Here is a 144,179-nt window from a genome sequence, read left to right as displayed (position 1 = left end):
TGCAGTTGGACATTTGTGGTGAGATCCATGGAGTTCCCCACCACCAACGCTTCATGGTGGTCGCCTACGATCTACACTCAAAATGGCCTGAACTCACCACTTCCGGCACTGTGATCTCACAGATCATCATCGACTTCCTGGACTCTTTTCTCTCGCTGGGGCCTCCCAAAGGCCATCACCACTGACAACGGCCCTCAGCTGGTCTCTGCTGAGTTCACTGCTTATCTCGACAGCAAGGGCATCCGTCATAGACGCACTGCGTACTACCACCCCCAGGCCAATGGCGGCGTTGAACGTTTTCACCAGTCACTGAAGAACGGCCTCAGAGCACACATGGCCCAAGGGTGCTCTTTCACGCAGGCCATCCGTCACACTCTGCTGCACTATCGGGCCACACAGCACTCGACCACAGGCGTCTCCCCAGCCTCTCTCATGCTAGGCCGGGAACTGTGCATGCCCCTTGACAGGCTCCGCCCCTCCACACCTCAGGCACCTCCCTCTGGGGTCAGAGCCTCAGTCACTCGTCAGCAGACGCGGATGAAGCAACGGTTTGACCAGTCAAAACGAACCAGGGTGCCAGACATCAATGTGTCAGACTGGGTCAGGGTCCGCAGGCCCCACAGGGACAATAAAATGGCTTCATACTGGTCCTCTCCTCTCCAAGTCACCCGTCAGCTGGGCCCAGCCACTTACCTCCTCAGCGATGGCACTCGGTGGCACTCCAGTCGTCTACGGAAGGTGTCAGCTCTGCCACACACAGCTGGTGACACAACCATAGCCATTCCCTCAGCATGGCGAGACGCCCCGGGGCTTCATGCAGCTCCTACACGGGCCCCAGACATTTCTGGGCCTCAGCTTCCCCTGCCATCTCCCTCCCCACCTCGGCCTGCCCAGCCTCAGGCCGTCCCGCGACCTGTTCGCACACGTTTACGCCCTGGCCACCTAGAGGACTTTGTGTCAACCTTTCATGTTTGAAATCATGCCGGGGGGGGGGGAATGTTATGTATGCACACATCGACAGTGCTGCATTTGATTTGGTGCTGTTCTATTGTGCTGGGATCGATTGGTGATGCCTGCGGGCTCTGGGTTGTTTGATCGGGTCTATTGTATTTAGAAATCACGTCAGGACACAGCGCTGTCGCTCGACACAACCTCTCCGTGGCATTCTTTATTTAGACTGACACAGCATCAAAGGCAGACCCGATCAAACAACCCAGAGCCCGCAGGCATCACCAATCGATCCCAGCACAATAGAACAGCACCAAATCAAATGCAGCACTGTCGATGTGTGCATACATAACATTTCCCCCCCCCCCCCGGCAAGATTTCAAACATGAAAGGTTGACACAAAGTCCTCTAGGTGGCCAGGGCGTAAACGTGTGCGAACAGGTCGCGGGGCGGCCTGAGGCTGGTCAGGCCGAGGTGGGGAGGGAGATGGCAGGGGAAGCTGAGGCCCAGAAATGTCTGGGGCCCGTGTAGGAGCTGCATGAAGCCCCGGGGCGTCTCGCCATGCTGAGGGAATGGCTATGGTTGTGTCACCAGCTGTGTGTGGCGGAGCTGACACCTTCCGTAGACGACTGGAGTGCCACCGAGTGCCATCGCTGAGGAGGTAAGTGGCTGGGCCCAGCTGACGGGTGCCTTGGAGAGGAGAGGACCAGTATGAAGCCATTTTATTGTCCCTGTGGGGCCTGCGGACCCTGACCCAGTCTGACACATTGATGTCTGGCACCCTGGTTCGTTTTGACTGGTCAAACCGTTGCTTCATCCGCGTCTGCTGACGAGTGACTGAGGCTCTGACCCCAGAGGGAGGTGCCTGAGGTGTGGAGGGGCGGAGCCTGTCAAGGGGCATGCACAGTTCCCGGCCTAGCATGAGAGAGGCTGGGGAGACGCCTGTGGTCGAGTGCTGTGTGGCCCGATAGTGCAGCAGAGTGTGACGGATGGTCTGCGTGAAAGAGCACCCTTGGGCCATGTGTGCTCTGAGGCCGTTCTTCAGTGACTGGTGAAAACGTTCAACGCCGCCATTGGCCTGGGGGTGGTAGTACGCAGTGCGTATATGACGGATGCCCTTGCTGTCGAGATAAGCAGTGAACTCAGCAGAGACCAGCTGAGGGCCGTTGTCAGTGGTGATGGCCTTTGGGAGGCCCCAGCGAGAGAAAAGAGAGTCCAGGAAGTCGATGATGATCTGTGAGGTCACAGTGCCGGAAGTGGTGAGTTCAGGCCATTTTGAGTGTAGATCGTAGGCGACCACCATGAAGCGTTGGTGGTGGGGAACTCCATGGATCTCACCACAAATGTCCAACTGCAGGTGTTCCCAGGGCTGAGAGGGCCAGGCGAGAGGTTGCAGGGGTGGGGGAGCCTGGTGGCCAGTCTTGCCACTCACAAGGCAGGCAGAACAGTCCTTCACCAGAGCCTCAATATCTCTGTCTATCCCCGGCCACCACACCAGGTCTCGGCAGCGCTGTTTCAGTTTCACAATGCCCAGGTGGCCTTCATGCGCCGTATTCAAAACACGTGCACGGAGAGCAGCTGGGACCACTGTGCAAAACCCACGTGCCACGCAGGTGTCGTTCCAGCAGGAGAGCTCCTGTCTGACTCGGGCGAACGCAGCCAGCTCCTCTGGGACCTTGTGAGGCCAGCCGTTCTGGATGTAGGTGCGGAGCTGGGAGAGGACAGGGTCCTGTTCGGAGGCTGCCCTCAGCTCCTGCAGAGAGACAGTGGCCTGGAGGGGTGTGTGTAGCATTTGGACAATGTCCTTTTCCACACAGTCAGTGTCCGTCTGTGGAGCTGGGGTGGAGACAGAGCGAGAGAGCAGGTCGGCGACAACATTGTCTCTGCCTGGGGTGAACTGCAGGCTGAAGTTGTACTGGCGGAGGCGGTCAGACCAGCGGTGCAGCCTCAGGGGTTTGTGGCCTGTCCCAGATGTGGACAGCAGCGCTGTCAGGGCCTGATGATCTGTCCTGAGGGTGAAGGAGCGGCCATAGAGGTAGAGGTGCCACCTTTCACAAGCCCAGATACAGGCTAACGCCTCACGCTCACCCACGGAGTACCGCTGCTCGGTCAGGTTGAGGGCACGGGAGGCGAAGGCAATGGGCTTCTCCACACCGTTCTGGGTTTGAGACAGCACGGCCCCTATCGCTGTGGCTGATGCGTCACAGGTCACAAAGGTGGAGCTGGAGATGTCGAAGTGAGCCAACACTGGTGGTGAAGTCAGTTGAGTCTTGAGATCACGCACAGCGTCACTGCATGCCTTTGACCACACCCATGGCTCGTCCTTACGCAGCAGCTGGCGCAGGGGGGCTGTGGTCGCAGAGTACTGGGGAAGAAACCTCAGGTAGTAACTTGTCATACCCAGGAAGGAGGCGACCTGGGCGGCCGAGCTGGGCTCAGGGATGGCCTGAATGGCGTCCACGTTGGATTGTAGTGGAGTTACACCGCTCGCTGACAGCCGGAACCCAACGAAGTCGATGGCTGGTACAGAGAGGACACATTTCTCAGCATTGAGAGTTAGCTTGTGCTTGGACAGGGCTGCGAAGACCATGTTAAGGCGCTTGTCGTGGATTTCACTGGTGGGCCCGTGTACCACTATATCGTCCAGATAAATGGCCACGCCCAGTATGCCAGCCAGCACGGAGACCATGATTTTCTGGAAGCAGCTAGGGGCGGAGCTGAGACCGAAAGGCATCCTGGTGTAGCGAAACACTCCTGCATGTGTCACAAAGGCTGTGAGGTTTCGGCTGCTGGGGTGGAGGGGCACCTGTAAGTACCCCTGTCTGAGGTCGAGCTTGGAGAACACCTCAGAGCCATAGAACTGAGCAGTGAGTTCTTCTGAGGTGGGCAGTGGATACTTATCAGGGACCACTGCCTTATTTACTGCACGTAGATCGACGCAGACACGCAGGCCCCCCGACTTCTTCTTAGCCACCACGAGGTTTGAGACCCAAGGTGACGCGTCCACCGGTTCAATGATGCCAGCTTCCAGCAGTTGTTGCAGCTCGGCGGAGACCCCATCACGGAGAGCCAACGGGATGCGGCGCAGTGGTTGGATGACAGATTTCACAGCAGGGTTGAGGAGAGGTTGATGGGTGAAGGCGGAGAGGCAGCCCAGCCCCATAAACAGCGATGGCCACTTCTGCTGCCAAGGTGTGGCGACAGTCAGGATTGCTGCCCCCCTTGTGTCTAAGAGGGAAAACCCCAGAGCGGAGAACAGGTCCAGGCCCATCAGGTTGGCCCCACGGCGTGCCACATGAAAAACTGCATTGGGCACCAGCTTGGTTCCATAGCGGACAGTCAGTTGGAGAGAGCCAACCAGATCGATTTTGGAGTCACCATACCCACAGAGGACAGCTGAGGGTGCGGACAGTGGCAGTGAACCGAAAAATTGACTGTAGGTATCAACATTCAGGAGAGACACACTTGCACCGGTGTCCAACAGCAGGGGAATGCACACATCATTAATGTTGACTGTGCATGATTTGAATGACACTGGCCCAGAGCTCACCTTGTGAATGACGGCGGTTGAAGACTGGGGGGTGTGGCCCTCTGACCCAGCCGGGGAAGATCGACAGACGTTGGCAAAGTGATTGTGCTTACCGCAGCTACGGCATGTCTGGCCACGGGCAGGGCAGTTCTGAGCCCTTGAAACATGAGACCGAGACCCACAGTTACCACAGGACTGTTGAGGGCAGGGCCGAGAACGCTGTCGTTGCAGTTGCAAGACGTCCCCAGTGGAGTCGGCGCCCGCCTCGCTCTGGCTGGGTTGCGTCCCGAGGGGCAGCCGTGAGTAGAGGGAGGAGTCGTTGGCAGCTTGACTGGAGGTGGCCACTTGCTGTGTATTTAGCATAGCAGCACACTCAGCTGCTCCCTCAACCTGTAGTGCGATGGTAATTGCTCTGGACAGCAGCAGATCGTCTTTTTCCAGCAGGAGAGTCTCACGCACCTTTGCGTTGATGGTGTGTTCGATTAGCTGGTCGCGAACCATCTCGTCCTGAAGCGCGCCAAACTTGCATGAGCTAGCTAGCCCTCGCAAATTAGCTACGTACTGCCGCACAGACTCACCAGGCAGTTGGTGTCGCTGACGGAATATAAATCGCCGAAGGAGGGCACTCTGTGGAGCAGCGAAATGGGTGCTCATAAGTCCCACAGCTTCGGCAAAGCTTGTGACGTTCCCCAGAGTCCCGAGCACACGATGACCCTCTGCTCCCAAGCAGTGAAGCTACAGAGCCGTCTTCCTAGCCTGGCTCACGTCGTCGAGCCCTGAGGCGATGATGTAATTTTCAAAACTATGTAGCCAGCGAGTCCATGGTACCGGAGGCTCGCCAGGTAATGCCAGGAAGGGGGCAGGTGGTGGGCGAGAGATATCAGCCATCCTCGTCGCCAATATTGTATTTAGAAATCACGTCAGGACACAGCGCTGTCGCTCGACACAACCTCTCCGTGGCATTCTTTATTTAGACTGACACAGCATCAAAGGCAGACCCGATCAAACAACCCAGAGCCCGCAGGCATCACCAATCGATCCCAGCACAATAGAACAGCACCAAATCAAATGCAGCACTGTCGATGTGTGCATACATAACAGGGTCTGCCATTGATGCTGTGTCAGTCTAAATAAAGAATGCCACGGAGAGGTTGTGTCGAGCGACAGCGCTGTGTCCTGACGTGATTTGAAAATACAATACGCTTACCGTCCGCCAGGTCCATGCAGTGTTTCTCTGGCTCGAACGAGCTGTCAAAGCTCTTGAACTTCTTCTTATCATTGACTATGTGGGAAGAAGCCCCACAGTCCACAATCAATCCTGGTTTGAACTGTTGCCGTCGTCCTGGTCCTGCTGACCTGGTCTCTCCAGTCTGCACTCTGAAGATGTAGTTCTCTTCTTCCGCAGTATTCCCCGGTCCCTGACCTCGACCTGCTCCGTGACCACCACCGCCACCTTGCTCGCGTGCACACCTGGCTCCATCAGCGCGGTCCTTCTTCTTGCACACTTTGTCCGTGTGACCCTTGACCCGGCAGAAGCTGCACCACACGCTGCGTGAACAGTCCGATTTCCGATGGCCTTTGTCACCGCATCGCCAGCACACCGTTTGTTCATCTCCCTCACAGCGTTTCACTGGCTTTTTCTTAGGCGCTGCGTGGGCCTTTATCACCCTCTCGGACGTCTCGTCCGATGCTGTAGCATTAGCTACATCTTCAGCCGCCTCAAAGTTTCTCAATTTGGTCTTAAATTGTCCCAATGTCAACTCACTGTCGCCATGTGTCACCATTAGAGTGAATGGCTTATATCTCTCGGGTAACCCCCTCATAACCATGGCCATCATTAGTCCCTCCCTCGGTGCTTCTCCCGCCCCTTTGAGAGCCATAATGATTTGTTCAGCTCGGATAATGTATTCGGTTATCGTAATTATCAGCTTCTTTAGCCCAGTCAATGTTACATACAGAGTGACAATCCGGGGTCTGCCCTTACCAATGTAATGTTCCCGCAACACCCGTAGACTCTCTCTACCTTTGTTCTTCGTTTCTCTGAAGGTCAGTCCCAAGCTTGTGTTGTCCAATAAAGGCGCCAATGTGCAGTAGGCGTCCGCGTTCCGCTCCTCGTCTAGGGCCTGCTCTTCCTCTGTCAAAGGTCCCACGGGCTCGGTAAGAATGGTGGTTTTCAGCCCCACACCATGCATGCAACAGAGCATTCGCTCTTCCCACAGTTCATACTCATCGGCCTGTCCGTTGAATGTGGGCCACCTGCTCTTCTTCCGCTCCATCTCCCTAGGTAGCGTTAGCTTAGCGTTCCGTTAGCTTCCCGATAGCCTCTCTCGATGCTAACTAGCTTCACATTTGCTAACTTGCTACTCCGTGCTAACCTGCGCGCATCCTGCCATCCGAGGTTATCACACTTCGTGTACTTTTATCAAACTACTAAATAATCCAACGTTATCTGGGCCCATAACATGTTAGAAGACTAGACTAATACTTTGTCTATCTCTGCGCAGATGAAGTGGATTATTAAACCGTTATAAAGAATCGTACTGACTACCGAACTTCTGCTGGAGTGAAAAAAAAATGCAGCCTCCGTTTATTCGGTCGTTTTGGGAGAAGAAGAAAATGAACGTCTCACTGACGTAATCAATTCGCGCATGCAAGCGCAACACCGCCCACTTGTGGACAAACAAAGTCGTAAACAAAATAATAGTACACAGTAACACAGTCATATAAATACACTGGTGTCATATCTCAACAGTTTAACAAGCCCTCCTTCAGATGAAATAATAGTCATGGACAATTTTTGAGAGACCCCGAGATACTTGCCTGCAGTACCACCCCCACGCCACAGGCGGGCGTACGACCCTAAGTGAGGCGCTATATACTTACCTGTTTCCGGTTCTTTTTTCGGTCTCCTGTTAAGACCTGACACACGATGTCACGTTAATGGTTAATAAACAGTAATGCTGCATTCCCAAAAAGGTGTAATCATTCTAACTAAAGACAAGTTACAACATATTGGCGAAGAGGATACTGGATGGACGAAAAAGGTGTCTGACTGATGACGGAGGGCGAGTCGGAGTTAAAGTTCAAAGCTGCGGTAGGACTGTATCATGCTAAGTTGCTAGCTAGCTAACGGGCTAATCCTGGGTAGAGGGAGTACAAGTACATCAATAAATAAAAATGAATACAATGATTGGCACCCTGTCAGCCTACGAGGCTAAGGAGCAAACGTGGGAAGTGTACTGTGAAATACTCGAGCAGTTAAGCAAATGGCATAGATGAGCAGAGAACTATCCTCCTCAGCGTAGTGGCGCCAGCCACGTACAAGCTCGTGAAAAACCTAAGTCCAGAGAAGCCTAGCTGGAACGTACAAGCCGCTTAAGCTTTTGATGCACAATCACTTCAGTCCGAATCCGAGTGAAGTCGTTCAGAGATATAAATTTGACTCTCGCTCTCGCCAGCCTACGGAGACCGTCAGCGAATACGTTGCCGAGCTACGGTGATTAGCACATGATTGCAACTACGGCACGACGCTCGAACAGATGTTAAGGGACAGGCTTATGTGCGGGATAAACGACAATCGGATTCAAAGACGCTTGCTAGCTGAAACAGATCTGACGTTCGAGAAAGCATACAAAATGGCTGTGTTTGCCGAAACCGCTAGCAGGAATGCTAAAGACTTGCAAGCTAAAGAAGTAGCATGTAACCGAGTGAAGACAGAGCAACGCAGTGAGACAGAGACGTACAGAAAACACTTACCAGACAGAGGGAATGCTACCGATGTCACGGGAAACGGAACAGTGCAGCCGAGTGCAAGTTTAAAAACGAAAAGTGTCACTGTGGTGGTAAAATAGGGCATATCGCCAAAGCGAGTCGCAATTGTGGCAGGGAGGGCGCGCGCGCCAGCGAAAATAAAGCACCCAAAGCGCAGCACAGACCAGAGCACAGAGGCCCGCGCCCACACCGTTCACACAACGGCGAGAGAGAGCAGATGACGGTGATGATGGCTCCGAATCAGAGGAGGCATTCACGTTAGCCTGCATTTAAACAGACACGGCAAGGCAGAGCGTGAAGCCTTTTGACGTGAATATTGAGGTGAATAAGAAAACCGTGCACTTTGAAATTGATGCGGGCTGCAGTGTGAGCATAATGAACGAGAGCATGTTCAAGGAGTCATGGGAAGCAAAACAACGCCCACAAATAAAACAAACCAAACTCAGACTTGAAGTCATACACTGGGGAGAAAATTAGTGTTGGTGTGGAAGAAGTGAACTGTGCATGGCAAGTGAAGACATTACCCCTGGTGGTGGTGAAAGGTGCAGGACCTAGTTTACTAGGAAGAGGGTGGCTGGAGGCTATAAAGCTGAAGTAGGATGAAATTAAGCACATGAGAACAGAGGCACTGACATTACAGGAGGTGCTCATTAAAAATGGGGACGTTTTCAAAAAAGAATTAGGCATGCTGAATGCAACGATTTGCGTGTCTGCTGAAGCCCGCCCTAAATCCTATCGTCCGTGCTCTGTCCCATACGCCATGAGGGCCAAGGTGGAGGAAGAGCTAGACAGGCTGTTGAAGGAGGGCATAATATCACCAGTCAAGTACGCTGAGTGGGCAGCATCCATCATTCCTGTTTTCAAGCAGAATGGTTCGGTCAGGATATGCGGCGACTATAAATTCACAGAGCAATACCTGATTTCCCCATGTCAATGACCTTTTCAACACATTGGAGGGAGGAAAACCGTTCTCCAAACTTGACTTAAGCCACGCCTACCAACAAATTGGGTTGGATGAGGAATCTAAAAGGTACCTAACAGTGAATACACACAGAGGCCTTTTCACCTACAATAGATTACCATTCGGAGTTTTGTCAGCACCTGCAATTTTCCAAAGAACGATGGAGATTCTGCTGCAGGGCCTGCCCCGGGTAGCTGTGTATTTGGATGACATTCTACTGACCGGGAGAGATGAAGCAGAGCACCTGAGAACGCTGGATGAAATACTCCGATGACTGAAAGAAGCTGGTCTGCGACTCCACAGAAGTGTGTGTTCCTACAGGATGAAGTCGAGTACCTAGGTCACAAGGTAGATGCTGAAGGCTTACCGGTAAGAGCAAGGTGAGAGCTGTAGTGGAAGCCCCATCCCCAAAAACAGTGACTGAGCTGAATACTTATTTGGGGTTGTTACATTATTACAACAAATTCCTGCCTAACCTTGCCACACGCCTAGCCCCATTACACCAGCTGCTGAGAAAAGATGTGCCATGGGCCTGGAACAAAGAACAAGAAGTGTTTCCGAGGTCAAAGCTGTTGCTCCAATCAGCCAAAATTCTAGGTCTTTACTCAGCTAACAAGGAATTACTGCTGTCATGTGATGCCTCACCTTACGGAGTCGGAGCCGTGCTGTCACACGTGATTGAAGATGGAAGTGAGAAGCCATTGGGGTTCATGTCACTCATGCTGACACCTGCGGAGAAACGTTACTCGCAGCTTGACAAAGAAGGGTTGGCGATAATGTTTGGGATTAAGTGGTTCCATAAGTATCTCTATGGAAGGACATTCACAATTGGCACTGACCACAAGCCATTGATCTCGCTATTTCATGAGAAGAAACCAGCGCCACAGATGGGGTCATCCAGAGTGCAGAGGTGGGCAGTCCTGCTGAGAGTATATGAGTACAAGATGGTTTATAAGCCAGGTAAAGATCACGCAAACGCAGACACGTTGAGCAGGCTGCCGCTGCCCCAGATGGAGGAGAATGACACAGACCAAGTGTTCATGCTAGAGGTGATGGACGAACCACCAATCACAACAGCACAGGCGAAGCAGTGGACTGCCAAGGACGAAAAACTCCCAAGTACATGAATGGTGCCTGAAAGGATGGCCAAGAGAGGTGGACCCAACATACTGACCATACAGGGAAGAAGACTGGAATTGAGTGTGCTTTGGGGCGCGAGAGTGGTCATCTCCATGAGAGGCAGGAAGTCCATGCTGAAACAGCTACACCACACGCACCCAGGCATATCAAGAATGAAGGGCCTAGCATGCTCATACATATGGTGGCCGGGTATGGATATGGAGATTGAACAGGAAGTGCAGTCCTGTCAGTCACATCAAGAAAACAGGAAGTCTCCAGCCTGTGCGCCAGTACACCCATGGGAGTGACCTGACACGCCGTGGAGTAGGGCTGCAACTAACGATTATTTTGGTAGTCGACTAATCTGTCGATTATTGTTTCGATTAGTCGACTAATCTAACGATTATTTATTTCACACCCTCCATCTCTGCTTCCTGAGGGCGCGGATCCTCTTCCGGGCTCCAGTGCACGTTTTACCTCACATGCTTAAGTCTGCACACTTGTGAATGTCGCCCTGTGTCTCTCTGCCTTAACATAACATGATCCCATAGCGAATTAAAATAATAACTCATGGAACATTTGAATTTGGAACTTGTTTTGGAGCTACTTGTTTAATCAAATGCATCATCAATCATAATTAAAACTAAATAAATACATTAAATAATACAAATGAAAGTAAATGCATTATCAATCATAATAAAAACAAAATAAATAAATTAAATAATACAAATTAAAGTGCAAGTCAAAACGTAAAGATAATGCGCAAATAATGTTTTAAAAGTAACTCAAAATAGCAGCCTCTGCCCCAGCACCGCGGTTCTGATGGGGCTGTTAACCTGGTCCAGGAGGGGGACGTGGATCCACTCACTAGGCTCCACCATCTCCAACAGGAGGGGAGAATGAGTCAGCTCAGACAGACTTGTAGGTCTTTTGTTTGCTGTGTGTGAGTGAGAGGAGCTGTATGTGTGTATATGTGTGTCTTACTCTGATCTCCTGCAGTTCATAAACACTTTAAATTGCAGTGCAGGAACGTGAGCATGTCGACGTGCTCTGGAGTGAGGCTGGCTCTCTTCTTTGAGGCGATGTTCCCAGCTGCTGAGAAGAGACGCTCAGAGGGAGTAGAAGTAGCTGGAATACACAAAAACCATTTGGCTTGTGATGCAAGGGTTGGATACTTTGCCTCATTCAATTTCCACCAAGACAGGGGACTCTGTCTTTGAGAGGGGCTGCTCTCCGAAGTACGTCAGCACTTCATTACTGATCGCTTGGTTGCGTGCATCCTGTTCATCATTGGTCTCACTGTCACTGGCTGTTGAGTCACATCCAAGCAGTGAATCGAGAGCTGAAACAGACCTATTTGTAGTTCCCTCAGCTGAGTCTGTGGCATCCTTGTCAGCTGATGCTGCTGTGGCTTCTTCATTCCCACTGGTGTGCTGGTTATTCACAGTACTCCCATCCTTGGACTGTGGGGCCAGAGCTTGTACTTTATTCTGAACACTGAACCTCTCCTCTGGTGTCAGGAATTTCAGTTTTCGAAATCGTGGGTCTACTGCAGCTGCAATGATCTGTTTGCTTGGGTCATCATCTGTGATGGTGACCTCTCTTGACCAGCGTGCAGTGGTCTCCTCTGAAGCAGCCGCCTGGAAGGCCTGCACAGGAGCTGTATCATAGGCAGTGTGGGTGGACTTCAAAAGCCCTCTGACTAGTGGAGGCAGGGCGGAGACTGTCACATAGCTTTCACCACTCAAGTAGACAGTGGCACATTCAAAGGCCTGGAGAGCTTTGACCAGTTCATCTAGCAGGGTCCACTGATCAGCTTTGAGGTCTAGGTATTGTTTCCCTCTCTGTGTTACTGCCGGGTCAGACAGAGTCGCAGTCAGTGGCCATCTCTGTTCCAGCATGCGAGTCACCATATAATAGGTGCTGTTCCACCTGGTAGAGACATCTTGGACAAGTTTGTGTTCCGGGGTCCCCATCTGTTTCTGCTTTGTCTTAAGCTTGCTTGAAGCCAGTTCGCTCCTTTTCAAGTGCTCGACGAGACACCTCGCTGCTCCCACTGCTTTACTGATCTGAGGGTGTTTCAGTGTACGATTGATCACCAACTGTAAAGTGTGGCCTGCACAGCGGATAGACACCCACCCATGTTTTTCCTGCAAGATGTTTGCAGCCAGTACGACATTGGAGCCATTGTCATGAACAACTGCCACAATCTTGCTTGGAGGGATCTCAAACCTTTCCACAGCCTGCTCAATCCATGCAGCAATGTTGGGTCCAGTGTGCCGTTCTTCGAGTGGCATGGTTGTAAGGCAGAAGCTAGTGAGCTCCCAGTCATCACTTATAAAGTGACAGGTGATGCCAAGATATGCCTCTGTCGCGACACTGGTCCAGGCATCAGTTGTCAGGGCAATCTTGTTCTTGGTTGCTTTAAGAGCATCTTTAACCTTACCAAAAGTAGCTTCATACTTTCCCTCCATAAGCTTAGTAAAATGAGTTCTGGAAGGTAAGGTGTAACCTGGATGGAATGTGGTGACCATCTGCTTAAATCCCCCATCTTCAACCATGGATATTGGTCTCATGTCATTGACGAGCATGTTGAGGATGCTCTCTGTTAAGACTCCAGCCATTTGAGGGGTGCATGAGCCTCTCTTCAGGATGAACTCATCCACACGCCTTTGCTTAGTACTAAAATAAAAAGAGAACAAAACAGAAAGCTGTATTAATTATCATCACAAGTTGTAGGCTATGGTATCAGTTTATCTTAGTGTACTGCCTAATACCAATTAAACCATTTAAATGAATAAATATCTTACAACTGAATTATTGATATGCTCCAACCCAGTCTAACTAGCTAACGCTACGACAAGCTACAGCTGATTAGAGCGCACTGGGAAAGCTAGTTGACTGTCTAGGCTACAGACAGCTCACGTTAGCACCGTGTCGTGTTTTTGCAGACTGCAGATTGACTAGCTAAGTAAGATAGCTAGCTAATGTTAGATGGTGCTAACGTTCCCCGTCTCTGCAGTCTTGCCTGCGCTTTAGCCCAAAAAGTTAAATTTTTTTCAACTGAAAAAAAAGAAACCTAGAGCCCATAGCTTAAGTTACTGCAGAGTCAGTGAATGTTAGAACTCGTTAACATTTAGCTAACGTTAGCAATCTTAACTTAGCTAGTTAATACTCCAGTCTGCAAAAACACGACACTCGGTGATAAATGACGGAGCTAAACAACTCTAAGCTGTAGTGTGCTATGCTGCAAGCTTGGTGCTGTTTAGCTAATGTTACATACAGCTCGTTGGTGGATACGCAGAATCCACATAACTGAAATAGCGTTCGCTTAGCAAGCATCACCCTTGAGACGTTCTGTTTTCCAACATGTAACTTAAGCTAACGTAAACATTACGATACTGTGGCTAACTAGCTAAACTTACCCATGATCCGAAGTAGCAATCATCGTGGCTCCAGGGTGCTTGCGTTTCAAATGCTCGTGCATCGCCGTAGTGCTGCTGTGGAATGCCAATTCGGCTTTGCATATTCTGCATTTAACTGACTTCTTTGGCTTGTCATCTGTGAAATACTCCCAGACTTTTGATAGTCTCGGTCTCGCTGGTTTTTGCTCTTCATTAGCCTCATTCGCTCTCCTTTCCGCCATCGTTCATACGCTTTCTTCTTCTCTTCGTCGTTCATGCAAAATGCAGTTATATCAGACGATGGAAGCGATACTGCCCCCAGCACTTCCTATAGGGCATTGCAGTTTTAAATGAACATTTGTGCGGTTTTGAGTTAACGTTACTGGCTCTGATTGTTTTTATACGACGCGTCGAAGCTAAAATTCTGCGTCGACGACTTTTTATGATCGACGTCGTCGATTATGTCGACTAATCGTTGCAGCCCCACCGTGGAGCCAACTTCACATCAATTATGTAGGCCCCTTCCTAGGGAAGATGTTCCTTGTCATTGTAGACTCACACTCTAAATGGATAGATGTGTATCCTACCAGCACAGCAACGAGTCAAGCAACAATCGAAAAGCTCAGACAGTGCTTCAGTACACATGGCTTGCCCCAGGTGCTCGTATCCGATAATGGTGCATGCTTCAAAAATGTGGAGTTCGTGGCGTTCCTGCAACAGAATGGCATACAGCATGCAACATCTGCCCCATTCCACCCAGCATCGAACGGCCTGGCAGAAAGAGCGGTGCAAACATTCAAAAAGATGAAAGGAGACACCGTGGAGACACGACTAGCCAGATTCCTGTTTAACTACAGAATCACACCACAAACAACAACGGGCTTGTGCTCATGGCCAGGAGATCACGTTCCACACTGGATTTGCTGCTGACAGATGTGAAGACCAAGATCCATCAGAAGCAATTCAAGCAGAAAGAACGACATGACGCACACAGCAAGTGGCAGTCTTTCTCCTGGGGATGATGTGCATGTCCAAAACTACAGCCATGGACCAAAGTGGATACTCGCAGTCATTGAGGGAAGCATGGGACCCGTCTCATATACAGTACAGACAGGAAATGGACATGCAATGAGACGACACATCGACCAAATCAAGAAGCGTCATGCAATGACAATCAACGACACAACCACGTTCGAGTCGTCTACAGAGCCAACCAGCTTACAAGATCCAGGATATGCATCTGAGGCCTTGCCTGAGGACTCTATTGCCACCACTCTAGTCAGTGAGAGAGTGACCGCTCCTGAAGGAATTCCTGAACAATCTCCCGCTGACATACTGCTGGATGTGAGAGCAGAGCCTCCATCTGAACTACACCGCTCCAGGAGGGCAAGGAAGGCTCCTGTTCATCTGAAAGACTTTGTGAGTTAGTAGTGAGATAAAAACCGAGGAAGAATGCGCTGTGATCTCACTGGAAGGCTAGCACTCTACCCACTTTCCTAAATGGAAAAAAAGACGTGAATGTAAAAAAAGAAAAGGACTTGAATGTTTAATGTTGAAGTATAATATTGTGGAATGTTTGAATTTTGTTTTTGTGACAGTTAAGTGCCTAATAGAGTTAAAAGGAATGGAAGTTATGCCATTGCAGTATTCTTGAAGAATTGAAGGTTAAAATGGGATGTCAAAGGTCACCTGGTTCGGTTAAGCTTAATGGGGGGTTGGGGAGATCTGATATCCTGAGATACTTACCTGCAGTACCACCCCTACACCACAGGCGGTCATACGACCCTAAGTGAGGAGCTATATACTTACCTGTTTCCGGTTCTCTTTTCGCTCTCCTTTGAAGACCTGGCACACGAGATGTCACGTTAATGGTTAATAATAAACAGTAATGCTGCATCCCAAAAAAGGTGTAATCAATCTAACTAAAGACAAGTTACAACAATTTTATATTTTTTTGATAGAAGTAAACCAGGCTGAAATAGCACGGAATAGTAGGAATGACATAATAATAACCGTAGTAGTAGTAAAACTTAAAATCTACTTCATCAATAAAGAAGCTGCACTATTCAAGAAAGAGATTGGTGTCCCAGAAACCCAACCAACAGAAAATGAGGCAACTATCAGCTACGCCAAACGAGTGAAGCAGAAGGCAAAACACCATGGCCAGCAGCAACTGCAAAAAAAAAAAAAAAAACCTGGGAGGACAAAGCAACGCACGGCAAGTACCCAAGAAGAATGAAAGATGCAGACGTGGACCAACAAAAGACACACCAATGGCTGAGGAGCACCGGACTGAAAGCAGAGATGGAGGGCCTGATAACTGCTGCACAAGACCAGGGCCTAGCAACCAGATCCTATCACCATCACATCATCAAAGATGGAACAGACCCACAATGCAGAATCTGTGGAATGTACAAAGAAACCATCGACCACATTGACTCAGGCTCCTCGGAAGTGGCAAAGATTGAGTACATATACAGGCACATCAAGGCAGCAGCATACCTGCTTTGGAAGATCTGCAGGAGTTACAAGATCAAGACGACTGAGAAGTGGTATGAATATCAGCCAAAAACGTTCACTGAGAACAATGATGTCACCATCCTCCAGGACATGCCCATCCACACTGACAGAGAAATGAAAGCCAACAAGCTCCGCATCGTTATCAAGGACAGGAAGGAAAAGAGGTGCATGCTCATCGACATGGCAATACCATCCGGAAAAAAAACACCTCCGTGAAAGTCACAGAAAATCTGACCAAGTACAAAAACCTGAAGATTGAAATCAACAGCATGTGGGGTATGAAGACCGAAACCATACCAGTGGTCGTTGCAGCTCTAGGACTCATGAAGAAGAGAATGGAAAAGTTCACCAACCGTATCCCAGGCAACACCAGCATCCATGCAGTCCAGAAGATTGACCTACTCGGCACAGCCCACATGTTATGATGAGTATTGTTAATCAAGTGACATCTGCCCTATAGTGCCTCAGGTCCATAGTTTGGACCCGGCTCTACAGGATGTAAAACAGGAAACACGAAAGAAATAATAATAACAACAATAATAATGATAATGTTATTTATAGAGCACTTTTCAAGCAATAACAAAGTTCTTTCCAAGGTGAAGAAATTCAAAACACAGACAGAGAGCAATTGCAAGAGGTAAATAATTAAACATGAAAACATATGCATACATACACATACACAATTTAAAACAAAAGCAACAATTAGGGACCATCGCATGACATTAATAAATTAAAACAAACTAGATAAACAATAAAACATATGCATATACACATACCTACATACAAATACACATACTATATACATATATATAACACACACACACACACACACTATATAGAAATTATCAATAAAAGTGATGAAACCAACTGCCCCTGATCTAAGGAAATATGGTCTATCAGTTATTGGGGAAAGTCATTCTATAATAGTGAGATTTAAAAGCAGCAACAGAGTCAGCTGACCTGATGCTCAGTGGAAGGCTGTTCCAGAGCTGTGGAGACAGTACTGCAAAGGCTCGATCACCCTTCATTGTTAACCTGGACTCTGGGATATTAAATGTGATTAAAACCGCTTTAAAATTGATACTAAAAGAGACTGGAAGCCAGTGCAGAGAAGCCAAGATTGGTGTAATGTGTGAAAATTGCTCCGTTTTGGTCAATAGTCTAGCTGCTGAAGTCTGAACAATTTGGAGCTGCTCCATAGCTCGATTGGTCAAGCAAGTAAATAAGGCATTACAGTAATTGAGGCGGGGAGATGTGAAAGTGTGAATGATTTTCTCTGTGTTACGGAAGAACAGAACTGATCTAATTTTGTAAATATTCTTCAGTTGATGAAGTGAGCATGTATTCTCGCAGCTGTATAGAGAGATGTAGAGGACAAGCAATGTGACTGATGCCCATGTTTTTTTCTTTTTCTTGTGACGAAAAATAAACCCCACAGATCTCCAACTCCTCTGTGTGTGTGTGTGTGTGTGTGTGTGTGTGTGTGTGTGTGTGTGTGTGTGTGTGTGTGTGTGTCTCACACAACTACACAAAGCAGAGGCAGAAAGCAGTTGTTGGTCAGTAACAACTGGACACAACTGGACTACTTTTTTTTTTAACGTTACTCCAGGTTCAAGTTACAATTAAGGATAAGACCCAGTTTTGGTTTTTTTTTTTGGGGGGGGGTTGTAGCTGACTTTATGTTGGAATTCAGGGAGCCAAGGAGTGGTTGTATTTGTTTTTAGACATGTTGAGTTCCAATGATGAGAACTTCTGTCTTGTCAGAGTTAAATTTTAAGAAATTTTGGGACATCCAACTGTTTATGTCAAATAGGCAGCTATGTAGTGAAGCTAATTTACTGGTTTGAAAAGTTTTAAATGACAGGCCCACATAGCTATGGACAGAGATGTGGTATCTGTTCCAAGGGTAACATGTACAGGGTAAACAGAACAGGTCCCAACATTTATCCTTGTGTTATTCCATGTTTAGACTGAGCAGTTTGTGAGGTAAATTCACCAACAGAAACAAAATAATTCCCTGTTGGCTAAATACAAGGCAAACCAGTCCAGAGCAGTTCCAGTAATACCCCCCCCCCCACACACACACACACACACACTCTTTCAGCCTCTCAGTAACGATGGAATGGTTGATCATATCAAAAGGTGCACTGAGGTCAAGTAATAATAACACGGAACATGCACCAGAGTCTGCAGCCATCAGTTAATCATTTGTGACTGAGCAGTTTCTGTGCTGTGTAGTTTATGGAACCCAGATTGAAACTTCTCAAAAATATTGTTATTAAGGGCCTGTAGTAGTTGGTCCACTATCTTTTCTAGGGTTTTTGAAATGAAAGGTAGTCTGGAAATTGGCCAAAGTTTTTTTTTTTAATTATGGGATCTAAACCAGGTCCCTTCAGCAGCAGTTGAACACAGGCAGTTTTAAAAAGATCTGATACAACTCCAGAGGTCAGAGAGCCATTGGTGATGGTCAGCAGTGCAAGACCGGTTGAGACTCTTGCTTCTTTAAGCAGTTAGGATAATATCAAAGGGACTCAATGACGGTCGCATAAGTGACACAGTTTTCTTAAGACCCTGCAGTGATATTGGTCTAAAACAACCCAACACATCCAAGGAGATGCAAGAAAGGTCCACTGTAAAGGTGGGAGGAGTGATATCTGCTCTAATATGATCAAGCTTCTCTATGAAAAAGGTAAGAATTTTTCGCAGTCGGCTGGAGAAGTGTCCACAGTAGGGGAAGGAGAATTTGTTTACAAGCTGATTGGTGGTATTAAAGAGGATTTTCAGGAAATGACTTATTTCATAAATTTAATTCTGATTTTTCCCTTTTTCTCCCAATTTAGTGGCCAATTGATCCCTAATTTACCTCAGTCCCCAGTGGGCAACTGCATCGACACAAAGCCAATGCTTAGACCGCTACACCACCGCAGACCCTGGGAAATGACTTATAGTTTGAGTTTCTGTTGACTACTATTAGATTTCTTTTTGTGTGCATTGCCCCAATTCAGTTACACTGTTTAGGCTGGATAATGGAAACCTAATTAAGTCAGATGAAAATTTCCTATCCCAGCAGTCATTGGGCGGCAGGTGGGGAGACACCCTGGACAGGCCGCCAAGCCATCACAGGGCCATGCTCCAGCATCCCCTGCAACCCTGAGAGCAGGATAAGCGGTTGGATAATGGGTGGATGGAAAATTTCCAATTATTAAGTTTTTCCAATGAAGGAATGAAAATTAGTGCAACGATAAGCCTACACAAAGTCTGTTTCAACAGGGTTTATTATTCATTACACAACTGTGCTCTTTATATGGGGAATGCCTGCAGTTAGCTGAGACTGATGAAGTCATTTAGATGACTGATGAAGCGTTTCTCCCACTAAACTTTGTGTCCAGATGAACTGATTCAACTTTCTGGGACATCAGGTCTGCAGTGAACATTTTGACTGGGATGACTACTGCCAGCCAAAGAAGCTGGTTCACTCCTCTGTCTATTGCCCCTCTCACGCTCCTCGTCCTCTCTTCAAAGTCCAGGAGCTCTTCATCCATATAATCTGGCTCAAATAAATACGGACAGCCATCGAATTCAAATGTCTCATCCACATTTTCGAAATCAGCTAAATATTCAGCCATGACTTCGGAAATAAATCATTGCTAGCAGTTCCTCTGTCTCATGCTATGCTACCTTAAATGAATGGTCAGCTCTGTTAAGACTCGACATCACTTCTTTCGTAAACATCCAAGAGCATGCCCCAGCATGTAAATAGTAGAAGCAGTAAAAAAGGATGTTACAAGAGAGACTAGAAGAAATTAAACGTAAAGAAAAAGCTCTATCACTGTAGAAATCCTTTCTATAATGTTGTCAGACGCTTAAAATAAAAATCTGAGCCTGTCAGTGGCAAAAACAAGCATTTTTAGTGGACGTACTTTGACAAACATATTGCCGCCAAGGATTACATTGCAGCCCATTTCGCGGCTGCCGGCTTAAGTGTTCTCGCTCAATACTGGACCAATTAAAAAAAAAAATTGGCCCCTATTAGTCATTTGGACCCCAAATGATGGAAAAATGGGGCCCATCTTTAAAAATAACGGAATTACCCTTTAAAATGAAAATGTAGTATACTTTATTTTACTAATGTATTTGCAAAAGGTAACCTTGTGAAGAGTATACTCAAACTTTATTTATACTTCCACATTGTTGAATATTATTTAGTTTTGCAAAAGGTAGAAATGGTAACATCAGCGGATACTTGTACTTTAAATGAAGCTTGATTTTAACACATATAAGTAAAAATATGTACTTATAAGTATTTATACTAAATATATTTTAATATGTACACCATAGAGACTATCTATCTATCTGTCTATCTATTTATCTATCGTCACTGAAGAGGTTTGCTCACTGACCTCAGTTAAAAGTTTAAAGCAATATGTCTTTTCGGTCAAAGCAAGTGTCTTTGTGTATAATCAAGGTGATTGTAATAGTCTTTGTAACAAGAATGCTGTAGTTCCTGAGGAAACTGAGAGCTGGAAGCTTGTTAACTGCTCCTGCTTCTGCTCACAACTGCCAGCTGCTGCTACTGCTGCCACTGCGAGCTGTTGCTCCGGCAGCAATTTTTCAAATCTTTTAGCGGCACCTACAGGAAGTTTTATCAAATGCTACAGACTTTTTCAGCACCCCAATCTGTACAACTTTGCTGTATTTGGTTACTGTGGAATGTTATATTTAAGAGATATGGCAGTATGGTGGTGTTTTATTAATGGGCAGAAGGTAGGGCTATTGGTGCCATGCTTCAATATATTATGCACATTGTCATGGAGAACTTGTGTACCAAGTTTAATTTTATTTAAGACAGCAGAATTGTAGAAATAACATGCTATAATGTTACTGTGGCGCCCCCCCCCCCCGTGGGTATAATTGTATCTAAAGTTATACACTTGTGCAATGTGGCGGTATGTACAAGATTCCCAAATTTGGTTTCAGTTGAATTTAACATTGAAGAGTTATGGCATGTTAAGTGCATCAGGCCATGCCTTCAAAGTGTTGCTATTCAATTACAGACAAACGGTAAGTGATACCCAAAAACCATTCATGCGTTGTGTTAGGTGTCAACTAAATATGGTGTGTACCAAGATTGGTGAAGATTAGATGAAATATGTGCCAGCAGAAACAAAAAAAACTAAAAATAAACATAAAAAAATTGTGCACCACAGAATCCAAAATGGACCTCCTGTGGTAATGTTTTGGAATTCCACTGTGGAACATATCAATTGTAAAAAGGTTTGGAGTCAATGTCATAAATACTGTATAATTAATAAGGTCAAAGAAGTTACATTCAAGATTATCCATAGAGTTTACCCAGTGAAAAGTTGTATGGCAAGTAGATTTAAAATAGACATTGATGATAAATGTGTATTCTGTGACAGTGACTTTGAATCGCTAAGTCACCTTTTCTGGAACTGCCCACATGTTAGTAAATTTCGGATGGATGGATCAAATTTTATTCTTAGAAAAGACACTTTCAATCTTACCTTTCAATTGCAAGATATCCTGCTTCTATTTAACCCCATAGATGAAGACCCCAACGTTATGCTTGTTATAAAGTTATTGGTAACACTTTAGTATGGGGAACGTAGTCACCATTAATTAGGTGCTTATTAGCATGCAAATTAGCAACATATTGGCTCTTGATTGGTCATTATTACGTACTCATTAATGCCTTATTCTGCATGGCCTTATTATACAACCAGTAAGCCATTAACTATGAGTTTTCCCTCTATAACCTCAGAATTATTGCTTATTAGTAGTACCATCTCAATATGCTTTGCTTAGTATGGACTTTATAAGGTGGTAGTACCACAAGAAGAGTTATTCTCCCTTACTAACACTTAATGAATATGGTCTGTTCTTACATAACAAAACACAAAACTGCAAGTGTTAATAGTGTTAAATTACTGTAAATTAAGTTTTTGTTACTTAGAATATGTTCCTCATACTAAAGTGACATCTTGATCATTACTAATTCACTAGTAATTACGTTTTTTTATGTTCCCCATACTAAAGTGTTACCAAGTTATTAATTGTTCTTGGCAGATTCTTTGTGCATAGGATGAAATGGAATGGGAGGCGCAAACTCAGTGTATTCTTGATATACATGCAAAACTACATCAAGACCATTAATTTATGTAAAAACAAAGAAGCAATTCGAACTATTCATATTTTTGAGAAGTGTAGTTTAACATTTGAATAATTTTTTGTACCCCTGTGTTCAATGTTAAGTTTATGTACGTTTGTTGCATTCTTATTGTAATGTCTTGTATTTTTGTTATTTATCATTTTAAAAAAATGTGTTGTGTCCTTGCAGGCCCAGCATTCAAAAATAAGGATAGCCGGAGACAGAAATACGATTTATAAAGAGCTCGGAGATTTATTAACTTGCGCTTCATGTGAACTTGGGTACACTCTGATCTGGAGCTATGCTGAGAGGCGGGGTTTTATACTGTGGCGTGACACTTCCATTAGCCTGAGGCTCATGGGATATGTAGTACAATATGTCTACCAACAATTAGCTCTATTCTTGTGTTATTAACAAAAATACACATCTTAATACACAACATTCCTCCCCAGAAACTTTTATCCTCTCTTATTTTCTATAAACAACCCCCCCTCCAAAAAAAAACATGTTTACACAACTTAAATTCACGCCCATGACCTTGTTTTCTCAATTCTTACATTTTTATGTCCAGGTATAACTATCAGGAGCTCGCCCAACACGCTGTGGCCTGATGTTCTGTGGTTCAGTAACACCATCATTTGATTCACAGTACAAGACTGGGTACAATCTCAGTTTCTGGGGTAACATACAAGTGTTCAGCAATGTCAACCTTTTCTGTCAACCTGTTCTTGTCAGGGTTCCTAATGTTTTCTCCCTGTTTTCCTCTGTGTTGCTGGTCCCTCCCCCTTCTGTCTGTCTGGAGGTTGGCCGGGAGCTGGGCGGGGCTGGAGCTAATCACCTGCACACCTGTCTTCTATCAAGCCTCATCAGTCACCTACTCTCCTGGTCCATAATGTCTGGTTCATTCTACCACTCGTCGCCAGATCGTCTGCTTACCTATTGTGACCATCAGCTCCAGCTTCCATTCCTGCTCCTGCTCTGTCTCTAGCCGTTCAGACCCAGCTCTGCCCGGCTCGACCAGCCCCCCGTCCCCCTGCCTCGTCCTACCTGGTGTCTCTCCAACTCCCAGTCTCCATTTTTTGATTTCTACACGCCAGTGAGACCCTTCAGACCGGCAAGACCAGCATCCACTAATAAACCTGTTTCTTCACACTATCTGGGAGTTCTTTGTCTGTGTCTGTATCAGTGGGTGTCCAGAGAAGACGTTGGTTAATACGACGGAACGATCTGGCCACAAAATGGACACCTCAGACACAGACAATGAACCTGCTTTTCTCCGTCAGGCAGCTTCCCAGCAAGGGATCCTGCTTAGTCAATATGAACAATGCATAAGAACTCTTTTTGACCACAACCAAAACCTAAGCCAACAATTATCACAACTTACCTCTCAAATTTCATCCCTACTCTTCATTCAGACAGCCGCCCTCACTGTAGCTCCTGCTGCCCCAGCTCCAGTGGATCCTGAGCTCAAAGACTCCATAGCCCCGGACCCAGAACCCTACTCAGGCCAGCCTAATCAGTGTAGAGGTTTTCTTTTTCAACTCTCCACCGTCTTCCAGTTAAAACGTGTCTCATTTGCATCTGGGGTCTCCAAGATTCAGTATATTTGTGGCTTATTAAGAGGAAGGGCTTTAGCCTGGGCCGAGGCCCGGTTCTCCAGTCGTTCATTCCAGGACACGGATTGTGACGAGTTCTTAAGAGTTTAAGGGGGTCTTTGATCACCCTGATTATAAGTATGATGCTTCCATGAGGTTAATGGCCTTGTCCAAGGGCTCCAGGCCAGTATCTGATTATACCATCGAATTTTGGACACTGGCTTCAGAGGTGAATTGGATGGAGGATGCTTTAAGAGCAGCATTTATAAAAGGGCTAAATGAACAAATGAAGGATGAACTGGTTTCAAGAGATGAGCCTGTTGAATTGGACTCTCTGATTTCATTGGCTAACAGGATAGATAACAAGCTTCGTTCTCACCTTCAGGAGAAGACTCCTGCTTCTGCTTCCAGACCCAGGAGCCCCATGCCTCCACCAACCTTCAACCCTGCCCGTGCTGCTGTTCCAGCCTCTCCTCAGGTTCCTCCTGAGGAACTCATGCCGCTGGGCTGGGCCCGCCTTTCTCCAGAGGAGAGACTGCGGAGGCATCGGGCTGGTGAGTGCATTTACTGTGGAAAGAGTGGGCACTTTATCGCCGCCTGTCCGGTGTGGCCAAAATACCAGGCCCACCAGTAACTATCAGGGTTCTGGTGGGCCAGACCAAACCCTCCCTTAAGGCGCAAAACCAGTTTCAATTGCCTGCCTCCCTCTGTTGTAACTCTTTCTCCCTGTCCTTGCTGGCCCTGGTGGACTCCGGGGTTGAAGAGAATTTCCTCGACCAACAGGTGTCAGAACAAGCAGGCCTTACTATGGAGCCCCTGGAGGAAGCTCGTACTGCTCTAGCTGTTGATGGGAGAGTATTGGCACAGGTAACACACCGCACTCTCCCCTCACTGTGATTCTTTCTGGTAACCATAGAGAATCCACATGTCTACACATAATTTCCGCTCCTAGCACACCTCTCATTCTTGGTCACCCATGGTTAATACTTCATAACCCCAATATCGATTGGTCTAATGGAAAGGTCTTGGGTTGGAGCCCCTTTTGTCATCAAAACTGCTTGCAGTCTGCCTTTTGCCTAACAGGTGGTGTAGATTCTCCTCCTGAATCTCCAGACTTTTCTGGGGTCCCAGTGGTGTACCGTGATCTGCAACACGTTTTTAGCAAATCTAATGCCCTCTCTTTGCCTCCCCATCGACTATGATTGTTCTATTGACCTGCTCCCTGGTGCTCCTCTCCCCTCCACCCACCTCTGCCGACTCTCCAAACCTGAACATGAAGCTATGGAGAGGTACATTCAGGACTCCTTGGCTGTTGGCATTATCCGGCCCTCCTCGTCCCCCTTGGGAGCCGTATTCTTTTTTGTGCCCAAGAAAGATTGTACGTTAAGGCCTTGCATTGATTTCAGGGGATTAAATAACATCACCGTAAGAAATAAGTACCCTCTACCTCTCATTGATTCGGCCTTTACACCACTTCAAGAAGCTACAGTTTTCTCTAAGCTAGACCTACGTAACGCATATCTTTTGGTGAGAATAAAGGAGGGAGATAAATGGAAGACTGCATTTAACACTCCTTTAGGGCATTTTGAGTACTTCGTGATGCCTTTTGGCCTTACTAATGCCCCTGCAGTTTTCCAGGCTTTAATAAATGACATACTCAGAGACTCCTGAACAAATTTGTCTTTGTCTACCTGGATGACATTCTCATCTTTTCCCAGACCTTAGAAGAGTACCAGGATCATGTGAGACAGGTTCTCCAACACCTGCTGGAAAACAAGCTTTACGTGAAGGGTGAAAAATGCCAGTTCCATGCAGAGAGGGTCAGTTTTTGGGGGTTTATTATTGAGAAAGGTCAAGTGAAAACAGATCCAGAAAAGGCGAGAGCGGTAGCAGAGTGGCCTGTTCCTGCAAATCGAAAACAGCTGCAAAGATTACTTGGTTTCGCTAACTTCTATCGAAGGTTCATTAGGAATTTCAGTACTGTGGTTGCACCTCTCACACACCTTACCTCCCCTGCAGTCTTGTTCCGGTGGTCCCCAGAGGCTGATTCCGCTTTCCTCCGTCTGAAGCAGCTTTTCACCACAGCCCTGGTCCTCATTCACCCCAACCCGTCTCTGCAGTTCGTCGTGGAGGTGGATGCATCTGAAGTTGGAGTGGGAGCTGTCCTCTCTCAATGCCGTGGTCCAGATAACAAGCTTCATCCCTGCACATTCTTCTCCAGGCGATTGTCACCAGCTGAGCAGAACTATGATGCAGGCAACAGGGAATTACTGGCTGTTAAGATGGCTCTTGAGGAGTGGTGACATTGGCTGGAGGGCTCTGAACAGCAATCTGTAGTATGGACTGACCATAAGAACTTGGCATACATTCAGTCTGCCAAAAGGTTAAATTCTCGGCAAGCCAGATGGGCTTTATTCTTTAGCAGATTCAACTTTACACTAACCTATCGTCCTGGATCACGCAACATTAAACCCGATGCCCTGTCTCGCCAGTTTAGCCAGAAGGAGGCCCCCACCGAACCTGATCACATCGTCCCGGCCTCCTGTGTTGTCACCCCTGTCTCCTGGGAAATTGAGTCATGCATCTGGAAGGCTCTCTGCTCTCAACCCGACCCAGATACAGGCCCTCCTGATCGACAGTTTGTCCCCAAGGCAGCTCGGGCTCGTGTATTGCAGTGGATTCACTGGAGCAAATTCTCCTGCCACCCTGGAGTTAATAGAACCCTGTCCCTCCTCAAACGTTACTTCTGGTGGCCCTCCGTGGACCAAGACACCCGCTCTTATGTCCTGGCATGCCCTGTCTGTGCTCGAGGGAAGTCCTCTTGTTCACCCCCTCCTGTCTCCTTCAGCCCCTACCCGTTCCTGGCCGGCCGTGGTCCCACATAGCTTTGGATTTCGTCACCGGACTTCCGCCATCTCAAGGTAACACTACCATCCTTACCATAGTAGACCGCTTCTCTAAAGCCGCTCATTTCATTGCCATACCTAAACTACCATCTGCCAAGGAGACTGTTGATTTACTTACCAATCATGTCATTCGCCTACATGGCATTCCAGTGGATATTATATCGGACAGGGGACCGCAGTTTGTGTCACACGTTTGGCAAGCCTTCTGTCTGGAAATCGGGGCCACGGCCAGTCTATCGTCAGGATTCCATCCCCAGTCTAACGGGCGGACGGAGAGGGCTAACCAGGACCTAGAGACATCCCTACGTTGCATGGTGGTGGCTAAGCCCGTTTCTTGGAGTACTTACCTTCCCTGGGTCGAATATTCCCACAACTCCCTGATCTCTTCTGCCACAGGTATGTCTCCATTTGAAGTTTCTTTGGGTTACCAGCCCCCTCTGTTTCCCTCTCAGGGGAAGGAGCTTGCGGTGTCCTCCATCCAGCAGCATCTCCAGCGCTACCAGAAGATCTGGGAGAAGGCCCGTTCTTCTTTTCTTCGCTCCTCTGCCCGGAACAAGCAAGCTGCAGACCGCCGTCGGATTCCTGCCCCACAGTATCAAGTAGGTCAAGTCAGTTTGGTTGTCCTCCAAGAACATACCTCTGAAGACTGATTCTCGCAAGCTTTCACCCCGTTACCTTAGTCCCGTCAAAATTCTTAAGATCATTAATCCTACTGCTGTTCGTCTGGAACTCCCCAAGTCTCTCAGGATCCATCCTACTTTTCATGTATCCCAGTTAAAACCTGTTCGTCACAGTGACCTTTGCCCACCAGCCGAACCCCCACCACTCCCCCGGCTCATTGATGACCACCCTGCATTTACGGTGTGCTGCCTGCTGGATGTTCGACGGCGGGGCCGTGGTCTCCAGTACTTGATTGATTGGGAGGGTTTTGGTCCAGAGGAGCGCTCCTGGGGGCCACGTTCCTTCATCCTGGATGCTGACATGGTGAGGGAGTTCCATTTGGCCCATCCTGATAAACCTGGGGGTCACCGGGAGGCGACCCATTGAGGGAGGGGGGGGGGTACTGTCAGGGTTCCTAGTGTTTTCTCCCCATTTTCCTCTGTGTTGTCTGTGCTGCTAGTCCCTCCCCCTTCTGTCTGTCTGGAGGTTGGCTGGGAGCTGGGCGGGGCTGGAGCTAATCACCTGCACACCTGTCTTCTATCAAGCCTCATCAGTCACCTACTCTCCTGGTCCATAATGTCTGGTTCATTTTACTACTCGTCGCCAGATCGTCTGCTTACCTATTGTGACCATCAGCTCCAGCTTCCATTCCTGCTCTGTTTCCAGCCGTTCAGACCCATGACCCAGCTCTGCCCTGCTCGACCAGCCTCCCGTCCCCCTGCCTCGTCCTACCTGGTATCTCTCCAACTCCCAGCCTCCATTTTTGGATTTCTACACGCCAGTGAGACCCTTCAGACCGACAAGACCAGCATCCACTAATAAACCTGTTTCTTCACACTATCTGGGAGTTCTTTGTCTGTGTCTGTATCAGTGGGTGCCCAGAGAAGACATTGGTTAATACGACAGTTCTGTGTTGTTGACTACCTCCACTGTCTTATCTGTGATCAACTGATCTGTGTTTCTTACTGATTTGGCCGTCCACATTTACCAGGTACCTAATGCTCGCTCTATTACACCAGTTCCATTTCTTCCCATCTCCTCCCCGGAAATTCCTAACCAACACCTCTGACCTGACTGGAGGGTTCTAAGGCAGCTTTGGACACATGTCTGTTTGTCTTGCATCCATGCAGAGAAGTTGGGTTTGGCCAATGACAACCTAGTTCTAATACTTCTCTTTAGAAAGAGCTCAGCTGGAGTTTTCCTGGTTGCGTTGATGGTGTGTTCCTGTAACTAAACAAGAATCGATCAATGCAGTGTTGTAAAGAATACCCATATTCTTTCTGTTTGGTGATTGACTGTTTAAAGGTCTGGACTACCCATTCTGTCAGTCCGTTAGAGGCTGGATTGTACGGGGCTGCCTTGATATGTTTGACACCGTTAGATTCTAGGAATGTTTCAAATTCTCTAGAAACTAGCTGCGGTCCATTGTCAGAAATGGCCACTTGGGGGAGCCCATACGAAGCAAACAGATCCCTCATAGCTTCTACAGTTGCTGTAGCTGTGGCGTTAGACATCAACTTGACCTCTGGCCAACGCAAGTAAGCGTCACTGACCAGCAGAAACTGATGTTTCCCTTTTTCGGCGAAGTCTGTGAAATCGCTCCCATGGCTGCTCTGGCCATTTCCAGGAGTGTACTGGGGCTTTGTTTGGCACGTGTCTATTCTCTTTGCATTCCTTGCAGCTATTTAACATTTGTTCGATTTCCTTATCTAGGTTTGGCCACCAAAAATGGCTTCTGGCTACTGCTTTTGACTTAACAATGCCCATATGTTCTTCATGTAACTCTTTCAACATTTTAGGTCTCAATGTTGTAGGTATGATCACACGTAACCCCCATAACACACAATCTGCTTCCACTGCGAGTCCCTGACGTCTGTCCCAGTATGGTTTTAACACCTCATTTGTAACATGTTTAGGCCAACCATTCTGTGTGAAATGCTTAACTTTGGTAAGCACCCTGTCTTTTTCTGTCTCTTTCCTAATGTCTTTGGCTGAATCAGGGATGGCTTCTAACCATGACACTCTAAAATTAGGGTTGCTCTGTGGTGCTTCTTTCTGTAAAGGCAACCTTGATAAACCATCTGCGTTTGCATGCTCCAAGGATGGTTTATATACGATGTCGTACTGATAAGCTAAGAGAAGTAGTGCCCATCTCTGCAGGCGGGCAACGGCTAACACTGGCACCCCTGTCTTTGGCCCCATAATCTTTACTAGTGGCTTATGATCAGTAACTAATATGAATTTCCTTCCATACAGATAATCCCTAAATTTCTGTACCCCAAATAAGATGCCTAGTGCTTCTTTCTCAATTTGGGAGTAGTTTATTTCAGTCTTGCTTAGAGAGCGTGATGCATACACTATTGGCCTTTCGCTACCATCTGGCATCTTGTGTGATATCAGTGCTCCTAATCCATATGCGCTAGTGTCACAAGCCAATATGATAGGCAACCTAGGGTCAAAGTGAGTAAGGATAGTTGAGGATGACAACTGCCTTTTTGCATTCTCAAAAGCTGCTTGGCAACTGGGAGACCAGTTCCATGGCCTGTTTTTCTGTAACAGCACCGTCATAGGTTTGATGATGGTAGACAAGTTCTCAGTGAATTTTCCATAATATGTCAGTAAGGATAGGAACACTCTAAGCTCTGTGGTATTCTTTGGCTGTGGAGCACTTGCTATGGCTTCCACTTTCTCTAGTATTGGGTGTAAGCCATCTGTCTATTTGGTGTCCCAGGTACGTTACATTTGGTTGACAGAAGGCACATTTCTCTTTGTTTACCCAATACCTCTGTCTTGTAGCCGTTCTAAGACCTGTCCCACATTTTCCCAGCATTGGCTTTTTGTTTCCCCTGTGATCAGAATGTCATCTAGATGACAGACAACACTTGGAAGACCCTGTAGCACCTGATCCATAATACGTTGGAATATTACCGGTGAACTTGCTACTCCATATGGCAATCTATTCAGTCTAAAGAGACCTTTTGGTGTATTTATGATGAGGTACTGTTTCGATTTCTCATCTAACTCAACCTGTTGGTAGGCTTGTGGTAGGTCTAGCTTGGTAAAATATCTGCCACCTGCTAATTTAGTAAAAAAAAAGTCTTGCATCTTCGGTAGTGGGTATTTGTCTATCTCTAACCATGGGTTTATGTTGACCTTATAATCCCCACAAATCCCAACTTCCCCATTCGTTTTTGGGATGCACACAATGGGCGTCGCCCACTCACTGTACTCTACAGGAGTCAACACACCTTTCTCTTCCAGCTTTATGAGCTGCTGCTCCACTGCTGCGCTCAACGCATAACGTACTGATCTGGCCTTACAAAATTATGGAGTTTCATTGTCAACTACCTGTAATTTTGCTTTTACTCCCGAGATCACCCCTCTGTCCCTATCAAATACTTGGGAGTATTTCTCATACATCGCAGTCAGTGGATCTGTTACTGGCACATAGTTCACTCTAGACCAGTCTAGATGTAGGTACTGAGTCCAGTTCCTACCCATCAGTGTTGGACCTTTTCCCTTTTACACTAACAATGTTAGCTGTTCTGTTTGGTTTCCACACTGTACTTTCACTTGGAATTTTCTTAACAGTGGAATTGGCTCTGAAGAATAACTTTTCAAGCTAACCTCACAAGGCTGCAGTTTACACTTCCCAAATCTCTGTTTGTACAGTTTCTCTGAGATTATACTCATGGCTGCACCTGTATCTGCTTCCATTTTAATCTTGACACCATTGCATCTTACCATTACCGTGTATGGTTTCACATACTCACTGTCACCTTTCACTACAAACAGTCCAAATTCCTTTTCAGTCCCTGGAGTGTCCGTGGATGCAGGCTGACGGTTTGCGTTGATGGGTACGTCTACGATGTAGTCTGGGTCTGTAGGCTGTCCCGGCACCCCTGGGTAAACTTCAGTCTCTCCTGGAGGCTGACCCGGCACCTCTGGGTACAGTTCAGTCTTTTCTTCACGTGCTGACTGGTGCCTCACCTCCGTCGCACTTGGTCCAATGTTGGCTGGTTCCCTCGCTATGTAGCGGGTCTCTCTCTGCCGCATTGCCTTTCTTGAATGTCCGCGGTCTGTTGGAGCTGCCACCCTGGCTGGCTGTCTTCCTTGCTGGTGCATTCTTGCACGCTCGTTTGAGATGCCCTGTCTTGTTGCATGCTCTGCACTTGAAATCTTTGTACTTGCATCATGCAGCTGGATGTCCTTCAGCAAGGCATCTGTAGCGCAGAGCCTCTCTCGCGCCCTGACTTTTTCCTGTCGTGTGCCTTCTCGGCAATCCCGCGCGCACCTGCATTCGCTTTGTGACTACTCACACTGTCTGTTCTCTGCGTAGTTTGCTGGGACGTCCTCAAACTTGTATTTGTGCACTCGAAATTATTCACAATGTCCATCAGTCTTGTCCAGTTCAACTGTTCTCCATACGCAGCTCTTAACAGCTTAGCTCGTAGCGCCTTACTACAAATGCCATAAACTAGCTGATGCCTTAATTGTTCTAATGTTGCGCCAAACTCACACGAGGCTGCTAGCCCTTTTAGCCCGGCTACATACTCTGCTAACGACTCCCCACTTTGTTGCTTGCGTGCACGGAAACTATAACGTTCACTTAGGACATTTTTCTTCGGCACATAAAAGTCTCTTAATACTTTCAAGAGATCTGCTAGGGAGGTTTCAGATGGCTTTTTCGGTGCTACCAAGTCAGTCAGTAACGAGAAAGTTTTTGCACCCACCACTGATAGGAAAACAGCCCGTCGTTTCTCCTCTTCAATTCCGTTTGCTTCTACAAACTGCAAAACGTTCTTCGTATGTGTTGAAGCTTTCGTTAGCCTCATTGAAGCACAATCCCAACTCTCCGCTGAAAACCGCCATGCTTAGTTGACCACGCTGCTAGGTAGTTCTGTGACTTTTCGCTAGCTTCATCTCCCGTTCTCTCAACATTTTCTCTCCGCTTCCACAGGAAAAAAACAAAAACAAACAAAAAAATCGTGGTAAACGAATCCACACCTCGTCGCCAGTTTGTTGTGTCCTTGCGGGCCCAGCATTCAAAAATAAGGATAGCCGGAGACAGAAATACGATTTATTAACTTACACTTTATGTGAACTTGGGCACATTCTGATCCGGAGCTACGTTGAGAGGGCGGGGTTTTATACTGTGGTGTGACATGTCCAGCAGCCTGAGGCTCATGGGATATGTAATACAATATATCTACCAACAATTAGCTCTATTCTTGTGTTATTAACAAAAATACACATCTTAATACACAACAAAAATGTATTGTAGTTAATTAGAGAGCAGCCCACAGCACCGCCACACCCGGGACGCGCACCCCTATCTCCTGCACCGCGGGCGACAACGTTAACCAGTCGACTAAAGGAGCCAACCCGTTAGCTAAGGGCTAACGTGTCTACTTATCCGTGCATGTTATACTTCCCCCCCTCTTTCGGTAAGCGCGTCCCCGCTCTTCAGCATACCAGCTCCCTCACGCCTCTGGGCGCACGCGCTTCCGATGACCTCACGGTCTCACAATCCCACTTCTGACACCAATGTAGTGAATAATGGGGGCGCCCCGAGAACCGCCACAGCCAGGACGCGAACCCTATCTCCTGCACCGCGGGCGACAACGTTAACCAGTCGACTAAAGGGTCCGACCCATTGGCCAAGGTGTTGTCAGAGTTGAATTATTCTGCGATTCTGGCAGTGTGTACTACTCCCTTCAGAGGACAGCACAAACAGGCTCTAACAGGTACTATTTAATGAAGATGCCAGTTGGGGACCTGTGAGGCGTCTGTTTCTCAAACTAGAGACTCTAATGTACTTATCTTCTTGCTCAGTTGTGCAACGCGGCCTCCCTCTTCTTTTTCTACTCTGGTTAGAGCCTGTTTGTGCTGTCCTCTGAAGGGAGTAGTACACACCGGTGTAGGAAATCTTCAATTTCTTAGCAATTTCTCGCATGGAATAGCCTTCATTTCTAAGAACAAGAATAGACTGTCGAGTTTCAGATGAAAGTTCTCTTTATCTGGCCATTTTGAGCGTTTAATTGACCCCACAAATGTGATGCTCCAGAAACTCAATCTGCTCAAAGAAGTGCCCATCCAACCAATCCAACTTGTGGGAGCTGCTTCTGGAAGCGTGGGGTGCAATTTCTCCAGATTACCTCAACAAATTAACAGCTAGAATGCCAAAGGTCTGCAATGCTGTAATTGCTGCAAATGGAGGATTCTTTGACGAAAGCAAAGTTTGATGTAAAAAAAATCTTATTTCAAATACAAATCATTATTTCTAACCTTGTCAATGTCTTGACTCTATTTTATATTCATTTCACAACATATGGTGGTGAATAAGTGTGACTTTTCATGGAAAACACAAAATTGTTTGGGTGATCCCAAACTTTTGAACGGTAGTGTATGTCAACACAAGGGCTAACATGTGTACTTATCCGTGCACTTTAAAGTATTATAGAAAAAAAAGAATCCAAATGGGCGTGGCCTATATCATTCTAATCCGTATCATCAAAGGAACGTTACACTACTCCGCCCCCGAAGAGACTGGAGTCGACTGGTTAACGTTGTCACTTGCGGAGTGGGAGATACGGGTTCGCGTCCCGGCTGTGGCGATGGTTCCCGGGCTGCCCCCTGAATTCGCTACATTGTTGTCAGAAGTGGGATGGTGAGACCGTAAGGCCATCGGAAGCGTATGCGCCCAGAGGCGTGAAGGAGCTGATATGCTTAAACGCGAGGACGCGCTTCCCGAAGGACATTTTGACTTTCAACCCAAGTTTCTACGACAAACAGTAGTAGAGGAGTATACGCCAAAAAAACAAAACAAAACGGTGAAACAATGAAAATAAAGAGCGAGAAGAACAATATAATGATCTGTGCAGCTCTCCCAATACGTATATGCCAGAATCGGAGGCTATAATGTTGTGAATGTCACGGTTAGACGGTGATACAAGGTATGATTACTCAGTTATAGGTTTTTTTTTAAAAGGCTTTTTTTGCTTTGTTGTACATCGATCACATATTTTCAGTATAACACATAAACAGTACTAGAGTATGTTGGCCATTAATGCATATGAGCTGTTGTCACATAATGCCTTAATAAATATGTCTGAATCGCCATGCAGGTTATATGAAATTATAACAATATAATGCTAATATTAAATACTAATAAATATATCTGTGATGGACTGGTGGCCTGCCCAGAGTGTCTCCCCGCCCTCTGCCTAATGACTGCTGGGATAGGCTCCAGCATCCCCGCGACCCTGAGTAAGGATAAGCAGTTTGGATAATGAATGAAAAAACAAACTGTGTGTGGGTGTGGGTGTGTGTTTGTTTTTTTTTTCCAGTAAGGGTTAGAGATGAGCTGGACTATAGTAATAACTTGCTGTTGAATGAATTCAGCATGACCTGGAAAACACTAAAGCAAGGGTCAAAACTGAGCGAGCCATTAAGACGAATGGGTGCTTGGTGGTGTGATTACAGAAACAGAAGAGTTGACCTGTTTTACAGGTCCAGGGAACAGGTTCATTTAAGCTCCAATAAAAAGGTTATCATGGAAACAATAGTCATATTGCACAACACCTTGTTAAATTGTCTTTGTTAAGGAATGCATCCATTCACACACACACAGTTTGCTATAATGTGAAGTTAGCATGCATGGCAGTCAGCAGTTCTAGTTAGTGAAAGCATAAACAAGAATGACATTACCAGTCAACCTATGTCCAGGCTGATGGCGAAGGGTGAGTTGGCCCCATGAGTATGGGGGTGATGGGTTGTGGGGAATGCGATTTAAGTAGGATTCAGATGAAAGGATGCACACTAACAATAAACCAAGACAGACGGTCTCTCAAAAGAGGTTACCCCTCTCCATGTTAACATCTGTTCCATGATGGCTAGAGCTGGAGCATAATCCCGTCTAGTTAAAATTCATAGTTTTCTCACTGTGCAAACAATGGTCCTCTCAGACTGACTGGACCCTCTGTCATTCATATGTCATATCATATCATTGCTGTGGTATAGATTACATTTTGGGTTTGTTTTTGTTTTTTGGTTGTTTTTTTGCCACTTTCAAAATATAAATCCAGGGATGAGGTTTTTTTTTTTGCTATGTAATAAAATGTATCAATTATTTGGCTTTCACCTAAAACATATCTTACAATCAATATAAAACTGGTTGTTTCTATACTGTTTTCTGCACATTTTCCTTTGTATTGCACAACACTTCTGGACTAGAATACCAGGTATTTTTTTACCAGTAAGATGATACAAATTCCAACTATCAATTCCAGCATTCATGCAATAATGTTAGTATTGTGTATAGGAAGTGTGATTAATACAATAGATATCAGGCTGAACCAAGGCTAAACAGAGATTGGAAGGCGGTTGTGGTGTGTGTGTGTGTGGGGGGGGGTATGCTTAGTGTGCACAAGGGTGCAAGGGTGAGTCTAATCATGGGATAGCAGAAATCCTCACTAATTGGGGGATGGGGCTGTCCCTGGTGTGAGCTGTTTAAGCTTTGAAGATAGCATTGTGTTCCACTAAAATACAATTTTTTGTGTTTTCCCTTTCTCTCCTTATTTGCATACAATGCTGGTATCACCCAGGGTTTGTCACTCTTTAATTTCCCTGTTAACTGGTTCAGCTAAATCAGAGTAAAACTGGACGGTCTGGAAAGTTATGCATCCCATTTCCTCATTGGTGCAGTTTCTTTGGGGGGATTACAGAGCTTTTCCATTGTTCAGCTTGACTAGAGTAACAACAATGTGGCACTCCTTTTTCCTGCCCACTACAGTGGTGGAACTGGAAAAATAAATTATAATTCATCCTGAACATGTTTTTTTTTTAAATGACAGTGAATTTGTACAAGCTCACCATTATAAAACATAAAGCCACCAGGAATATTGTAAATAATGACTTAATATTTTTTAAAAGGTTGAAAAGAGTGTTTCAGTCATGTTTCTTCCAGCTTGGAGCCATATAGTATGTATATATATATAAAGAAATAATTTTTGCCCTTTGATGTCCTTGAGAAAGTCCTTCATGCATTGGCCAGCATTAAGAAAATTGGAGAATATATAACTCCTATCTTGGCTTGAGTTGTGAAATAAAAAAGGAAGACTTTCAGTAAAGTCTTTGACCAGAGTCTGCTCCATCAAATGAACAAGGGGCGGTAATATTTACCTTTACATTTTCTCATTTAGCAGACGTTTTTATTCTAATCGGCAGACGAGTCAGCAATTATATATATATATATATATATATATATATATATATATATATATATATACACTTAGCACAAAAAGTAAGGAAATTCGTGTTTGGCAGATTATTTCTTTGTTGTAACAATGCTTCTTGGCAATAAATATTATATCAGGCACCTGATTGTCAGCACCTGGGGTACCGGAAGCTCAAAACAAGAGTCAATAGCAACAGCAAAATAAGCTGTTTGGCATTGGCAGAGAAGATTTGGCAAATTTTTCATGGGCGCAACCCACATACCAGTGGCGTAACCAGGAATATTTTTTTAGGTGGGCCTGAGTGAAAATGGGTGGACCAACATTTTCCAGCAATAATCCTTCAAACAAGATGCAAATTCGAACACATTACAGCAGTAATGTGTTGCGGGGAACACTAATTTAGGCTGCGAGGGTGGCTCATCCACAGCAGACAAATCTGGCGGTGGTGGCATGGTCAAGGGAACCGTCTCACCGTCGTCAGAGGGGGGAGGAGAAGCTGCCCGCAACGGAGAAGCTGTAGCCTCCTCTGTCGTTCTCTCCGGCGGTATCTCACTCTCATTGGGCGGCTCAGTCGGTGCTGGAGCAGGTGTGCTTTCCTCCTCCTCCATCCGTGGCTTTTTAAAAAAGCGGAAGATTGAACTTTGTTTCGCCATTCCATAAGTTATGGCTAACTGTTGGCTATTGGCTAGTTAGCTGCAGTGAAAAATACAGAGCGTGATGGTATGCGCGCTCAGATTTTGCAGTTCTACGTACGCAAAAGGGGCCGGCCTACGTGCTTGTAAGCCAGTGTGATTGGGTGGGCCTGGGCTTGAAATGGGTGGTCCTGTGACAGGCCGGGCCCACCCGTGGTTACGCCTCTGCCACATACTCAGCTTTGCTGCTCATCCCAAAAATGCATGTTTCTTACAAATGTGGCCCCATTTAAAAGGGAAATAAACAGGCTTTCCAGCGGTATAAGACTTATTGCCAAGAGCATTGTTACCACAAAGAAATAATCTACCAAACACAAATTTCCTTACTTTTTGTGCTAAGTGTATATATACAGTGCATCCGGAAAGTATTCACACCCCTTCACTTTCCCCACATTTTGTTATGTTACAGCCTTATTCCAAAATGGATTAAATTCCTTTTTTTTCTCATCAATCTACACACAATACCCCATAATGACAAAGTGAAAAAGGTTTTGTAGACATTTTTGCAAATTTATTATAAATAAAAAACAAATATTGCATGTACATAAGTATTCACACCCTTTACTCAGTACTTGGTTGAGGCATCCTTGGCAGCGATTACAGCCTCAAGTCTTCTTGGGTATGAAGCTACAAGCTTGGCACACCTATATTTGGGGTATTTCTCCCATTCTTCTCTGCAGATCCTCTCGAGCTCTGTAAGGTTAGATGGGGAGCGTCGCTGCACAGCTATTTTCAGGTCTTTCCAGAGATGTTCAATGGGGTTCAAGTCTGGGCTCTGGCTGGGCCACTCAAGGACATTCACAGACTTGTCCCGAAGCCACTCCTTCATTGTCTTGGCTGTGTGCTTAGGGTCGTTGTCGTGTTGAAAGGTAAACCTTCGCCCCAGTCTGAGGTCCTGAGCACTCTGGAGCAGGTTTTCATCACGGATCTCTCTGTACTTTGCTCCATTCATCTTTCCCTCGATCCTGACTAGTCTCCCAGTTCCTGCCGCTGAAAAACATCCCCACCGCATGATGCTGCCACCACCATGCTTCACTGTAGGGATGGTATTAGCAAGGTGATGAGAGGTGCCTGGTTTCCTCCAGACGTGACGTTTGGCATTCAGGCCAAAGAGTTCATTCTTGGTGTCATCAGACCAGAGAATCTTGTTTCTCATGGTCCGAGAGTCCTTTAGGTGCTTTCTGGCAAGCTCCAAGCGGGCTGTCATGTGCTTTTTACTGAGCAGAGGCTTCCGTCTGGCCACTCTACCATAAAGGCCTGATTGGTGGAGTGCTGCAGAGATGGTTGTCCTTCTGGAAGGTTCTCCCATCTCAACAGAGGAACACTGGAGCTCTGTAAGTGTGACCATCGGGTTCTTGGTCACCTCCCTTAGCAAGGCCCTTCTCCCCCGATTGCTCAGTTTGGCTGGGCGGCCAGCTCTAGGAAGAGTCCTATGGGATCCAAACTTCTTCCATTTACGAATGATGGAGACCACTGTGCTCTTCGGGACCTTCAAAGCTGTAGACATTTTTTGTACCCTTCCCCAGATCTGTGCCTCGATACAATCCTGTCTTGGAGGTCCACAGATAATTCTTTTGACATCATGGCTTGGTTTCTGCTCTGACATGCACTGTCAACAGTGGGACCTTATATAGACAGGTGTGTACCTTTCCAAATCATGTCCAATCAGTTGAATTTACTAGAGGTGGACTCCAATCAAGATGTAGAAACATCTCAAGGATGATCAGTGGAAACAGGATGAACCCGAGCTCAATTTTGAGTGTCATAGCAAAAGGTGTGAATACTTATGTACATGCAATATTTCAGTTTTTTATTTTTTAATAAATTTGCAAAAATTTCTACAAAACCTTTTTCACTTTGTCATTATGGGGTTTTGTGTGTACATTGATGAGAAAAAAATGAATTTAATCCATTTCGGAATAAGGCTGTAACATAACAAAATGTGGGGAAAGTGAAGGGGTGTGAATACTTTCCGGATGCACTGTATATATATATGTATATATATACACTCACCGGCCACTTTATTAGGCACACCTGTCCAACTGCTCGTTAACGCAAATTTCTAATCAGCCAGTCACATGGCAGCAACTCAATGCATTTAGGCATGTAGACATGGTCAAGACGATCTGCTGCAGTTCAAACCGAGCATCAGAATGGGGAAGAAAGGTGATTTAAGTGACTTTGAACGTGGCATGGTTGTTGGTGCCAGACGGGCTGGTTTGAATATTTCAGAAACTGCTGATCTACTGGGATTTTCACGCACAACCATCTCTAGGGTTTACAGAGAATGGTCCGAAAAAGAGAAAATATCCAGTGAGCGGCAGTTCTGTGGGCGAAAATGCCTTGTTGATGCCAGAGGTCAGAGGAGAATGGCCAGACTGGTTCGAGCTGATAGAAAGGCAACAGTAACTCAAATAACCACTCATTACAACCGAGGTATGCAGAAGAGCTTCTCTGAACGCACAACACGTCGAACCTTGAGGCAGATGGGCTACAGCAGCAGAAGACCACACCGGGTGCCACTCCTGTCAGCAAGGAACAGGAAACTGAGGCTACAATTCGCACAGGCTCACCAAAATTGGACAATAGAAGATTGGAAAAACGTTGCCTGGTCTGATGAGTCTCGATTTCTGCTGCGACATTCGGATGGTAGGGTCAGAATTTGGCGTCAACAACATGAAAGCATGGATCCATCCTGCCTTGTATCAACGATTCAGGCTGGTGGTGGTGGTGTAATGGTGTGGGAGATATTTTCTTGGCACACTTTGGGCCCCTTAGTACCAATTGAGCATCGTGTCAACACCACAGCCTACCTGAGTATTGTTGCTGACCATGTTCATCCCTTTATGACCACAATGTTCCCATCTTCTGATGGCTACTTCCAGCAGGATAACGCGCCATGTCATAAAGCTCGAATCATCTCAGACTGGTTTCTTGAACATGACAATGAGTTCACTGTACTGAAATGGCCTCCACAGTCACCAGATCTCAATCCAATAGAGCACCTTTGGGATGTGGTGGACCGGGAGATTCGCATCATGGATGTGCAGCTGACAAATCTGCAGCAACTGCGTGATGCTATCATGTCAATATGGACCAAACTCTCTGAGGAATGTTTCCAGTACCTTGTTAAATCTATGCCACGAAGGATTAAGGCAGTTCTGAAGGCAAAAGGGGGTCCAACCCGATACTAGGAAGGTGTACCTAATAAAGTGGCCAGTGAGTGTATATATATATATATATATATATATATATATATATAGCTGATGATTGCTTATGGCATGAAACAGGCTTGTACTGTCTCATAAAGAATTTATTTGACTAACTGGATTATTTTGCTCCTTATGTGTTGAGCACTTTCCCTACCATTGAGTGTTTCTTCTAAAAAAGTTACACACACACACATACACACACACACACACACACCATAATAAAACTCTTTGACACACTTAAACACACCAAGGTCAACAAAGATCAGCTACACTTACACCACACATTTCTTAGTAGAACATCTTACTAGATGCAAAGTTCTTTATAATGTCTTTAAATTCCATCTGTTTAGCTAGTTCACATTCAATGGCAAGTATTGCCATTATCATTACCTATATTTAGAATGAACATGCTTATTGCTGGCCTCCATGCCCCCCTCCCCGGCGGCGGGGTCCCAGAAAGCCTTTCCCTTTTTCCCCCTTATGGGCAGCCCTGACCATAATCCTATCATATTCAAGGGTGTAAAAATATGTCAGTATTGTAAATAAAAATATGTCAGTATTGTAAAGTATGGTATATTTATGTTTTTGCACTGTCTATCTGTATATTTTAGAATTTGTTTAAAAATGTCATTGCTGACTTTTAAAATGCACAATGTCCAGCCCCAAGCTATATATATCAGACCTGTTAATGCCACAAGAGCCTGAACACGGCCTTCGGTCTTTTGTTCAGTTTCTCCAAACTGTCTCAAATAAATGACCAGAGATGATCTGGTCTTTGCTTTGGAGATCCTTGGCTGGAGCTTAGCTTAGCTTAGGCTAGCAAACTTTGTGTCTTTTTTCAAACTACTTTTTTATTGAATAGCCTCTCTGTTAGACAATTTTTCCTGTTCTTGATAACTACTTCTTATTGTTTTTTTTCTATTCCCATTTCCATCTTATCGGTCCTTCTAAGTGTTTTTTATTTATTTATTTTTTCATGTGTCTGTTTGTTTAGTTGTCTGTTTATCAGAGTGGCTCTAGAGAGCAAGTTATTTCCTAAAATGGATGGAAACAGAGGACAGTCTCCGATCCAGTTGACCATGAAATCAGATGTCTGTCTGTATTACCCTACACCCTTAAGCAATATGAAATCAACAGGACCCCGGTTGAAGAATGGGAATTGGAGGTCAGTTTACCAAAACGATGCAAAATACTGATATAGGCTGGATCATGGGTGTCTCAGTGCAGTTATCATTAGGAGCCAAAAACATTACAGCTAAATACATACTGTTAGGAGAAGCCAAGGCTACTTCCCTTCTGGGGTCCCAAGGCCACCCCCTTCGGCCAGAGTTTGAGCTGTTACCTTCAGGTCGTCGGTTGAGGATGCCCTGTATTAGGACTAAGACATACAAGGCTTCCTTTGTCCCCACTGCCATCCAACGGTTAAATAGTAGATAGTATTCATCTGTTGTCTGCAGTTCGGTAGTTTCCTTGGTCTGTATAGTTAACATTTTTTATATTTTATGTTTTAGATTTCAGATTTTATATTTAATCTACGTTGGTTCTCCTTGCCCACTATATCCTGTTGTCAATTCCGCCTTGGTGTTTGTATGTTTTGTCTTTGTGTGAGAGTTTTTATACTGCCTGCAAACCAATGTCCCTGCAAGGGACAATAAAGATACTTTGACTTGAGCTTTGCGTTTCTATCACACGTTATAATGAGTAGCTGTAAATAATAGTTAATAAATGAATAATGGTGCGCTTTTAACACTTACAACACGCTTGTTGACATTAGCAGATGCTTAATAGATATTACTAACTAACTTACTAACTATTACTAACTAACTTACTAATACTGTCTTGTGCTTTTTGAATAACTGTTGATAATAAAAACAAAAAAAGCAGAGGAAAACGCTATGAAATATATACACTGCTCAAAAAAAATAAAGGGAACACCTAAAAACACAATATAGACCTCGATGAATGAAATATTTCAGCAAAAAATCTTTATTTTTTTATATATATAAAAAAATCAATAGCCGAATTTAGACCTGACATTGTTGAACCTGAAGGTTAATCTTTGGCACAAAGTCCTAATTGGTGGAGGTTAGGGCAACTCTTTTGGTCTAGTAGTCAGTCTAGTCTTATAAGTGCTTTGAGGAAGAGGTTAAATTTAGGTTTTTAAAAATGGAGGATAAGACGATTCTAGTAAAACGGCTGTTAAGATTTTCAAGGACATGTTAAGCGTTTTGTAACAGTGTCTATTAGCGCAGTCATTCGCTAATCACCAGTCTAAAGCTTGTGTGCGGAGTGTGTTTGCACAGCAGGGAGCGCTCTTCTAACGTGCGCCGGTGTTTGCACCAGCCGGTGTTATGTCGAACTCTGTTTCCCCGTCGAAAGCGGTCTCCCCCTAGCCAGAGTTCGAGACAACACCGGGACGCTTGATTAACCTCAACCTAATCTCAATTTAACCTCAACCTAATCTCAATTTAACCTCAACCTAATCTCAATTTAACCTCAACCTAACCCTAACCTCAACCTCAACCTCAATTTAACCCTAGTTTCAGCCTAACGGTAATCTCAATCTAACCTCAGCCTAACCGTAACCGATAGCTAACCTGTTTCAAAAGGGGGAAACAGATCTTGCCAAGGAAACAGAGTTCGACACAACACCAACACAGAGAGGGAAATTCATTTGTTCAATGAATCAGTCGAAGGCGAGGAGGCGGGGTGTGTGTGTGTGTGTGTGTGTGTGTGTGTGTGTGTGTGTGTGTGTGTGTGTGTGTGTGAGAGAATAGATGGGACTGGTTGTGCGACAAGGTTATGCCGACAAGGCAGGTTTCCTTCCTGGTCCCAAAACAATCTTTGAGCTTTTGTGTGTGTGCGTGTGCGTGTGTATGCGTGTGTGTGCGTGTGTGTGGTGTCGTAGTTTCGGTAGGCAGAAAAGGTTTGTTGTGTTAAACCGATGCCGGCTGAAAACCCTCCCTGCTTTAAAACAATAAAAGTGGAGTTAACGCGGAGCGCGACAAGCCGCCAACAAAAGGAATAAGGTGAGGATTGGTTTAACTTGTTGGATTGTTACTGAAACCGTCACATAAAAACACCTGTGATTGAATAGTTGGAGATACGAGTTTACGATCGGCTGCAATACATCATTGATACCTTGCGTGTAAGTGTGAGATGACAGTAGGTTGTGTCTTGTATCTTAAAACGTGCACGGTGTCGTTTTTGTTCCTCTGCCCCGGGCTACAGTAGGCGTATTTGGACTTTAACTGAATTGCAGCTCATGCAGAACTAGAGTACATACCCCTAAAGAGATAATGCCATCGATCTACGATTGCCATTAAGTCAAGACACTGGTCATTTGGTGTATCACCCCAAGATAAAATTGATTACCGCTTTCTACTATAAGACTGCGCCAATCTATTACTGCTCAATAACGTCTGGCAAATTCTCAGTTGTTGACATGTCAGTGTTTTCCGTGTGTTTTGTTGCAAACGTAGTTGTGTTTTGTGGTTATTCGCAAAGTACAGGTGCAGTGGGACAAGAATATTAAAGCATAAAATTGTTGGTGGTGGATGGAAATTACGCTCACTCGCACGCTCGCATACACTACTTTTTAAGGGTCTTTCGTTCTTTTATGGTCTTAGTCAGCTCTGCAGTGCTACACTGTATGAATATCCTGTTTCCTGGACCAAACAAACAATGGGAAAAGAGCGAGCATGCAATATCCTGCATGGGTCCTATATCACCCATGACAATAGGAAGGGTTGGAAGAGGAATTAGGCTGTAATGGAACCGAATGTAGGACAATTAATATATTCAGATGGTGTTTTATAGCTTCAGGATTAAAAAAAACCACACACACAGAATTAGTGTAGTTAAAAAAGAAGTAGGAAGTCATTCACTGTAACTTTTCAGCGTCAAATCATTCAATCCCAATATCGACCCCAACTTATATTTGTAGGTTGTAACTAGGAAGACCAGTGCAAATACGTTTGTCTTTGAGGGGCAACAAAAGCACAAGAACAGTCTCCATTAGGGGGGGGGGGCATATTGGATTTGTGGCTCATAGAAGCCACATGTCTGTCTTTCTTTCTCTCTCTCTCTCTCTCTCTCTCTCTCTCTCTCTCTCTCTCTCTCTCTCTCTCTCTCTCTCTCTCTCTCTCTCTCTCTCTCTCTCTCTCTGACACATAGCCATGTTCATGACCTCAAATACTGACACAAACACTCACACACACAGAAACATAACAGTGTACAAACTGCAAAGGGAGCATGGCATTGTGTTGATTTTAGTCTAGGACATTCAGTGGTTTTTAATGGGGTCAGCGATTCCAATTCAATAAAGCTATTAACTGCCACAGAAGATTCCAACACTGGTGCTCAGCCAGCACAGATTGTTTTTTTTTGTTTGTTTTTTTTTAACCAACCAGGGTATATTAAAAGCCTCCTCCATGTACTCTTTGAAAAGTGTGAAAAGGGTTAGATGTAAAGTCTTGGGACTGTGAATTGAGCTAATGACATTTTCCCACCTCTCCTGAAAGAACCCGCCCTGTGTTATTTTTGCTGGTCAGCATTTTTCATTATTTTCCCATGCATCTTTATTTTAACGTTCCCCACGCACATTGTGATGAGGATGATTGGCAGATTTGTGATAATGAGTCCTGGCTGCTTCATACTTATCAGCCCTACTGGCAGATTTTCTTGCCAGACGGGTTTTGACAGGAGACTATCCCTTTGCCCTGTCAATAGATCAGGATTGTGATTGAACACCAAGGTTTCTGTCAGGTTAGTACACAAACACACATAGTTGCTGACAATAGGTAATTGTCATTTCTGATTGTTAGTATTGGTTCAGTCATTGCATGTTGGAGATATTCTTGTGTGAGTTCACTTGCAAAATATTTCAAACACCTGATCAGGGTTTCAACCCTAGCTGCTCTGGTTAATTGTGACTATGCCTAGTGTTTCAGGCTCATTTCCTGTTTGGGTCGATACTATTTTATTTTCTTTAGCTTTGACAGTGGGAATTAATTGACACAATGAAGCATTAAAAAAGGCGCCGTATCGTCTACATACATTTTTAATTAATTAATTTATTGATTTATTTATGTATCTATTTATTTTATTTTATTTGGTTGTTTGTGTATACTGGGTACCTGTTCCAGTGACGTGAAGGTCGGAAAATAAAGTTAAAAAAAAAAAAAGATTTGAAGAAGGCCCAGTATGACTGACATGTTGGCGAGCATGGTGAGCATTTTTCCCCCTTTTTTTGTAGATTTGAGCTGAGTTCAAAGTTTCAAAATGGCTCTCAAGTTTGATTTTTGACAAATCTGGTGGCATAGGTGAGAGAATACACAAAGCAGAGAAATACAGAGGATGTCCCGAGTCGTAGTAGTGATATTCAAATGCAGAGCTGAGCCTACTGACTCCAACACAGCGTACACTTTAACCATCCTCTTCATCCTTCATTCTTCTCTGAATCCAACTAAGAATTACTCAGCTCATCACAGAAAGTTGAATCAATTCATCTTGACACAATGTTTATTGAGAGAAACGTCTGATCACTCATCTAAGTGACTTCTTCAGTCTCAACTTACTGCAGGTATCGCCACTCTTATAAACAACACAGTGGCATAACGACCAAAACCAACGATCAGTTTCATATGCAAATTGTCGTGACCATTAACGAGAGTTACATGGCCATGTCTACTCTTCACAGAGGATTGGGGAATAGTTGCAATCACAGCATTGTAAGATGGTGACAGATGTACTCTTAGGATTTCCCCCCACCAGGTTCAGGGAAGACCATCCCTGAACCAAGGGAGGTTCCCTCTTCACATAGATGGCCTCTTTGACACCCTGTTCAAACCATTGTTCCTCCCTATCTAGGATGTGCATATCCTCATCCTTGAAAGAGTAGCCACTGGTCTGTAGATGGGTGTAGACTGCAGAGTCTTGGCCTGACACGTTCATTCTTCTGTGCTGTGCCATGCTCTTGGCCAGCATCTGTTTAGTTTTCCCAATCTATAAGTCACTGCAATCATACACTAGTATATTGCTCTGTTTGTGCCGAGGGACCCTATCCTTGGGGTGGACAAATTTCTGGTGCAGCTTGTTACTCAGCTCATGTTCTTGCAAAATGGAGGTGTTTCCATCGCCTTTGGTGCATCCAGCATATTCCAGGCCCAAGACTAACTGCAAGGGAGAATTGTAAACACGATTTTCACTCTCAGTTGTAGCGACAGAAATTCACTGTGCATTGGCTGGGGACCAACTGAGCCGTGTACAGGCAGTAAACCCCTTGGCCTTTTCCTTGTTTTATGTCTGCCTTTGTCCCTCAGACAGGACGTCCTGTGTAAAACAAATGTGTCTGTGCCTCATTTTCACATGTGAATCTCAGTTTACGCAGTAATGTCCAACATTTATTCTCTGCTCAGGAGATTAATAAGAGTCCCCGTGGTGCTGGCTCACACAGGGTTTCTAAAAGTTTATCTAAGCATCTGCTTTGATTTCTCTGTTGTAATTTTCAATTGACTCTGCTCTTTCTGCCATCAAGGGACTTTAATAGTAAGCTGTGATGCCTTACAGAAAGTGGGTCCTGGGTTTGATTCCAGCACATCTGTGTGATTTTTACATGTTGTCCCATGCTTTCATGGGTTCCCTCCGGGTTACTCCAGTTATCTCCCACAGACCAAAGAAATACTTGTTTGGTGAATCGGAGTATCAAATTTGCCTATAGGTATGAACGGGGTGTGTGGACAGTCATACTCGCTTCAAGTCAACATCGACGATGATGATGATGATGATGATGATGAATGGTGTGTGTGTGTGTGTGTGTGTGTGTGTGTGTGTGTGTGTTTGTGGACCCTGTGGTGGACCGGTGACCTGTCCAGTGTGTCTCCCTGCCTTCCGCCCAATGCCTGCTGGGATAGACTCCAGGCCCCCATGACCCAGAATTAGATTAGGTGGGTATGGACAATGGCTAGATTAATGGAAGATCTCTTCCTGTTATTTGTGTTTGGTCTCAGTAATGTAGTGAAGTGGCACAAACACCTTTCTGTTCAGTGGTGATTTGTGACTCTCCATTCAGAATAATGCATTTATCATACAAGTAGACTCTCAACAGATTGGGAGGTGGCTGCATTAAGTTGAACCTCAATCTATTAAAAAATGTGTTTTCAGTTTGTGGACAAATTTCTCACAGAAAGCAGTTTTATAAATTGATTGGAAAGTGGACACAAGGGTTGATTTTGTAGAGCCATTGACCAGGGCACTTCACAGTAATTGCCCTCTTTCCTAGTGGAATGGATAATAAACAAGGTATCTTAATTTGTGTCTGTCACCCCCGTGATCTCTTGTCGTGCTATTGGTTGGTGTTCAAGAAGTCAACCTACAGCAGTTATATCCGTAGCCTGGATGCTAATGCACAGAACAAAGCGTTAAAGAACAAAGAGTTAATATTCAGAATGTGGATCACCTCAGACATACTTTTTGTGGGTATTTCTGTCACGTGTTCATTTGCAGCACCGGGCAGGGCCGTGGTCCTTGGGCCCACCGGACGCAGCAGACCAGGCTCTTTGACACACCTCCCCGCACTCCACACGACGACACTAAAAACACAGTCAATGCTAGGCGAGGCCGCCGCCAGATCACCTCGGTATTATCAGAACTGCCAGTCTGCATGGGCTAGCAGTTAGCTTAGCCTGCCCTGCTTCTGTGTCCTGTTAGACCGCTCTCGGTGTTTCATCTTCGGGCACAGCTCCGGGCAGGGCTGTGATTCCTGGGCCCACAGGACGCAGACGACCAAGCTCTCTCAGCCGATCCAGTGCCAGCTCTCCCAGCCATCAAACAAAGACACAGACTCAGACACAGACGTTGACAAAGACACTGTATGGACGGTACTGGGTGAGGCTGCTGCAAACGTGAATTCGTGCCACCACCACCCCCCCGCCCCACTGCCACGTATATGTAATATTATAGTATGGATCTTGAGTCTTGACCACAGTGAAAATTAAATCAGGGGAAAAAAAATGTAAGGCCTTAAATCTAAGTGATTGAATTAGTATCTCTATATAAAAGAGAATACAGTTTTACACTTTTATAGATGTTTATCAAAGGTAGCTCAAGAAATCAATAGAGGAGGCAATATAGATGAGGATGCACATTGAAGGTTAAGCTCAGTGATCTTCTGGAATCTAAACTCATCAGATAGAAAACTTGAAACCAAATGATTGAAAAAGCTTTCCTCCCTAATATTAACAAGTATCTGCATGTATTAGCAGCACAGCATAAAACGTGTTGGTCAGAAAGGATTCGAGCTCAGAGCTATTGTATTGCATGGTGAACAGGTGAGAACGTTTAGCTGGATCCACAGACCAGACATTTGCTGTATCTGCGTTTAACCTTACCTCCTAGTGTTTTCAACGCCTCAGGCTGCATGTGTGGGAGACATTGATAATGATTTTATTTCAAACATGTGAAAATAACAAAATAAAATATATAGGCAGGAATAAAAGAACAAATGGAAATAATAGTGAACATATTTTGCAAACTCTCTGTAACAACACAAGTAAGAACTGGATCATGTTCGAAAAGGGCGTAGTATGAAGTAACAAACGTGATGAACCATAGGCTAGCGTTCCCTGTGGATTGATGTTTAAAGCATCAAGGACTATAGGAATATACCGTAGCTTTCCTTTTGTTTGCATTTGTCTCTTCCTTTCTGTTTCTCAAACAAGCATTGAATTGTTCTGAGGCAGAGAAAGTGAAAACTACAAGGAAAAGCCAAATGCTGGCCCTTCTTAACATATGTCTGGTAGTGAATATTCTCCTTTTGGTTTTCCTGGGAGTTTGCGTGGGTGTGGGGGTCGCTGTCAGTGATCTCTCATATAATTATGCTGCCTTTGTGCTTCTCTGCATTCATACAGTTCTCTCTCCTACTTACTCTTGCAATCATTTGCTATTTCTTCAATTTTTTTGTTCGTCAGTTATACCCCAGTCAGACAGACACACACACAGACACACACACACACACCCCGGGAGTGTTGTGAAGTGATTATTTGGAGGGGATGTTTGAGAGGCTGAGTGTTAATGACCACTAGAGACTCCCTACTTGGAGTGGGGTGGGGGAGTGGAGGGAGGGGGGTGGATGGATGGGGTGGTAGAGATGGGGTGGAAGGCCTGAGCTGCTATTATTTTCCTCTCAGGTGCAAATAGAGAGGCACATCATGTCAGGCTTGAAAAACAAGCCGTGCTCCTGCAGCAGATGTGCCCCACAGCCTCAGATCCACACTGATCAATATCGCTCAGTGTTTAAAACCCCCATTGGAGTGTTTCACGCATTTACTGCCAGAGGGGGGTAGAGGCATGGTCAAGAGACACACAGAAGACTTCTGTATGAATACAAGATCATTTGGGGTCTCACTCCGCTTCCTCTCCATCTCTCTTTCTCTCTCTCCTTCCAGCTTAGATTGATTTCCTGACTGTTTTATTATGTCAGCATGCTTTCTTGTTTATTTGGTTTTCCAGGACACAGCCTTTGTGCTCTCATTTTGGTCAGCTGATATTGTTAATAATGGCGGTGGCTTTACAGTGAGGGTATTTTCCTGGGTTTATGCAGTAGATGTAAGAGAGATTAGAAGCACCTCTCCTTCTAGGTTGGAGTAGCTTAGCATTCATCATGAATGGGGTATTAACTGAAACCCCCCCCTTCCCTTTTTTTACTGGGTTAATGCCAGAAACACCATCCCACCCTACCCCACCAAGACAGACAGATACTCAATACCGTTACAGGTGATGCTGAAAGCCCATGACCCCAATGCTCCTTCTGAGAACTGCCTCTGCTATTCTGGGTACCCACAATCCTTCACTGGGTACATTGCATGCTACTCAACATTATACCCTATCCGGGGTCAACATCAGACTTGGTTCAGCTTAAAAAGCAGTCATCCAGCAGAAGTCACCTTCACTGCTGCATCCCGGGAGGAGTAGAAAAAGTGGTTAGCAATGGATGGAGAGGAGAGAGAGGGGGAAAGAAGTCATTATCGCTTTCCCATTGGACCAGAACGGAGCACCCCGCTGGCCTGCTCTGATTGGCTGATCAGAGATATGTGATTGGGAGAGAGTTGCTGTATAGAAGAAGGACAGTATTTTACTCATGAGCAAGTGTGCCATGGTAGGAAAACAAAAAAGGCCATCTCGTTGTGTCTGGTGATACAGCAACAAGGAAACCCTCAGTAGAAAAAAAATTATGCTATGGTTGAGAGTTGTTTTTTTTCCATGTTGCAATGAATTGTTTAGAGACGCAGACACTTGGATTAATAGAGGGGGATATCCTATGAGCCTGACTACTTATACTCTGTCAACCACTGTATTCTGTTGAAGTAGGATTCACAGCTAAAATACCCCAGATCGGTCACATTTATGGTAGTGGGGCCCCTCATTTTTGTGTTTATAAAGACAACAACCAAAAGGCTCCATCAGCAACATTAAGTCCCTAAGAGCTCCAATGCCATTCACTGTAACCCTTCAGTCACAAGCAATTAATGTTATCTGCTAGCAAGGCAAATAATTATCAGGCCAGGGTTGAGTGCAGCAGGGTATAATTTTATCAGGACGTGCAGAAAAAGCTGACGCAATGTCAGCATGCACAGAGCTCCACAGCAAAGTGGTTGTGGTTTAAGAAAGAATGACGACCCCCATCACCACAACACACACACAGACATATAAACATACACCGCTGCCACTACCCACACTACTCATTGCTCCGAGGATAAGCCAGGCCCAGGAAAAGTGATCACTTATTTTAATTGTTTTCATTTTCTTTGACATGTGAGAAAACGTCCCTTCATCTCTCAAATGAAGTTCAGATATTGATAATTGTTTGTGAGTGGCACTTTTTGCAAGCCACAAAATAGGTGTTTAAGGTAAAAGGACTGAATTGGAAGTGTTAAATGTAAAAAAAAACAGAACAAAAAAACTGCCCACAAAGACTTTCTGCTTTGAGTCCCTCTGGGCTCTGATACAACTAATCTTCTGAGACGACTTGTCTGCGTCGGCGTACACGTTGCTTTGCTTGTTCTGCAAGTTCTCTGGTGTGCCTGAACAGCACTCGGTGTCTCCTCATGCACTTTATCAGCATCCTCCTAGATCAGTTGTGATTCCTCGTGTATGTTTTATCTACTCAGACAGAGCCATGAAACTGATCACATTGTGTAGTTGGCAAATTGGATTGACAGTGATAAGCCAAGAGGTCCCGTTACATCATCCAGTGGAACTCCTCTAATTGATGATTATATCGTTTTAATGGACTCAGACTGTTGTGCCCGCGCACCAGACCCGTGTGGCGAAACCCAAGACAGACAGACACGAGATGACTTCAAAAGCCACAAAGGGAGTTTTTATTGTGGGAGGGAAATGTATGGTGAAAAAAGGCGTTCTGTTAGTGGGATGTGTGAATAAACTATGTGTGGTGTCCCGTGGTTTGCGTGAATAACTATGTGTGAGTGTTTTTAGCCAATGTGTGGTGCGGTATGTAAATGACCAGGAGGTGTTGAAAAAATGTGCGTGCACCTGGCGAGAAAGTCCAGTCCGTGATCCAAGAGGGGTTGTCCGAGAAAGTCCAGGTCCGAGATCCGGGAAGTCGAGTCCGAAAGGAGGGGTCCAGATAGAGGGACAAGGGGAGAGATCGCAGGAGAGGTCCGGGGAGAAACGTGAAGGTCGCTGGGGACGAGGGGAGCCGTGGAAATCGCGGAGGGAGAGTCTTGGGAGGAAACGGAGACACGAAGATAAGACACTGGGGAATAATCAGAATGCAAGGAACGCTGGAGGGCTTGTCAGAACTTTACCGCAGGGTTCAGTACGTCGAAGCACTGAGAGACGTTCTGGGAGGCTTCTTGTAGAAGGTTGCCTGATTGCCACAGGTGTGCCTGATGGATGATGGCAAACACCTGGTGCAGCGCAGCGCTCGTCTCCTCAGAGCGCGAGCCGAGCGCTCGGATGTTTCCGGCACGTCCGAGCTGGGGGAGTGGCTTGAACGTGCCGGGGAGGCAGCTCGGGGCGGTGTAAGCACAACAGGACCCCCCCTCCTACGGGAGACACCGGGCGACCGTCCGATGGCGTTGGCCCGATAGAACTCCTCCAGGAGTGCAGGGTCGGCCAGGTAGGACCGGGGAACCCAGCTGCGGTCCTCGGGCCCATAGCCAACCCAGTCCACCAGGTATTGGTACCCACGCCCCCGGCGGCGTACGGCGAGCAGCTGGTCGACATCCCAGACCATGTCACCACCGTCGAGGACCCTGGGGGGTGGCTACCGGTTTGAGGCGCGAGACATGGAAGACGGGATGGATCTTGAGTGAGGTAGGGAGATGGAGACGCACCGCCGAAGGGTTGACGATGCGGTCGATGGTGTAGGGACCGACGTAGCGGGGAGCCAGCTTCCGGTTGAGGGTAGGGAGGGGCAGGTCCCGGGCCAGGAGCCATACCCTCTGGCCAGGTCGATAAACTGGGGCCGGCACTCTCCGCCGGTTGGCGCTGCGCCGGGCCCGCTCTGTAGCTCGCAACATAGCGGCCCGGGCGGTCTTCCAAACGCGCCGACATCGGCGGAGATGGGCCCTCGTGGACGGGACCGCCACCTCCAACTCCTGATGGGGGAAACAGAGGGGGTTGATAGCCAAGGGAACACTCGAAGGGGGACAAACCGGTAGCCGAACTCTCCATGGAGTTGAGCGAGTACTCCACCCAGGGCAGGTACTTGCTCCAGGAGGCGGGGTTGCTGGTGGTAACGCAACGCAAAGCCGCCTCCAGGGCTTGATTGGCCCGCTCTGCCTGCCCATTGGTCTGGGGGCGATACCCGGAGGAGAGGCTGACCGTGGCCCCAATCCCCTTACAGAAGGCCTGCCATACCTTCGAAGTGAACTGGGGACCACGGTCAGAGACAATGTCCAGGGGAATCCCATGAGGTCGGACGACGTGGGAGACGAGAAGGTCCGCCGTCTCGGCTGCAGAGGGGAGTTTGGTGAGGGCAACAAAATGGACGGCCTTGGAAAACCGGTCGATAATGGTCAGAATGGTGTCATTGCCTTGGGACACGGGGAGGCCAGTTACGAAGTCCAAGGCAATGTGGGACCAAGGTCGGCCGGGGACAGGAAGGGGGCGCAGGAGACCTGCTGGAGGGCGATGGAGAGCCTTGCTGCGGGCGCAGGCTGCCACGAACTCTCTGGTGTCTGCCTCCATGGTGGGCCACCAGAAACCCCTGCGGATGAAGGCCACCGTTCGGTAGACACCGGGGTGGCAGGCAAGATGGCTGGAGTGGCCCCACTCCAGCACCTGGGGCCGGACAGAGGGAGGCACAAATAGCCGGTTCCGGGGTCCATTGCCTGGGTCGGGATGGGCGCGCTGGGCCCTTCTCACCACTGATTCGATGGCCCAGGTGACGGCACCCACCACCCGGGCCGGGGGAAGGATGGTGTCTGGGGCGTCAGGGGACCCCTCGGGAAACAGACGGGAGAGGGCGTCTGCCCTGACGTTCTTGGTGCCCGGGCGGTAGGTGAGGGTGAAGTCGAACCGGCTGAAGAAGAGAGCCCAGCGCGCCTGCCTGGGGTTGAGCCTCTTAGCCGTCCGTACGTAGGTCAGGTTCTTGTGATCGGACCATACGATGAACGGCTGCCCTGCTCCCTCCAGCCAGTGTCTCCACTCCTCTAGGGCGGCCAGCAACTCCCTGTTGCCGATGTCATAATTCTCCGCAGGACTGAAACGCCGGGAGAAGGCGCACGGGTGGATCTTCTGGTCCTCCTCCGACCGCTGGGAGAGGACGGCTCCGATGCCCGTGTCCGATGCGTCCACCTCCACGATGAACTGTCTGCACGGGTCCGGGTGGGCGAGCACCGGAGCCGTTGTGAACAGCCTCTTCAGGGCCAAGAAGGCGGCTTCCGCCTCCGAGGTGCAGGAGGTTGGAGGTGAGTGCAGTGAGGGGGGCGGCCACACGGCTGAACCCCCTGATGAAGCGCCGGTAGAAGTTTGCAAACCCCAGGAAGCGCTGGAGTTGCGTCCTGTTGGTGGGCCGTGCCCACTCCTCCACCGCTCGGGTCTTCCTGGGGTCAGTGCGGACGAGCCCCTTCTCCACGATGTGGCTAAGGAACTCCACGGAGGCGGAGTGGAACACGCTCTTCTCGGCTTTCACGAAGAGCCTGTTCTCCAGCAGCCGTTGGAGGACCAGGCGGACATGCTGGTGGTGTTCCTCCTCAGTCCTGGAGAACACGAGTATGTCATCCAGGTACACCACCGCGAACGTGTTCAGCATGTCCCAGAGCACGTCGTTGACCAATGCCTGGAAGACGGCCGGGGCGTTGGTGAGGCCGAAGGGCATAACGAGGTACTCGAAATGCCCTAGGTGGGTGTTGAAGGCCGTCTTCCATTCATCCCCTTCCCGGATGCGCACCAGGTGGTATGCGCTGCGCAGGTCCAGCTTCGTGAACACCGTGGCGTGAGTGAGTGGCTCGAACGTGGAACTCATAAGGGGGAGTGGGTATTTATTTTTCACCGTGATATTATTTAACATTCGATAATCTATGCAAGGCCTCAGGCTGCCCTCCTTCTTTGCCACAAAAAAGAAGCCCGCCGCCACCGGGGAAGACGAGGGCCTTATGATTCCTGAGGCCAGGGACTGATATAATTGCGCATAGCCTCCTTCTCTGGGACGGAGAGGTTATACAACCGACCGGTGGGAAGGGCGGCCCGGGGAAAGAGATCTATGGCACAATCATAGGGACGGTGAGGGGGAGGGAAAGTGCACTCTCTTTACTAAATACAGGGGCTAAATCGTGATAAAGGGAAGGAACACCAGTGAGATCCGTGTGAGGAGGCACGGGTCTGAGGCCGCTGGACGGGGAGTGGGCGGAGCGAAGGCAGTTGGCATGACACGCAACGCTCCAACCCAAAATCCGCCCAGTAGACCAAGAGATGTAGGGATCGTGCCGTTCCAACCACGGTCTTCCTAACACCAGGGGCGCGCAAAACCAAGAAACGGATAGCTTCCACGTGATTACCCGAAAGAGTGAGGGAAGCAGTGCTGTGTGATTTTACCAAGTGAACGTCCATCTAGGGCTTGGGCTGTGAGGGGTGTGTCTAGGGGGACGAGTGGAATGCCGGCCTGCCGGGCCAGCGAGGTGTCCATCAAACACTCGTCCGCCCCCGAATCCAGGAGTGCACCAACAGACAGTGAGCGGTTACCCCAGGTGAGAGTGACCGGAAAAAGGTGGTTGTGCTCCTTCTTGGGCTGGGGCTGAGGAAGGGTCGTCAGGCTCACTAGGACACCCCTCACTAGTGAGCCGGGTCTTTTCGGCGAGTCGGGCAGGCCTTGATATAGTGGCACGACCTCCCGCAGTAGAGGCAGAGGTGGCCATGCATCCTCTGCTCCCTAACTTCCAGCGGGAGCCGTGACCGACCCAACTGCATGGGCTCCTCCTCCGGCCTGGATCCAGAAGCCACCCAGGGTTGCGAGGGGGAGTGTGAGGGTGGAGAGAGCCCACGGGACGCTGACCCAGGGAAGGCACCGGTAGGACGGACGGGGGTTGGTCTATGGGAGGGGCCAGCGCGCGGGGCGCGTTCCTGGCGCCGCTCCCGCAGCCGTTCGCCCATCTGGAGGGCGAGGGTGACGAGCTCGTTGAAGGAGGCAGGGCGGTCCCGAACGTTAAGATCTTTGATGGGCTCGCTCAACCCCCTCCTGTACGCGCTCTTGAGCGCAGTGTCATCCCACCCACTGTCTGCCGCGAGTATCCTTACCTCCAGGGAATAATCTGCCACCGACCTGGCCCCCTGTTGGATGGAATGGAGGCGGCCGGCAGCGTCCTGCCCGTCAGCTGGGTGGTCGAACACCAGATTGAACTCGCGGCGGAAGGCACCATAGTCCGAGGCGAGCTGCTCGGTATGGCCTACCGCCGCTATGGCCCAGCTGAGGGCTTTGCCGGTGAGGAGGGACATGACAAGGTCTACCTTGGTCTCTCCTGTCCTATACCTAGCTGGCTGGTGTTTGAACAGGAGTTCACACTGACCAAGGAAACCCCTGCACAGCTCGAACTCCCCACCGAAGGCCTTGGGGCAGGGGAGGTTAGGCTCGCACCGGGGGTCCAGTGGGGGTTGACTCGGAGGGGGAACGTCGGGACCAGGAACGGGGAAACCGGAGGCCGAGCTGGGGGCAGAGACCGAGGCCAGGGCAGGGTGGTCGCTCATCCTGGAGACCGCCGTGGAGAGTGCAGCGATCTGCGCGGTGAGGGCATCTAACGCGCTCGTCGCGGCCTGGGAGCCGGACTGAAGATCGCTGATCTCTCCGGTGACACGAGCGAAGGCAGTAGTAAGCTCTGAGCTGAGAGAGGCAAGTTGGCAACTGTGACTTCTTACTACTGCCTCTAGGGGGACGGAGCTCTGGGGCGTCACAGGGACCGTCCGCTCCTTGGGTTTGCCTGGGTCCATAATGGCTTCGACGTTCTGTTGTGCCCGCGCACCAGAACCAGACCCGTGTGGCGAAACCCAAGACAGACAGACACGAGATGACTTCAAAAGCCACAAAGGGAGTTTTTATTGTGGGAGGGAAATGTATGGTGAAAAAAGGCGTTCTGTTAGTGGGATGTGTGAATAAACTATGTGTGGTGTCCCGTGGTTTGCGTGAATAACTATGTGTGAGTGTTTTTAGCCAATGTGTGGTGCGGTATGTAAATGACCAGGAGGTGTTGAAAAAATGTGCGTGCACCTGGCGAGAAAGTCCAGTCCGTGATCCAAGAGGGGTTGTCCGAGAAAGTCCAGGTCCGAGATCCGGGAAGTCGAGTCCGAAAGGAGGGGTCCAGATAGAGGGACAAGGGGGGAGATCGCAGGAGAGGTCCGGGGAGAAACGTGAAGGTCGCTGGGGACGGGGGAGCCGTGGAAATCGCGGAGGGAGAGTCTTGGGAGGAAACAGAGACACGAAGATAAGACACTGGGGAATAATCAGAATGCAAGGAACGCTGGAGGGCTTGTCAGAACTTTACCGCAGGGTTCAGTACGTCGAAGCACTGAGAGACGTTCTGGGGGGCTTCTTGTAGAAGGCTGCCTGATTGCCACAGGTGTGCCTGATGGATGATGGCAAACACCTGGTGCAGTGCAGCGCTCGTCTCCTCAGAGCGCGAGCCGAGCGCTCGGATGTTTCCGGCACGTCCGAGCTGGGGGAGTGGCTTGAACGTGCCGGGGAGGCAGCTCGGGGCGGTGTAAGCACAACACAGACACTCAAGTTTGCTGGCATGCTGAATGAATGACACAGTTTAACAAAATTAAACACTAATGCTTGCGGATTTATACGTTTGATTATAGGCCACGTTTAAGCTATCAGTCTAAAATACAGAAGGGTGAAGGTTCAATGGTTTCACTAGTACTGAAATGTTATACATTTTCCACAACATGTGGAATATCTTAGAAAAGTCAACTGATTTTACTTTCTAGACACATAACAAATGCAAAATAATGGTAAAAAAGGGTTACATTTAATTAGTTAAGCTAATAGAAACTATTGCTATGTGGTGTTATAGTATCCGCTGGTGGCCAAAAATGTAATTATCAGTATTATTAGTGAAAAAGTGGCATGTGAGCTCTTGTTTAACATGAACACTGACCTTTTCTTTCTTGGCTCCCCACAGACCGTCCCTGAGGGCTCTATTTAAAATGATGGGTAGAAATCAGACGCATAACAGTGGTTATTTGTTTTTGTTTGTCCTGCAGGGTTGCAATTCATCTGCATTTTACTGAACAAGGACCATGTCCTTTCCCAACATGGAAATGGCACAGGGGCTCTAGCACAAAATACGTCAATGTGTCCTGCCATACTCTCGCACAATCTTGCATTATATTTAAAACCTATAAATAAAAGGAAGCCTGGCTGAAAGTATTATACAGGATAAGAGAACCATGACGCTGTCTTGGCCAGCCATCGCACAACAGATGATTAATGATGATTAATTATAAAAACTGGTGCTGTGTAAACGAGGCATGCTTGGCCTCATCTGCCTATATCTGCAACTTTTTTTTACATCATGACTTCACCAACATATATAGCTTGATTTTTCCATATACTCATCAGTGAATGGATGCTTCATTAAAAACTATTGTACATTGAAGAAAGTATTTTTTCCCTCACTGTGTTAATTTAACGACCCCCACCTTGTAATGTCTGTGTTCCCCACCCCCTGCTTGGCTTCATCAATTTTCTTTCTTTTCTTTGTCTCTCTTTGGACGCCTGTGGTGATATTAAAAGGGGCCATTCATGTCGTCTTGCATATGATATTGAGAACCAATGAATCCATCTCTTTATGCTTCTTCTAAGAATTACCTTCGGAAACTCAGCAACCCATAACCCCCTCCCCCAGGGCAAATTGTGATGGAGCAGACATTGAGCGGGTCACGTCTGATGCTGTGGCCTCTGCACCCAACTCCCAGCCCCCACCCCCCCTCCTTCAGAGCCCCATCTGACCTCCACTTCATAGCATCTGGGTTATACACACGCAAACACAGTTTGTTGTGGCCTGTGGCCTCCAACTGGCCCCTGAGCGCTGTCCCGTACAGCAAGCAGAGCCGGCCCCTAAATACCCAGTCTCAACAGACGAGTCACTCGGCCAGTGGGGCAGACTAAACCCCCCGGCCACTCTGCTCTCCTCTTTTATTTTCTTCTTTTTCTCATCTGACCCCCTGCCAGGCTACACAAAGGAGGGCCTGACTGTACTGCCTATACACACAAAAAAGCTTTTCTCCCACCATTCATTTTCCAACTGGTGCTTTGTCACATGTCTCTAATTGGATATAATTGAGATTTGTTGTGGTTTTTAAACAGATGAGATGACAGTCTCAGCCAAGATGTTTTGTTGAGACCTCTCTCACAGATACTAGCCTCAAGATAGACATCTAACATTATGGAGCTCTGTTTCTTTTGATCAAATTCTTGCAGTGGACAATGAGCCACCTGTGTGTGTGTGTGTGTGTGTGTGTGTGTGTGTGTGTGTGTGTGTGTGTGTGTGTGTGTGTGTGTGTGTGTGTGTGTGTGTGTGTGTGTGTGTGTGTGTGTGTGTGTGCATGTGTGCGTGTGTGTGCATGCTTGGTGGTACGGGGTTGAATCAAGGCAAGATTATAGGGAATACATGAGATGTATCATTCTGAAGACACTTGTTTATATAGACATGCAGTAGTCAAATACATATGAAAGCAGCTAACCACGAGATTAGTCACTTAAATGTTTAAAAAAATATCTTAAATGTTTAAAAAAAATCTTATAACTGATTTATGACTCTAAATCATCCTCCTGTTGAATATAATAGTTATCGTCAACTTGTCTACCTGCTCCATTTCTAACCAGTGTGACCGTCAGGAGGCTAGTAAGTGTTAACACTGGACCATACTGTGAGTTTGTGTGCACACGTGCATGCGCATACATGCACACTATACAGAATGGGCTCCATTTACTATGTCAGCTGCACACTCTGTATGTGGCAATGGCTCATCAGCTGTAGGCCTTTGTGGATGACAGCTGTTCTCCTGCCCTGTTCAGGCTCTGTTAGCTGCAGTGGGAGGCCTTCCCCTTTTAGACAATTAATCTACCACTTACTACTCTTGGTAATTGCCATCCTGTTGAAATGAGCCTGGGGACAGGGAAGCGTGATGATCTCGACAGCACGGCTGCTCTTGTCATGCCCTGCCGTGTATTCTCTGTAGAGCCGAGCCTATTAAAACTGTACTTCTGGGAATGAACAGAAGAGAAGGCTAACATGCAATGCACAGACGGGATGTGTTTTTTGAGGCCATTTATGGGTTTGGTAGGCATTTCTAGATTTGCAAGTGAAATGAGATGATCGTTCCTCCAACCTCCTGGTGTTCAGGAGAATGGGTTTATGGGTGTGAGGTACTCTAGATTGGGCACATTTATCACTCAATTTCAGGACTAATGTTTCCTCTTGAGGGCCCTGTTAGGGTGGTTTGGCAGGTGAGTGGCATGCAGACATCTGCTGGCAGTAAAGGAGCATTGCAGTCTGGAAATTGGGACATTGTCATGAACATTTGGACAATATTCGAGCAGCTGTTGCTGCTCCACAACATTTGATTTTACACTGTCTGAGGAAAGAAATGCAACAATGTCTTGGCACTTGTGGCCACTTGCAGGCTTGAGGGAGGAAAGTGTGTGTTTAAATAAGCAGAGTCCAGAGAGCTGCATGTGACTAGGACAGTGACACGTTTATGTAAGTGATAGACGGCGTGACAAGCTGTGAGGTCATACTGTTTACAGTTGTGGTGCCAGGCTGTAGACAGAGAAACATAGTGATAGGGGTGAGAATGCAGTTATATAGACCAATTGTGACGGTTACCGTTTACTGCGTGGAAAAAAAAAACATCACGTCAGGGGTGTTTCACCAAAAACATTACCCGACACATCTCCAAAGAAGAAAATATTTTTTTATTTTGATATACTTTAATGAACCCTGTAGGGAAATTGTGCTCTGCATTTGACCCATCCTAGCTGTGTATCTAGGAGCAGTGGGCAGCCACCGTGCAGCACCCAGGGACCAGCTCCAGTTCTTCTTTCCCTTGCCTTGGTCAGGGGCACAGACAGGAGTATTAACCCTAACATGCATGTCTTTTTGATGGTGGGGGAGACCGGAGCACCCGCAGAAAACCCACCACAGACATGGGGAGAAAATGCAAACTCCACACAGAGGATGACCTAGGATGACCCCCAAGGCTGAACATCTCCGGCGTTCGAACCCAGGACCTTCTTGCTCTGAGGCAACAGCGCTAACCACCGCGCCACCATCATCGTAAACAAATTGGTTTTGCTTAAGAATTTCAAAGCCCTAATTTATCATTGCCCAAACAGCAAAAAACCCTCAGTGAGGGTCACTGGAGAACAATTATGGTTTTGAGGTTATCAAGATATTCAGTGTTGAAGGTTTTATATGGCAAAAGTGATATGGCATGAAGCTGAACTATTGGGAAATTCAGCTTTTAAGGCTGTAAATATTAACAAACAGAATAGGACTTAATCATTGCTAGTCCAGTAGACAAATTCGAAATTAAAGTGATTTATTGCAATATATGTGCCAGAATTTACACCCTTTCAGTGAACAAGATGAGGCATTTTTGATTCGGGATTAGATGGAGACTTGTTACTTAAGTCTACTTGCTGCTTCAGTAAATTAGTGCATACTGTCGCTGGGACGCCTAACCCTTGATAGTCACTGACTAGCCTAATTGTTAGTTAAAGGTAACCCTCTATATCGTCATCCCTTAAAAATCCCTATTAATTGCTGTGTGTGTGTGTGTGTGTGTGTGTGTGTGCGCGTGTGTGCATGTGTGTGTGCATGCGTGTGTGCATATGATGTTGACACAAGTATTCTGCTCTTTTCTACAAGCTTGCTTTGAAACAATTTTGCTTTTTTTTGTTTACATTTTTGAATAGTGAAATTCTCATTGAAATTAAACGTATCCCACTAAGAAGACCACAATGGGTTGTATTGTGCCTAGATTAGTGTGTCAATGTGTGGCCTATATTCTTTGCTAGACGTACTCCTGATCCCAGTATCCCCAACATCAAAGCAGCCAAGGTTCAATGTAAGCCATTCAATGCAGAGTGCCTGTGAGCTATGTTCATTCATAACATGTAGGTTATGTGTCGAAGTTTTCTTTTCCTTCCCTTTTCATCCTGGTTTTGACATGTTCAATGCCCTGTTCTTCTAAGATCCTGCAATTGCATGACCCCCACAGTGAATGAGGAGGCTGTAGACTCACGTGTGTCCCCCGGTACAGTGGAGACAGCTGACCAGGTTTCCCCAGGGGAACATAACACATGCAGAGGCTCACACCATTTCCCCCCAGATACACCCGCAGCTGTACAAGTGCCCCACCACCTCTATGAATCACTAATGACTAGGGTTCAAACCATGAACCTTCGCATTGGGGTGCTTGGGCATTAGACCGCCGCATCACCCAGGTCCCCCCTCATTCATTTAAATTTATTAACAGATGCGACTGATGGTACTGGTGACTGCAGTTATCAAAGCCATTACTTGCATGACTATTCTTGATCTGTACAGACATATTTCAATGCTCATCCAATGAGTTTACGTTCACTCACTGTGCTTGATTCCTTCCGGTGTGGGAAGATGGCGGTGCGAATTCATGTTTGCAGTGGCCTCACCCAGTATCATCCATGCAGTGTCTTTGTCCACGTCTGCATCTAAGTTTGTCTTTGTTTGATGGCTGGGAGAACTGGCGGTGGATCGGCTGGGAGGGCTTTGTCTGCTGCGTCTTATGGGCCCAGGGACCACGGCTCTACCTGGAGCTGCAGCCAAAGAGGAAACACTGAGGGTTGTCTGACAGGATGTGGAAGCAGGGCAGGCTAAGCTAACTGCTAGCCCATGCAGACCGGCAGTTCCGATAACACTGAGGGTGGTCTGGCGGTAGCCTTGCCAAGTGTTGACTGTGTTTTTGGTGTTGTTGTGTGCAGTGCGGGGAGGTGTGTTGAAGGTGTCTAGCTGGGAGAGCTGGCATTGGATCGCCTGGGGAACCTGGTCTGCTGTGTCCGGTGGGCCAAGGGACCACGGCCCGAGAAGAAAACACCGAGGGTGGTTTGACAGGATGCGGAAGTAGGGCAGGCTAAGCTAACTGTTAGCCCATGCAGACTGGCAGTTCCGGCAGTCATCCTGGTGTTTGCTGTTTTGGACAGCGAAATTTGTTTTTTTTTGGATATGTTGGGTATATGTGGTTTTGTAGGTTTTTTTTTTTTGTAGTTTGAATATATGTGTTCTTGTAGTTTGGATATATGTGTTCTTGTAGTTTGGATATATGTGTTCTTATAGTTTTGTTTTTGTCTTTGTGTTGCACTGCTGTGGACTGGGGGAAACTATATTTCATTTAATTTCATATACACAAGTGCATGAAATGAAATGACAAATAAATGTTCCTGATTCCTGTTCTAGCATCTAGCATCTGCCCAATTATGGCTACAGTGGTCTGCCTTTGGCCTACTACTACTACTCTGCTGGAGCTGCTGAGGGCATTTGCCTTGTTTGAGGTCCATTTGAGAGGTGATGATGGGGGGAAAGGAAGAGTGTCATTCACTGACTTCCCCTTTTCAAGATTTTTGGGGATCTGAGTGGACATGGGCACAAGCCCACTTCTCTTATAATGTTTCTACAAACTGCCTCTATGCCACTGGTGCAAATTCTACTGAGCTTGTGGTTAGCCTGGTCTGGGACAGTTGTTTTCTTGGGTCATGTCCCGTGGATATGTGACATGTTCTCCCATGTGTTTACTGTGGACGCTGAGGGATTCCTACAAACATGTGTTGCATAAACAACAGGATATTGTTTCCAGATGAACCGTAACACAGCACAGCTGAGAGTTAATCCCTTCTCCGCTGCTTCTTTTGTCTTGCTTTTCTCAGTAGTCACATGACACTTTGATGATTTGTTTTTGTGCCTCCAAATCTATAATGTTGTGCAGACTGCAGTATGGCCGATTATGGTATCCACGTGTTTGGGCTGTGCACAATATTGCTCATTATTAAGAGGTATACAATGGATAAGATCTGGTAATAACTTCTTTTATGCAAACAAATATTTTTCTTTTCATATTTTCATTACATTACAGAGTTTCCATCATTTCTTTTTTATCGTGATAATGAAGAAAAAAAACTTTGATTTTTAGCCATATCAGCTGTACGGTCCTTGCCAGTCTGAGAGCAACCAATTATTTTTAGGTTTCCTGTCTGAAATGACGGGTGGGGCTGTCGAGGGCCCCCAGGAAATTGCTCTCACCTCCCATAGAAAATGACTCATGTTTCCATACCTATTTTGGACCAACCAAATTCATACGTATTACTGCTGTGATAAAATAATACTTGCATACTTACATCGCCTTACTTACTTACATAAGGCGATGTCATTCACTTAGGTTTAGTGCAAAGTTACATGGCATACATTGTGCTCCTTCTTCACGCCATGTTGTATGAGGGCCACAGAGAGAATGTTGCATCCATTGTAAAAACTACTTTGTGAATTTCCTGTAACAGGAAATTACATCGAAATCAGATTGTTTTCATATTCTTAAATTTTTTTCGAATAAAACAGTGAAAGGAAAAAAGAAAAGGCGAACAATATCATTGCTTGGTGTATACATACAGAGAAAAGGCGGTTAATAAGGAGAAAGGGGAGAGGTCAAGTAGCTGGTGAGGCTGTTTTTGTGTGCACTGTGTTTGTATCTAAGTGTCTGTGTGTGCAGCTCTGTCCTCCCTCCACATAAACAGTCTCTCTGGTTCCATCCTGCCCTCCCCATGTGCTCTATGATGCTGTCTTGGACCGGGGCCCAAGAAGACCAAGCTTCAGGCACACTACACTACCCCTGCCTCTCCAGCGTGCCTATTACATCAGCTGAACGACATAATAGTAGTGTATGTGTGCATGTGTGAGTGTGTGCCTGCCTGTGTGTGCAACCGCGTGCATGCACGTGTGTATGTTGATGCTTGTTGGGGTTTGTAACCTAGTAGACTGATCCTCTTGGGCTGGAGTGCGTAAAGGGTCTTGTATTCCCTCAGACGTAATAAGCTTGGTCTGAAAGTGTGAGGTAGGGTTTGAACTGGGCATCAGAGAGAAAGTGCTGAAAGGCATGGCTGTGCACGTACTAGGTGGCATTGAAGACCTGGTAGCAACAGCCAGTCAGTTTGTCTGGACAATGGCACATCAGACCCTGAGGAGGTGGTATAACCACGGACTGATGCCATGTCGGCGCTTCCTCGAGACGTGGTTTAGGATTGGAGCGTACTACCAGGTATGCCAACTGTGCGAGACACGAGTCACTGTCTGGGGTTCACTTGTGTTCAAATGAGATTTATTCACAACATATTTGTCGAGGATTTTATTGATTAACTCAGTGATGCTGTATGTTTGTGTCGGTCAGTGGGTTGGATGGGTATCTTTGATTCCCCCATTTATTTATTTATTTTTCCCTGAGCTATGTTGTGGGAATCAACAAGTTATTTATTCTCCACTTAGCTTTCCTCTTAGCTCAGTGTTCAAAGCAGAGCGCACAGTATGATGCAGTACCGATTCCATAGTGGTGTGGTTTTTTTTCTTCTTCATGTGTGCGCATGTGTGTGTCTGTGTTTGTTTGCGTACTTGTGAGGAGACGCAGGCTGTTTCTTGGTGAGTCACAAAGCCTGTTTTTTTTAGTTTTTTTTTTTAACAAGGGTCTGTCTCACGGCACACATGGTTGTCGTTGGAAAGCAGCATGACCAGGCGTTTGATCTTTCTGCCTGGCTGAAGTGGAGCACTTTCAAGCTCATCTTTGAAACATTAGTTATTGTTGCTGGAACAGTGTTTGGGTGGGCTCCGCGCTGAGCATCCTCTCGATGCCTGTGCATTTCAAAAATAACTTTAAAGGTGCACAGTTTTCCACTGACACGTTTCCATCTAGCCACCTTGACTTGAAAATGCCTTATTTCAAGTTTTGATGGGATGGGTGGGGGGTTTTGTGGACTTGGTGGGTGATGTGGGTCATCGGTGACTGGAGGTCATGTGAAGGGAGCATTTTGGGGGGCTCCCTGTCTGTAATGGAGGGCTTCTGGGGGATAATCTCCTGGTTACAGCTGTGACACGGTGTCTGAACTCTCTTTTTAACATGGTGAAACCCGCTCCAAAGCAGTGGTCTTCCCCTCTCTTCAGCTGGTCCAACGCGACTGATACCTGTCAGCTCTTCAGTTTTTTTTTCGTTATTTTTAACTGGTTAGGATTGTTCTTGAAAACCTCTGTTTGTTTTATCTTATCATTAGTATGGTGGAAAATACTGTGTATTCCAGAGATGAACAATATTGGAAAAAAATCAATGTTGAGTTTTTTTTTTGTTATTTTTTGTTGTTTTGTCTACATGGTGATGGTGGGCACATGGCTCGGGTCCTGGGCTGTTCCGGTGGCATCTGGACACTGCTTGTCATCCTCCTCATCATATTCTTCATATATTTTATAATTCCATTGAAATTCTGTTATCCTTTTTCAGTGTTGTATTTTGTAAATTGTGTAAACACAACATCCATTGCACGTTGTCTGTCTTGGGAGAGAGATCCCTCCTCTGTTGCTCTCCCTGAGGTTTCATCCTATTCTTTCTCCCTGTTAAAGGGCTTTTTTAGGGAGTTGTTCCTTATCTGATGCGAGGATCTAAGGACAGGACGTTGTGTTGCTGTAAAGCCCACTGAGGCAAATTTGTAATTTGTGATATTGGGCTGTACAAATGAAATGACTTGGAATATTTTTCTGCATGAGTGCTCAAAAAGCGGACCTTGCTGGATTTCGTTTTTCAGTCAAGCAACGAGGGTTTTTTGCTTAACTGGACTGATGGGCCCAGTTTTCTTTGCATTGCACCTTTTGCAATGTGACTGTTGCACATGTGCATATTGCATCCCTGGTGTACTGTGTCCGCGTTAAGGAATACACAGCGTCTTTACAGCTAGCGCATGCCTGTAAGCATTGTTTCGATGGATCCTTTTGAAATCATTTGCCCATTGGGGTGGGGTAAGTGGCCTAGGGGTTTGGACTTTTATTTAAGGTCTCACCAGACACAAACGGCCGGTGAATCTGAAATTTTAGGGATTGGTTGTGAGCAGGCGCACCGGAAGATGTTTTAAGTAGGGGGGCTGCCAACTAAAGCAAGAAGTATTGCAGCGTGGAAGAATGAGTTGAGAGGCAGAGATCTCTTTTTAATCACAACATGGCGACATTTGTATAGTCACGGTCCTACAGTCAGTTAGTCAGTAAACGGTCTCCTGCTTAGTCTGAGTCGAACCTCCAAAACAACAACACAAGGATAACCACAACACGAACACCACATCATAAAAACACAATTTTAATTTTAACATTAACAGTCCCATCAGCCATTGCGCCCCCCCAGAGCAGAACCGCCGACAGTCAGAGCAACCGCCTCCCCCGGCCGCTACAGTATCACGTCATTGTTTTGTTTATAAGGTGCGTGTGAAGCAGATTTGGAATGGAGTGTTTACTCCCTTTATTATTAAAAATGTACATTCCATGCAACCCTCGCCCGCTGTTCAAAATAAAAAGGTACTACTACTACTTTCGGCTGCTCCCGTTAGGGAGCAGCCGAAAGTAGTCCATGGAGACTCCTGCCTGATCTTGTCCGTCAACTTGTCCATCACCATTGCACACAAGAAAGGGCTCAGAGCCGATCCTTGATGTAATCCCACCCCCACCTTGAACCCATCTGTCATTCCAACCACACACCTCACCATTGTCACACTTCCCTCATACGTATCTTGCACCACTCCTACATCTCTGCAACTCCCAACTTCCTCATACAATACCACACCTCCTCTCTCGGCACCCTGGCGTATGCTTTCTCTAAATCTACAAAGACACAATGTAACTCCTTCTGGCCTTCTCTATAATTCTCGATCAACATTCTCAAAGTAAACATCACATCTATGGTGCTCTTTCGTGGCATGAGACCATACTGCTGCTCGCTAATCATCACCTCTCCTCTTAACCTAGCTTCTATTACTCTTTCCCATATCTTCATGCTGTAGCTGATCAACTTTGTACCTCTCTAGTTGTTACAGTTCTGCACATCGCCCTTGTTCTTGAAAATCGGTACCAGTATGCTTCTTCTCCACTCCTCAGGCATCCTCTCACTTTCCAAGATTGTGTTAAACAATCTAGTTAAAAACCCCACTGCCATCTCTCCTAAACATCTCCATGCCTCCACAGTATGTCATCAGGACCAACTGCCTTTCCACTCTTCATCCTCTTCATAGCTGCCTTTACTTCCTCCTTGCTAATCCACTGAACTTCCTGATTCACTATCCCTACATCATCCAACCTTCTCTCTCTCTCATTTTCTTCATTCATCAGCCTCTCAAAGTACTCCTTCCACCTTCTCAGCACACTCTCCTCACTTGTCAGCACATTTCCATCTCTATCCTTGATCACCCTAATTTGCTGCACATCCTTCGCAGCTCGGTCCAATCGGTACAAGTCCTTTTCTCCTTCCTTAGTGTCCAACCTGTCATACAACTCACCATATACCTTTTCCTTTGCCTTTGCCTTTGCCACCTCTCTCTTCGCTTTACGCTGCATCTCCTTGTACTCCTGTCTACTTTCTTCATATCTCTGACTATCCCACCTCTTCTTTGCCAACCTCTTCCTCTGTATACTTTGCAGCACTTCCTCATTCCACCACCAAGTCTCCTTGTCTTCCTTCCTCTTTCCTGATGACACATCAAGTACCTTCCTAGCTGTCTCCCTCACTATTTCTGCAGTGGTTGCCCAACCATCTGGCAACTCTTCACTACCACCCAGTGCCTGTCTTAACTCCTGCCTGAACTCCACACAACAGTCTTCCTTCTTCAACTTCCACCATTTGATCTTCGGCTGTGTCTTCACTTGCTCCCTCTTCTTGGTCTCCAAAGTCATCCTACAGACCACCATCCGATGCTGCCTAGCTATGATCTCCCCTGTCACCACCTTGCAGTCTCCAATCCCTTTCAGATCGCGCCTTCTACATAAGATATAGTCCACCTGTGTGCACTTTCCTCCACTCTTGTACATCACCCTGTGTTCCTCCCTCTTCTTGAAATATGTATTCACCACAGCCATTTCCATCCTTTTCGCAAAATCGACCACCATCTGTCCTTCCACATTTCTCTCCTTGACTCCATACCATCCCATCACCTCCTCATCACCCCTGTTCCCTTCACCAACATGTCCATTGAAGTCCCCTCCAATCACCACTCTCTCCTCCTTGGGTGCCCTCTCCAACACGTCGTCCAACTCACTCCAGAATTCTTCTTTCTCATCCATCTCACACCCAACTTGCAGGGCATATGCACTAATAACATTCAGCAATACACCTTCAATTTCCAGCTTCATACTCATCACTCTGTCTGACACTCTCTTAACCTCCAGCATGCTCTTGACATACTCTTCCTTCAGAATTACCCCTACCCCATTTCTCCACCCATTTGCACCATGGTAGAAGAGTTTGAACCCACCTCCGATACTCCTGGCCTTACTCCCCTTCCACTTGGTCTCTTGCACACACAGTATGTATACCTTTCTTCTTTCCATCATATCAGCCAGCTCTCTCCCTTTACCAGTCATAGTGCCAACATTCAAAGTTTCGACTCTCACCTCCACACACCTACCCTTCCTCCTCTCTCGCTGCCTCTGGACATGCCTTCCCCCTATCCTTCTCCTTTGCCTAACAGTAGCATAGTTTCCACCGGCACCTTGCTGGTTAACAATACCGGTGGCGGTCGTTGGTAACTCGGGCCTCAACCGATCCAGTATGGAAATCTTATTTATGATCCACATATTTGATTTGGCAAAGATTTTACGCCAGATGCCCTTCCTGACGCAACCCTCCCCATTTGTCCGGGCTTGGGACCGGCACTAAGAATGCACTGGCTTGTGCATCCTCAGTGGCTGGGTTGTTTAAAATAAAGGTATGTTGTATTAATTAATTAATTTGCATTTGTGCGTTAGGAAAAGTTAGGCATACTGTTGGGTCTACATGGCCACCTGCCACTACGGGGGGCTGCACCCACCACTAGGGAGAGCTGCAGCCCCCCTTCACGTGCTAATGGTTGTGAGTTGGGATTTTGGCTGTTAACTGTAAGACCAGAATCAAAATCATGTTTATTGGCCATGTAGGTTTGAACATACATGGAATTTGGTTCCGGTTTCGTGGCTGTCAGTGTACTTAACATAGAATAACAACACGACAACACAACAGACATCTCCTTTTGTATGTTTTGATGTCACTATTCAATAACAAAGCGGCATTGATGAATGGATTCAAGTAAGGATTGTGCAGCCGCACCAATCCTTAAAGGGTTACTATAATGACTAATCCTTGCTTAAACAATGGAGCTTGTGTAAATAAATAGCCACAATAATTCTCTTTATCAGGAGAAATCACACAGAATCTGTCTGTTCATTCAAGTCGGCGCCTACTACTACTACTACTACTACTACTACTACTACTTTCGGCTGCTCCCGTTAGGGGTCGCCACAGCGGATCATCCGTTTCCATTTCTTCCTGTCTTCTGCGTCTTCCTCTGTCACACCAGCCACCTGCATGTCTTCCCTCACCACATCCATAAACCTCCTCTTTGGCCTTCCTCTTCTCCTCTTCCCTGGCAGCTCCATATTCAGCATCCTTCTCCCAATATACTCAGCATCTCTCCTCCACACATGTCCAAGCCATCTCAATCTTGCCTCTCTTGCTTTGTCTCCAAACCGTCCAACCTGAGTGGTCCCTCTAATATAATCGTTCCTAATCCTGTCCTTCTTCGTTACTCCAAGTGAAAATCTTAGCATCTTCAACTCTGTCACCTCCAGCTCTGCCTCCTGTCTTTTCATCAGTGCCACTGTCTCCAAACCATATAACATAGCTGGTCTCACAACCATCTTGTAAACTTTCCCTTTAACTCTTGCTGATACCCTTCTGTCGCAAATCACTACCGGCACACTTCTCCACCCACTCCAACCTGCCTGCACTCTCTTCTTCACCTCTCTACTGCACTCCCCGTTACTTTGGACAGTTGACCCCAAGTATTTAAACTCAAATGCCTTTGTCACCTCCACTCCTTGCATCCTGACCATTCCACTGTCCTCTCTCTCATTCACGCATAGGTATTCTCTCTTGCTCCTACTGACTTTCATTCCTCTTCTCTCCAGTGCATACCTCCACCTCTCCAGGCTCTCCTCAACCTGCACCCTACTCTCGCTACAGATCACAATGTCATCCGCGAACATCATCGTCCATGGAGACTCCTGCCTGATCTTGTCCTTCAACCTGTCCATCACCATTGCAAACAAGAAAGGGCTAAGAGCCGATCCTTGATGTAATCCCACCTCCACCTTGAACCCATCTGTCATTCCAACCGCACACCTCATCATTGTCACACTTCCCTCATACGTATCCTGCACCACTCCTACATACTTCTCTGCAACTCCTGACTTCCTCATACAATACCACACCTCCTCTCTCGGCACTCTGTCATAAGCTTTCTCTAAATCTACAAAGACACAATGCAACTCTTTCTGGCCTTCTCTATACTTCTCAATCAACATTCTCAAAGCAAACATCGCATCTGTGGTGCTCTTTCGTGGCATGAAACCACACTGCTGCTCGCTGATCGTCACCTCCCCTCTTAACCTAGCTTCTATTACTCTTTCCCAAATCTTCATGCTGTGGCTGATCAACTTTATACCTCTGTAGTTGTTACAGTTCTGCACATCACCCTTGTTCTTGAAAATCGGTACCAGTATGCTTCTTCTCCACTCCTCAGGCATCCTCTCACTTTCCAAGATTGTGTTAAACAATCTAGTTAAAAACTCCACTGCCATCTCTCCTAAACATCTCCATGCCTCCACAGGTATGTCATCAGGACCAACTGCCTTTCCACTCTTCATCCTCTTCATAGCTGCCCTCACTTCATCCTTGCTAATCTGCTGAACTTCCTGATTCACTATCCCTACATCATCCAACCTTCTCTCTCTCTCTCTCATTTTCTTCATTCATCAGCCCCTCAAATTATTCCTTCCACCTTCTTAGCACACTCTCCTCGCTTGTCAGCACATTTCCATCTCTATCCTTGATCGCCCTAACTTGCTGCACATCCTTTGCAGCTTGGTCCCTCTGTCTAGCCAATCGGTACAAGTCCTTTTCTCCTTCCTTAGTGTCTAATCTGTCATACAACTCACCATACGCCTTTTCCTTTGCCTTTGCCACCTCTTTCTTTGCTTTACGCTGCATCTCCTTGTACTCCTGTCTACTTTCTTCATCTCTCTTACTATCCCACTTCTTCTTTGCCAACCTTTTCCTCTGTATAATTTGCTGTACTTCCTCATTCCACCACCAAGTCTCCTTGTCTTCCTTCCTCTGTCCTGATGACACACCAAGTACCTTCCTAGCTGTCTCCCTCACTATTTCTGCAGTGGTTTTCCAGCCATCTGGCAACTCTTCACTACCACCCAGTGCCTGTCTTAACTCCTGCCTGAACTCCACACAACAGTCTTCCTTCTTCAACTTCCACCATTTGATCTTCGGCTGTGTCTTCACTCGCTTTCTCTTCTTGGTCTCCAAAGTCATCCTACAGACCACCATCCGATGCTGCCTAGCTACGTTCTCCCCTGTCACCACCTTGCAGTCTCCAATCCCTTTTAGATGGCGCCTTCTACATAAGATATAGTCCACCTGTGTGCACTTTCCTCCACTCTTGTACGTCACCCTGTGTTCCTCCCTCTTCTTGGAATATGTATTCACCACAGCCATTTCCATCCTTTTCGCAAAATCGACCACCATCTGTCCTTCCACATTTCTCTTCTTGACTCCATACCTTCCCATCACCTCCTCATCACCTCTGTTCCCTTCACCAACATGTCCATTGAAGTCGGCTCCAATCACCACTCTCTCCTCCTTGGGTACCCTCTCCACCATGTCGTCCAACTCACTCCAGAATTCTTCTTTTTCATCCATCTCACACCCAACTTGCGGGGCATATGCACTAATAACATTCAGCAATACACCTTCAATTTCCAGCTTCATACTCATCACTCTGTCTGACACTCTCTTCACCTCCAGCACGCTCTTGACATACTCTTCCTTCAGAATTACCCCTACCCCATTACTCCTCCCATTCACACCATGGTAGAAGAGTTTGAACCCACCTCCGATACTCCTGGCCTTACTCCCCTTCCACCTAGTCTCTTGCACACAGTATGCCTACCTTTCTTCTTTCCATCATGTCAGCCAGCTCTCTCCCTTTACCAGTCATAGTGCCAACATTCAAAGTTCCAACTCTCACCTTCACATGCCTACCCTTCCTCCTCTCTAGCTGCCTCTGGACATGCTTTCCCCCTCTCCTTCTCCTTCGCCCAACAGTAGCATAGTTTCCACCAACACCCTGCTGGTTAACAGTACCGGTGGCGGTCGTTGGTAACCCGGGCCTCGACCGATCCAGTATGTAAGTCTTATTTATGATCCGCATATTTGATTTGGCAAAGATTTTACGCCAGATGCCCTTCCTGACGCAACCCTCCCCATTTGTCCGGGCTTGGGACCGGCACTAAGGATGCACTGGCTTGTGCCTCCTCAGTGGCTGGGTTCAAGTCGGCGCCTACTACTGTTTTTTAATTGTTTGAGATCATAGCATTTTAGTCAGTGTGTCCATGTATTTTTGCATGTTGTGATATCCAGCAGATACCCAGATGATGTGTGTGCATGATTCAGTGTCGAATTCTGGGTTTTTGAGATTAAGTTAGTGCAATACCAAGTTAACCTGACAAAACACACAAAACACTTTTTTCAGATACACAGCCTTACTCAGAGGCCAAAATAATCTCTCGAAAGGTTTTGGGGTATCAAAAACAATGAAGTAAAGCAGCGCTTGTGTAAAAGTGAAATGGCTGTTGTGGTCAAGAGAACAATGTGTTTTGGAGGACTGAAGTTGATACGGAGCCACAAGCCGTCTACTTGCCCTGTGGTCACGCTGGTCGTCAGCATGACCCTTACTTTCCACCAGAGAGCCCAAAGTTGAACAGTTGGAAACCACATGTTTTTCACTTGGCTGCAGAAATAAATGTGTCTTCACGATATCCTCAAGCAGCAAGCATCTTTAAGAGTCACTGCCAACACACACTCGTGGTAATGAGGCCTTTTTCAGTGTATGTTACTTCCTCTTTTTTTTTTTTAAATAAACAGTAGGTAAATGCTGAAGAAGTATCTTAAAAGGTATATAAAAAAAGAAAAGGGAACCTTTTGGGGGGATTTCCCCCCCTTCTTCTACCCAGTTGTATCTGGCCAAATTATCCCACTCTTCCGAGCCATCCCTGTCCCTGTTCCACCCCCTCTGCCGATCCGGGGAGGGCTGCAGACTACCACATGTCTCCTCCGGTACATGTGGAGTCACCAGCCGCTTCTTTTCACCTGACAGTGAGGAGCTTCATGAGGGGGACATAGCATGTAGGAGGATCACGCTATTCCCCCCAGTTCCTCCTCCCCCCCAAACAGGCGCCCCTACCGGCCAGAGGATGCGCTGATGCAGTGACCAGGACACATACTCACATCCGGCTTCCCACCCGCAGACACGGCCAATTGTGTCTGTACAGCCTGGTATCGTACGCGCTTTGGCATGATACTGGGCTGGTCTGTAAGGATGCCCGACCAAGCCAGAGGTAACATGGGGATTCAAACTGGCGAGCATCATATTGGTAAGCAACGGAATAGACCGCTATGCTACCCAGACGCCCTGAAAAAGAAACATTTTTGACATGTTTTTGGTAATGCTCACAAAGGGAATGAGATATTGTGGGACTTTTAGCAACATTTAATTTTGTTGAAACATTTCACCTCTTGGTGACTTTCACAAATAGTTAACTTCTAAAACCGGCTTCAGTGATCAGCACCAGTGATAAGGCATTATTTCTCACTCGCCATTAACCTTTGAACATCCATCCATCCATTATCCAAACTGCCGCTTATCCTGCTCTCAGGGTTGCGGGGATGCTGGAAACTTTGAACATGTTGTAAGAAAAAAAAATAATCACAAAAACATTTATTATGGGCATTTGGTCACAGTTATCTACAATCATGGTTTACCTTGACTGTGCTTTGAATTGTTCCACCAGATCTATGCACCGTTATTGATCATATTTGAACTTGTGCATGGCATGTATAAATGAACTTTGACCTATTGCTAGCTACATGTATGAAGCCATTACCTGGATGATGAAATTCCAGTGTTTCTGGTTAGCATGGTGCTAATGTCAATGGAAGGTGGTGCATTGCAAAAATCAATGCCTTCCTCTAAAAATGTGCATTTGAATTTTTCAAGTAGAATGAAAACAGTAATATGATTTTATGTAGATTCAGCAAAATCAAGTACAGTTTACTACTAGTAGCCATATATTCAAGCTGGATAAACGTCATTTTCTTGATAAAGCAAACTCACTTAGCATGCGATTGAACACAAATTGAGTACAGGTTACCAGTAGTACCCAAATTTTCTTAGTAAAATATGCACAATTGTACATGTGTATGAACTCAATTGGGTTAAGGACAAGTGACAAACTGAGATTCAACTTCAGTTATCTCGCCACATCACATCTCAAAGGGCTTTCTTTACATAACAAATCATGCTACACCATACTATGTATGCCATTCTACATCAAACACTGACTTGGAACTGTGGAAGGCAACCACCACAAACACAGGGAGAACATGCAAACTCCACACAGAAAGTCTTTAAGCATGCTCAATAATCCAGGTAAGAAAATCACAGAAAGTTGAATCAGTTCATCTGGACACCACGTTTATTGTGAGAGAAACGTTTCAAAACTTATCTTGCATTTTCAGTTTTCAGAAACCAATTGTTGGTTTCGGTCGTTATGCCACTGTATTGTTTATAAGGATGGATACCTGCAGTCAGTTGAGAATGAAGAGGTCACTTAGATGAGTGATGAAACATTTCTCCCAATAAACGTTGTGTCCAGATGAACTGATTCAACTCTCTGTGATCCACACAGAAAGCATCAGCTCCAAGGTTCAGATCCAGGAGCTTCTTGCTGTGTGGCACCGTGTCATGTTAAAAGTATGAAGGATGGGGCGTCTGGCTGGCGTAGCGGTCTATTCCGTTGCCTACCAACACGGGGATCGCCGGTTCGAATCCCTGTGTTACCTCCAGCTTGGTCGGGCGTCCCTACAGAAACAATTGGCCGTGTCTGCGGGTGGGAAGCCGGATGTAGGTATGTGTCCTGGTCACTGCACTAGCGCCTCTTCTGGTCGGCCGGGGCGCCTGTTCGGGGAGGGGGGGAATAGCGTGATCCTCCCACGCGCTTCGACCCCTGGCGAAACTTCTCACTGTCAGGTGAAAAGAAGCAGCTGGCGACTCCACATGTATCGGAGGAAGCATGTGGTAGTCTGCAGCCCTCCCCTGATCGGCAGAGGGGGTGGAGCAGAGATCGGGACGGCTCGCAAGAGTGGAGTAATTGGCCAGGTATAATAGGGAGAAAAAAGTCGGGAAAAAAAAGTATGAAGGATAAGAAAATTGGATTTAAACATACAGACGTTTTCTTGTGAATGTCCGTAACAGAAATATTACATGTTCAAGTGATATCCAGATGAAAAGGCAAAAAAACAAAACAAAAGACAAAAAAAAATCGGAGTTAAGTCAAAGTACTTGTTCAAACTATCTTCCCAAGTGACCTTAGTCACATTTACCACTGAATGGATACTAATGAACACTAACTAGGAACCATAATGTTTTAAAGCATTAGAAGCATCTCAAAAATAGTAATCAAAAGGGCGAAACAGAATGAATTACTAAGTGTGCTGCATCAACCACTCTTTGAATCATCTTCAGACACACAGTCACACATTTTCACAGAAAACTTCAAAAACTTGAAATAGTTCAACTTGCAATGCTGTCCATGTCCATGCAGGGATTCCCTTCCTCCCAGTCACAACACCAGCTGATTTCACCTCTTGAGTCGTCCCCTCATTGAAGGTGTGTCGACCAGTGAAATCAGCTGGTGTTGTGACTGGGAAGAAGGGAAACCTGCATACACATGTCTGTGAATGTTCTCATTCATCCAGGTCATGGTTATCCAAAGGAGTTGAATCAAGTGCAACTGCACTCATATATACCAAGTCCAGTTGCACTTGATTCAACTCCTTTGGATGACCGCATACACATGGCCCTCCATGGCACAGGATTGGACACCATCATCCGTGTGACCGAAAAATGAAAATATCGGCACACTGCCATCACTTTGATTACATTACTTAAACAAATTGCATATTCAGTCTGATCCCGACTTTAAAGGTTACACCCACATTGAGTTTTGCACAGATGATGATTTTATACCTATCTATTGTATTGACTTATTATTGTTATACCCATGCTTTGTTTGATTTTATGCTGTCTGATACAGTGCTGCTTGTTTTTAACTATGTTTTGTAAGGTGTCCCTGGGTGCTCTGAAAGGCATCCATAAATAAAATGTATCATTATTATTATTATTATTATTATTATTATTATTATTGGGCAGCACGGTGGCTCAGTGGGTAGCGCAATCGCTTCACAGCAAGAAGGTCCTGGGTTCGAACCCCAGGGTTGTCCAACCTTGACGGGTCATCCCATCCCGGGCCGTCCTCTGTGTAGAGTTTGCATGTTCTCCCTGTGTCTGCATGGGTTTCCTCCAGGTGTTCCAGTTTCCTCCCACAGTTCAGAGACATGTAGGTCAGGTGAATGGACTTAATTAGATTGTCCCTAGGGGGGTGTGTGTGTGCGTGCGTGCGTGCGTGCGTGCGTGCGTGCGTGCGTGCGTGTCAGCCCTGTGCTGGTGGCCTGTCCAAGGGTTCTCCCTGTCTGTCGCTCAATAACTGTGCCACTGTGCCACCGGTGTTATTAATATTATAATATTAATAATGATAATAATAATATTGTTATTAATATTATTATTATCTTATTATTATAAAACCAATAGTTGCATGTAAACTGGTGCATTTTGAGTATCAAGAAAATAAACTGATACTGTTTAGGATGAAACAAACAAATAACCGATAGATCGTGGTGATTAGACATTATGTTGACATGGGATGATGCAGAGGTTTTTACGGTGTGGAACAATATAACCCAATAATACTATAATCCAAGACTGCAAAATGGGAAGTGCCGCTTTGAGTGAATAGGCTCTGAGAAATGTATATGAAGAGGAAGAGTTGAATAGGTACTGATAAATATGGAGGAAGAGGAAGAGTTGAATAGGTAATAGAATGTATAGAGGAAGAGGAAGAGTGCTCTTGCTGTCATGCAGAAGTCGTCATGCCCGTTTCCCTTTTACAGATGACCGAAGGCCGTGTATGCCAAGTGCAACTTCTCGATGACAGGAAACTAGAGCTGCTGGTACAGGTACAAGTAACTGATAATATTATTCATTTTGCTCAGGAGTGACGCTCCATAGTATCTCTGGATAATGATTGCTAACATGGGATTTTGTTTGCAGAATCTTTATTAAGAGGCATGTAAGAGTAATTACCGTTTAACTACAGCAGCTTTCATTTATCACATCACTTTCCGCATCACAGCTGTTTTATTTTATGGTCCTTGAGCCATTTCCACTTGTCTTGACGCCATTTCATTTGTCACCCATTTCAGTAGTATTTTAATCTCCCTGTTGCTGTTTTTTAACATGTAGCTCAGATGGACTGCAGGGTCCTCCCTGTCTCATTTTAATATTTCAATGTTTTATTTCAACACAATGTTAAAAAAATACTTGTCCAAATTATGCCAGGGGTTTTACTTTGATTTTGATTTCAATTTTCCAGCCCAAGCTCTTGTCCCGTGAGCTGCTGGATTTGGTGTCCTCACATTTTAATCTGAAGGAGAAAGAGTACTTCGGCTTATGCTTCATAGATGACACGTAAGTAGCAAACTAAATGCAAACTAAATGCAAAGTGTGTACAGAACAGAGGACGGTGAGAGAGACTGGCTGTGTGTTTCTGTGTGAATGCTTTATCCATCTGTTTCGTCTGGCTACCTATTGGATTTTGTTGAGGTTTTATCGAACTAGTTGTGGGCGTCAACAATAAATTCACAATGGTGGGTCAGTGAAAGACGGTGCATTTTGAGGGGAAGGGAGTAAATCAGTCAGTTAATCCAACAATCAATCAATCCACCAACAATCAATCAATCAGTCAATCAAACTTTATCTACAGTGGCTTGCAAAAGTATTCATACCCCTTGAACTTTTCCACATTTTGTCATGTTACGACCACAAACATAAATATTTTTTATTGGAATTTTATGTGAAAGACCAACACAAAGTGGCACACAATTGTGAAGTACAAAGAAAATAATACATGATTTTAATTTTTTTTTACAAATAAAAAACTGAAAAGTGCGGTGTGTAAAAGTATTCAGCCCCCTTTTCTCTGAGTGCAACCAATTGCCTTCAGAAGCTGCCTGATGATTGCTGAATGATCGAATGTTGACCTAATGACTAAATAGAGTCAACCTGTGTGTAATCTAATCTCAGTACAAATACAGCTGTTCTGTGACGGCCTCAGAGGTTTGTTAAGAGAATATTGGGGAGCAAACAGCATCATGAAGTCCAAGGAACACACCAGACAGGTCAAGGATAAAGTTGTGGAGAAGTTTAAAGCAGGGTTAGGCTATAAAAAGATTTCCCACACTTTGAACATCTCATGGAGCACTGTTCAATCCATCATCCGGAAATGGAAAGAGTATGGCACAACTGCAAACCTACCAAGACACGGCCGTCCACCTAAACTTACAGGCCGAACAAGGAGAGCACTGATCAGAGATGCAGCCAAGAGGCCCATGGTGACTCTGGACGAACTGCAGAGATCCACAGCTCAGGTGGGGGAATCTGTCCACAGGACAACTATTGGTCAAGCACTGCACAAATCTGGCCTTTATGGAAGAGTGGCAAGAAGAAAGCCATTGTTAAAAGAAAACCATAAGAAGTCCCGTTTGCAGTTTGCCAGAAGCCATGTGGGGGACACAGCAAACATGTGGAAGAAGGTGCTCTGATCAGATGAGACCAAAATTCAACTTTTTGGCCTAAATGCAAAACGCTATGTGTGGCGGAAAACTAACACTGCACATCACTCTGAACCCACCATCATCCCCACTGTCAAACATGGTGGTGGCAGCATCATGCTCTGGGGGTGCTTCTCTTCAGCAGGGACAGGGAAGATGGTCAGAGTTGATGGGAAGATAGATGGAGCCAAATACAGGGCAATCTTGGAAGAAAACCTGTTGGAGTCTGCAAAAGACTTGAGACTGGGGCGGAGGTTCACCTTCCAGCAGGACAACGACCCTAAACATAAAGCCAGGGCTACAATCGACTGGTTTAAAACAAAACATATTCATGTGTTAGAATGGCCCAGTCAAAGTCCAGACCTAAATCCAATTGAGAATCTGTGGCAAGATCTGAAAACTGCCGTTCACAAACACTCTCCATCTAATCTGACTGAGCTTTAGCTGGTTTGCAAAGAAGAATGGGCAAAAATTTCAGTCGCTAGATGTGCAAAGCTGGTAGAGATATATCCCAAAAGACTTGCAGCTGTAATTGCGGCAAAAGGCGGTTCCACAAAGTATTGACTCAGGGGGGCTGAATACTTTTGCACACCGCACTTTTCAGTTTTTTATTTGTAAAATTTTTTTAAAATCATGTATAATTTTCTTTGTACTTCACAATTGTGTGCCACTTTGTGTTGGTCTTTCACATAAAACTCTAATAAAATATATTTATATTTGTGGTTGAAACGTGACAAAATGTGGAAAAGTTCAAGGGGTATGAATACTTTTGCAAGCCACTGTATATAGGACTTTTCTTCCATGAAAAAAAGAGTGAAGAAGTTATAACAGAATAATGTAATAAAATGACATGAATGAAATAAAACATTGACTAAAGTTAGGACAGAAAGAACCCATAATTGATCAATAACACATAAAGATGCAATACATAAAGGTAGGCAATGTTACCATACGTGAGAGCACGATTAAAACGATGCCAGAGACGTAATTATGCAGCATATTGTTTATGTTGTTAGATGCAAGTCCATTATCCCCGTGGTACCTCCGGCTTGGTCGGGCGTCCCTACAGACACAACTGGCCGTGTCTGCAGGTGGGAAGCCGGATGTGGGTATGTGTCCTGTTCGCTGCACTAGCGCCTCCTCTGATTGGTCGGGGCGCCTGTTCAGGGGGAGGGGGAACTGGGGGGAATAGTGTGATCCTCCCACGTGCTACGTCCCCCAGGTGAAATTCCTCACTGTCAGGTGAAAAGAAGCGGCTGGCGACTCCACATGTATCGGAGGAGATGCGGTAGTCCGCAGCCCTCCCCGGATCAGCAGAGGGGGTGGAGGAGCGACCGGGGTGGCTCGGAAGAGTGGGGTAATTGGCCAAGTACAATTGGAGAGAAAAATAGGGAACCCCCCTCCCCAAAAAAAGGTTTATACATATGTCAAAGAATCAAAATCTCTCATATCGCTAATCGGCAGCTGGTGAAGAAATTTCAGAATAGGAGCAATGTGACATTTTTTTCTTTGGTTCCTGTTAGTACTCTGGCAAGTGTTCTGGAGCCATTGTAGGGGGGGGGGAGAAAAGATTGTAACGTTAATATTTCAGCATTTTCTTTGTCTTTTTTTCCCTCTCCTTCATCAGTGGGCAGAATAACTGGCTTCAGCTGGATCGCAGGGTCCTCGACCATAACTTCTCCAAGAAGACCGGGCCTTTGGAGCTCAGGTTCCTGGTGCGGTAGGTGCTCTCATTTCAAGGCCTCAGCCACCTCTCTAATAGCATCAGCTCTTTAACATGTACGTTTTGTAAAACAAGTCTGTGTATTGAGAGCTATGTCGTGGCTCCATACTTTACGAGGTTGCTTACTGTAGGTGAAGGGCCGGTTATAGCCAGCAGGGGGCGCCAATGGAACATAGATTGAATCCTGCTCTATCGCTTATTGCAGAATTAAAGTACCAGGCTCTATGTATGTATGCTAATGCTGGAGCATTTGCAAAATGCCTTCATACTCCACTCAAGTACAGTTGAATGAAAGAAAATTAAACTCTTTGCAGGTTTTACATTGAGAGGATCACATTCTTGAAAGAGAACACAACGGTGGAGCTGTTCTTCCTGAATGCTAAGTCATTAGTATTTAATGTAAGTTTATCTTTTCATTGTCATTATCATTTCATTTCATTCTTTTCTTTATCTTAAATTTATCTTTTTCAAGGGTGGCACAGTGGCTCAGTGGTTAGCGCGGTTGCCTCACAGTAAGAAAGTTCTGGGTTCAAGCCCCGAGGTAGTCCACCCTTGGGGGTCGTCCCGGGCCGTCCTCTGTGTGGAGTTTGCATGTTCTCCCCGTGTCTGCATGGGTTTCCTCCAGGTGCTCCGGTTTCCTTCCACAGTCCAAAGACATGTAGGTCAGGTGAATCGACCATACTAAATTGCCCCTAGGTAGGTGTGTGTGTGTGTGTGTGTGTGTGTGTGTGTGTGTGTGTGTGATGGCCTGTCCAGAGTGTCTCCTTGCCTCCCGCCCAATGACTCCTGGGATAGGCTCCAGCATCCCTGAGAGCAGGATGAACGGTTCGGATAATGGATGGATGGATTATATTTTCATTGTTTTGATCAAACCTTTTCTTTTTTTGTGAAGTGCCCTCTCTTAATTTAAACTCTCATAATATGAACTTTGCACACTTGTTGCCAAATGAGCCCTGTCCTTCCAGACCACTGCATACAATTCTATAATCCGCAGTAAAATAAAACACCTTTTCCCATCACTACTGATGGGAGAAGGGGTCAGTTGGAACACATGGCCCATTCCAGATTATGATCAAACACGATTTTTTTCAGGTTGTGAAAAATCAGTGCTTTCATTGCACCCAACTGTGCGTGTTGATATAAAGGCCATTTTGAAATGATTCATATTTCCAAGTTAATAACTTTTTTTTAAGATTGTCCAGCTCTCATAGGCACCTCATTCCAAATATGTTGATAAATGATTAGGAAATATTTCCTACAATTCTCTGTTATAACTTCCCACAATTATGTCCTTTGTTTCAGTATGATTTGATGCTGAATGCTCGTGTTTACACCTTTTTTAATGCCTCCCTAATCCTCCAAAAATATTATCTGGCGGTGACGGGCCTTTATGTCTCTACAAAGTAGTGCGTTTCAAATCACAGTGCAACACCCCCTCCCCTTCCCCTGCCACTGTGTGTGTATGTGTGTGCGCGCGCGCGCGCGTGAGTCACGTTGTAAGTTTTTGACACAATTTATGATTTTAGCAAGCACGGTTCCTTGTTGTATGGAAATGAAGCCATAGGAAAGACCGTGGAGACCGGGCCCAACAACGCGCAGTTAAACCTGTGTAGTCTGTAGTACAATGCACTGCGGGTGCACTGCAGACTTTTTCGCGGGGTGGGCAGACTTGTCTCCACGGGAGACGGCGGACTGTTGAACCTGCTTTCGGACCGTGCCATTTCACTCAAGGGTTTGCGGCCTGAACTACAACGTTAATAACCAGGCTTTGGCACATAATCCCTTGAGTTTGAATCGCTTTAGACGCTATCACTACATCGATTATGTTAATACATTATTATTTTATTGCGCATTTGAATTCTCGGATTAGTCTCAAACTTGCGCGCACCCCCCCCTTTTGTGCGGCAGTGGTTTAGTCGGTAACAGGGGGACGAGGTACGAGTGAGAAGATTTCTCGCAAGTCAAGTGTTGCGAAAAGCCTGCCGTCTTCTTCTCTTTCCAAGCTGCTAAAGTCTTGCGTTTTTGACTACAGGAGACCATCGAAGTGGAGAGCGAACATGTGTTCAAGTTAGCTGCGTTCGCATTGCAAGTAAGTGCAGGAGTTACGCAGTAATTAAAAGAGATTTGAGTGGATCAGTTATGAAGTGACGGCGACGCGTTATGTGCGCGCCGCGACATTTGAAAACAGTTGCATGTTAAGGGTGGCTGGCTACAACCATTGTCCAGTTATTTAGTGTTCTCCGCTTGTCTGCCTAAATTGATAAAGGAGAAGAAATGCATTTGTAAGCAAATATTTTTTTTCATGTGTCTTATTTCCATTGCTGCTCGAAACCCCGTATTACAGCATATATATATTGTTTTCTTTTCAAGGAAGCCAAAGGAGAACACACAAGGTAAGGAAGGACTTTTTGTTATTATGAAATTGCGATTTTGTTTTACTTTGACAGACTTGGATAAGCCTTATTATCATAATTTCCAAGTCTACACTTATTGTAAAACTGATGAGCTGATAATGGTAGGGAAGGTGTTATTGCAGTGTTCTCGGAAATAAAGGGCACGGCTTATCGAGCTATTTGTTCAATTCACTGTGTATGAATGATGGCTGTGTAGTCAGTTAATGTGCAACTTCACTAGCTTGGATTTTTGTTTCATGGTGGATTTTCCTTGGTTAATAATTGGCTTGATTTTTTTTTCTTCGTGACATTGAACTCAACCCGGGCTGGCCCGATGCCAAACGTGAACTCGGAAAGTCGACTTTACTTTTAAAGTTGGCTAGGCTTCTTTGTCAAACTATTGTAGTTGAAGATGTATTTGAAAAGTGACTAGTTTTCGCTTTCCACAAGGCTTAGGTGTTTTTCTGACTCCTCTATTGATGACTTTGCATTCATTGGTCAGGACACTGGGGAAATGTTGTGCGTGACATTCAGAAATCATTCATTAATCACCTTGCTAGTGCAGATAATGTTTTTTGTAGAAGGCTTTTTACGAAAGGGCTTGACCTGCTGATAAGGTTTGTTGTTCTTTGCAGTCCACAGGAATGAGAGGCCCTGGCTTCAACTAGTAAACATAACCCCTGTGTGTGAGTGGCTGAGCAGGTTGTGGCAGCAGAACCTGTGTTTTTTTTTAGTTTTTTTTTTAGCACGGTGCCCCTAAAGGCCCCTGTTCATTATATGAACACAAAGCTTTGTGCTGTGTGCGATTTGAATGCACATGGTGATGTATAGTGCTGAAAATGCAGTCTGGGTGCTAGTCAAACTGCCATCTTTGTCCTGTCTCTCAAAAAAGGTGGTTTCTGTATACATGTTTCTTCCCTATTTCTTTGCAAGCTTGACTACCCTGATATAAGGATCATATTTCTGATCGATACTGTTCATCTCATTGGTGTAATCTGTGTGGGTTAGCTGCAATTTATACAGCTAAAGTAGTTGTAGGGAAGGTTTGTACTTTGTCTTGACCGTGAAAGCATAGTGAAAGAGAACCTGCCCAACCAATCTATTAGAATCATTGTGGATGGAAGTGTGCCAAACTGAAGTCTACTTTCTCTCTTTGGCACCAATACCACTTTTTCTACTGATGACTCAGATTCAGTCCTAGGTTTTCAGTATATCCAGTGCTGAGTTGAGTAGACATGGAGACCTTTTTAGTGTGAGGTTATTGGACAGGAAAAAAAGAGATGTAATCTTTATCATGTGATCAGAGAGATATGTTTGTCAAAAAGCAAAAACTAAACTTGATTTTCCATGTTCCACATATTTTTAAATATACTGGATTATGCTTAATTCTCTGTACCTTACTTGAGCATGGTATTGGCCCTATTTCCAAAACCAGTATTTGTGTTGGTCCAGCCCTATTGTGCGATGTTATGGCAGCAGATAAGTTTCATCCCCCACAGTGGGGGTTTTCATCTCTACCTCTATGGAGGAGGAAGGCGAGTAAAGCCCATGCAGCTGATCTAAACAGTAAAGGACCCTGAGGCAGTGAGATAACTTGCGGAGGAGTTGGTTAGCCCTCCTCTTCCCAGCATCCCGCCCTGCCTTAAGAGGGATAAGCCAGACCCAGGCCCCAAGTGGTAGACAGCGAGGTGTAAGAGGGACTAGTAATGTCCTTATACGGTCCGAGCCCACCCCCTGCTAAGCACTGAACATCAGGCAAGAACCTGTGTTTATGTGAGATTTTTTTTTTTTTTTTGCTAAACAGAATGACTGGCTCAGCCCTCCTGAGTGTAATATAGGATCTAATAGGTATGAGAGCCATTGTTTTGTGCTTTTTGGACATTTATTTTGGTGAATGTAATGTTTGCTGGCACTCCAAGTGTGCAACACATGAACCTGACAGTTTGGCCCCGTTCTGTTTGTTGGTGTAACCTCACTTGCTGGTTCATTCACAGGAACATGAGGATCTCACAGGCTCAGCTCACAGGCTCATTGTGTTTCCTCAACAGTCACCAAGTCTCAGCCCACTGGAATAGCTGACACATGAGTATTATCTCTCCCACACTGGGTAGGCTGTGCTACACTGGGCCGGGCCGTACTGGGTGTAGGAATTGCCCCCGCGCTGCGAGAAGATAACAGACATAGTAATGAATTCCAGATTGCTGACAGGGCAGTGCCGCGGTGGAGTAGATCACCCCGACAACGCCGGGCCCCAGCACCCCATAAAATGTATGCCATCAAACCCCCAGTGAAGTGCCATGGCAGCAAAACCCAGCCAACCTAGGAGAGGTAGCTACATGGAAGAGTGATTTAAGTGCCTGTGCAACGGCTCACTCCTCTCTTTTTTTTTCTTCTTTTTCTTTTCGTAAACTGGTTCATATAACTGGATTATTATGGGCTACCCTTTTATGTTAGTGATTGTTAGACTCTTAAGATAAATAGAACTATGGAGCAAGAGTAAATCTCATGTTCATGAACGTTGAGCTTGGGTCAAATGATTTTTTGTTCTCTCTTTTTATGATGCAGCCATTCTCAAAATGCTCAGCTGGTTAAATGGAAGAGGGCCCAACCACACATATTACAGGCTATCTTAATCTTAATTATTTACTAAGTACATGGTCTGGCTCACGGGGTTGAGTCCTGTGTTAGAGGCCAGGGCCTATTTTGGAACGGCGCTGAGTCTTGTACCGTACCTTTCAACATAGTCACATTCTGCCAAATACTGATTGAATGGCTTTTGTTCAGAGCTCCAGTGGATCTGCCTGCCAAGCCGCAGCCCTCTTTGTCTGATTGTAATTGTAGACCCAAGTGTTCCCCCCTACATGATGTTAGAATGGCTCATAGTTCACAATCACAGACCTTAACAGTGACATACATCAGTTTGTATTGCACACATAACATAAGCATTTCAGTGTTTGTTAGACCGATTTAAGCTTGTGCCTAATATTACATAACATTCTAGTCTGTGGTCATGGGTGAGAGCTACCTGTTCCATACATAACAATGAGGTCGTTGTTTAATGTGTCCTGTAACATCATTGTATGTAGTTTATATGAGATAACAAATAAGATAATACTTGAGGGGGAACATTACCTCTGATAACCTGCATGTAAGGGCATTGACACACTGTGGAAGTTTCTGTAAGAGCCCCTTAAAAGGCACCCTTTGACTCAAACAGGCCTTCGTGTTCCTCCAAAATGAGCTCTGGCAAGACTTGAGTGAAGCTCAGGCCTAGCCTTGACAAGCATCTGTGCTCTTATAGATAAGGTGGAAAAAAACCCTGACATTGCACGTTTCCTTTTGCTTTGGTGTATTGGAATTATTAGTCATGCGTGAAGACTTAGAAATTCATCCCACACTGTGAAAACACAAACACATGGAGGGAGGGTCTCCATGTGTATTTTTGTACATCAGTTGTGATTTTTGTCTGGGCATTTACCTTAAATTTTGATGAATTCTGCATGCAACTATGTGGCACTTATTTTAGGTGTCGATACAAGACACTTGCTGTTTCTGAGCAGATATTCTCATGCGAGCTTGTAATTAGAGGGTAATAACATTTCTTTCATCAGTCAACAGTGTAATTTACTTACTGTGTCCCTCCCAGCTTTACAGCAAAGTTGAGGTAGTTACTCTTATTCTCGGCAAAAGCTTGATAAAGGACAATATTATAAATAAAGGAATCACTTGTCTCTACAAGGAATCTCTTTTTTTTTCTGTCCCTAGTGTTGAGGCTGCCAGATCAGACCTTAAGCAGCTCCCAGTTCTGCCCACCAGAGTCCTGAGGGAGCACCCATCTCTGGCTTATTGGTAAGCTATTTGAGCTTTCAGGGGCTTTGGAAACACAAAATGCACAGAGGGAGGTTTTAATCTGTGGGGATTTAACAGCCTCATAGATACCCAAAGTTCAGCCAAAACTGCCACCCCTCCTCCTGCAAGCACTGCTACGATCTACCTGTCAAATGGCCTCAGTGGTCAGTAACACCTGGTTGGACAAAGCAATTATTTCCCTGGATGTGCCATTTTGTGCAGTGCGTAGCACACAGGCCTGCCTGGCACCAGGCAAACTGTTTTTCCTCTGGGTTGACTAATTAATGTCTTGGCTATGTTAATTACATTTGCCCATTTGTCCTGAGAGAGCCTGGGGAGCTGCTGACAGAGGAATTGCCTGCCACTGTCTCTCTGAAAAGTTCCTGTGCTTCTTCCATCTCTGTGCTGTCCTTCTCCCTACATCTTAACAGTCACATTTTGCTGCTTCGTGACTAACGGAGCCATAGCATCTAGCTTAGATCAGGTTAAAATTTTATTTTATTTTTTAATATACATATAATCCAGTGAGTCAAGTAAATTCTTTATTGACAGCTGATGATTGCTTATGGCATGAAACAGGCTTGTACTGTCTCATAAAGAATTTACTTGACTCACTGGATTATTTTGCTCCTTATTTATTGAGCACTTTCCCTACCATTGAGCGTTTCTTTTAACAAAGTTATTTATATATATATATATATATATATATATATATATATATAGATAGATAGATAGATAGATAGATAGATAGATAGATAGATAGATAGATAGATAGATAGATGTAGAAAAAAAACTTCATACATAGCAGTGCAAGCTTGTTTGGTGCGTCGCGCACTCATCAGCTGCTAATGTGGTTAAACAAAGAATCATACAGTTTACATTACCCAGTGTCATGCCCCTAATTTCGGTTGGACAGCAACCAATCAGATGAGGGAACATTTAAACTATAACAACCAATGGGGTAGGTATTTATGATGCACAGCAACCAATGGAGGGGTAGAAAACATTACAACCAGTGGGTTAAGGGACTGGGGCTTGTTGTACTGCAATGTATTCAAACTTTTTTTTTCCTGTATATGTGTTGATATTCCGCTCCTCATTAGTTGAGCACTTATAACAACAGCATTGACGGTTTTGGAAAATTATGGGTATGTGGGTGCCTGCATGCATATTTGTGTTTGTGGTGTCTGTCTGTCTGTCGGTCTCCTAAGATGCCATGAGCTTGCAATCCCACTATCCTATAGGGTATGATCACAGTGGGAGTTGAAGGGGGTGAGTGTGCCAAAGATGGAGATGAGCCACCGGCAGGCCAGACAGAATTTTCTGCATGGGCAGACAAAATGTGTGTCAGAAAAAAGGCCATCTCACAGTCCTTCGTGCTTGGGTTACAGGACACTTAAAGGGTTATTCGTGAAAATGTTTTATCTTTCCATTGCAGTGAAGACAGAGTGATTGAGCATTACAAGAAGCTGAAGGGGTTGAGCAGAGGACAAGCCATTGTTCAGTAAGTCAAATTAAAGGCCTTCCTGGATTAAAATGGGTTGAGCATTGCTATTCAACTTCTGTGTCCCAAGTGCGTGCCTCCCTCTAATTCCACAGCCCTTTTTCTTCAAAACTCACTGCTGCCCTTTCTCTTCAGTCTCTTGTCTGCCCTGTGGTTGTGCTTGTTTTTTTGAGGTGGCTGCCAGCACCCTAGAATGTGTCATTAATTAGGGGAGGTGCTTTTAGAGTCGGCAGCTTGCCAGCCAGCAAAGCATGCAGCAGTCCTGCACTGTGTGTTTTCCACAGTACTGTAACTCACAGCAATTCCACATCATTTACACGCGGATGATCTGTGCCCTTGAATTGATCAATGGGCTCTCCCTTCCTCTGTCATGGCCCTGAAATAAATCGATCGCCCTGCCAGTGTAAATGACTGTGGCACTGAAATGACTACAGCTTAAATCCCACTCTGTCCACTGTAGAAGAGCCACTGGTTGACAGTGATGTAGTGTAAGTGGCAACATTACCGTTAACCTGTTCCACTCTCTCTGAAGGTATCTGGCTTTAGTGGAGTCCCTGCCGACATATGGAGTCCATTATTACCCAGTAAAGGTAAGAGCACAGGGCCCTGCGTCAAGCAGTAGCTTAACCTTGGAACATTGCTCTGTCAACATGCTGCCCTCTCTTCTACTCTTTATTTACTTAATCTCGTAATGTAGTCTCAAACATGAGAATCATAAGGCCTTTGCATCCTTTCACAATGTGCTGCAAACAAAGCACATGTATTACTACTACATAACACAAGAAATAGTGTTCTGCACTATTTTGTAATGATTTGTTTAGTTTGTATTGGATAAAAAAAATAAAAACATCACAATCATACAGTCAAACATAAGGAAATTGTGATATAGAGGCAAAAGATAGGCCATTGTTTAATGCAAAAACTCACCTCAAATCAGATAACCAAGGAATGGTATTGTGATTCAAGTGAAGCGGTGCATCATATCAGATCTAGGTTACCAAAGCAGAATTCATCCCTGCTCTTTCCTTCTCGTCTCATAGCCACATCTGCTGACTTTTCCTACCTAAGCTCCTCAAAATCAGTGTGTCTGTGGAGATCAAACGACGGTGTTAAAATGACTCATTTAGGCTACAGAGTTTTTAAGACCCCCTAAATGCATTTGATCTCTCTCTGTGTTGCTATTGCTGCAAGTCTAATGAGGTAATTGCTTTGGCAGCAGCCTTCCTTTTCAGACTCCCTACCAATAAAGCTTTCTCTAATGAGTTGTGGTGTGCGTCTTTCCATGCAGGACAAGCAGGGCATACCGTGGTGGTTGGGAGTCAGCTACAAAGGAATCGGCCAATACGATTTACAGGATAAACTTAAACCAAGAAAGGTAGGTCAATCTGAAGGATTCTATTTCAAAACAAAATTATTGCCATTGAATAAAGCAGATAGTTTTTTTTTCAGTGACACTTACATTAAAGTAAAACACATTATGAGTGATTATTACCAAAGTCATCAAGTGATATAAAGACCTTTTGCTTACAAAATGTTTTGAGACAGTTTTGTAAATAATATATGGTGCACAGAAATAAGTATTTGCTATTTGCACACTACCCTACTTTTCTCTACCCTCCTGTAGCTGGTTGAAACTCCAACAAACTTTAAGTGCTTGTGGCCAAATCTTTTTTTTTCCAGCGGTTAAAAGAAAGTTAAAAGGACTTGAAGGGAAGCAGATGGTTGATTGGATAAAGCTAACTTCGCTAAATCAAGGCTATAATGTTAAGCACAATTTAGTTCAAATACTGAAATGGCAACAGTGGAATGAGTGGCTGTGATGATTTCAAAACAGCTGAAATGAAATTAAGGGCAAAAAATACACAGGTAACAACCTTTATCATATACCCCTTAATTTAAAGCTATTATTAAGTTAGCTTTTGTAGCGACCTAAATACATTTTCCACAGCTCCTTTCATTATCATTGTTGTACTTGCTCTATATGCTTGGAGCCTGTTAACATAGTTGGGTGTGCTGTTACGTTAAATACCAAGGCATTAATGAGCATGGCCCACTTATTAAACCCACCACAGTGCCTCCCTCTCTCTGGCTCCAGCCCTCCCTGTGGAAGGTGTAATTATGGCGCTCTGTGGGGAGCAGCAGAGCTCTGGGAGTGGGGTTGGAGGTCTGCCAGCCCAGGATGGTTGTGTGGAGGGAGTTGAGGGGTGGCAAACAAAACTCCACTCTGCACTCTCTATCTCTTCCAAACAAGAAGGGGGCACTCTCGGCAAAAACTCCACAATGGTTCCCCTCATCTCTCTCTCTCTTGGCTCTCGCTCGCTCGCTGTTTGAAAGTACACAATTGTCCCTTTGCTAGTGCCTCCTGTCCAGGCTGGCAGTCTCTTTTCTTTCAGCCTAGCCCCCTTCTCTGCAAGCTTCACTCATTATTACACAAAGCCGACTGTCATTATGTGGGTATGTGTTATGGAGGGCACACAATTGATCAATAAAACACAAAAAAACACCCTAAAGTGGAGGCTGAAGAGATCTGGGTTGAGGCGAACTGCTGCATTGGGGGGTGGGAGAGTCAGTTTTGTGAATGGGTTTCATCTCCTGGCATAAGGAGAAAAGGTTGTTTGTTTGTTCATTTATTTATTTATTAATGTGGCTGTCCAAGGGTTGAGTGACATTCGCTGAAAGAAACTGCAAGAGCTTAACTTCTCGGTTTCATCGCTCCTTAATGAATGGGCTGAAAACTCAAAGGCGCACTTGCCCTGCTGTGTTTAAGAAAAGGTGGCACTACTTGAAATCTGAATACCCCTGTCATTTTCATTTTGTAAAGATGCGGTGTATTTGGGCTCTGACTCAGAAGGCAAAAGGCACAGATGAGGTATTCTGGAGAACAGGAAGGAGAAATAGATGTCAAAAGGAGCCAAGCTTTTTCTAGAGTTATGATCATCTCAGTACACATAATTATTAGGTGTGCAACCACAGGAGCAATGCCAATACAGAAAAATGTTCTGTTTCTAGAATGAAGCAAATGATAGATGTCAAGTTAAGACTTCATCGGTGCATGAGCCAGCCTTTCTTTTTATCTGTCTCTCTCTCCTTCCCGGCTCCCTTACACTCTCTCCCAGTGGGTAATGAGACACTCTTAATGACCACATGCTGCTCAAGCCAGCAGAACCAAAATAAGTCTTGGGTCCCATGGATGACACACTTTTAGCACTTGATCCACACTCCATGATAAAGCACAAGTTTCTAAAATATTTATGAAGGTGCTAAAATTACCCCCCGTAACAAAAAAATAAAACTAAGTAGGGAACATACCTCATTCTCATTATTCGGATTTTTGTGATGTCTGTCTAAATTCACTCATTTTGTCATCAATGTCTCACATTCAGAGCTGCCATTCCACCAGTCTGAGTGTGACACACAGTAAAGAAGGGTGGGACACTGTCCTGTACAGGCATGTGAGTCAGAGCCTGACACATATATCGACAGATGATTTTTGCAGACTTTCAGCCCTGGGGGTCCTTTTCGGTGTGGGTTGGGCCCTGATCTGAACACTCTGAGCACATCTAAAACCCCAGGCATTTTTGGCACACATCCGTCCAGCTCTAATGAGATGCTCAAAAAAACAAGCGAAATATATATACTGCAATTAGAGAGATTCTGTGTATTTAGCCAAATCCTGTGTGACTGGCAAGCTGTCACGAAAAAGTTCAAAACCCCGCCGTTAGTTTTGTGTGAACGGCTAAACACATTCTTGGATTAGTTCCTGCTCCCGAAAGCAAAAGCAGTCATGTGATTATTGGAGTTTAAGGTGTGTCACATCCTTGACGTGTTTTGGCAGTGGCCTCATCAAGTGGTCACAGGAACAGATTAATGCATGCATATGTTGGCACACATGGAGTTTCTTTTTAAACATTATCTGTCATTAGAGTGCAAGCGGTCTGAAGTGATAGTGATCATTGGATGTGAATTAGAGTGGGGACCCCTCAGTGGGATGAGTCCACGGGAAGTTTAGTGCCTACTGGTTCCCATTGTCCATTAATTGCCCATGCTGGTAGTTTCACCGGCAGATAGGCTGTGCAACAGTTTAGGACCACAGTGAAAACAACACTTGTCCCTCATACCCTGTATTAAAGATGAGCCATTCATTAGCTCAACAGAAACCATACATTATTGAAATATTGATTGGTTATTGATGGGGCGGCATGGCTCAGGAGGTGGAGCACGTCGTCTAGTCATTGGAAAGTTGCTGGTTTGATCCCTGGCTCCGCCAGAGAGCGTGTTGAAGTGTTCTTGAGCAAGACAGTGAACCCCTAACTGCGCTTGATGAGAAGGTTGGCGCCTCACATGGCAGCTTCCACTATCAGTGTATGAATGTGTGTGGGAATGGATGAATGTGAGGCATACATTGTAAAGTGCTTCGAGTGGTCGGTAGACTAGAAAAGCACTATATAAATGGAATCCATTTACCATTTAAATTTCACAATGGACTAACCATCATTGACAATTGTATGTCCTTCCTGTGGTGTACGTGACCTGTGAAATGATACTGTGCAGTGATACAATGTAAAGTATAACTCAAGAATTTCACATTATCCACCAAAAATATAAATGATCAGTATTCTTGGTGAATTGCTTCATTCCTGTCAAAACGTCCAAGTAAGGTCAGTATGTTTTCCTTACGATAGAGCTAGCCAATAAATGTCTTAAACCAGTTGGTTAGTATTAATAACAACCTTTAAAGTGGGATTGAGGTAGGACCCTGTTAATGGGTGTGGGCTTGCCTGTCTTCACACGGAGGTGGAGAGGGCATTGCCACAGGGGACCCCCCCCCCGGGGACCCCCCCCCCCATTAATGATTAGACCAAAGCAACGGATTCCTTACATGTTTACTTGGTGAAAGGCCAGTATTGACAGGACTTTGCAAACGGGTTGGTGTGGTATTTACAATATGAAACGCAGAGGAGAAGGAAGGAAGTAGAGATTCAAAGGAAGACAGGAGATTGGATACTTGTGTGTGGGGGTGGGGGGGTGGGTATGCTCAAGTACGTATTTGTGTGTGGAGCCTGTTAATCCAGTTTGACTAAAAAGGAAGTCTGTTCGATAGAGAAGAAGTAGTGTAAGAGAGAAAACGGTATGAAAGAAAAAAAATAGAATGAGCAGAGAATGAGAGAGAGAGTATGTGAAAGAGAGAATGAGAGAGAGAGAGAAAAGGGAGAAGAGTGGTGCAGAACTGTACAAAGTAGGAAGCTGTGATGATAGAATGAGGTGTCTTGACGTCAGAGGGAGGGATGATAAGGGAGGTGTGGCCTGCTCGGCTGAAACTCTTGCAACACCTATCTGTCCCTCTGAGAACAGAAGAGTGAGTTCATTGTTCAAGGAAGCTCTAGCCAGTGGATTCAAAGCAAACTCCAAAGAGTCTTTCAGGGAATTGAAAAGAAGAAGAGAGAAAGCAGGAAAAAAAAACCCAAACAAAACAAAACAAAAAAACTGGTAAGTGCTCAGTTTTGTACACTTTTTGGGCGCTGCTTATCTGTTGCATAGAAGAAGTCATAGGATTTTGACTGTTTTTCCCACGGTGTGCGCACAATTGCCAGCATGGGCTATGTGTGGCACATTGTGGTCACTCACTCATGGATGACCTGAGAGGGACGTTTAGTAGGGACGTTTAGTCGGATGCGCTCGCTACTGATGTATGGACACACGGAGGACAACAAATAACGTTAGAGAGGTGAAGACATGCCATAGCTAGCTAGCTATTTAGTTAGCCTAGTTTTACTTATGACACCTTGCTAGGTAGCTATTTAGCCTAGTTTTACTTATGACACCTTTAGGATATGGCTAATCTCTGGAACATAATCGCAAAAAAAATATCGGGGTACAATTGTTCCCACATCTCCGTGATGTAGAAGAGAGTTGTGAAATGGTAGAAAAATTTGAGTGTGACAAATGCAGAGGTAGGTGTTGAGGTTGATCCTGAGGGAGAGCGGGAAAAGGACAGCGAAATCCCTGGTATGCACAGGTGCACCGTGGGTCTGGACGATTTCATGCTTGTTTATTATTCTCCTTGTTGATGCTGGCATTTGTGAATGTTTGTGTGACTGCGTGTTGTGTGTGGTGCTAAGAAATAGCGATATGGAAATAAGAAATAGCGATATGGGGTGCTAAGAAATAGCAATATGGTCTTTATGCATGCGCAATTATCTAGGTAAGAAAATCACAGAAAGTTGAATCAGTTCATGAACTGATTCAACTTTCTGTGATATGGACTTATTGGTTTTTTGTTTAAAGAGGATAAGCAGACTTTGTTTTGTGTTGATTTGATGAGACGTGACAGCCAAGAGGGAGGCAGAGTTGGGGAGATGCAAAAGAAAAAGTGCCAGTGAGTTTTGGACCCAGGCCACAGAGGGCAGACTTAACCACACAGCTAATTTCAGATTCATTGACATTTTCTCACCAAAGGGATGCCACAGTAGCATGTTTTGTGTCGTTTTCTGTACTTTAATATACCTCCCCATCTCTTGTAAAATAACAATCTGCTTTTATAAACTGTAGATATCGTGCTCTTTTAGGTGGTTAAATGAATCTTGTGCATAAAATCTCAGACATGCTGTCGTGCGATGTTTTTTTTCACAATGGCAATATATCTTTCTATATTGAGTGAGCCCAGTGTCACAGGAACTTTTCACTCTGACTTGCCCTGCTTTTAAAAGCCTTCCCCCAGGGCAGAGCGAAACAAGAAGCTGGCAAGGCCTTACTCACAATACTTGAAGCAGTGTCATAATTGCAGCTCTGTATGCCTGACCTTACCCCTGACGGGCTGGCCTACTGGGCTTCATTCACAGCTCAAGCTGTTGAATTGTTGCCCTCGTCTAATAACATTAGTTGAATGGAGTTTCAGAGAGTGGTGCCAAAAGTCCAACTGCTGTAGCCAGAACAAAACTAGCTGCGTTATTACCTTCTTGTAAAATGTTTTTTTTTTATTAGTATAATTCCCCTCTGTCACATGGGAGGAGTAAATGATATGAACATTTATCTTTGCAGCTAGGTCTAACAAAAGCACACCTCTGCATAGATCTAGAACCTCACTCAACTAAAACACTGTACTGTGATTGCATGTATATTTATCAGTATGTTTTTGGTTATCTCTCCCTTCTCCTCAACTCCAGCTGTTTCAGTGGAAGCAGTTGGAGAACCTGTATTTCCGTGAGAAGAAATTTGCCGTGGAAGTGAATGACCCACACAGGTTTGACAAAGCAACCACTTAATTTATCTGGTTTTAAATAGGTTGATGTGACTGAGTTTGACGCACTCCTGTTTTAGTTACCACATTCTAGCTGCAGATTTCCTTATCCTACACCTCAGAGGATTTGAAGGTTATCTGCAATGTGAGGGCCAAATAGGGTAATGTTATTGACTATAACCTGTCTGAGAGTTTTCTTGCCATAAAAAAAAACCTGTGTGTTGTTAATGCAGGACTTCTCTTCTGTGTTCACACAGGTTTCAATATGGTACCATTATTCACCTAACACTAGAACGACCAGAATTTCCCTCCTACTTAAAATGACCATGGGCGGTCAAAATGATGGCCGGTTTTTAAACTCTATTCTGTCAAGATAAATACCCAGTTGAGATATTAATGCATTGCATATGTTAGTATGTCTGTTAGGAAACGACTGACACCAAAATTAACATTTTAACAACTATAATACTATTTTTAAACAATTTAAAATTCAGAGAGACATGGTCAAACATGAATAGCAAAATGAAAAAAGTGAAAATATTACCTGGAAGACAAAATGGAAAACACATCGCTAATCTAACAAATGTAACAAGGCCTATAAAACGTGAGATGTAAAAAAAGAACTGAAAATAACTATTGAAACAGTCCCAAACAATGACTGGAACTTAAAAACTACTAGAACGACTGTGGCCATGGTTTTTAAACTCTATATTCTGTCAATATACATACCCAATTGAGATATTAATAAATTACATATGATAGTATGTCCGTTAAGAAACGACTGACACCAAAATGAAAATGTTAACAACTTTAATACTATTTTTTAAACAATTTAAAATGGCCGCTGTCTAATGCCTGTAAATACTGCAACACCTCAGTGGTAGTGATGGTGTGTCTGACATGGCGGCTATACCCAGACATGTTGGCAGTAATCAGAAATGAAGTTTATACTATTACTCTGTACTGGATAATGCCAATGTGTTTCTAGGACAGAGCAATGAACTTCGCAAAGGAAATGATGTGACCAACACATGTCATAAATAGTGGCATGACATGCACGATGATGTGCAAATTATGTGTGGTCATTTTGACCACTCATGGTCATTTTAGGAAGATCTTATAACTTTTTTTGTGTGCAATGATCTAAAACTAATTTTAAAGCAAATATATGCAATTTTAGGAGCGGCAGGTCTGTATCTTTTTTTTCCACAAAGTTATTAAACTTTGAAAATCCAAAACGGTCAAAATGACCATCTTGGTTGTTCTAGTGCTAAGCTGTAATCAAAGTCCACTGATCCCGAAGCAGACTTGATTCTGTTGCTCTTCTCATGAATACATCATGCTACAGAATTGGCCAAGAATTTTAAGTTGAACCAAGATTTGATTTAGAAAAAAAAACATTTTTAGTACCCTAGTTACTTTTTTTCTATATTATAGCATTGTGTGTAGCAACGTACTCACTTTTGGTGTTGTTCAACTCAGCCATTCCGTACAGCTATGTAATGAGTGTTTGTGTTTTTATTTATATGTCTTGTAGAAGGACAGTGACCAAGCGTACTTTTGGACAGACTGGCCTGATCATCCACACATGGTATGCGAGCCACTCTCTGATTAAAACCATCTGGGTGATGGCCATTAGTCAGCACCAGTTTTACCTGGACAGGAAACAGAGCAAAGTGAGTGTGTCTGCCTTTTCCTCTCTCTTCCTCTTCTCCACCTTCACTGCTTTCTTTTTTTTCCCCACACCACCATCTGGGGTAAACTGTAGTTCTTATCTAAGCTCGCCAGACACAATCTCACCACTATCTTACTGTTCTATCTGTATTTATATTTTGTTCACTCCTGGACAGATAGTCATCAGTGTAGTGTTACCTACTATGTCCATAACTCAACCCAGTTAAGTCCTTGTTCTTGCTTTTTGGTCATCAAATTCCAGTGTCAAAACTTGGTGTCATTACTTTGAAGTGTGAGAATGCACACGTGCTTTATATGTTTGTATTTATTGTACATATTTGCTGAGTGTCAGTGAAATCATACTGTATGAGTGCTGTGGGCTGAGTATTTCAGAGTATTTCATGGGGATGGATAGGTGTATGTCGGGCTGCCGTCAGATGAGGTTTTTCATCCCCCTTCTCTCTCAGAAGCAGATGGCATGTCAGTGTTAATCCAGGAATAGTGCCTATTTTGATTGATGAGAGAGTGCCAAGCTTGCAGCCCCGAGCATGCAAATGGAGCCGCTGCTATCGCACTGTGCTGTCATTAAGATGAAATACTGATGATGCCTCATTCGCTTTTATTTCCCCTCCTTCCATCTCTTGTACCTCATCCACTCTCTTCACACAGTCAAAGATTACCATGACCAGAAGTTCAGGAGACATCGCCGTGGACCTCACAGAGACCTGTGCACCACGAATCAGTAAACTGTCGAGCATTGAGAGCAAAGACCAGCTCATCATGGCCAGCAACGGGAGCCTCATCTCAGCTGGTACGTAAAGCATTAACAATTCAACCCCACATAGCTTCTCTTCTGTTCTGTGTCTTGAAGTGATAAGTGAGGATTTATCATTGTAAATAGTAGTTGATTAGATCTGTGGTCATTACAGGTTCCGCCGACTCTGAAGTCAGTGAAGAGCAGAAAAAAGAGAAGATTGCTGAACTGAAAAAGAAAGAGAAGGACCTTCAAGACACACTGACTAAGAAACTGAATGAACTGAAGAAGATATGCATGAGAGAAGCTGTGAGTGTCTGAGGAGCAATAACTTATAACAATAACTTCCAATGTTTTTCGCATGAGCATTAAAAGCATAGCACATCTAAGTGAACTGTTTATTGTTCTTGTTCACAGGAGCTCACAGGCCGGCTACCTAAGGAGTATCCTTTGGCAACAGGAGAAAGGGCCCCCCAAGTACGACGCCGTGTGGGAACTGCTTTTAAACTAGATGACCTTTTCCCATATGATAAGGTGAGAAAGGCTGCTTGCTGTCATAAGAATTCAAACCTTGACCTCATTATATTTGTACCTTTTATTTCACACCACCTATTCCAAGGCCCCCCACACTGTCTGACTGACTATGTGCCCCAGCCTGAGAGACAATAGAAATTTTTCTCTCGGGTGTTTTTAAGCTGTGATTAGTTATCAGGATTTCCCCTGGCTTTTTAAGGGACTTGGGGCAAAGGTCTCAGACTGGGATGGCAGAGGGGAGCTGTACAGAGTGTACAGTCATATGTTTTATACAGCCCTTGCTTTCCTGTTGTGCTACAGAAATAAATTGAATACGTATAAGCATAAGTATTTTTCATGATGGAGCTGTATTTTGTGGGTTGTTGGGAGAGCAGATCTACCCTCCTTAATGTTGTTGGGTCAAATGAATAAGATGATTTAATGTAAAAGATACATTATAATTAACTTCTTAACCCTTGTAACCCAAAAACTTAAAACCGACACAAATATAATTTCCTCCCACTAGTCAGTTGCTTCAAGTATACTTTAATTTAGCCATTTCGGTGAGTATATAAATTCTAGATCATATCTTTAATATGTTTGATGTGTTCCTGGTTTGTGTACTTACTGGTTCCTCCTCTGGCCAGAACCTGCTCTCTTATCCTAACAAGGGAAATCCCATCCTCATTGAAGTGATATTGGCTTTGCATTTCCTGACAGGATCCTCACCTGCGTAACCTGGAGAGCAGGTTTGCACTGCAGCAGAAGATTGTGGAGGCAGCCATGAAGCTAGCCAGTGAAGATGACCTGTGTAAGACCGTCAAGAAAAAGAGGAGAAACAACTGCCTAGATGCAATGAGGAAGCTGCAGGAGATTGAGGAAGAGATCAATGAGTATAGGATCAAGATGGGAAAGAAACCCACACAGAGAGCCTCTCTTATCATAGCAGGTACATAGATAGATAGGTAGATACTTTTATTATATGAAGTTTTAACAACACACAAACATAAGGACTAGCTCAAGATAGCATGATTTGTGCTAAATTTAACTTGAAAAGGATTCAAGGCCTAAATTTCTGTAGCACCAGCATGGTGGTCTATTCCATTGCCTACCAGCACAGGGATCGCCAGATCGAATCCCCGTGTTACCTCCGGCTTGGTCGAGCGTCCCTACAGACACAATTGGCCCTGTCTGTGGGTGGTAAGCCGGATATAGGTATGTGCCCTGGTCACTGCACTAGTGCCTCTTCTGGTCATTCGGGGTGCCTGTTTGGTGGGGGAGGGGGAACCGGGGGGAATTGCGTGATCATCCCACGCGCTACGTCCCGCTGGCAAAACTCACTGCCAGGTGAAAAGAAGCGGCCGGCGACTCCCGAAGGAGGCATGTGGTAGTTTGCAGCCCTCCCTGGCTCGGCAGAGGGGGTGGAGCAGTGACCGGGATGGCTCGGACGAGTGGGGTAATTGGCCAAGTACAATTGGGGGGAAAACAGGGGCAGGGAGAGCAGATCTACCCCGCAGGAAATCCACCCCAAAAAAGAATGTCTTAACAGGGGTGAATTGATTAAAAGGCAGGGTGACATTTTTTTTTTTTTTACAAGAAAATTGCAAATACCAGAGGCACCTCTGAAGAACAGAATGTCCCCTCTTTTTCAGATGATGTGAACCCTTTGGAGCTCAGCTCACTGTCTGACAGCCTCACACTGGATGATGGTGAGTGCTACAGTGTTGGACATGAGTGTGCTCCATACATGTGTTTTCTTTGCTATGTACAGATTTGGACTACAGAGTAAAAAGCAGCTATACCAGGTATTTTCTCTTCCTTGTAGATGACGAGCTAGGTTCCCATAGGCAGCGGTCAAGGTCGGTCCAGTATTCTCCCAGGCCTCACCATTCAGACACTCTGAATATCCATTACCATCAAGAGAGACGAGTCTCTGCCAATGAACAGAACACGCACAGCAGGTAAAAACTGATTGTTGGATGGAACTTAGACGTAGAAGCTGAAAAAAATTTTTTTTTCCCAAAGGCCTTAGAAGAGAGTCCCTGAGTGGAATAATGAAATATATGACTTTGCTTCAACAAAAGACATCAGTCCTGGATGAAATCTCAACACCTCTGTGCAGTTATGATGATATCCACATGTCTTGAAATAAATCTGCCAACGTTGAACCCCTGCTGGTTGAGCTCTGCCATAGGTGGGCATTTGGAAATGCTGTCAAAGTACTTTTGGCCACAGACAACACATGTATAAAAATGTTTCAGTGTTACAGCCCCCTCTGATCAGAAAGACAGCCTGATCTCAACCAGCTATGCTTTTCTTGTCTGCGCTAGTAGCACAGACTCATGCCATCAGATTGTCCTATTTATGAGACGTTTTTAAAAAATGAGAAAGGGGTGGAGCACCTTGATACTTGGGGGGTGGGGGGGCAGGGGGGTATAACCAGTACAGACCTGTAGAGGGGAAGCAGGGCTACATTCCTGTCAGTCTTCACTTCTCTCTCCTGCCCCTTCACAATCTCTTTCTTATCATTCCAAATGTGCCAGCTTTAAAAATAGATGGGAACAAGCGTGTTGCTGCCTGCTAAGTAACAGACAACAGTCCCAAGTGGAGAGGAAAAGGGAACCAAGAAAGTGTCTCTGAAAAAACTACTATGGTTTACAGAGCAGCCACTTCATGAATGTTCACTAAATGACATGCATGATGTGTTGCTCTGGTACTGAAGTGTGGATGCAGTGATCTATGCTCATTTTAAACAGTTTTCCTCAATGTTATGATAATTGTTTACTACTCTACGAGGAGAATAATTGTTGAGCTGTGAAATTGCAGTCATCCAGGTGTAAGCAATGGCTAGAATTGCCACATTCAAGGAAAATGGTGGGTGTAGTAGGTTTGTGGGAGGAGATTAAGCAAGAGGGGGGCAGTGTTTATCTTGAAGAATAGCCCCAAAGGAGCATTAATTTCAGGGTAAAAAAAACAAACAGAAAACACTGTTCTTATCTGTGTTCCAGATTAAATTATGGCCAAGGCCAAGAATCACTCCATTCCAATCACCGTGATGCCTTATCAAGCCAAAGCAGCCCGTATAAGCCAACCTCCAGACAACCACGTGATGCACGCAGCATGCCTCCAACACCTCTCCTTACCCGCAATGCCTACAGCAGTACCCAGCTCAGGTGAAATAAAGATGACTTACATACACAGACACACACACACACACACACACACACACACACACACATATATATGTTAAAAGAAACACTCAACGGTAGGGAAAGTGCTCAACAAATAAGGAGCAAAATAATCCAGTGAGTCAAGTAAACTCTTTATGAGACAGTACGAAACTGTCTCAAAGAATTTACTTGACTCACTTGATTATATATATCAAAATAATCCAGGATTATAACTGATTATATATAATCATTATAATAATAATATAAGCATGATTATATAACGGTTATTAACTGGATTTTATAAATATATATATATATATATATATATATATATATACACACACGTGCACACACAGTCTAAGCACCGGCTCCAAAAGTCAACTATTTTGTTGTCCAAATAGACTACTCTCTGTGTTGCTGATATATGAGCAATAAACCCACCTCCTATGAAGTATTTTTGTTCAGATGCTGTAGTTTTTTGTTTTGTTTGTTTTTTTAATTATCAGGTATTTTTGTGTTGAATTTGTTTATTGACAGACTGATAGTAATATTGTTACCCACTTCCAGGTCAGAGGATGGCCCTCAACATTTCCGGCAGCGGAGTGGAAGTCTGGAGTCCCAATCCCAGTTCCTGACTGAGAGTGAGCCCCCTGCGCCAAGTTTTGCCTTTCCTCCAGCTCGACGTAGCAACAGCACGGAGGTCCTGGATGACGGCTCTTCCTATACTAGCCAATCTAGTGTGGAGTACAGTGCCCCTGGTAACCACACCCATCGCCGCAGGGTCCGTGGGCGCCACAAGAAGGATATCTACGCAAATACAGGTAGCATGCCCAACCTGGCCCAGCCGGACACCCGTCAGACACCCACCGGCCATGGTTACCAGCCTCGGGGACGGCCCACCACAACAGCCTACTATGTGACAGGTTACCCCAGCTACACAGAACCAGAACCATACTCCAATGGAGTCTACATGTATGATAATGAGATGGAGGGACATTACAGTGTCAGTCAGTCTTACCACCCTGTGCCAACAACCTATCACAGCCAGGATATGTATGGTCGATATGGAAATGATGAGATTGACAGCATGTCACAGAACCCTTACGCCACACTGCGGCCGCCAAGGAACCGTCCAGTTCCCCGGAACAATGAGCAGGTGACTAAGGACATCAAGAAAGCCATAGTGGCTGAACACTTGAGGGGCTGGTACCATCGTAATGCTGGGAGCAAGCAGGCAGCATATGACTATGACTATGACAGAGGCTCCCAGCAAAGCCTAGGCTACCAGACCATGCCTGCACCCTACAGCCACAACACCAGGACAGTGCCCTACTCAACAGGTTAGTCTGCTGCACTAATATTTCACTAAAATCTCCATGAGAGAGAGAAAAAAAGACCTGAGTTCTGTTTTATGTTGCTAAACTTCAAAAGAAGCAGTAGGTTTCATCCCAGCACTCTATATGTCAGTACTTCAGAATGGATTACACTATTTCCACATGCAAATGAGTCAGCTGCTGACTTGGACCATTCTTAACAGCCTTTTTTAAAGAGTGTTGAGTCTATGATTTTTTTTTTAATCTGCTCTTCTTTACTTTTTACTGTCCTCAGCCTCTACTGGAAACTGGCACGGGCACATGAATGTTGGCACAGTGGAATACGACATTCCCATGCACACGCAGCAGCCCTACGCTTACAGCACACCTCACTACAGCTACCCCACACACAACAGGTGAGGGGGGAAAAAACCTTGGCCCCATTTCAGCACCTTATCCAATTAGCCACTCCCTGATCCTCTTTATCTCTAAAGCTAAACACTCGTTTTTAATTACCAGGAATGGATGGCTACAGAAAATATAAGCTGCTCTTTGGTTTTGTTATCCCCTCCCCGCAACTATACTTTTGACTTGTATAGCTAATATTATGATCTTAGCCATTGTTATTTAACTTCACCTTAGGCTTTGGAAAAGGGTGTTTGGGCAGTCGAGTCTATTCTCCATCTACTTAACATGGCTGCCTGGTTCAGGATGGGGATTATGGGATCTGTACAGACAACAGACAGTTTTTCCAGGGCTTAAAAATGGTTCTCCTATCTGTAACTGTCCACTGGCCCCTGCTCTCTTATAGATATGGCTCCTCTCAGCTTTTTAAGGGCTCCTGGTACAGCCCCGATGGCCAGCGGCGCTGTGCCGCTTTCCCCACTAGCTCTTCCTCCTCCGCCTCCTCTTCCACTTCTTCCCTGCTCTCTTCCTCCTTTCCCTCCTCCACTTCCTCTGGTTGTCGAGCCAGGCGGGCGACCTCCAGGCCAGGGCAGTCCCAAACCTCCAGAGTGCACAGGCTCAGTAAGGTGTCCTTTGCTAAGGGTAGCCCGCCATAGTAAGTAAACAGCGATGGCCAGAGCATAAGGGTTTGCTGCTCTGTTCAGCTTGTTTGCAGAATGACGACATCCTCCGCTTTGTTGACATTTTGAAGTGAGCACTGCAATATCCTTTGTCTGAAAGTTCCTCTTCATGTATCATATCGCATGGCTTTCATGACTTGTTGCACATGGCTGCCCTACTTCTCCTATCAGCTGTCATATTGTCATCCAGAGGTCACATGTCTCTTACAGTGTGCGTTTACCACTCCGATAGCCCATTTTCTCTGCTGTCTTGCCTGCCTTCTCAATTTTAAGTCCCTTGCAAACATACATTTCGTAACATCGTCAGAATAATTTTTCCGGCACCGCCCAGTGGTTTTCTCTGTTCACATGTACAGCTTCAATCTGTAAGATTTATGGAGAGTGTTATATTCACATAACATGACAGTGTCTTCTGTCTCGTTCCTCGCTCATACAGGATGTATTTTATATTGTAAATGACTGTATCTATAACTTTAATGTTATTTTTATTTACATATTTATTATTCCGGCATTCTGGAGTTTTCAAATAACCGCTGCCTGTTACACAGCTGCTTATTGACTTCATCCTCTGCTCTGCGCGGACTTAATAAAGCTGTCTTAGTTCTAGCTCTGTCCATTTTCCAGACTTTTTTCCAATATGCTCTTACTTTTGCCGTTTTACAAATAAATCTCCGCTTCAGAAATGCTTGCCGTGGACAAGTCACAGATGCATTCCTTGCGACTGGTTCACTCGCTCCTTAGAAAATCTCTCTCTCCAGCAATCTGGCAGCTTTTATCCACACTACTGTCGTTTAGTAAATTGTTTCTGTAACTATTACTAGGTTGCGAGTTGACAAATTGCCCATACAGCTTTTATGATATGTCGACTGACACTCGTACTCACACATGAGCCTGACGTGTAAAATTGAGGGAAGATTTATAGGTTAGGCAGCATGTGTGAATGAGGCGCACCCTCACCCATGTGCTGCAATTAAGCACCTAACCTTGCCCCTCTCGTGCACAGATGTCCCACAGAGTTTGAGTGGCGGAGCTGTGATAGGACGGTGTGCCCTGCAGGGCCATTAGAGATGTGTGGTGCTGTTGTCTATCCTCCTGCTCCCCAATAACTAGAGGCACAGCACGAAAGAAAGGGTGAGAGAAAAAAAAAACACTCAACAACCCCACATGGGCACAGTGGTAATGGTGATGTATCCTTTTTTTTCCTTTTTTTTTTTTTTAGGCAGGAACTGAATAGCTCAATCATTTTGGTCTTTTTGGTTTTAACTTTTTTTTTCTCGGGTGTCTATTGGTGGTGGTGGAAGAGCATATCTGTGAGAGAATGAGACCTCTGAGCTTTTTGGTGTTTAAATGCTGTGTGTATAATTTCTGTGTGCACCTGCTCTATTCTCTGGGGTGAGAAGGTTTTGATATGGACCCTAGGCTTGCCAAAGGAAAGGTCTGCTATTCCTCAGCATTTATACCACAACTGTGATAGATAAGTCGCCCTAGACACAGAAATGTTCTTACTCTATGGGGCTAAAGTCGGGAATTGATCTTAAAAGAGGAAGCATTGAAATGTGTCAAGGTTGAAGTAGCACAGTTTATGAGGGCTTGGGGTTAATTCATTCTAATAATACTCATCCAGTGATATTGGAGAATTAAATGCAGCCACCACCGAAGTCAAATGTGCAACCTATCTAATGCCTTTAAATCCTTTGTATTTATCATAGATCCTACGTCGATGTCAACCAAATGGACTCGCCCATCAGCAGCCAAATGGACAGCAGGTTGAACGCAGAGGAAGGGATTCACTGGCATGAAAATTCAAAACCAGGAACGATAGTATAATCACTGACCTGCCTGTGTAGAGTGGGATTTTATTTTTTTATCATAAGAAGCCCTCGTTGTGCCTTCGAATGCACTTACATACCCCCCCCCCCCCAGAAAAGGAAATCCAGAGAATCATGAAACTGCTAGTGTGGAATTCAACTCGTGAAAGGAAATTTAGCCTTTGCATCTAGGCTCTCTTACATTCAAGTGGCAAACTGACCTGGAGCCTGCGGTGCACTCGAAAAGACACTCTGTAGGTCATCTACATGTGCTAGATCGCAGTGTGTGTGTGTGTGTGTGTGTGTGTGTGTGTGTGTGTGGTGAGGATGCCGACTGTGTTGAGCGCTGAGTTTTCACCTGGGTGGAGCTGCTTGTCACCGTGTAGAACGGTTAAAAAGGAGCAAAGGAACCCAGACCCCCCCCCCCCACACACAAAAAAAATTCTTCCCTGTGTACCCTCTGTACAGAAACTGACTCCACATGAACCAAGGAGTGTAGGACCGTCCCTAAAGAAGGATACTGAGCCGCAAAACAATAAGATTGACTCATCCTATTCTTCCAACTTTTACACCCACGTATGAACGCTGTAACAATGAAGGATCTGTCAAGATTTGACAGGATGGTATTGTAATGAAGGATTCAAGTCAGTTATATTGCTTTAACTACTACACTGCTTTTGTGTACTGTCTGTTGAAATCTGCAGCTGTAATTTGCAAAGTGTTCTCTCTCTCTCTTCTCTCTCTATGTAACAGTATTTACAGTACAGTTCAGCCAAATAACTTCCTTGTCACACTATTTGAGTATGACCCTAAATTACCAAATCTGATATTACTGCCTCATCTCACTGGTTACTGGAGAAAGAATTCCAGAAAGACTTTTTTTTTCTTAAACAAGCTTAACGCATCCATGCTGGAATCCATGGACCGGCTTTCTCCACTTCTCAAGAGAATGAAGCTGTATGTACATGTTGGTATTGTAAATATATCGGTTCTGTCTTTTTTGAAATCTTTTTCTTTTTTGTATTTGACAAAGCATGTAATATATAGTAAAAAAAAACATTTTTTGTTAAGCTGGTTCTTAGTAAAGTGCATAATTGCATTTGTTTGAATTAAAACAAAATTAAGCATTTTGAACTAATTGCTTTAACTGATTGTTTTTTTCTTTCAGGCGAACTGAAAACTCTAGGCACATTAACAGAAACCCGAGTCTAATCAAAACGGTGGTAAGCTGTGCAAAAAAAAAACAATTCAGTAAAACACCGGATTTAAACCTAAATCCAAACAGACATTTGTGTAATCAGGTAATTACACGAATGTCTCTTTAGCAAATTCAATTAGCAAAATGGGTTTGAAGGAAGTACAGCGATGCTCCCAACAGGCTTAAGGAAATGGCTGAATAACCTTTAGCACCATTTACATTTAATAGCGCCAAAGAACTGGAATTCTCCAAGTATCTAGAGTGAAGATTTTAACACATCTTGACTTCTTTAATTTCAAAACCTGATATTTAAAAAACAATAGTCTCGACCAATGATCCTGTTTATTGCACTGTGGTTCTCTTCCACTGCAGATCCATTTTACAACCTCATCTCACCGATGTGTTGTTTGGCTGGTTTTCATTCTCCTGGAGCAATAAACCGACCAAACAAGTCTTTTAAAACCTGACACACCCAATGCGTGCCATACCTTTTCTCTGTCTTTCCCATGAGTGACAAACTCATGTTTACAGTACTACTCTGGAGGCCTCCGTGCAACAACCCCGTCTTACACGTGCTTTTGGGCCTGCACTACAGGCGCATCTTACCATGTTATCTCTCCTTGGTCGCCTCTTAAGGAGGCTACAGTTCACCGGTTGTACTTGGCTGTAGTCTTCCTCAGTGTTATACCTCTTAACCTGAATGAACCCCAAAGAGGTCTCGGAGCGTTCCAGCTTCTTGAGTATACCCAAGGCAGAAATTGTGTGTGTGTGTGTGTGTGTGTGTGTGTGTGTGTGTGTGTGTGCGCGTGCTTTAAGGATCCAGCTGCCTCCCTCTGTCTCTGCATGCCTTTTTGCAGGACACCAGCTGCAAGCATAGGGGAAGGCTGTTCCAGCTGAGACGTGACTGCACAAACAAAGGGCTCCTATGTTCTTTGCCCCTCATTTATACGCTACAAACAAAACTCTGGATGTCGACAGCAGATTTGTGTCAAACGTGAACGGCTCAACCACCATGCACCAAAGCCTTGCGCAGGTTAAACCAACTATCAATCATGTTAGTGGGCCACTGCTTTCCCAAAATCAGCAGATTCTATTTCTAGCTCTGAACTAATGCCTCTTGACAAATTGTGAGGAGGAAATAGTTGGATTAGCCACGAGGTCATGTGCCCTTGCCTCCTGTCTATGTAGGGCTGTCTTATTTTATCACAAAGAAGCAAAAAAAAAAAAAGGTATTGGCATAGGTGCATGTTTCCAGCAAAACAATTTAAAGTGCTCACAGGAGGCTGCAGCAGATTGCCACGGTCGTGGTAGGGCATCATTAATGTGTTACACCTTCAGCTGTGGTGCAGACTCCAGCAGCCAGCTCTGTTAAATGACAGATTGTTTTAGTGATGAAGCTTGTTAACGAGCTTTCAAGGCAAGGCAAGCCAAGCATGCTGGCGGGGGGGGGGGGTGTTGCATGGCTCAACACACAAGCAGCCCACTGCTCAAGTGTTCTTGGAACGAGCAGACGCGCACACTGTATATTGCTAGATTTCTCCCTATTTCATGCTGGTGCATTGCGGAGACCCTGGAAACAAGACAGATGTTGCACAATTCAAAAGTTGGTTCATATATGGAGAGAGCAACGTCCTTGCTAATTGACTCGTGCAAAACCAGTGCACGTTTTTGTTTCAAATTCGTTGATGTACGCCAGCTCAAAGTACAGAGACCTGGAGCAATCAAAGTTTAAGCAATATTGATTGGCTCAAAACACTTTTCAGAAGGTGCTGTTTGAGCAGTGTGTTATAAAAAAAGAAAAAAGACTGCTTTGACAGAAATACATGCCTGTTCAATAGAAACCATAAGTGGGACACACTTGCTGGCTGTGCTGCACGTGGCACACATTTTTGTCAGGACCCTTGCAACAGCTGCAGGGGGAGTGAGAACAAGTGCCTCTGCTGTGCCCATTCAGACATGACTTTGAGTTTATTGCCACTGGTGCTTGTGTGTGCTCTCCCAGGTTGCACAATGTAAGTGAAGATGAGGTATCAAGCGACGGCGTGAATCAAACCTCTACAAACACAACGACAAAGCCCCTGCAGCTCAAGTCCTACCTCCACACAAGAGCCCTTGGGATATTGCACTCGTGTATGCTGGGGTCATCAGATTGCAGTTTAACATTATCTGTCTTAAACACACTTTGTTTGAAGGGTTTCCATATAAAATGCTCTATTTTGGAAAAAATGATGCCACTTAAAATTCACGCGTTGCAAGACCCTGGTTTTTCCAAGAGATGGCTTTTATTTTTTTGTATGAAAAAAGACTTAAGCTGACCTACAATTTGACTAACGTTTGCTTAGTCTGATGCCAGCAATCGTTTTACCTTATCCTCTTTTACCTTATCTGCATGCTGCCATGTACAAACAAATGAGAGTGGTACACTCCCAGATGCATTCACATAATCTGTTGTCAATTTTAAAACGGAGTTCAGTGCGGAACATCAAAGTAGCTGACAAGGCGACTAACTTAGATTTAGGGATGAGTGACTAAAAATGAAGCCACAGTTTAGTGCTTAGCTTTCTTCACTTTAATCTACTGTGGCCCATTGATTAACACCAGGAGAGGAGAGCAAAGTTACCCAATCCATCACCCAGGGGGCACTGTCAAGATAAAACATGGGGTTGCAGGAGGAATACTGATATAGGTTGAGACCTCAGCCCTTTGAAGTCTTCATCCGAACATTTGCATTGAAGCCAATTCGTGCAGTATAGAAAATTAGAAATCAGTTTTATTTTGTGTATTCAATCAATTACATGCTATGTAAACTGTTGCATTTCATGAGAAACATAGTATCCAGAAGGGCACAGTTGAAACAGCCTAGCCTTTGGAGTACTTTGGCAGTCCCCAAGTGTTGAGTGTGCGGTTTTTAAATCTTTGTTGAAAACAAAACCCCTTCACATTGGTTTCACATCTTTAACGCAGCATATATTGGCAAGAGTGAGGATGTTTCTGATTCCGATAAAATGTAGATTCAACCCCTCATGTTTATCCGAACCCAGATAGTCAGATTTAACACAAGCAATCATTTCCTTTAGATAACTTGCACCAAGTAACTTCGCTCCCGAAAAACATTTTCACACTAAGGTACATTCAAGAGTATGTAACAAAATATTTAAAGCCAAGCGCAGGGGACATGGGAGGATCACTTCATTCATTCATGCGGCGCTGGCATTAGTTTGTGCATATTTTTTTTTCAAATTAAATGACCGTCCTCAATTGCTGTTGCTTGTCCCATTTGTAGATCAAGACAGAGTCAAACTGTACAAATAACACATGTTGTAAAACATTTCATATGCAGAAGTTTTTCCAGCTATTTTGCAGACATGTTGCTTAGCAGTGATGTGAGAACAGAGGCGCCCTCATCACCACTTGGAGAAGTGCCCTGACAAGTTCTGGGTGGAGTGACAAATATCCTGAGGTAAAGCTAAAGCCCTGTGGATTATCAACTCTTGTCAGCCACTTTTCTGCAAAACACACATTACCATAATGCTTGTATAACAGACTTGGAAGGATGACATTGACAACTACACTGCTATGGAATAGAATTATTTCTTCTCATCATTCGAGCAAAGTTTGTTCTACCTAAAACAACGTCTTGGGAAAGTAGGGACAGAGTGTACAAGTATATTTTCCAATGGTAGTCCTCAACGCTCTTTTAGCTTTCCCTCAAGAAAGTTTTGTATTTTTTGCAGGTTCTCTTCCTGCTGGCCGAGCGCTTCCAGCAAAATACCCATAGGTGACCTCTTCAGTCCCGCCCCTTCAATCTTGTTCTCCAGTTTATTCTTCATATTGCGGAGACGACATGAAGCATGTGCAAATATCACTGTGGTACAGAGACAGATAGGGGAGACATTTTTTGTTTTGCAGCTTTTTATCTAGCAGTCTGAACGTACAGCGATAAATCTGCTGAGACTTGTCAAACTAGCATAACATCAATCCTCTGAGAATCTGAAGAGACATTTTAAAACATTCATTTGTCAGCATTGCACTACCTTCAGTTCATTACTTAATACTTCAAATACTGCATTCTCAAAAATGATCCAATATAAGAAAAAACATTTAATTATCTAAGAGCTAAAGTTAGCCTATGAGGACTTTTACCGTAGTAATTATATTTGAGGAAAAAGTGTCAACTCGCTTCAAATCTCAGTTGGGAATGAAAACTCTCTCCTCACTGACACAAATGTGACCTTAGAATAATTGCCCGTTTAACTTACAAGCAAGAGGAAAACTGATTCCCGACATGAAGACCATGACCCCGCCGAGGAGAGACATCAGCATGTAGCTGGCTACCATGACAGCGATGACAAAGGCCGTGGGGTTTTGCTTCTTAAAGTTCTTGATCATAGCTTTGTTCTCACCGACCCATACCGAACCCAGGAAGACCCCCGACACCACAGCCATCCCCATGAACATCCCAAACGGATTCAGGAACCTGCAGGAAAAACACCACCAGACACATCAAAGCAGGGTGCAAGTGCTGTTCGCTTACCAACTTCCAATTGTGCCTGTGATCCTTTTTGATTGTCTGTAATCAAAATCAGAATCATGTTTATTGGCCATGTAGGTTTGCACATATGGAATTTGACTCTGGTTTCATGGCTCTGTACTTAACAGAATAACAACACTACAACACAACAATCTTCAGATACATATACACAAAGATTGACTTATACAGGTGAAAAAAGAGGTGATGACATGCAGTGATGCAGAGAATATATCAGAGATATATAACTGATGTTTCAACAATTGCTAAAAGCTATAATCCTGAACATTGCCATTGTTTGTATTGACCCCTGCGTCGTTACATGGTAAATTTCACCACTCCAAACCCCAAATTTATGGTCCATGTAAAACTTCACCAATGACCAACAAAAACTATGGTTCAGCCTGAATTACTCATGTTGTCGTGTTTGTTGTTTCTACAAGCTTGTTCTGCCACATCAGCTTGTTAACCTCAATAACTTAGCTTCTTTTTCAAACAAGCGACTACCTTCCATCCTCTCGCCCATTTGGCTGCAATAGTGTAGACATTAAATGCTCTTAGCTGGACCGTTCTTCCCAAAAGTAACAATTTAAAAGAAAAACCCCAAACACATAAATTTAATATTTGTGGATTAGGTTATTGTCCTAAATACTCAAGCAATAGAAATTGTCCAAAAAACAAAAACAAAACAAAAAACATGGCTGCATGTAAATCTTCAGGATTATAGCTTTACACATGGAAATTGGTTGGAAAGAGAGACTACAATCAATTAATTAATATTAATCAGCCCCCCCGCAAAAAAAACAAAACAAAAAACTGCAGGTTTTTTGAGAAGATTGTACATTCAAAAACCCCACTAAAGTCTCTTCAGTGTGTACATGTAATATTACGCTTGCATGTAGAGAGCAGTCAATCAAGCTGCAACAGCCACTGCCACAAAACTCCAGTCATTACAGTTCAACATAAACTTAACGGAGCCGTCAAGGTGAAAACATCACAAAGTCTTGCTGAGCGTTAATAAAACACAACTAAACATAGTTACAAATCAGAATTCCAGAAAGAATAACGTCACAGCTAAGTTAATAACGAATGGCAATATTAGCATATAAACCTACTAGTCATTATTTTAATTTGATCATTTCGAATTGTTGTTGCTTCAAACTTGGATTTTACTTTATTTTTTACTTGTTCTGGACCTCCCTTGTCTGCCATGACATTTATTCTGAATAGAAAGGACATTTTAATTTTGATATTATGCAGGCCATTGTTTTCAGGCTTGCAAAGGAATATCATGCATGTTAGAATGCAGATGAATGCACAGACATTAGTCGGAAAAAGCATGAGTAGGCCTACTTTAACTTTCTAAAAAGGATTTTAAATTATCTCACCAGATTGTAATGGATAGTCGGTAGTGTTTTTATACATCGGATAATATTTGTGAGCCTTCTCAAAGCAAATTGTAGTTTAAAACGTAAAAGTAGTTTCTTTTTATGTATTGGGCTATACAAATTAAATCGACTTGACTTGACTATTTTATTGTTTATGTTTACCAAGAAACGGGAGGAGTGGCTGTGGCTGGTAGTGTTTTCTCAAGTCGGTGGCTCCACCTAGCGGCGTTTTGTAAAACAATGAGGAATATAACTGCAAAAATTACCATTTTCAGGAAGAGCATTACTTTGGGTCTGACAACCAAATCGTATCTACTATTGATCAGTTTGTTTGTTTTATCATACATTTTTGGTAAATTACAGTAATTGAAATGATCACATTTGTGCAAAAAGGGAATATCGTGTTTCCTTGATTTTAACCGAGTCACAGGACAACAATCAACAAACAGGAAAACACTGCTGTGTGACTTGAGTAATGTCAAAATTAACAAATCAGATAAAACCCTGACACACTTCCACTAGACATGCGTTGGGGTTTGGATCCTTTGACATGGTCCGACTGTAGCAAGTTGAAAATGTCATGTAAAATGCTATATTGCGGTGTTGTGAATGCACATCACATTATGGAATACAAAAAGAGACCGTGCTTGCTTTACGACATTGTCTTCAGCCATTTTTGATCATAACAATTCAGTCATTCTAAACACATCCAAATACAATGTTTTTTTAAACTAAAAACTAAAGGTTTTTGTAGTGCAGGAAGCCAACACCTTTTATGCACCAGGTTCATTATACTATTTTGATTAAGCTTTCCAACCTAAGATTTTTTTAGCCATGTGTTGTTTAACTTCAGTGGTCTTTTGAATGGCCACACAGTTATAAATCAAAGAAACAAACACCTAAACAACATCTGAAGAAAGTGATGAAATGCACCATTGTATTCATATACTTAACGATGGTTACTATATAACACCACTTTGATTAAGTATCCTATGCTGGACTTTTACCCTTAGAATGGGAAACAGTGACAGCTGATTGGCAAAGTGTTGTTGTTATCTCATATTCATTCTATTTACAAAGCAGCAGCTGACAGTCAGCTTATAGGGGATTCATTACCATAGCAACAATATGTCATCACATCATGGTCAAAAGATCACTATTTTTAGAAAGCCGTGTCAAACAAATGTTCCTTTTTAGATTTAGACTGCTTTTATTTGTCACTGACTTTTTGTTCCAATCAAACCATATCTGTCCAGCTGGGAGCAATCAGTTGCATCATGTCAAAAAATAGGTCACCTCTGCTATGCAACATTAGGTTTGACAACACATTTTGCATGGTCCACAGGGGTACAACAACATCAGACTGCACTCTAGATCTAATTTAACCTTCACGTTTCTTTAACTTTGGATCAAGCCTTATAAAGTGTTGGAGGCCTGTCTCTGCACGTCAGTCTTCATTCAGTTCCCAAAATATCTGTAATATGTCTATATTTCCTTAAGTCCCGCAGTAAGACGGCATTCGTATAAATCTGGCTTCCTGACGTGATATAGTAAAGAACGTATTGCGTCGTATTAAATGCAACGGCTTTAGTGGAGATGACACATATTTGTTTAACTTCACCAGAGACAAATTGGGCATTTGTGTACTATTTCTAATGTTTCCACAGAGCTGAAGGATGCCCCGGAAACCATCCGGCAAACATTTTACAGGTGTTTACCAACTGAATTGTGGCAATCGTAATGACAACAGAAGAAAATATCAAACAGATAAAATCAAGGGGCGACTTAAGAAGACACGTAACGCCAACATTGAAAATGATCTACCTGAACTAACAAACTGTAAAAGGAACAAGGTCACGTTCACTTACCCAACAATAAGGAAAACAACGATGGCTATTGCCAAATAGTTTGTTTGATAGTAAAGCAGGTTGCTCACAACTCTGTTGTTCCATCTTGCCAAATCTTTAAAATCTGGTTTGGCAAATCTTTCCGAACCGGGGAAGAAATCGTCCCATGGTCTCAACGGTGTGAGTTCTACTTTAGCCATTTGTCGTCAGGCGCTTAATGTTTTTCACGTCCACATCTACAAACGCAGACAGAGTGACACGAACTCTCGCGATAACTACATTTACATAAAAGATAAAGCAACCAACACAAGAGCCGTCGATAATTACAGTTTTCAGTATTAGCAAATACTAATAGGTTCTTCAGGCTGAATTATTATTTCATTTATCAAACCATTATTTAGTGAAAGCATACATTTATCTCTCCGTATTCTGGGACGAAATATCGTGTGATGAGCGGCTCTCTTAAGCCCCGCCTTCTTTTTTACGACTTATTCAACTATTCGTCAGCGACCACATGTTCTTGGGGGACACTTCCTGCAACGCTCAGTGGCAGATGACTGCAAGAGTTATTGAGTGTATGGTTTTTTCCCGGAAATATTCTCATGCTTTAGCAGGTTAGTTCACAGCATATATTTTGTTGAGTATATGTACATACGAAATGCTGTTTCGATGTTTCCTGTTTGTTGGCATTAGGCTATATAAATGTGACTGGGCAGCTAAGGCAAGCAAGTAGGGGTGCGCTTTATTTAAACTCTTCATTACTTGCTGCGGTTACTCAAATTGAGACTCAGACTCTCTCTCTCTCTCTCTCTCTCTCTCTCTCTCTCTCTCTCTCTCTCTCTCTCTCTCTCTCGCTCTCTCTCTCTCACACACACACACACTCACACACTCAACTGCAAACGTCCTTTTGTTATTTGCATAGATGTGGGGCAGACTATTAAGCCCTTTGGTGCCAGGCAGATCAAGTTTGATTTGGAGAAGTCTTTTTACCATGCAGTTGAAGACCAGCGAATTTCAGACCTTGCTCACGGATGGTCTCAATGAACTAGCAGGTGAGCCTTTTCTATTACAATGACAAATTTACACCTGGCATTGGCCTGAGAAGCGTATGTTACCATGACATTGCCCTCCCTCGACATGCTGTTTTGTGATCTTGGCAGAGCTTTTTGAGAAGCACCAATATGAGTTGAGAATAGCTGGGGGTGCTGTGCGGGACCTCCTGTCTGGAAAGCGTCCAGAAGATGTGGACTTTGCCACCACTGCCACCCCAAACGAGATGAAGAGAATGTTCCAAACTGCAGGGATCAGGATGATCAATAATAAAGGAGAGAAGCATGGGACCATTACAGCTCGAGTGAGAGGGGTTCTGGTTTGGTTGAGCATAAATACTACTGTCTACTTTCCATAAGTCTGTAGCGTTATACATATTATCATCTGGCCTTTATAGTTCTCACTGGAAATAGGCTCTGTAAAGCAATATGAATAGACAGTGACTCGGACAGCAGTTTTTTTATTCATGATGAATGTCAAGGTCGTAAAACACTAACATTTGATTATCAGTAGCAGAAAAAAACCCCACTAAGAATGAGTTTACATTTTAGAAATGTACTTACAATTTTCTTACTCTCCTATAGCTTCACAATGAGAACTTTGAGGTGACTACATTGCGTGTGGATGTTCAGACAGATGGAAGGCATGCCGAGGTGGAATTCACCACTGACTGGCAGCAAGATGCTGAGCGAAGAGACCTCACTATCAATTCTATGTTTCTAGGTATTTCCTCTCAGTAACAACCTATGATCAGTACTTATAGTAAATCAAGTTTCACTTTATTGTCGTATACATATAAAAAGTACCATGTACCTTCAAATACAATGAAATGCATGTGCCCTGCCTCTCTCAGCCCTTAAAACTATATACTATAATACGGAAGTGATAACAAAAACAATAAGAAATTAAAAGTCCCACAAAATAGTAAATCACTGAAGGTATGTGAGGCGGCTACTGTTCAGTATTCTGACTGCCTGGGGGTATAAACCCTTTGAGGCAGCTGGTCGGAGCTCTGATGCTCTGTAAGCATTGTCCTGAGGGAAGGAGGGAGAACAGTCCATGTGCTGGGTGGATAGTGTCCTCCATCATACTTGGAGCCTTCTGCAACAGGTGGTGTACATGTCTTAAAGTTGTCACAGTGCTGTTCCTATGATTTTTTTAAGACTTTTTTAATGTCCTTCGCAGTTGTTTGTGGTTCTGTTCAGTCAGGTTGCCAAACCACACCAAAATGCTTCCAGTAAGGATGCTGTCTATGGTAGTCTGGTAGAAATTGACCAGGGGTTTTGTGGACATTCGGAATTTTTTAATACCTGTCAGAAAGTAGTCTTTGTTGTGCCTTCTTAATGACACAACTGGTGTTTAGAGACCTGAGGCCTCATGTATCCGTCGTTACTATGGGCAAATTTGTGCATACACACCCATGGAATTTTTTAGCCCTCAAGATTGTCTGACAGTCATATGCAAAGCATGATGGTTATTTGTAATTCCTTCCTCCTAACATGTATTGTCTACCTCTTGCAATGAGCAATCACCCAGGCTTGCAAAGACATCAGTGTTAGCCAATCGGTGTCTACATTCAGGGGTTACCCAGGTTCTACGCTGGTCTTTGAAATAAACTCCAGGGCTAAAAAATCCTATGGGTGTGTACACACAAATTTTCCCATAGTAACGATTGATACATGAGGCCTCAGGAGAAGGGAGTCTGAGATCTGAATGCCTAAAAATCTGAAGTTCTTCACAATTTCAACAAGGACAACATTGATGCAAACTGGTATCTGAATCATTTTGGACTTCCTACAATCGACAATTATCTCCTTTCGTTTTCTCAACATTGAGGGAGAGGTTGTTATCTTGACACCATATGGATAGGTCACTCACCTCCTTTCTATAGGCATCTTCATTTTTGTCATAAATCAGTCCAATTGCTTTGGTGTCATCTGTGAATTTCCCTATACTGTTATGATATTTGGCAACACAGTCATGTGTGAACAAATGCAGGGGTGGGCAGTCTTGTTCAGAAAGGGCCAGTGTGGGTGCAGGTTTTTGTTCCAACCAAGCGGTTACACACCTGATCCCACTAATCAACCAGTTGGGTATTTGCTGAGGAACTTGATGAGGAGACACAGGTGTGTAACTGCTTGGTTGGAACAAAGACCTGCCCCCACACCGGCCCTTTCTGGATAAGATTGCCCACCCCTGCTACAGTAAGGGACCAAGGCAAAAACCCTGTGGTGCTCCTGTGTTGAGAACTATGGTAGATGAGTAGCTGGTACCTGCTCCTACTGTCTGATGAGATCTGCCCATCAAAAAGTCATATAACCACGTGCAGATGGAGTTACAAAGACCAAGGTCCCAAAGCTTTAACACCAGTTTAGATGGCACATTGGTATTAAATGCAGAGCTGTAGTCAATAAACAACATTCTGTCATAGGTGTTTTTTCCTTCAAAGTATTTTAACACAGTATGCAGAGCCAATGACACAGCATCTTCCACAGATCTATTTGCTGATAAGCAACTGTAGCAGGTCAAGGTTAGCAGGAATATTAAGATTGTGTGTCTTAACTAATTTTTCAAAGCATTTCGTTATTACTGAGATCAACGCAACAGGTCTGTAGTCATTAAGACAGGATAAAGGTGATTTTTTTGGGGGGGGGGGGTTTGTACAGGCACAATAAGGGTTTTCTTAAAGCATGTAGGAACCACACATAGTGACAATGACAGGCTAAAAATGTCCATTCGATAGCTGACTCGAGCAGGGCTTAAAGATACGAGATTGGATACCGTTTGGGCCGGCAGCTTGGCGTGGTTTGACAGATTTAAAAACCTTACTCACATCAGCCTCCATCACATGATGTATTACCTTGTTGAGTGAGTGCCCAACAACGTTCTGTGTATTGTCTGGTGGTCCCTAGTTACACTCAAAGCAGACATAGGACCTGTTCAGGTCATCTTGGAGTGAAGCCGGTGGTGCTGGTACAACCGCCCAGTTGGGTTTTTAGTCCGTTATCGCTTGCCAGATGTGCCTGGAGTCCCTGCCATTGTAATGCTGTTCTAGTTTATCCCGGTATTGTTTTTTGGCTGACTTGATGGCTTTCCTTAGTGTGTACCTGGCTTGCTTGAAGCAGTCCTTATCCGCGGCTTTAAAAGTGGCAGTCCTTTCTTTTAGTCTCAGCTGAATGTCACTATTAATCTAAGGTTTCTGATTCAGATTAAATATCGATAATACTGGGGTGTCTGGGTGGCGTAGCAGTCTATTCTGTTGCCTACCAACACGGGGATCGGCTGTTCAAATTCCCTTGTTACCTTCAGCTTGGTGAGACGTCCCTACAGATACAATTGGCCGTGTCTGTGGATGGGAAACTGGATGTGGGTATGTGTCCTGGTTGCTGCATTAGCGCCTCCTCTGGTCGATTGGGGCGCCTGTTCAGAGCGTCTGTTCGGGGGGGGGGAACTGGGGGGGATTAACATGATCCTCCCACATGCTATGTCCCCCTGGCGAAACTCCTCACTGTCAGGTGAAAAGAAACAGCTGGCAACTCCACATGTATCGGAGGAGGCAAGGTCTAGTCCGCAGCCCTCCCCGGATTGGCAGAGGGGGTGGAGCAGAGACCGGGATATCTTGGAAGAGTGGGGTAATTGGCCGGATACAGTTGGGGAGAAAAAGGGGGAAAAAATCCCCAAAAAATTAATAATAATATCAATAATACTGATATTTCAGTTGTCCTTATGTTACTGAAGGTGTCTTAAGATATGGCATTGGTTTATATACTTCCCGGAGACTTTGTTCCACATAATTGTTTATTACATTTGTTTCAACATCCAGCAATTCCACTTCCTCTCAGGTAAAAAATTCAAAAACTTATCAGATTTGTTTTTTCTTACAGGGTTGGATGGAACTTTATATGACTATCACAAAGGATATGAAGATCTGCAGAGACGTAAAATTCGCTTTGTTGGCAATGCTGAGCAAAGAATCCAAGAGGACTACTTGAGGATCCTGCGGTATTTCAGGTAGACTGGCAGGAGACTGTCCTCTGTTTCTTTTACAGTGAGACATATAGGAAATATATGATCCTGTCAGACATGATATTGGTTTTCTCTTTAAATTAAAATATTTTAGGTTGTCAATTAATGTTGACCATTACACACTCCCATGAACACATCTGTAAATACAGTGAGGACTTTTTTCGCTTGAACAGGAGTCAAACCTGCTATTACATTATAATTGTGTGATTTGTTTGACATTGCCCTTCTATTGTAACGTAAAAGTTACTATTTACCTCAGTCTCCCATCCTCAATCCAGATACCTCATGTTATGCCTTTCCTTGATATGATTTCTATCCAGGTTCTATGGCAGGGTGGCATTGGAGCCTGGTGACCATGACCCTGAAACGCTGGATGCTATCAGGGATAATGCTCATGGCCTTGCATCCATATCAGGGGAGCGTATCTGGGTAGAACTGAAGAAGATGGTAGTTGGCAGCCATGTTAGTCATCTTCTAGAGCTCATGTACAGCCTTGGGCTGGCTAAGTACATAGGTGAGTGAGAGACAGGTGACAAATTGAAGGAAAAACCAACCAACATTAAGTGTCTAAGTAAGGTGTTGGGCTACCAAGAGCTGCCAGAACAGCTTCAATGCTCCTTTTTGTAGATTCTACAAGTCTGTGGACTCTACTGGAGGGATGGAACACCATGCTTCCAAAAGATATTCCCTCATTTGGTGTTTTCATGATGAGAGCGTTAACTCGTCGGTACAAAATATCCCATAGATGTTCAATTAGGTTGAGATGTGGTGATTGTGAAGACCATAGTATATGACTTACATCATTTTTATACTCATTGAACCATTCAGTGACCCCTCATGCCCTGTGGAAGGGGAGGCATTGTCATCCTGAAAGAGACCAGTCCCATCATGATAAAAATGTTTCATCACTGCATCCGGGTGGCGTGGTGGTCTATTCCATTGCCTACCAACACAGGGATCGGCAGTTAAAATCCCCATGTTACCTCCGGCTTGGTCGAGCGTCCCTACAGACACATTGGCTGTGTCAGCGGGTGAGAAGCCAGATGTGGGTATGTGTCCTGGTTGCTGCACTAGCGCCTCCTCTGGTCGGTCGGGGTGGTTATTCGGGGGGGGAGGGGGAACTGGGGGGAATAGCGAGATCCTCCCATGTGCTACGTCCTCCTGGTGAAACTCCTCACTGTCAGGTGAAAAAAAAGTGGCTGGCAACTCCACATGTGGCAGTCTGCAGTCCTCCCCGGATCGACAGAGGGGGGGAGCAGAGATCGGAACGGCTCAGAAGAGTGGGGTAATTGGCTGGATACAATTGGGGAGAAAAAGGGGGCAGAAAAATCCAAAAAAAAAAAATCCATCATAGGATAAAGGCAATCACTCAGATTAACTTTGTATTGATTTCCAGTGACACCTCCCTCAAAGGGGACAATTGGACCCAAACTGTGTCAGGAAAATGCCCCCCACAGAATAACAGAGCCCCCAGACTTGTATTTAAGTGCATTCAAACCCAGGATACCACAGTTAGACTATAATCTATACGACACATGTAAACTGGCTTTTCAGGTTAAAATATGTCAGTGTTTACATTATGTGGATTTGCTTATATGTTCAAATCACCAAGACTATTTAATTAATAGCTGCACTGATAAAAATAACTATCCCTGTATTATATGGGATTGCAACTCATACTCTGTTAAGTCTGGAATTAAATGCACCAATTACTCCTATGTAGATGGGAATAGCACTCGCAAGTTAATTTTATCTTTTACTGCAATAGAGTGAAGTGGAGTGAGTCATACTGAGGGGCCTTGGTAGCTGAAGGTAAAACCCCATTCACTTTTCCCCCGTAGACAATGTCACATGACTGGCTGTTCAAATATTTCGAACACTTGGATGGTTGTGAAATTCTCTCAGTTTAATTGTCACTATAAACAATTAGCAACTGCGTTGGAAAAAAAGTCAGAAGGTACAAGACTGTGTACATGACAACAACTTTAGGAGACAAGTCAACTACGAGTACCAACATGCATTGCATTTAAGAAACATCCAATCAATGAGCTTAAAATAGTGACATTTTGTAGTTGCTTAAACTCTTCGGATAAGATTATTCAGCAGTAATTTTGATCAATTCAACCAAGAGAGCTATGGTGTATTGTTTTATTCCTGACTGCCGCCACCGGTCTGAAATGCATTGATGTGCATTCTACCACTTTCCTTCCACTTAGTCTGCAAAGGAGTGGTGGATTTGGCTGATCAGGTGACATTAACTTGTGTTTTATCTTGTTCTCCTCCACTATAATGGACATTGAGGCTCTTCGGTACTGTAAATTTGGTTTCTCATAAACAAAGTTGAAAATGTATAACCTGTGACTGAAATAACCCTATGGTATTGCTTGATCATCTGGGAGAGTCCCGTGTTTCTGTGTTGGGTATTATCTTTGTATTCAGTAACATTTCCATCCACGTATATTAAATAAGGAAAACCTCTTTGGGAACTAGCGGCTCCACCCAGTTCTCCACTGTATTGCCAGCTTTGCTTATACAGCATGTCCTTGCTTCTGCCTAGGTTTACCTCCAGATGGTGATGTCGAGGAGATGAAACGAGTTTGGCAGCATGCTAAGGGCCACTCTCCCAAGCCCATGACTATCTTGGCTGGTCTCTTCCACTGCCCCGAGGATGTGGAGAAAATGGACCTCCGTCTGAAGGTGTCCAAGGAGGAGAAGACTCTGTGTCTCTTCCTGACCAAGCGCAGACGAGATCTCCAAAAGAGCCCAGACAAACCAGATAGCCTTGTGCCCTTCACAGACTTTATTATTGACGTATGTTTGAACATCTATATATATTTTTCAGAGATATTGAGGGTATCATGCTGGATAGAACAATATAGCTATTTCTTTTATCCAGTAGAAAGCTCACTCTATATTATATAATAAAGTTGAATGACATTTTTTGTTAACATCCATTGTTTGACATATTAAGAATACCAGTTATTTCCTGTGTTAGTTAAACTGGTTGGATTTATTTGACAGTGCTAAGCATTCATTTGAGCAGCACGGTGGCGCAGTGGTTAGTGTGGTCGCCTTAACAGCAAAAAGGTCTTGGGTTCGAGCCCCGGGGTAGTCCAGCCTTGGGGGTCGTCCTGGATCGTCCTCTGTGTGGGGTTTGCATGTTCTCCCCGTGTCTGCGTGGGTTTCCTCTGGGTGCACCGGTTTCCTCCCACAGTACAAAGACATGCAGGTCAGGTGGATCGGCCGTACTAAATTGTCCTTAGGTGTGAATGTGTGTGTGTGTGTGTATTGGCCCTGTGATGGCCGGACAGCCTGTCCAGGGTGTCTTCCTGCCTGCCGCCCAGTGACTGCTGGGATAGGCTCCAGCATCCCCGCGACCCTGAGAGCAGGATAAGCGGTTTGGAAAATGGAGTGGAATGGATAGTTAAACTGGGGTCCATCTGGGAACTGAATATACTGGTGTTTTGATTCATTTTTGAACCTCTGTCTACCTCTCTTGCAGAGTCGCGAATTGGACACCAAAATTAAAGTGTGTGAACTGCTCAAGTACCAAGGGGAGCACAAGTTACTGGGAGAGCTTAGCCAATGGTCCATCCCACGCTTCCCCGTCAGTGGTCACGATCTGAGAAAGATGGGCATTACGACAGGAAAGGAGATAGGAACCACTTTACAGGAACTCCGTGAAATTTGGAAGAAAAGTCACTACCAGATGGACAAGGAGGAACTCCTCAGTTGCATCAAGTCCTGAATGATTCAAGATATTCAGTGGCCAGAGGGTTTTTTTCTTTGTGTGCGTTTGTGTGTGAAAAACGGAAACATTTACAGTCTGTACATATTTGCATTGCAACAGTTGCTCTGCACCAGATTGGCAATGCATCTAATTGCCAACATCTTTCAATTTGCTTGACTGAAGGTTTAAGTTGCTAAGCAAGGACTGCGTGATAACTTTACTGTGTACCCACTAATGGTTCTTTTGTCCTAAATTTGCCAGGAGCAGTTTTCTTTAATTTCCATTCCCATGCAGATTTAAACAGATTTTGCACACTGAGCTCCCAGCGTCACAGCCGCTACCATATGATACAAGTTTTGAATTGGCAGAAGAAATTGATTATACCATGTGTTATTACAGACGGCTGACGTTTATGGCAAGCCGGTTTATCGTTTATTCGTTGTAAGGCACTAGTTGCTAAACTATAAACACCAGTGCTTGTTTTGTTTTTTTAGACACTAGTCACTATTCTGACTGTCACTAGTTGCTATGTGAAGCCACTAGTTGCTAAAACGTAGATACTTGGTATATTAGAATAAGCTCTAGTTGCTAATTTCATTATTAGTTACTTTTCACTTTTTCTCTCTCAATTCAATAACCGCTAGTACTTTTAGTTACAAGTACATTATTTTCTTTTACAAGTAACAATTCAATAAACACTATATTTACTAGTAGTTGACTCGTCATAATCGAAGGTGACTAGTCATAAATTAGTAACTAGTGCTTATTCTAATAGATCTAATTTTTAACAAGTGGCTTTACAATAGTGACTAGTGTTTTAGTTGCTAGTGTCTAATTTTTTGTGACTAGAAGCGGCTGTATGGTGGTTTTATGTTTGCCTGAGCTGACTGAATCCAAATCTGTGTTTCTGTTCACCGATAGGACCCTGGTGAATGGAGAGAGATTGCAAATGTTACATCACCCCAGTCACTATATAAATACAATGCATGTTCAACAGCAACATAAGCAAAATGTATTTCTTTTTAATCATACTTCCTTAATTTAGATTTGTTTGACCTAACAGGATTACTGGATTTGTCACATAATTGCAGAAGGATGTTGCTTTGTGTAGCAATAAAAAAGAATGAGAAGAACGTCATTATTTTGTTATATTTAGTCCATTCGTTGAAGTGTATGCATAATTTAACTGGACTTGATGTATTCAGTCCCTGGTAACAAACCTAATTTATTGTCACAGCCATTGAAAGACTGCTCCTCCCTCCATAAGCCCAGAGATATAAAGCCAGCCTGCCATCTGCACCAGTTCACAGAAATGTGCAACTCCAGCTGTGATTTTGTTAACTAATAAAATTATATCAATCAAATTTGCAACAAACTCCAGTTGCTACACCTCTTTGCTGCTCCGTTTTTTGTTTTTTGATAGCTTTTTGTGTGTTTATTTTTAATTTTTTTTCGTTGTAACTCGGTTGCAGCCTGCAAAGTGGCCGTTAAACGACGCAGGTCTTTAATGTGGAGTGTTCTCGGATGACAGCATGTCTTGGTTAAGTGTAAACGTCAGTAACGTCAGTGAAGACGGGGACCAGCCGCGGGATGAACGCTTGGCTCAGGTCGAAATCGCTCTTTTGGCTTTAATGTTCGTCAGTGCGGGATTCTTAAATTTTGGGCTGCTGCTGGTGCTTTGGAAGCGGAGGAAGCAGCTCTCCAGGATGCGGGTCTTCGTTTTTCACCTGTGCATCGCTGACTTGGTGGTCGCGTTTTTCCAAGTTTGTCCGCAACTCATGTGGGACGTCACGGACAGATTCGTCGGTCCTGACATCCTGTGCCGCGCAGTGAAATACCTGCAAGTCGTCGGTATGTTCGCCTCCACCTACATGGTCGTGGTGATGACCATGGACCGGTACCAAGCCATCTGCAACCCAATGGTCACGTTCCAGCGGCGCGCTCGGCGCCGCTGGAACGTCCCCGTGTGCGTGGCGTGGTGCGCTTCCCTCGTGGGCAGTCTTCCTCAGATCTTCATCTTCTCCAAAGTTGAAGTTGCGCCCGGCGTGTACGACTGCTGGGCCGACTTCGTCAAGCCGTGGGGGCTGAAAGCGTACGTGACTTGGACGACCCTGGTGATCTTCGTCCTGCCCATTCTGACGGTGATTGTGTGCCAAGTGCGCATTTGCCGTACGTTGCAAGTCAACTTCCACACGAAAACGCACCGTGCGGGCGGGGCAGTCGATAAAACAGTGTCGTCGAGGGCCAGCAGCATTGCAGGGGTCTCAAAGGCCAGGGTGAAAACAGTGAAGATGACCGTGGCCATCGTCCTTGCTTATATTATCTGCTGGGCACCTTTCTTCACAGTGCAGCTGTGGTCTGTCTGGGATGCAGAGGCTCCCACTGAGAGTAAGTTGGTATTGGGGTGGGGGTGAAATTTTTAATGCATGACATAGACTTTCACTGATGTTGTTACTCATCTGTTGGTAGACATCTGTTGATTCCCACTTTAGAAAGAGGAGGTAAAAATCCTCCATAATTTTCTGTTTTCATCTTCGTTTCAGATGCAGTGTTCACCATTCTGATGCTGCTGGCTAGTCTGAACAGCTGTGCAAACCCCTGCATCTACCTGCTCTTCAGTGGAAAGCTTCCAAAGAGACTCGTAGCACTGATGTGTGTTGAGCAGCCTGAGACAAAGGAGTCCATCCATGAGGACGCCACAGTGGTCAGCTCCTTATATATAAGCTTCAAAAGCCTGTCAGACTCCAGATGAAATCTGATGGGTTGACTGCCTCATAAGTGACATGCTAGGCTATACAGACATAGATGAGCTGATGCCATAAAAAAAAGTACTGTGTTATGCTATGCTTTTGATGCATTTCATGAGCACATAATCTCTTATTTACTGTATTGTTGTTTGTTAGCCCTGTGATGGCCTGGCGGCCTGTCCAGGGTGTCTCCCTGCATGCCGTCCAATGACTGCTGGGATAGGCTCCAGCATCCCCGCGACCCTGACAGCAGGCTAAGCGGTTTGGAAAAAAGATGAATGTACTGTTGCAAGTGAAGGCTTGTAAAAGAAAAACCATGACACAGAGACGTCAGTGTTATGCACAAAGAAAACCATTAAGAAATGATTTAATGCATGGACGTTTTTATGCAAGGAGAGGCTCTGCAACCAATGATCTTGTGGCTAAATAAATATAAAATAATCAGAATCACAGACGTAGTGGAAAGATACTGTGATGTGTGTGGTTTGCAGGACATCCATTAAAAATGCTGTCTGCCTCTCGAGTATGACAGACTATTACAGTCTCATTACGGCTGCTGATGTATAATTGCGCTTCTAGTGTACAAATGTTGTGCTCTTTATGTAATTTTCATATATAGAAAATACTTTATTATTAATTGTAGACAAGTAGATAGGACAATAGCTGATTTTTCTTTTTTCAACCAGATAGTATTATTGAACATTACATCAAATGTGTACATGTTTTTTTTCAAGCATCTTTTTTTATTTACCTTAAGGAGTGATGGTCAAAAGTGTCCTACATATAATGTGAAATAAACCACAATCATTTTCAATATTGGTCTGCGGTTCTTTCTTCCTAAAGGTTGGATAATGCTTTAATTTTAAGTGTAATAGTTTGAATAATGCTTTAATTTTAAAGAGTGTACTAGTTTCACTGTTTGGGAATGATGGAGTTTAGCTAATGAGCTGAAACTACGAGACCTAAGTGACCTCTTCAGTCTCAAGAGGTCACTTAGGTGAGTAATGAAACGTTTCTCTCTCAATAAATGTTGTGTCCAGATAAACTGATTCAACGTTCTGTGATTTTCTAACCTGGATTATTGAGCATGCATAAAAACCTTCTTAATAAACCAGCTCCTTGAAAACGACCGAATATATTGTTTTCCTCTGTCTTTGGATTGTTGTTGAGTTATGATGTTAGGCTGATTAGGTCCAAGGTCTTTGACTCTGAGCTTCTTTTGCAATGTTCTTCTCTAAAAAAGGGGTTATTTTTAGTGACTTAACTGAATTTTCTTTTTCCATTCTAGCTAAATTACTCACTCCATCTGTTGCACAAGGCTTCTCCCACTGTAACCTCAACAACTCATTCTCGCGCATTTAATTAACTGAATTTCTGTTAATTATGTACCACGAGCCACTCGCTGTCTGCTGCTACCCAGTGATCAACAGCATTCAGATAACCGCTGTTGCAGCTCTCCAGCGCCCCAACAAGCTCCTATCTCTTGCATTGATGAGCAGCGAACTGCGCATGTACAACTTCTAACGAGAGTCAATGGGCAATGGCAAAGAATCTTCATATACAAGTGTATGTATCTGTAGGAGACCTAAATGCAGTTTATAAAATATAAATATTTGACTAATTAGCATGCAATGACTTACAGTTCATATTTACAGCAATGCAATAAGTTAATTGTTTGATTCATTGCACTTAAAAGGTGTGTGAATGATTGTTGCTTCTGTAACCGAGGGTTTGTAGATGTCGCCTATACTGTATGAAACTATAAAATAACAAATACGGAGGTTCCACTTTCACACGAGGACCACTGTATTTGGATTCTTCCCCCAACAGAACTCCACAGCAACAACACTGCGTACAGCACTTCCGCTCTCTCTTCAGCCTTCAAAATAAGAGCTCAAGGCATATACTGTGGCAACAGCTTATAACAGGAACTTAAAATCACTAACAGGCTAAGTCCAGAAAAATAGGTTACATACCTCCCCTCCTACAAAAAGAAACGTCCTCGTTTCAAAACAGTAACACTATAAGTGCAAAAAAACACAGGCTTATCCAAAACATTATCAACCTGTCCTCCTAAATATACATATATAAAGCAGAAAACACACCCTGAAACCAAAAAAGTGCATATCAATCTGCGAACCCCAGAAGGAACCCAACACCATAAAACAAAATCTTAACAATAACATTATGCATATTATCCCTCACGTCACTGCACAGTCTCAATAAAGTATGCCATACTATGCCCCACGTACACCGGAAAGTTCTGATACACCATAGCATCCAGACATACTATATACATATGAGAAGAAAAAAAATGTACCATCACAGTAAAAAAACATGTCAAGTGACCCTGACAAACATTCAACAGAAATTCCAACAGTCATATTGACTTGTCTGTGATGTTTCTTGTTTTTTGTTTTTCAAACAGCTAACCAAATGTGACAAAGTCCTTGAAACGAAGTGGTTTTCTTACAATCCTCCCAGAACGAGCAACAGTCTGTAGTGGCTCACTGGTGCCTGTAATCCGAACAGTCCCTGTGTCACCAGAGGCCAGCGGCTCCTCAGCCACAAAGTCCCTCTCTGGCGACCTCTCGTCCAGCAGCGAGGGAGCATGAAGAGGAGAAGCCGGCAGGTTATCTGAAAAACCAGCAGCCACCGGTAGTGTGTATGGTTTCAGTCTATCATAATGGACGACCTGCCCCTGTCCATCAAAGTCCAAAGGGCTGCCAATATGATAGGTGAGTCCAGGTTTACCCTCAGAGCCCAACACAGACAGGACCCTGTAGGGCCCCTTCCAGTGGGGAGCAAGTTTCATATGGTCCTCTGTCGGATTATGCAGCCATACCAGATCCCCTTCTGCATACGGCTGGTGACGGACCGTTCCATCATAGTACAACTTCTGCTTCTCGTGAGCGTCAGCGCCACCCTGCCTGGCACCAGCAAAAGCAGTCTCCAGCCTCTCTGCCAGAGAGGCCACAAAGTCAGCATGAGAAAGAGGTAAGTCCGAACGCACCAACTGAGATGGCACCAACACATCCACGAGCCTCCTGTCCGTGAGTTAGATAATATGGAGTGTAGTTGGTGCAGGCATGAACAGATGTGTTATAGGCGAAAGCCACCTGTTTCAGATAATCGTCCCACTCACCACCACAGGCGAGCAATGATTTGGCCAGCTGGTCAATGAGGGTGCGATTAAAGCGTTCAACCATTCCGTCCGACTTGGGATTATAAGGTGTAGTGCTTGTTTTCTTAATTCCCAGGAGCTGACACAGTTTTTGAACAATCTCAGCTTCAAATTGCCGGCCCTGATCACTGTGGACCACTTCAGGAACACCATGCACCAGCACATAGTCTTCAAACAAACACTGTGAAACTGACTGGGCCATTTGGTTAGGGAGAGCATACAGATTCACATACTTGGTAAAGTAGTCTTCCACTACTAACACATACCTGTTTCCCTTAGAAGTCACTGGCAGTTCAAGGATGTCAGTTGCCACTCTCTGGAATGGCCGAGTTGCTCGGACGCTCCCCATCGGCGCATGATGCTTAGGCACCGGGGCCTTGCAGGTTTGACATGGGATGCACTGCTCACACCACTGTTGAATATCTTTGAACACGGAAGGCCAGTAGCAAGTTTTCCTTGCACGTTCCCACACACGTTCCACTGAGAAATGTGCCGATGTAAAGCCCCCATGCAGATGCTGCAGCACATCAGGGACCACCAAGGAGGGCATGACAACCTGACACAGAGCATCTCCAGTGAGGGGAGAGTTCACCACCCTGTAGAGTAGTCCATTAACAACAGAGAGGCGGGGATATTCAGTCCATAATTTTCTAAGCCACCGGGAGCTACCTCTCATCCACCCCCTAGGTGGCCGAGAACCACTCCTCTCCATCCAGTTCAATACCTGCCTAATATCTGGGTCAGCCCATTGTAGCTCCCTCATTTCCGTTCCATTATACGACAGTGCATGCATGAAAGACAAATCCTGTGTCTCACTGTTCCTCTCCACACGCTGTTCCCCTGCGTCGAAGTCAGAGGTCTGGGGGTTCCCAGCGGGTGCTTGAAGCAGCTGAGTGTCTGTTTGGGGAACACTTGGTCCTTCCTCCGAGCCTATGACATTCACTTGTTTTGGCTGCTGCATGGTGACATTTACCACCCTGAGCTCGGGGTCCTGAGGACGCCGTGAGAGTGCATCAGCATTAGTATGCCGTTGCCTGTCCTTGTGCTGTATAATCCAGTTATAAGGGTCTAGTTCCAATACCCATCTTGCTCTGCGTCCCGTGGGAGCCTTGTCAATAGAAATGCCGCGCAGGCCCAGCAGAGGCTTGTGATCAGTTACGATGGTAAAGGCAGCTGATCCAAAGTAATGTCTGAATTGGCGTATAGCCCACACTACAGCCCACAGTTCTCTGTCAAATGTAGACCAACGCCGTTCCGGGGAAGTGAGCGATTGGCTAGCGTATGCCACCACTCGCTCCAGTCCGTCCCTGTCCTGAGCCAATACAGCCCCAACTGCTTCCATGGAGGCATCCGTGTACACTTTAAAGGGGATGTTAAAGTCAAGCATGGTGACAACCGGAGCAGATGAAAGCACCCCTTTCAGGTACTCAAAGGCTGTGTTACACTCAGTTGTCCATCTGAAAGGTGTGTCTTTGCAGGTGAGGCGATGCAGAGGAGCTGCACGCTGGGCAAAGTCCTTAACAAAGCGTCTGTAGCAAGAGCAAAGGCCCACAAATGCTCTCACTTCGGTTGGATTTTGTGGTGTGGGCCAGGTTCTGACTTTATCTGTGTTTCGAGGGTCGGGCTGTAAGCCGTGGCGAGAAACAACATGTCCCAGGAACACTACATGATTTCGAGCCAGGTGACACTTCTTAGAATTCAGCCTGAGGCCGGCTGCCTGAATCCTGGAGAAAACTTCGCGCAAACTGGAGAGATGGTCCTCAAAGGTGGGGCTGTATATTAGAATGTCATCGAGGTACACCATACACACCTGCCATGGGAGTCCTCTGAGCACCAGCTCCATCATGCGCTGGAATGTTGCAGGTGAGTTAGTAAGGCCCATTGGCATCGACCGCCACTGATTGAGGCCCCGGCCCGTTGTGAAGGCAGTTTTCTCCCTGTCTCCCTCAGCGGCCTCGACCTGCCAGTATCCATTAGAGAAGTCCAACGTGCTGAACCACAGGGAGCCCGCCAGTGCATCCAGGGTCTCGTCCACCCTGGGGAGAGGATGAGAGTCTTTCACGGTTATACTGTTCAGGCGACGATAATCAATGCAGAACCTCCACTCACCATTCTTCTTCTTTACAAGGACAACAGGCGAGGCCCAGGGGCTGCAGCTTTCCTCAATTACCCCGTCAGCCAGCAGGGCGGCCACCTGCCTGTCTGTTTCCTCTCTCTTTTCTTGTGAAGTCCGGTAGGCGCGCTGCCGTAGAGGAGGATGATCACCGGTCTTGATGTGATGTTGGCTAACTGTGCATTTGCCAGTCCCTCCTTTTGATGTGCTGAATATCTCCTGATGCTCTGCCAGCAGTGCAGCCAGTTGTGCTTTCTGTTGCTGACTAGCGGGAGACTCCTCCAGTGACACAAAAGGCACATCACTGGATGAAATGGCAGAGACAGTCTCCGTCGGAACCTGTGGGAATGACACGATTTCGGACTCATCCACAGAGAAAAACTCCCCCAGGTACACGCCTTCCCTCAGTATAATGTCCTGATTTGTAGGGTTCAACACACGGGCTATGGTGACCCCATCTTTCACAGATGTCACTGTGTGAGCTATGACACACTCACTTTTGCCTTTGAGGTTGGGTGATAAGTAGCCCACAAAGTCAGGGAGCTGGTCAACGGGCCCAGGTGGGGACACACTCACAGGCACCAGCGTCTCGGTGAGGGGGGCAGTGTCATGACAGTGGCGATGGAAACATTGCAACACTCAGGAATCAGGTCTTTGCCACTCAGAAGTGGAAGTACAGTGTCCCATAGCTGCAGTTTGCCACGGGCATAATCCAGGAGGGCGTGATTTGTGACAAGAAAGTCCAGGCCCAGCAGCGCTGTTTGTGTGGACTCCCTAATGACGTGGAAAACATGCTGCCGGGAGGTCTTCCCCAGACGCAGTGTGACTGTTATGGTACCCAGTGTGTCAAGCATCTGTCTATTCACTGCCCGCGCAGCAATAAAGTCTGCTGTTAGGGGCCGCTTGTGCAGGGCTGGAACAGACATGCGGAAATTGTCACTGATAAATGACTCGGTTGCCCCTGAATCGACCAATATGTTAATTTCAGTCCCTTCAATGCTTCCCCTCACGTATGAGGTTCGCTGCTCTGTCTTGTCTGATGTCATGGCATTACTCGGGGAGGGGATAAGCATTTCTCCCTCCAGAGGGCCCAGAGGCTCTGTAGCTGGTGTTTGGGCCGCAACATCAGCTACATCTCTTTTCCTGACTGGTTTGCTGAGTCTTCCCTCTTGGGGGAGAGAAAATGCATGCCTCGCCGTCTCTGTGTTTCCTCATTAGAGGGGCTCCTAGCAGGTCTGGGACTGCAGGGGGTCCAGTAGTCCTGTTTCTCCCTGGGGCCTCCTTCTGCTCGCCGCTCGCGCCAGCCACGGTCAGGTGAACGCCCTCTCTGTTCACCCCATGTGCGAGACCGACAGCCCTGCTCCCCACAAGTACAATGACACTGACCTCCACATACTGGGTGAGGGGCTTTCCGTTCATCTCTCCAGCGGCTGGATCGCAGTCGGTTGTTTTCCTCTGCCAATTGTTTCATTTCCATCCTCATTTCCCTCATATCCGCAGTAAGTCTATCCATAGCTCTGTACAAACCACTCCCATCAGATATGGAGTGCACCATAGCCGCTGCACTGCTTCCAGTGGGAGGCTGGCGTACGTGGGTGTTGACATAATCCATCTTTTGGGCCTCTCGGGCCATCCCACCGCTGCCACCAATGTAACCGAGGGTTTGTAGATGTCGCCTATACTGTATGAAACTATAAAATAACAAATACGGAGGTTCCACTTTCACACGAGGACCACTTTATTTGGATTCTTCCCCCAACAGAACTCCACAGCAACAACACTGCGTACAGCACTTCCGCTCTCTCTTCAGCCTTCAAAATAAGAGCTCAAGGCATATACTGTGGCAACAGCTTATAACAGGAACTTAAAATCACTAACAGGCTAAGTCCAGAAAAATAGGTTACACTTCCTAGTAACCGCATGCACCTTTATTGTCTTGATACGTCTAATACGACGTCTTGAGTTGATGCAGTTGGAGGACAGTAGGGGAGCTAGAGGACAAGATGGGATGTAAGTGAATGTAAGAGGGGAGAAGGAGTGTGACGTGGGTTGTTCAAGTAAAGAAGCGTATGCTAACGGACGTGTGTCTTGGAGTGGTCCCTTAGCATCACCACATATTGGCGACGATGGCTGTGAATGTGAACCCAATGCCACCTTTCCTCGTGTCTCCGGGTGAGCCTTCGATAAGCTTTTCAAGCTGGCTACGTGCTTTTTAAAATTATCTGCGAGCTTCGGCGGAGAAAATGTCGGAAGCTAGAATGCGCGCGCTTCTCATCCATAGCCCCGGTGCTGAGGGGCAGAGACTATTTTACACACTGACTTGCGAAGATGAATCTTATGATGCAACGGTAGCTGCACTGACCAAGTTTTTCGTTCCTACTGTTAACGTGGTGGCTGAAAGATACAAGTTTAGACAACGGACGGAGTAGCATCACAAAGAATCAGTGGCACAGTACGTGTCCGCGCCGAGAGAACTCGCAGCTACGTGCGACTTTAAAACGTTTCAGGATGACATGCTACGGGACCAGTTGGTGGAAAAGACTAACTCCAATCGGATAAGATAGCGTTTGCTGTTGGGGGTGCCCCTAACTCTGGAAAAGGCTGTGACTATTGCTGTACTAAGCCATAAGTTTTCGGTCACGTGACTGACGCGGAACCCTGGCGGGCAAAACAAAGTTCCAGCATGGCGGCCAAACGCGGAAACTCCGTAGAACAGCAGCACAGACCTGTCAATTTTCCAGCTGTTCCAAGCAACAACAACTTGGATCACCTTACGAAAGAAGAAAAACAAAGATATTTTAACAAACTACAAGTTTTGGGCACTTGCGATCCATATACAGCACCCGCCGCAGTATTTCAGTCTCTAGAAACAGCGAAGACCCTGCCAGAGCTCCAATTTGGCGATGTTTACATATATCTTGTGGAGAATCCCTCTCCTTACACTGCCGCCAGGATGAAAGCTTACAAAAGTACAGAAAGTGTATGTATTTTCGTTCTGGATGGGTCAATAATGCTGCCGTTTGGGAAGTGTTTTGCCCGCCAGGTGGGCGTTCGAATATGAATGTGACGTCACGTGAAAACTATGGATGGAATCCGTCACAGCTAATGCTAAAATCATGGACCGGGGAACTGCGACTGCAGCGCCGCCCGCGTCAACTGTGGCTGTGCAGCCGGTGGACACAACCAGGGGACCGCCAGCGTCCACGAGAGACAACGCCAAGAGACAAGGGCTAACATGTGTAACCAGGTTAAAATTAATGTTTTTATTTTATTTTGTTTGAGTATGAAATATCACCAAATCCTGTCTGTGTGCTGTTATTTGTGTTTACTACATTTTATTTTATGTCATTATTTACTTTTATGTATGTTTTACAACGACCGTCATATACGTGTACTGTCGCTTTAAGAGAGAGGTCTTGTGGGTACACGGAAGAGGGAATGCGGGAGAGGCCATTTTTGTTTTGTGGGAGGAGTCTCAAGCAGCGATCGAGCCGAGCCACACGTGTTTCTTACCGTAGGACAGTTTTGCTGGTTGAGGAGAACGTAACCTTGAGTATCCCTGTAAGAAGATACTGCAAGCTGTGGGATAAAATACTTGTTTATCCTTTCTTACATCGGAGTCCCGTGGACGGTTTCTCCTTCTAACGCACACGAGTGAAGTCCGGGCAGTGGTTGAACTTCGACCCCCACGTCCGTAAGAAACACCGCTCCCGCTGGAGGACTGGACGTTTGTCGAAGGGTTTGAAACCAAAATAAATGGCAAGGTGGGCCAAATAGAGTCCTGTGTGTCCCCCCTCCTTCCTTGATCATGATGATGATGATGATGAGAGACTGAGGGCCCCCCACAACACCTGGGGCCCCACCCAACTAGAACACAACGCAGAGCTAATGATGAGAGTGACGGGCGTGCAGCAGGCTAACCAGCAAAGAACAGCATAGGACTGCCCCCGTTACATTGGTGCCGTGACCCTCCTGGATCCTGAGAGCGACATCAGTTGCTCGCCGCGGGAGGCTGCTGTCGTCATCAAGCCCCAGACGTCCTCAGGTATTTCTATAGACTGTACGCTCATGTTACAGTGGACTGGAGTTGAGCTGTGTGGACACTGGACAGTCATAGCTGTGGTTACCATGGACTGGGCTTGTGAACAGGACATTTGTATATACTGAAGGAAGAAAAACACACGAAAAAAAAAGGAAAAAAGGTTAATGTTGATGTGATTGAAGGACTCGTGTGAATAATCTATTGATCTAAACTACTGGATATGTGCATATGTGATTAATCTATTGGTGAATTTGTTGATTGTGTGTGATTGTTTCAATCTCTTAGTGATTTATAGATTCAATTATTTAAATGAATTGAGCTTTTCACTTTTTTTATTTTATTTTTTATTTTATCTGAGTGTTAGAGGTAGGAACATGGCAGAGGGTGGTTCGCACGTAGGTGGGGGTAACATTGCTGATCAGGATCTTTTGGATCGCCAGTGTGCTATGGAGAGGGGGTACCAGTTAGATGTGGGTGTGGGTTTACGGCTAGGTGTAGGTAGGAGTTTCGGGCAGCTCTTAGAGGGCGGGGAACCAGACACCAGAGCACCAGGACCTAGAGACCCGACCACATTTGGCACTCCTCAGTTCACCTCCACACGCTACGTAGAACGGGCCAGGCCAGGTATCAGCGAAGGGGCTGTGCTAGGTAACAGCGAGCAGCCAGTGGGTGAGTTAGCCATGCTCATTACTCGGTTTGCAGAGAAGATAGGAGAGTCAATCACTGCTAAGCTGCAGGAAACACAAATGCTTAGAAACACACACACAGACAGTGCTAGGTCTGCTGAACAGCGTTTGGAGACAGCTCCTAGTGTTAGAGTAGTAATGCAGACAGACGCTAGGGAGCCTCCTATTTTCAGGGGCGATAGCTCTGATAAGTTTACAGTTCATGAGTGGGAGAGCCTTATGACTTTGTATTTGAGGAAGCGAGCCATTCCAGTTAGATGCAGGCACATGAGATTCTAGCTAAGCTTATGGGGAAAGCAGGGGATGTGGTGAGGTAAAGCTGCGCAACACATCTGTCGACCACATAGCGAACCCCCACATTATTTTTGATGTACTGAAGCAACACTTTAGTGACCTCACATACTCGAGCATGCCCCTGGCGGACTTTTACAGTACGCTGCCCAAGCCAGGTGAGGACGCTATGGAGTATTGGATTAGGCTTAATAAAACAGTGGAGGTGGCTGACGAATGCTTGAAGTGGCAGGGCCGTAGTATTGAAGAGCCAAGCCACGAGGTAAGCATGATGTTTATCAAACACTGTCCAGATCAGTCTCTTGCCAATGTTTTTAAGTTCAAGTCCGCAGGGAAATGGTCTGCTAGCGAGATCAAGGAGAGGCTTGATGAGCACATGCTGGAGAGGAAGTCCCGTGTTGCTGCAGGTGGACAACGTGAAGCAGGCGCGGTTCCATTCACAGGTTCATGTCCCTGTAGTCGACATGACTCCTGACTTGAACACGACCGTGCCGGTGGTGCCATCTCCCGTCCCGGCTCATGCGTCATCTCCTATACCATTTTGTGCAAGGTCTCCTACACCGTCTCCCGCACCGTCTCCCGCACCTGTCTCTGGTGGTGATGACTAGATGAGGAGTTTGGTGAGCTTGCTAGACCGTTTTGTCACAATGCAGACTCAGGTTCCAGTTAGCGCTGCATTCCGGACACCGACGCTGACTCAACCGCCAGCTAACGCCGCAGGGCGGGTGCCAGACGCACCACAGAGGTTGTGCAGGGTTTGTAAGTCTCCGGATCACTCCACATTTTCCCACTGCAGCCGGGAGAACCGATGTATAAACTGTTTGTCTCCTGGTCATTGGAAGAGGGACTGTCCTCACCCTCAGCCGCCCAACCAGCTCCGTTCTCAGCCTGGTGGAAGAGCTGGTTGTCAGTCTCGTCCGTTAAACTACTAAACCCACACCTAGAGAGGGATGGTGTGGGTAATGTAGATGTATCCCTCACTGATGTCTCCGACCTGGCTCACTTGTATGAAGACAAGTGTGCCAAAGCACCTCAGGGTTCGCGTATGGTCATTCAGGCGACACAGAGGATTCAGGCTTTCAGTGACTTGTTCTATGCTCCTGTTCTTGTCAACCAGAGTGTGCAGCTTAATGGCATGTTGGATACTGGCTCTATGTCATGCAGTATCAGTGAAAATGCAGTAGAGAAGCTCCGCTCTGGGGGTGTTTTACCTGAGAAGCAGCAGCCTGAAGAGAACATTGTCTTGATTGGCTGCGGTGGTCTGGAGACTAGGCCTGATGGTTTTTATGACCTCAACATGCAGCTTTATGGTGTTTCCTTTGTCATACCCACTCTGGTCGTGCCCGGTCAGCATGATGATCTGATAGTCAGCACAAACGTCATTAAACATGTGGCCCATGTACTCAACAGTGGTACTGAGTACTGGGACATCGCGTCCAGACAGGAACATCCGTCTAGTCCTGACGTTGAACAGTTCTTGTCCATGTTCACGAATGTAGAGCGCTGGAGGGGTGGTGCAGTTCCTGAGAAGATAGGTACTGTTAAGCTCACCCAGGCCGTGACACTCTTACCGAGGCACGAGCACTTAGTCTGGGGCAGACTTCCTGCTAAGGTGCCTATGTCAGCTGGAAGCACTGTTGTTGTGGAGCCGACAGACTCCAAGGCCATGCCACGCAGTGTCCTCGTAGGTCGACTTGTCACACCGCTCTGGGGTGATAGGTGGGTACCCATGACTGTTGTCAATCCATCTGACAAAGCCATCACACTGAAAAGGAACTGCAAGTTGGCTGATGTGTTTCCATGCTTGGCGATTGAGGACTTTAATGTTTTCCAGGGACTGCAATCAGTTGCAGGGAGGCATGAGTCCAACGCCAAAGATAGTGCCTGTCCCCCTGTCCAGCCGGCTAGGAGTTTGTCAGAGCTCGGACTCAGTGACATTGACCTCAGCTCCTGTCAGGTTAGTGAGGCATGCAAGTCCCAGCTCACTCAGCTGCTCACCGAGTACCATGACATCTTCTCCAGGGACTCTCTGGACTGTGGCGAGGTCACAGGATACACACATCGCATCCATCTGGTGGATGAGCGCCCCTTTCGCTTGCCCTACAGGAGGGTTCCCCCAGCCCACTATCAGAAGTTGAGACAGGTTCTCACTGATATGGAGGAGAAAGGGATTATCCGGAAGTCCTCGAGCGCATATGCTTCACCGCTGGTTATGGTATGGAAGAAGGATGGCGGGCTTCGGATCTGCACTGATTTCAGATGGCTGAATGCTCGGACCTTGAAAGACGCTCATCCCTTGCCACACCAGTCGGACTGTCTTGCCGCGCTGGGTGGTAACTGCCTCTTCAGTACGATGGACCTCACCTCTGGCTTCTTCAACATCCCAATGCATGAAGATGACAAGAAGTACACGGCTTTCACGACTCCCCTTGGGTTGCATGAATACAATCGCATGCCACAGGGCCTTTGTAATAGCCCTGCAGCCTTCATGAGAATGATGATTGGGATCTTTGGGGATCTGAACTTCACGAAGCTTTTGTGCTATCTTGATGATCTTCTTGTCTTCGCGCCATCAGAGGTTGAGGCTCTGTCGAGGCTCCGCACTGTGTTTCAGAGGTTGAGGGAGAACAACTTGAAACTGGCTCCGAAAAAGTGTCATCTGCTGCAGAAGCGGGTGCGGTTTTTGGGCCAAGTGGTTGATGGCGGAGGTGTGTCTGTCGATCCTTCCAAAGTAGAGGTCATCTCCAACATGACAGTGCAGGATCTCATGGAAGGTGATGGGTGCACGCCTTCTGTTCGTAGGATCAAATCTTTCCTTGGTATGGTATTTTACTACCAGCATTTCCTCCCGAACTGCTCCTCCGTGGCTAAGCCCCTGTTCGCCCTTACAGCTGGACAAAAGAGGAGGGGGAGGTCAGCTAAGGATAAGAAGCCCCATGGCAGCTTCCGTAAGCTTACCTCCGCAGACTGGACGGTGGAATGTGGGGAAGCATTTGATCTGTTGAAGACGATGTTACTGGAGTGTGTGGTGCTTGCCCATCCAGACTTTGAGGTGCCTTTCATTTTGTCGGTCGATGCGTCTTTGGACGGACTCGGCGCGGTGCTGTCTCAAGTGCCCCGAGGAGAGTCCAAGGCCAGACCTGTTGGTTTTGCAAGCAAGTCCCTCAGTGCCTCACAGCGGAAGTATCCAGCTCATAGACTGGAGTTCATGGCGCTGAAGTGGAGTGTTTGTGAAAAGTTCAGCCACTGGCTGAAGGGTCAAAGCTTCACCGTTTGGACAGATAATAATCTGCTGACTTATCTCCTAACGAAGCCGAAGCTTGACGCGTGTGAGATCCGCTGGGTGTCTAAGTTGGCGTCTTACACTTTCGATCTCAAACACCTGCCAGGGAAGAAAAACGTGGTGGCGGATGCCTTGAGTCGCGACCCTTTTTCCAAGCCCGTCAGTCAGAGGCTACTTAGGGAGCCCTACCCGGCCCTTGTTCAGGAAGCCGACGGGGTTGAGGGGGACTCTGTGCAGGATGTTTTCAGACTCAGTTGCCAGTCCCAAACAGTGAGTAGTGCGCGATCTGGGTTTGCTTGTGATGCAGCTGAGGTCAGGGCTTTTTGTCAAGCCAGATGTGACTGGCCTGATGCATCAGTATTCACAGCACTCAGTTTGGTCCAGCACGTTCAGCATCTGTCGGGTGGTCAGGATACACTGCCAATGTTATCCACCGAGGAGCTCAGGTTGAGTCAGGAGCAGGACCCCTGCATCTCCAAGGTGTTGCCCTTTGTCGCTGTTCGGAAGCGGCCATCGAGACGTGAGAGGCATGGTGCTGACCAGAAGGTCCTCAGGCTGCTGAAACAGTGGGAGAAGTTGGAAGTCAATGATGGTGTCTAGTACAGGGTGACAAAGGACCCAGTGTCCAAGCAGAGGAGGTCTCAGTATGTTTTACCTCTGAGTCTGAAAGACAAGGCACTGTCTGGCATCCACGATCACGCTGGTCATCAGGGCCAGGACCGTACTCTCTCTCTTGCAAGGCAGCGTTTTTATTGGCCTGACATGGAGAGGGATATCAGAGCATATGTCAGACGCTGTCGGAGATGTGTGTTTGGGAAGACCCCAGAGCCAGCTGCTTGCGCGCCCCTGGAGAGCATTAAAACCTCCGCACCGATGCAGCTTGTGTGTATGGATTTCTGGTCCGCTGAGGACAGTAAGCAGCGGTCGGTCGATGTCCTAGTGGTTACTGACCACTTCACTAAGCTTGCTCACGCGTTCCCCTGCGCCAATCAGACAGCGAAGCAAGTCGCCAAGAAACTCTGGGATCATGTATTCTGTGTTTACGGGTTTCCGGAGAGAATACATTCTGACCAGGGCACAAACTTTGAGAGCAACCTGATTGCAGAGCTTCTCAGGTTGGCGGGTGTAGCGAAGTCCCACACGACGGCCTACCATCCTATGGGTAATGGCGGGACAGAGCGGTTTAATCGCACGATGGGGAATATGCTCCGTTCCCTTCCGCTTCAGCAGAAGCAACAGTGGCCTCAGCAGATCCATTCTCTCACGCTCGCGTACAATGCCACTGTTCACGAGACCACGGGTTACGCACCTTTCTTCCTGATGTATGGGCGTGTCCCAAGACTGCCGGTGGATGTTATGTTCAGGCAGGTTTTGCATGACCCTCACGTTGTTGATTATGACTCTTATGCTCAGTCTCTGCTTTCCTGTCTAAGGAGTGCAATGGAGATCGCTCAGAAGCACTCCACGGCTGAGCAGCAGCATCAGGCGCGACAGTACAACAGACATGCCAAGGGCACTGTCCTGTCTGTCGGGGATCGTGTTTTGGTTGCGAACCAGAGTGAGCGAGGGAAGAGAAAGTTGGCTGACAAATGGGAGAACGGAGTGTACACGGTTGTCGGTGTCAACCCCAATATCCACGTCTACAAGATTCAGGATGCAGAGGGGCACACCAGGGTGGTGCACAGGAACCGTTTGTTGGAGGTCAACTTCTTGCCCCTTCCTGAGTTAGATCAGGGTGAGGAGTCCAGCACAACCAGTCAGTTGTTTGACTGCGCAGAGTCCGATGAGGAGGACAGTGCAGATGTCCTGACGGTCTCAGGGGATGCAGTGGGGCTAGCAGTCTCATCACTTGGAGACTCGCCAAGATCTGAGTGGGCCGAAGCGGAAGAGTTCATTCCGTCTAGTCTGGTAGTCAGTCCTGTGGGGGCCACTGCTCAGTCTCCACCCAACACACACGCACCACACAACACACATGCACCACACATAGAGGCATCACACTCACTCGATGTAGGTGTTATATCTCACAATGATTCGCACACAGGGGCACCACCCTCACTCGATACAGATGTTGCAGCTCGCACTGTCTCACGCACACAAGTAGAGAGCGATGGTCGGGTTAGGACACGCACAGGGAGGGTGGTGAGGTCAGTGAACAAGAAGCGTATGCTAACGGACGTGTGTCTTGGAGTGGTCCCTTAGCATCACCACATATTGGCGACGATGGCTGTGAATGTGAACCCAATGCCACCTTTCCTCGTGTCTCCGGGTGAGCCTTCGATAAGCTTTTCAAGCTGGCTACGTGCTTTTTAAAATTATCTGCGAGCTTCGGCGGAGAAAATGTCGGAAGCTAGAATGCGCGCGCTTCTCATCCATAGCCCCGGTGCTGAGGGGCAGAGACTATTTTACACACTGACTTGCGAAGATGAATCTTATGATGCAACGGTAGCTGCACTGACCAAGTTTTTCGTTCCTACTGTTAACGTGGTGGCTGAAAGATACAAGTTTAGACAACGGACGGAGTCAGCATCACAAAGAATCAGTGGCACAGTACGTGTCCGCGCCGAGAGAACTCGCAGCTACGTGCGACTTTAAAACGTTTCAGGATGACATGCTACGGGACCAGTTGGTGGAAAAGACTAACTCCAATCGGATAAGATAGCGTTTGCTGTTGGGGGTGCCCCTAACTCTGGAAAAGGCTGT

The 144,179-nt window shown here is 45.4% G+C and overlaps 4 protein-coding genes across 4 annotated transcripts; 3 read left to right on the top strand and 1 right to left on the bottom strand.

The window, feature by feature from the left end:
• Window positions 1-43,621: 43,621 nt before the first annotated feature.
• On the top strand, window positions 43,622-107,389 carry frmd4ba (FERM domain containing 4Ba). The gene is made up of 24 exons (XM_056273261.1): window positions 43,622-43,754; window positions 78,625-78,690; window positions 79,107-79,201; window positions 81,971-82,063; window positions 82,381-82,465; window positions 84,099-84,155; window positions 84,437-84,459; window positions 88,225-88,308; window positions 89,747-89,812; window positions 90,345-90,402; window positions 91,101-91,187; window positions 96,976-97,052; window positions 98,587-98,725; window positions 99,393-99,534; window positions 99,653-99,786; window positions 99,895-100,011; window positions 100,711-100,939; window positions 101,643-101,699; window positions 101,816-101,951; window positions 102,999-103,163; window positions 103,728-104,500; window positions 104,769-104,889; window positions 106,562-106,689; window positions 107,268-107,389. The coding sequence occupies exons 2-23, from the start codon at window positions 78,625-78,627 to the stop codon at window positions 106,662-106,664; spliced, it is 2,907 nt and encodes a 968-aa protein (XP_056129236.1). The 5' UTR covers window positions 43,622-43,754; the 3' UTR covers window positions 106,665-106,689; window positions 107,268-107,389.
• A 3,927-nt stretch (window positions 107,390-111,316) lies between these two features.
• Window positions 111,317-116,569, bottom strand: arl6ip5a (ADP-ribosylation factor-like 6 interacting protein 5a). The gene is made up of 3 exons (XM_056274072.1): window positions 116,349-116,569; window positions 112,824-113,041; window positions 111,317-112,429 (listed from the first exon to the last, which is right to left on the bottom strand). The coding sequence occupies exons 1-3, from the start codon at window positions 116,525-116,527 to the stop codon at window positions 112,251-112,253; spliced, it is 576 nt and encodes a 191-aa protein (XP_056130047.1). The 5' UTR covers window positions 116,528-116,569; the 3' UTR covers window positions 111,317-112,250.
• A 328-nt stretch (window positions 116,570-116,897) lies between these two features.
• Window positions 116,898-126,452, top strand: trnt1 (tRNA nucleotidyl transferase, CCA-adding, 1). Its single transcript, XM_056274743.1, has 8 exons — window positions 116,898-116,941; window positions 117,250-117,379; window positions 117,488-117,681; window positions 117,962-118,100; window positions 121,262-121,388; window positions 121,724-121,917; window positions 123,961-124,214; window positions 124,906-126,452. Exons 2-8 carry the CDS (start codon window positions 117,250-117,252, stop codon window positions 125,149-125,151), a joined length of 1,284 nt encoding a protein of 427 aa, XP_056130718.1. The 5' UTR covers window positions 116,898-116,941; the 3' UTR covers window positions 125,152-126,452.
• Window positions 126,453-126,665: 213 nt separating this feature from the next.
• avpr2b.1 (arginine vasopressin receptor 2b, tandem duplicate, 1) lies at window positions 126,666-127,885 on the top strand. The gene is made up of 2 exons (XM_056273645.1): window positions 126,666-127,521; window positions 127,677-127,885. Exons 1-2 carry the CDS (start codon window positions 126,666-126,668, stop codon window positions 127,883-127,885), a joined length of 1,065 nt encoding a protein of 354 aa, XP_056129620.1.
• Window positions 127,886-144,179: the final 16,294 nt, after the last annotated feature.

Source organism: Lampris incognitus, chromosome 2 (assembly GCF_029633865.1).
Source record: "Lampris incognitus isolate fLamInc1 chromosome 2, fLamInc1.hap2, whole genome shotgun sequence".
NCBI classification, from domain to species: domain Eukaryota; kingdom Metazoa; phylum Chordata; class Actinopteri; order Lampriformes; family Lampridae; genus Lampris; species Lampris incognitus.
This window is presented reverse-complemented; position numbering and strand designations above follow the sequence as displayed.

Bases quoted from the DNA above. Each gene is read 5' to 3' on its own strand.
- arl6ip5a (XM_056274072.1), bottom strand. From the start codon at position 116,527: ATGGCTAAAGTAGAACTCACACCGTTGAGACCATGGGACGATTTCTTC. The intron at 113,042-116,348 runs GTAAGTGAACGT...TTTTTCCTGCAG, and splicing joins GTTGTTTTCCTTATTGTTGG to GTTCCTGAATCCGTTTGGGA. The intron at 112,430-112,823 runs GTAAGTTAAACG...TCTGTACCACAG, and splicing joins AATCAGTTTTCCTCTTGCTT to TGATATTTGCACATGCTTCA.
- trnt1 (XM_056274743.1), top strand. From the start codon at position 117,250: ATGTGGGGCAGACTATTAAGCCCTTTGGTGCCAGGCAGATCAAGTTTG. The intron at 121,918-123,960 runs GTGAGTGAGAGA...GCTTCTGCCTAG, and splicing joins TGGGCTGGCTAAGTACATAG to GTTTACCTCCAGATGGTGAT. The intron at 124,215-124,905 runs GTATGTTTGAAC...CCTCTCTTGCAG, and splicing joins TCACAGACTTTATTATTGAC to AGTCGCGAATTGGACACCAA.
- frmd4ba (XM_056273261.1), top strand. From the start codon at position 78,625: ATGACCGAAGGCCGTGTATGCCAAGTGCAACTTCTCGATGACAGGAAA. The intron at 82,466-84,098 runs GTAAGTTTATCT...TTTTGACTACAG, and splicing joins CTAAGTCATTAGTATTTAAT to GAGACCATCGAAGTGGAGAG. The intron at 98,726-99,392 runs GTGAGTGTGTCT...CTCTTCACACAG, and splicing joins TGGACAGGAAACAGAGCAAA to TCAAAGATTACCATGACCAG.
- avpr2b.1 (XM_056273645.1), top strand. From the start codon at position 126,666: ATGTCTTGGTTAAGTGTAAACGTCAGTAACGTCAGTGAAGACGGGGAC. The intron at 127,522-127,676 runs GTAAGTTGGTAT...TCTTCGTTTCAG, and splicing joins TGCAGAGGCTCCCACTGAGA to ATGCAGTGTTCACCATTCTG.